Genomic DNA, 144,179 nt, shown 5'->3' with positions numbered 1-144,179 from the left:
TTTGTGTGTCATTTTATTTAGATTTGTCTATAGATAGAGAATGCTCTAGTCATATCTGTTTAAGAGTTCTGATTAATGTGATATTTCTATTTCTCATCAGGTTAACAGATTTCTTGGTCGATGGCTTTTAAGTCACTCTCTCTTACACTGGATTAATGTGAGTCACATTATTGGATCCATGATGGCTGTGCTCACAAAACCAGGTTGTAAGACTTCAAAAGGCAGGTGCCAGAGGGGAGCTATGGAGAGACTGCCAAGGTAAACAACTCCTTTGGAATCTCTAAGCAGCTAAGTATGGGATCTTTTGACCTTATTAAGAAATGTACTAATATATTTTAAGATCCTCTTTCAAATATCCTTCTCTACAAAATAAAATGATGACCCTTTCTGGAGGTTTCATTCTAGGCCATAAAACTCAAGTCTTTATGACTTTATTAGTACTTTTTTGGGTGTACGTTACAGAAAGGCATTTTTCTGTTAAAAAATAAAAAAGCAAATATTGGTAGTGCTCTTTAAAAAAGTGAACTCAAGTGTAGAAATATTCACATGAAAGAGATAAAAAGAAGCTGCTTTTTTTGAAGCAGGACTTCGACTTGTAACTTTGCCTAGCAGAACTTGGTGGATACCTATTTCAGAATCACTTCTAACCTGCTTTAAAGGCTGGAATGATGAGGAAGTAAGGTTTTTATTCCTAACTTCCATCATCCCTAAGCCATAGATCTCTGTAAAATACAGAGATAGAGCCTGGCTTATTGCCTTTCTTCTGAATTAGTTCAACACACCCTGAAAAGTTCACATAATGTTACACAGTTAACATTTTAAAATGAGTGATATTTAAGCATCCTGATGAGAATAACCATAATTCTGCCTTCCTGTGATTTTTCTACCTCACTGATACTCCTTCTTGGAAGAGCTGATCACAGAGCCCATCTTAGTTTCTCTACCCTGGTCTTTTCATTTAATTTTCTCTCTGCTAATGGTTTTATGACTAAATGCTGAAGTTTTACTCCAGCAAAACGATGTCATTTGATCATTGCTTTCAATAATTTATATCAAATACTATTTTCTATACTGTGTAATTTAACTTTTTTGAGTAGCAGATAACGTATATGACCTTAAAAGGATTGTCCCAAATAAACTGAACATAGCACAGTTTATTTCCTTTCTGTAGAAGCAAAGCAGAATGAGTCTGGGTCAAGGACATCAGGCCTGGCCATCCCTGGTCTGTTTTCTCAAATCCTGCTGCATGAAACACATTCCCAGGCTCAGGAAAAGAGGGAAATACTGAAAGTAACTGGATAGTTTTGCGAGCTACAAATTAACTTTTTGGAAGAAATAACAGTAGTGACCTTGATGATAAAGAATTGATAATCTAAAAACAGATTCTAGTCCTTAAAATTCACTAGTAAGTAAAATTTCACTACTGAAATGTTTGTTTTCTTAAATGAACACATGCATGCTTGACTTTAACAGCAAGGAAATACATGTCTTATTTTTGCCTTGACATGTATATTTCTTTTTACATGTTATTTCTTGAGAAAGAAATCCATCCAGTCCATTATATCAAATAGCTTCTTTTCTAATAACTCTAAATTGATGTGTTATATTTGTGAGTGTTGTGGTAACAAAGCACCACAAACTGGGAGGCTTGGTGTTGTGTTTGTGTCTTAGGTGACCCCCAAAGCCTCATGCAGTCATGGAGGCAGCTGAATCCAGCCTTTGTGATTGGTTCATTGTCTAGCACTAGGACTGGCAGTGTGAGTGCTGCACCCACGCAGGAGTGGAGCCAATATACAATTTAAGAGCAGGAAGAAGTTGTGTTATTTCCTCTTTTGTCTTTATGCTCTTGTTGCTTATAGCTGCCATAAACTGCTGCCCCTTAGCTATGTCACCGTACCTTGGAGCCAGCTGAGTATAGGCTGAAACCTCCAAAATTGTAAAATAAATAAACCTTTCCTTTCCTAATTTTGGGTATCAGGTATCTTGTCTCAGCAAGAAGAAAAAAGTGACTAAGCCACTCGGTAACAGAAAACTTCATTGTCTCAGCTTCACAGTGTAGAAATCTTTGATCAAGGTATCAGCAGGACTGTCTGTGTTTGTGCTGTGGCTTTGGGAGAAGTCTCCTTCCTGGACTCACACCTTCTGGTGGTCAATGGCAATTCTTGGCAGTACCACTGTATTCTCAGTTTCCGTCTTCACAAATCCATCTTTCTTAGAGTTCCTATGTGTTCACTGGACCCCCTTATTTGTTGTTCTACAGTAAATTATAGAGGGTGAACTTCTTTTTTACTAACTAATTGCATTTGCAAAGACTTCAGTTTTAAGTAAAATCAAATTTTGAGTTCTTAGATGTACACCTTTAGGGGGACATTTGAGCCTACAATACTCTTTGTAGTTCTTCTTGTCTTTGCAGTGTCTATCACTGTCTGGAATTATTTAGGTATTGCATATTTTCTTTGTTCGTTGTTTAAACTTTTCTACCATTCTCTATGCTATGACATACTAAAATATATTTCAGAGAACTAGGACTTTTCCTATTTTACGTCAAAAATATTTGTATTTGATGCATTATTTTTATTGGATTAGGCCCCTATTTTAATAGTTGGTTCCTGCAATAGTGTGCTCTTCCCTTTGCTAAAATGATTTTAGAATTTTCTTATCTATCAGTAACTGTCTAAAATTCATTTTAGACAGTATAACTGTTAGGCAAAGAGGTGAAAAAGAATTTATGAAGAATACAAGACTATTATCTGTAGAGATAGTCTTGTTGAACTATCTTATTGATAGTCTAGGCTATCTTATTGATAGTCTTTCTTATTCTTCATAAACCAGAGTATATTTTCCCTGACAAACGCTTAGGCCATCTTTTAAAATTGAAGACTTATAACTCTTAAGTGGAATAGAAATACAATGCATAGGCAATAGAAAAGAATAAGAGAGAACAGTGTTTTCAAATAGCTTGAGTTGGACTGTAGAGTACCGAGACCAGTTAATGTCTGCTAATGGACTTGTATATAAAATAGCAGAGGTCATTCATGTACTTGACCATCATAGACCATCCTTTCTCCCTAAAGGGATTGGTGAAAAAGAGGATGCAGCTATGGATTCTGAGTTTTTTGCTTTGTACTACTTGTGCTCCTCTACTATTTCAGATCACCTGAGAAAACACTTAGCGTGTCCCCAGGGAGATTTTTAAGTCTGATTGTCTTAACCAGTCTCCCACTGTGGTCTAAGATTTCTAATCACACTTTTACTCAAGTTCCTTGGCATTATACTTAGCATATTATGCAGTTAAGTACCTGGGAGCCATCCTTAAAGAAACGAACCTGAAGAGTAATACAAATGTAGCTGATGTCATGGTCAACACACTTATTTAAAAATGAGTCTGGAACAAAAAAATCAGAAAAATGAGAAACAAAGTATGAGACAGGGCCATAACCAGACCATTTGTTTGTGTTCTACCCAGTTAAAGCCCCGTAGAGGGCTTCTACACAGTAGAGAGTATTCTAAGACCTTCAACTTGACAGCAGCTTCTGTGTTTAATTCCTTTCCAATTATGTCTCATGTCTTCTTCTTAACAGATTGGGAGCAGTTAGCTGTGGAACAGGTAAACCGCTAGAGTTATATAGCTCCCCAAGCCACGTTGCAAAAGGGCATGTGATTGGTTAGCAGTGCACTGAGTTCACAAACACTCTTTAGGGAGTTCTGAAAGTTGTCTGGACAGTTGCATCACCTTCTGCAAGGAAAAATCATATTGGAAGGCAGATTGATAGTCTTTCTCTTTATGACAACTGGCTGAAAGCACTGGCATGTACTTTTCCAAGTGAAGAGAAGCATGTCCTATGGATCTTGTAGCTGGTCAATGAAACACTGGAGTGCCTGTGAGTGGTGGGATTTGGCCTCATTAGAGAAATATAGCCATCTTCCCCTGTATTGTGTGTCACATTCAAGTAAGCAAACAAACCCAGTAATTCATCTCATTACTCAGAACCCTTGCTAATAGCAAGATGGGAGGGGCATTCAGTTTCTTTCTAAGCATAGTGTTGGCTTGTTAAAAGGCACCACTTTTCTTTCTATTGATTTTATTGTTTAAGGGAACATGAACCATTTTAATGGATAAACCCTGAATTATTTAGGAGTTTAGGACAAATTTTATTTCTGGATCCCATCACGGTCCAGCATGCTTGATGCTGGCCAGATAGCCTTCTATTGGTCACTTAAGGACCCAGCTCCTTCCAGCAATTCATCCTTTCTGGGCCCTCAGAACCTCCTCCATTCAGAGGATGAATGGGAGAAAGAATGAAATAGCAAACATGGTTGAATTCTGTGGACCAAGCCTGGAAGTGGCTTACCTCACTACTGCCCATATTTTTTGGGTAAAACTCAGTGTCCTGCTATCTATGGGCTCTAGCCTAGTGCACAGGAAAGAGAGGGAATACCTGACTCACCTCTATCACAAAGGGAAAATTTAGAGAATTGCCTTTCCCACAGCAGGACAACAGAAGAGGATGGTAGACCTGGCCCTACACTAGATTCCTGGTGGCCTCAATACGGAGGTTTAGAATGTGTGCGGCCTTTGGCCCATGTGTGTGTGCAACACACTCCCCTAGAACAATGTCGGTGAACTCTCAACTCCATGCGCACTGGTGGGTATAGTGCCAGCCATTTCTTAAGAAATTGTGACAAAGAGAAGCAAAGTATATACTCCAGACTGCACAGCTAATGGTGGCAAAGTGTCTAAAAATAGTGCTAGTATCAAGACAATACTGAATTTGCCACCGTTCCTTTTTATTCTTTTTGTGTATGTGTATTCACATACACATGAGCACGTATAGACATACACCCCTGGGCATGAACACACACATATATATATATTTGTACTTCTGTATACTGTCTACAGATATGTTAAATAATATTAGGACTTAAATATCTCAATTACCAAAATTGTCTCTGTAAATCACTGCTTTTGGACCTTATGGTTAAGAACCACTGACTCAGAGAACTAATAGAAGCAATCTTTTTGGTTGACTTTTGGGATCAATTAATACAAACCCAACACAGACATTTTAAGAAGTGATAAATGTATTTCTAAATTATTTACTAATTAAAAAACTATCCTCTATAGTATCTACTATGTGCCAGAAACAGAGCCTTAAAATTATTTCCTTAATGCTCGTAACTCCCCTCGGGGGTTATACGCCATGCTACAGTAGATGAGAAGTTGAGGTTGCGAGGGAATTAGTTGAGTGGCCTGTGGTCACATAAGTGGTCAGTGGTAGTAGCAGGATGGGAACTCTGAAAGTAGCTTCTTAGCCAGATTTCTCAGGTAGCACAATGCAGCCTTGTATCAGGTCACATGGAGGCGGAGCCCATTCCAGACGAGGTTGGTATTGTCTTAGGTGTGCAGGTTCTTTCTGTATTTTGTTTTCTCTCTGCTTTGCCCTATGGCATTATGAAGTAGCTACCAGTGTGGGGAGAGACTAGGTGTTTATTTTTCTCATTTTTGAGTCTACCTCTCTTGGTGTATCTTTGGACCAAACTTTCCCAATTTGTCTCTAACCACTGAAAAACTTTTGGCCAGGAGAAGGCTAGGATAACTGGCTTGGCTTCAGGTCAGTCATTTGGTATGAATGAATGATAGTGACCATTATAAATTCTAGTGTACATGCCAATAGTTATAGGTACAAATGTGACCCTGATGCACTGGTTTATACTTGGAAGTCCATGCTCCTTAATCATAATAAAATGATAATTTAAAGATGTTGGAGCATATATGTTGCCTCATTTCCCAATTACTAGCTAGAATGAGTTTTATGATTCCTGTTTCTTAAATTAAGGAACAGAAACTCAGGAAGGATGAATATTTTCCAAAGCCACCCAACTAAATAATGCCTCAAGCAGGCACTCTAAAATTGTTGTCTAACCAACCCGTTCTGCTTCTTCAAGTAGGCATAAAGACATACTAAAGAAGTTGTTGGACAGAGCAGGTAACTGGGTCACTTTACTCTGATTTGATTTGTTTTTGAATCTCTATGGCAGGGCTTAAGCATTTTGTATTTGTCTCAATCCTCTTGGGTACTTTCTAACTAGATTTTTGCCTCTTTAGACTCAGCTTGAATGTTCTACCTTTTGCTATCCCTAAAGACATGGGCTGTTAAAAATTGCTAATGCTGAAAGAACTTTATGCATGAAGAAAAGTTTAGGAATACTAGGATAGCAGCTAAATCTCTAGGACTTCCTTGGTAAGCAGTGACAACTTTTGGAACGTCTTTGTTTTATAAAAAGCATCAATTAACAGGAAAATTATTTAAAAATACATAAAAGATATCCTGCTGGCTTCTGATTTTTCTTTTGTTCTGTTCTATGTATTATATAAATAGTGCCTAAAACTTAATTAGCTTGTCAACAAGTTAATTCACTTGGGAGAGCTAGCTGTAATCATAAATGTGGTCCGAGAATGACTTTTAGAATCATCAAGCCAGAGAGGTGCTGGTGTTCATGACGTAATGAAGCAGAGTATTAGCCACCATGGTGGTGTGAGTGCTCAGCATTCTGTTGACTCTGTCATGACCCTTGTTAAGGCCTGGATTTTATGGAAACCATAGAAATGTAGTCTGGAGATATCTGATAATTAGATACAGGTACAGTGTAAATACTGTACGAATTTATTGCATAGTGAATAAATGAATCACCAACTTTTTCAGTGATGAAAGTAAAACCCAAAGAGGAGAGAAAGACTGCCTCAAGTTCATATGATTTTATTGTGACAGAGCCAAGACCAAGGTTCACCGTTCTTCACTCTGAGTCCAGTACTCATTGTATTGTCATGAGTTCACACCGGATGCAAAGCAAATTTTTAAAAAATCCATTAAATATCTATTGAATAGATATGCAGAACAATAAGCAAGATGCTTTTTACCTGGGTGGGTCTTTTCAATGTGGTTTGGTTAGACTGCATGAGGATCACCATATGACTAAATTTAGGACTGGTGAGAGCAGCAAGACAGTGGTTTGGTAAAATCATTTTCCTGCAGACAGAGTAAGCTGCATGGGGTAGATGTTATCAGTTCTCAGAAGAAAAAGCCAAAGGAGCTTCAGTGTTTAAAGAGTGGGCAATTCAGAGAGCAACTCTAGAAAGAGATAGTTGGAGACGAAGTGGCACTGGCTTAGCTGGGCAGACTCAGAACATCTAAAGAGATGAAGGTGTCACATTTAGTTCCTCCCTATGAATGTTTCTTCCTGGTGTGAAACTTTCTATAGAATTCTTGAGAATTATTTTTATTGGGGATTTTGGGATATATAGAGTTAAAAAAGAAGTATTTTCATGGTAGGGAAAAATGCAACAATTATCAAAACTTAACAGATACTAGGGTATCTAAAAGACATGGCCATGCACTGAGAAAAATCATTAAATAGCAAGTGAAACAAAACAAACAAAATTCAAACAAACAGCAATTCCCTGAACATAAACAGAGACAGCAAAACATTCTTTCCACTTGAAAAGCATATTCCACTTTCAGCCTTTGGAAACAACAATTGATTTAATAATTACTCTAAAATTGTCTGTAAAATTGTATCCTAATGATTGATATGGAGGTTCTATAGTTATCCTTAAGAATCTGTGATCCATAGGCACAATATTTATTAATGGATTAAACTTGGTAAATAGTTTTACAACAAAATGAGTGAAGAATAGAAGTGGGTGTCACTGTAATACATTCTAGATGTAGTGGGTTTGCTGATCGCTTTTTATTAAACTCACTTTTGGTGTTCGTATTGTCCTCGGTAAGCACCAAGCTCAGAGTCACAATAAGATCTACATGTGAAGGTCTAAAAAGAGTTGTTAAAGATTTCATTGTGAAGCCTGTCTATTTATAAGTGATTTTGATAGCTGTTCTTCTCTGTTTGTGTCCTTTACTCTTCAAATCAATTTTTGAGTTCCTATCAGATAAATTTCATCATTTTTGGATCATCTTTATTTATCTTCCTTACCCATGATTTTTTTAAAAACAATCTATGAAATGGGCACTTGGCTTTCTTTCTGTAATATCCAATAAATCATGCATTGATGGCTTAGTATTCAGCCCCTGGTGTTACTGGACCTTTAGTAGGTGGGCCTATAGAAAGTAATTATGTCCCTGAGAACATGTTCTAGAAAGGGATAAGAGACACTGACCCTTCTTCCTTTCATTGGCCTTTCAGTCACCATGAGGTGAGCACCTTCCTTGAAAAAATGCTTCCTTCCAGAGTTTACTACTCACCACTGCCCCAGAAGCAATGGAGCTAACTGACCACAGACTGAAATCTCCAAAACCGTGAATTTCAATAAGACTTTCTTTTTAAAAGTTGGCCATGTTCAGTATATTTTTATAGTAACAGAAGGCTGACTTGAAGCACTATATTTATCCATGAAAAATTGGTTACATTTTCCTTGTTCAAGTTTTCTTCCTCCATCCTAATTTTCTACTCTAAGGTGAACCTTTCAATATCATGAAGTAGGGAATTCTTTAATTTTCAGGAATGAACTGCTCTCTGAAATCAGGCCAGGAGGTCCAGAGGTACAATAATCTCCATCCAGCTTCCTGATGTAAGGAGCTGTATAGAGTGTTGAAACGGTCTTAAGTAGGATGAAACCTTCCGATGACAGTTTTCAGTGTTCTCATGTGGAGATACTGAAGTGCTTGGCACAGAAAGGAAAATCAGCTTTTCGAGAAAACATGTTAGTCTCTCACTTTCTTGAACATAAACATTAAAATTGGCAAAGAAATTTAGTTATGAGAATTTTTTACTATCATTTTTGCTGAAAGATGTCATTAATATGTATCCTTATCTTTGTGATTCATCGCATCTAAACTAACAGCTTGAATACAGGCTGTGTCTTTCTTCTGAAAATACCGACACTTACGAGTCTTTTATCTCAGTTGGAAGAATCTTGCTTATGACATGCTCACACAAGCAGATTTTTAAGAATTATTAATCAAATATTAATACATTTTATATTTATATATCATTGTAAACATATATAGCAATTTTTTCCTCTGCGATGCTACACTTAATGAATTCAAAGAAAATAACTCTAAGTTGCCTATGACTATATGCAAATATCTGAAGATAAAATAGTTCTCAATTCACTATAATTTGGATTGATGAAATAAACATTTTCTAGAATTACTCTCTTGGGAAACTGATTCATATATTGCTAAACCAAATGGAGTCTAACAATACCCTTCTGTGGCACATCCATTGCTGGGTATGGATGGTACCTGGACCAATGGGGACAACCGGCTGGCAACACCCAGGTTACAATCACAGATGCAGTATCCCAACTGATTTCTCTTCTGGGATAATGAGTTTTAATGCACCCAATAAAGGGGTTATGTTGGGAGACACTAAAAATTCCATTAGTGTAGATACTCCACTTTTGTTTGCCCCATGTTTTCAGGAAGGTAGGCTGTGGGCTTGTGTCAGTGATGGAAGGGAGGATGCGGTGGATGACTCGGAAGAGTAGAAGTACTCAGAAGCAATAATTGTGAAGAAGGTCAAGGGAAGGAAGACGGGCAAATGATAGCTGAATAACCTGAGAGTTTCAGGCACAAAAGAGATGGGGATGAGAGTTTCATCCCCTCTCACTGGACAGTGAACCCATTGAAGCCAGGATTATACTTGGATAATTCCACAGAATTCTCAGATCAGCACCTGTTACAAGCTCCCAAAAGCACATTTCCATTGAAGGAGAACAGGGAGACAAAGTTTTGTTTTGACAAACGATCTAAGTTATCCAATGTTTTAGGGACCTAAGATATTTTTAAATATCCTCATAACATTCCTAATATTTACCTCCCACATAATTTTATTCTAAGGCAGTGGTTCTCAACTTGGGCTGTACAGTGGAATTGTCTAGTTTGATAATTAGTTATTTGTGTCAACTTGGCTGGACTATGATGCCCAGGTTTTTGGTCAGATGTAGTCTAGCTTTTGCCGAGATATAATTAAAGCATTTTTTAAAAAAAAATAAATTAAGGAGACAGACTACTTTTCACAATGCTTTGTTAATTAGAAGAAATTTCTCCCAAGAATCTTTGTTTGCTTAATGCATAGAAAATCTTCATTGAAAGATTAGACCAGAGAATGAAAATCAGGTCCTATTTCCTAAGTGAAGTTCTCTTATTTCTTTCATACTAACAAGGAAGTGTGCAAGCTCCAGGAGAGGGTTTTAAGGGCTCCAGTCTTTTTCAGGAGCTCTGGAGGTTTGGGGGGAGTTTTGTCCTACAGGCTTGATTCTTTTCTGCTTTCCAGTGATGCCACCACCGAGAGCCACCGAGAACCAGTTCTGACCAGTCGTTTCCTCAGCTGGAAGATGTCTTTCAAAACTACAAAGTGAGTATAGGGATTATTAGTGAGAAAAAGTGAGTGCTCCCTGAAAAGAATAACAAGAGGAAAAGAAAGATCAAGGAACATCAACTAGATGAGGTGCCTTCTATCGACGGCAGGATAGAAAAGAAGCAAGTTTTCATTCTTGTTGAACTCTTATTTTTAATTATGTTTGTCAGATGAAGAACTGTAAAAAGAAATTAATTTTTTGCTCTTGTGGAATTGCAAAAGAGGCTGTTGGCAGAATTTCTTGTATTCTAATAGCTGTGAAGGCCGAAAAAGAAGCAAAGAAGCGTCAGACGTGAGACTCCTAATGAGAGCCACGCAGTGTGCAGAGTATGAAGGACTCCTGAAAGGCAAGAGAAAGTGAAGGCTTTCTTTTGATTAGTTTAATCATCCCACTGAGAGGGAAATAGGATTCTAAAGAAAGAGAGGACAGGAGAGAGGCACAGATCTCCAGGAAATGTTCCTGCTTTCAACCATGAACGCACATAAACTCTTTCAGGGTCAGTAGTGAAAAATACTCTGTCTTTCATGAACCCAGAGAGAAGGGCTTTCTAGGGCCTCTGGAAATGTGTATCCTGGAGGTTCAAAGGAAGATTCCTCTTTTTGTCCTTGATACTCAACATTTTCATGTACTTTATTTGGTCTGAGTTTAGGATAGAGAAGAGGAAATTATAGATGTTCTTGTGTTGTTTGGAGCTGGTAGTCAACTCTCACTGCCACATCTGATGAGGTCTAATGGAACACATGGGACAACATGCCTGGAACATTCCAGTGACAGGAGAAGGGAAAGAAATACAATTTTTTACTAAGTCAACACATTTTTTGATTAAAGTAGTATTAGTTTCCTCTCAAGGATATTAAGCAATAATATCTCTATTGCTTAGTGGGAGACAAATCTTTATGGAAAAGAAATGTGAGAGGAAGCAGTGAATAACAGTGTACCAGTAAAGTACCCAGGGAGAAGACATGGGGAGTGGCAGTGTTTGCAGATTTCCCTATGATGTAAATACTGCCACTATGGCATGAATACCCAGCAAATAAATAGCAAAAGTCAGATTGCAAGCCTAGTAGCTCTTGTTTCCAGTAGAAGTTTCCCATGGACCATTGTGCTAAAGATGGAGATGAGCATTTGCCACCTACCTGTACAATCATCTGGCTGCTCCTCCTGGATAAGGTAGCATCACAGTAAACCAAGCCAGCAAGGCTTGTCTGTGTATCATGAAAAGAAAGTACATACATAGCAAGTCTCATTTGTGCTACCTGTTTCCCCTGAAAGTGTGTACAGTTGATTGAGTGAGGCTTATCTTGTCCCTTCTATGTGGGACGGGGGAAGGCTGGCCACCATACTGAAGAAGTTAGAAAGCACAAAACAAATGAAAACATCATCCTCACCTTCCTAGTAATCTCACAGCAAGAGTGGCTTGTGTGTATACTCAGGAGTTGGATTCATTTTGGTTTGAATGCTAGTTCCATTGTTCACTGGTGGGCTGACTCAAGGTGAGTAACTAACCCTATTAAAAACTCAATTTTTTCCAACTATCTTGCTACAGGGGTGATGGTGCTTCCTACCTTAGATGGCGGCTCAGAGGTTTGAAAACAGGCATGGCAGCTAACGTCTTGGAAGTGTTCATTATCTGTTGGTCACTGTCATCATTATTACTGTGTCATGTTTCATTTTGCATGTGATTCTGTTCTTTACTTGCTAACAGGGATTTTTCTAGAGACCCAAAATAGAGGACAGAGAGGACACTTCTAAGGCAAACTTATGTGCCTTCTCAACATGGGAAGAAGCCTCATGTTCAGTGAATAGAAGGATAGGGCTGTGTGGTGACTGCTGCTAGCTATCAGCAGCCCCAGGAAGCTTACAAAGGGCCGCAGGTAGTGTCAGACTCTGGTCTGCTTCTGCACTGCAGCACCTGTGCTCTGCTGTTATCCACATTTGCAGATGAGCAATGTACCTCTCAGACTGAGTGTTAGTCATACTTCCCACTTAGCTGATCTGAAAGTTAGGCCCGATCTCATCGATTCCAGAGCCCACTCTGCCTCCTGCCTCCTGCCTCCTGCCTCCTACCTCCTGCTCCTTGGGGCAACTTCCTAGAACTATAGTGGTAAAGTGTAGTGGCTGGATACCAGTAATGGCAGCAGTTTCATCTGGGGACCCATTGGAACTCAATCATAGGTTCTGCAGTGGGGATTGGCAGTGTGGGTGGTGACAAGCCCTCCAGGTATTCTGCAGTGTTCTGCAAACTACTGAAGTACAGAAGACCCCAGGGGTCTCTTTTAGTGTCTCCCTAGATTTCCCATAGCAGCTCTTCTGGGGGGAACTTCCTCCAGTATGAGTAATGAAATAGCGTCAGAGCAATCTTTTGCCATTTGATTTGTCTTTCTAGGGAATTTCCCTGTAGACACAGGCATTACTGTAATTAATTCATTAGAGGAAATTAACAGCACTACTTACATTCTTAGTATGCACCTGGTGCCAATCATATTTTCCATTTTGCAGCAATATTTCCCAAAGATGTACAGAGTACACAAGGTTCTCTAACACTTATTCTAAAGTCCTTGACTTTGTAGGCAGAAAAGGAAACCGGATTTCTGCCCAGCTACCATGCAAAGAACTGCTGTTAACTAAAATTGCAGTCGAGTCTCCTCATCTAAGCACAGTTACACAGAATCTACTATCTGATGTTAAATGCATCATTTTCTTTCATGCAAAAATAGGTTTTTTAAAAAATTTGCTGTCAATTTAAGCAATTTGAAAGTTAGGGAAATATGACATAAGATACACTATAGAAGACTGAATTTTGTGTCCTACCAGGGGGGAAAGTGGGGGCTGGGCAAAACTGCTTCCAAAATACTGCTCAGTCATACAGAATCTCTGAATAATTCATGCGTAATTATCTCTGAAGAGAAGGGGCATAGATTTCTAGCATTTGCTTCCAAATTTGTGCATCTGGCAGATGATGGGGTGGGTGTGTTATCTTTCAGTCAGGAGGCAGGAAATGGTGTTATTTCAACAAAAATTGTAGTCATGCAAAATTTAAGCATAAAAAGTGATATGATATTTAAGTTCCCTGCCTAAGATCACAGAAGGTGCCTGGGCTCCAGCTGTAGTAAACATTGGAGAAAATGGAGTTCGTTTCTCCCTATACTTTTCTTCATGGATTTGTGTCCCCTTGTTTACATATGGAGTGACCTCAGATGCCTGGTTCTTAGGTGCCTCACACTGGGATTTTCATTATCAAGAGTTACAGGCAACTCGGCCAGCATCTGCCAAGGTTGCACTGAGGGGACTAGGGAAGGAGAGGGGAGTTACAGGAGCCACACTTCTAGGCAGCAGGTCCAGTCAGCTCTTGTGCAGATTGTAAAGCACTATCTATTCAGCATCTGGTGTGTGCCTTCTGGTAGATGGCATTAAATGGTAGAAACATGTGAGATCACATGGCGATTCAGGAAGCCAGAGAGATCCATGGGCAAGGTTTCCTCATTTCTCCTAGCAACTGAGACCACATGAGGATTATATTAGTACTTCTCAAGGGCAGTGCCCTCAGTGGCTTAAGGGCATTCTTCTAGGTCCTATCTCTGAAAGGCTGTGCACTCCTACACCTCTTCACTGGAAAGCAAACTTCTAGATCTTGTTCTTTTGGGGAACATATTCAAACCATAACCAAACCACAACATTCAGTGTATTTTTCTCAAGATACTGATATCGGTTCCACAGGTCTCCTACAGGTGGTGATGTGTGAGTCATTTAAGAATATAAACATGAGTGTATTTTGAAAAGTTTAAAGTCAAAATGTATTAAAGTGTGCATTTCCCGACATTTCTGATCTCATCACTGGCAGCTAGCAGAATACCTCATCTCTTCTTTATGCAGCTGTCTTCTCTCTTCTCCATCTTTAGGATGATGGACCTCAGTTTCTACAGGTTCTTCGCAGACTGAAAGGATGGAGAAGGCACTGCAGATTCTGCAGTTTTCCAAGATTTGGAAGTAGGAGGAAACATTGTGATGTTAAATATGAGGCTTTGAGGCAGCTCCGGGGGTGCAGAAAAATGTTCCTAACAGGGTTGGAAAAACACTAAGGAAATTAGGGGTATATTACAAACTCATTTCTCTTTCATGTTGTTTAAGTAATAGCTGGAAATATTTTACCAATATGTATGGTTATTTCTTTGATTATGACGCCATATTTAGATAAGACCACCTAGGGCCTCAGCTTGTATTTGGACACTATTTTTAAAAGTGACATTCCTAATTGGCCATTTAAAAAGAGTCAGTTCTGGAAAGTAATTGAAACTCAGAGAAACAAGAGGAATATTAAACAGAGAAAAGAGTCCTATTCCCCCTGACCTACATAGTGAAATGTGAATAAATATTTTATGTTTATATAAACAGTTGAAAGCCATTGCTTCAGTACAAATGAGATAACCCACTTTCAAGTAAAAAAATGTCATTCTTACCATTTTTCTCTCACATTTAACTCGACCCATTAGAAAAGTAATTTTTAAAAATTTACCGATGACTTTCTGAAGCTAAATGAATTGATCAAACTTGGTTCACTCTTACCTTTTCACTGACCTCTTTCTATCCTGGATCCTTTCTATCCTGGATCCTGCTTGGTCAAGGTAGTGTTTGTCTTGGGGTATATCTGTTACTCCTTTATTTTCAGTGGATAATGCCATCTTTGCCTATGGCTTTAATTACTTACTTTCTAGCCCTCAATTTCCTCTCCGAATTTCTTCTAGAAATCTGTGCTTGTCCCTCCATAGATTTTCTAAACATCTCGATCTGATGATTCAAAATCCTCTTTCCCTGTGAATACATGGCTCTTTCTAATCATGAAAGTTAGAAATTAAGATCACTCATTGGGTTTGGTGTTTTCAACCTCCACTTTCACTTCTAATCTGCCATGAACTCCTATGAATTCAATCTACTCAACATCTCTTAACTCTGTTCTACTTCTCCTTCTCCCTCTGTGAATGCTAACAAGAATCATCTTAATAACCATGCTTGGAGTTCTACCTTTATTGTTGCCTAGTCCATCCTGTCTGCTGCCATCAGATAAACTTTTCTAAAATGTAATTTGAATAATTTCAAACTTCTTCAGTCACAGAAGTTAATCCATTAGCTCCCCATTCCTTAGAATAATGTTCAAATCCTCTTGTGGTGTTAAGGATCCTTTAGTAACTTATCTCTAGATATTCCTAGCTCTATTTTATCACTTTTTTAATAGCCACATTATATGAGATACAGTTCCACAAATGTACATACTCTGTACGTATTCCTTTCTCTAGGATGCTATTCTTCCCTGACTTCCCCCTTATCCTTGCTTTGAATTTTTGTAGGACTTGTAAACATTTCTCTACTAACAAATAGTTTTATAGATCATGCTGACAAACTGGTTTTTGAACCTCCACAAGGACCATTTTTTAAAATTCTGGGGCTGTCCTGACACACACTACACTACAGCATCTGCAAATGTTTGCTAAAACTTCAAGAGTGGCCAGTAAGTTGGGGTAGATCTGCAGGAGAACAGAATTCATTCTGGGGTCATGTTTTTTTTTTTTTTTCCCTTTAGCCCCTGAACTCCAGCTCTCTTGAGCTGTGCTTGATCTCCCTCCACATTCTGGAGAATATTTGATGGGTAATGTTGCCCAAAGCACATAGCTCAAAAGGTAAGTGAAGATCATTTTCTACTTCACAGTCTAATCATCATTCCCCTAAGCTAAAATTACTACTCAACTTTTCTTTGTAAGTTGCTTTGTAAAAAAAATATGAAATTCAAAGTTTTTGTTTTGTTTTGTTTTTGGTTATATATTTATCTGTAAATATAAGATTTTTCCATTACCTGGGAAGAAATAGTTCTAACTCTTTCAACCTCAAATAAGGGAATTTAGATATTTGAGATTACATGTTAGGGTTTAATTTTTCACTGTGTGCAATAATTCTCTAATAATAATGAAGGCTCATAGCTCCATGGCAGAAAACTGGTGGATTATCAAACATGCCTTTATTTTGGAAGTAACGTGCTTGTTGTAGCTCATTTACCTTCCATTTATATTTATTATTAGCTGCACAAAATGAATATATGTTCTCTGAACTTGGATGTCACGGTCACGTGAAGACTTTAAGCAATGGAAACAAGCAGGTTATCCTGCACAGGAAGAAAAATAATACTGCAAGAGGCAGAAGGAGGTTAATCTTAAAACCTTTTGAAACTTGTTGATTTTAACACTTGACAATTAGCTTGTCAATCTGCTAGGAACTCAGGGAGGACTTTGACAGCTTAATGACATATGGGAACCTCAGAACCATTCAGTCTGTAGGGAACACCCCATTGGCTCCTTGAGCATGGAGGGCCCTGTTGGAGTACCCATTCTTTTGGGAAAGTTGATAATTGAATCAGGAGGTTTCTGAATGTTCAGCTTGCAGTGGTTCTCCGTGATGTAACTGAAATTCTCTGTGGCAGATAGTTTTGGAGAAAAGTGGCCATAGGTTAAAATGCTATCAAATACTAGTCATGGCTAGGTGCTGCTATTCAGGGGAAAGCTTGGGTTTAAAGCAAGATTAGTACTGAACTCTATTATGGTTCGCTAAAAGCTCATGAAGACATAGTCCTCAGTGTAGCAGTGTTCAAAGGTGGGGCCTTTGGGATGTGACTGGATTATGAGGCTCTTCTTACCTCACCAGTGGATTAATCCACATATAAATTCATACCATGATGGAGTATTGGGAGGTGGTAGAAGTTGATGAGTTGAGAATTAAGTAGATAAAGGTCACTGAATATAAGCCTTAAGGGATATATTTTGTCCTGGGAACTTTCCTCTTCCTTTCTGCTTCCCAGCTGCCATGAAGTAAGCTGCTTTGTCCACAGTATGCTCCCTAATATAACATTAGGTGTGCCCTATGTCGTACCAGAAACAACATAGCCAAGTGACCATAAACTGAAACTTCTGGAACTGTGAGCCAAAATAAGTTGATTTTGCTTTAAGCTGATTTTCTCAGGTATTTTGTCATATTTTAGTAGTTTTAATACTCTAAGAGTTAAGAGTTCAGAGCGAGTTAAATTTTCCTGGATATAACTTGACTGCTGATTGAATAATACAGATAGAGGAATGAAGAAGACAGAGGACCGTTCTCTCCTCCTTCTAGATTCTTAGTGTTTCTCACTTTAATCGTTATGGGGCAGTGACAGACAAAATTATTTCGCCATACCTTCTGCCTAGTGCTTGGATTTGCCAAAATTGTATAATATATTAGAAAGTTCGTAGACTCTGGACCTTTGCTTTGGTGTGAATTTCAACTCTGCCACTTCTAGCTATGTATCCTTAGGTAAGTCATTTGCTCCCTCAGAGCCTAGCTCTATGCAGATGAAGGCAGTAACACCTTAGCCTGCATTATATTTGGGAGAGTTAAATGAGAAATTGAACCGGAATGTAACAATATAGACTCCGACTTCATCACAGGTGAATTGAATTCAGTTTCTTTCCCCTAGCCTGCCGTCTGCTATGATAAAGAGAATGAGCCTTTCTGCCAGCCAGATGAGTGCCAAGTGGCTCGTACCGTTCATATAGCCAAGAGGGAAAAGAGCAGAGCAGTGGAGGTGACTTTGGTCACATGGCATGTAGAGTCATGATAGCAGCCTCTTTTTTTTTTTTTCTTTCTTTTTTTTTATTTTTTATTTTTATTTTTTTTTGGATTTTTTTTATTTAAGGAGAAAAGAAAATAAAGAAAAAAAACAGTGAAGGGGTACAAGTTATACAGATTTACAGAAGAAAAAAATGCGCAGTAGGAAATCACTAGTTAATGGATTACATATTGCCATCTTAGAAATAATTGTTCAAGTCACAAAATTAAAGCTTGTAGAGTGGACATTCCAACAATGATACTGCAAACAGTTTTGTTCAATGATCCAATAAAACTCTGTGATATCATTTTCTATCTTATACATTTAAATATACATGCAGTTATATAGTTTAGAGCACTTTCTTTTCCTCTCTTTTGTACAGTGACTATTACACATTTTGGGTTTCATTGCTCCCACGGTTCTTATTGCTTTTTTGGAAGAGAGTAAAACCAAATGTGACATAACAGAACAGATTCGGTCAAGTCAAAAGGGTGGACATAATAGATAATGTAAAAACATAATACAAGGTGATCAACAATGGTTACCATAATGCCTCCCGCTATTTCTAATAGAATTGCCTATATCATTAGTTGTAATACAATTGAACAAAACAGTAAAGAATAAAACCGACAAAACCGAAACATTGGAGATATTGTAGGTCTTCAAAAGTAGATAAAAGTCAACGAGAATGGGCGTTATAATGAATCTCATTATCTTCTCAGCTGATGCCTAAACTTTCGAACCTGATACTATCCAGCAAAACAGAATAGAGGAACCTCAGTCAAAAACAAGATGGTGAGAGTAATACAGGGCTTCAAATCGAGATAATAGAAAGTCAAAGTGGGTTACTATATTATATCCTGCTATGTTTTTCCCTTTAATTAAATGGATAAAAATAAAAAAGTAAATAATGGAGTGGAGATTGAGAAAGAAGAGGGCATAACAGCGAAACAGGGCAGATCAAAACAAAACCATTTAAGCAGAATAGTATCTTATTGGATTTTGTTATGTACGATAGTATAAGCAAAAACCTTTTAAAGACAAGGAGATTATACAGAGACCATTGTTCATTTTCTATTAGTCGATTCTAAATACTCTATAATGCTGTCATTCTCTTAAATGGGTTTACATTGTTTTGATATACTTAATGCTACAGTATATGAAGTTGTACTCAAGGACTTCAGGGAGGGAGTCAATATGGTAACTACTTTTGGGTCGGAAATATCTGGTGGTGAAACACTATTCTGATAGCAGCCTCTTAGCCTACCTTTGAGGTCAAGAATTGTTTTGATAATTCTTATTGATTTGATCACACAGCACCAGGAAAGTTACCTCATCAGAATAAGACAAGAATGTAAGTTTCTGTTGCTTTGGGCATCCTTCCCTACTCTATTCTCCATTTCCTTTGTTGTGTAATATGGTAACAAGAGGGCTGGTTCTCTGCTCATAACCATTGGGCTTCAGTGGAGCCTGAAATGGACTATCTTCACGTTAAGACTGGTCCTCTGGAATGAACAAACACTACAGATTCAGGAGAACTGGTTTCTCTAAAGAGTCAAGGATTTCATTTTAAAATAACTGTTCACTCTGTGATCTGTCAAATTTAAGGACCTTACCTACCCTCCCCCTTGAATACAACATCGAAGGACACTTTCAGTAGATATAGTGACACGGAAGCAAGACCCTGATTTCCTGACTTTCTAGACTCTGGTCCACCTCTGCACCCAGCCCACACCCATTCTCCACCAGGCTGAGCTCCTGATACTCTCTATTCCTGCTCTGCTTACCAGACAGAAGCAGCCTTGTCTTCCCAATGTTGTAATCATTCTCTTCCTGCAAGTTGCACCTCTAATTCTGTCTCTTCCATGAGGTGGCCCCGGAGTTGTATCGAAGACATTGTTTTATTTTTTGGCAAGTCTAGGAATTGATTAGAACAATAATTCTTAATAACTCCCTGAGCAGTAAATGAACCACATGCTGAAGAATCCTTGTGGGCACCAAGAACTGTCTGTAGACTGAGTAAGTAGGGTGTTTGGTACTCACTTGGAAGGCTACTGTGCAAGTGCATGCAGTGTCTTTTTGATTAATAGTTATTTTAAAGGTGTTGCCTCTTTCATGGTAGTTTTTGTCATTATGTATTTTTTCAGTTGACAATGTGTACTTGTGCACTGCTCAGGTAATCTGACATAAATCTGCAGAAACAAAAATAAGCCATTTCCTGCTTCCGCTTTGTAATACTTCCTCTGGCCCTAGTGAGTCAAAAGTCAGCCTGATCTGCCTTCAGTGAACTTTATGTGATTTCCCCCAAAACTTGTCACAGCCTTTCTTAATGCTAGCAATAAGCATATATTTACTTTGTCTCTATATCTCTTCATTCCTCTCCTAAACTAAGAGTAGCTCTGTTTTTCTTTGGTAACTGACTCCCTATCTCTGGCTCATGGCTTTGGGATGAGTATGTGGTGCAGGTACGACAACCAGTATGTTCTCATCTGTTCTGCGTATAGAAGCACATGGTTGTATGCAAGATTGGTGAGTGATGACAAACCCTAACGTTTTCGCTGGAACTTGCAGGCTCTATTTCTGTTGGAGCTTGAGTCTTTTTGGGTATGAGCTGGAGATCATGACAGCCATCTTGATATCTTCAGAGAGAGAATCAGTCTAGGTCAAAACAGACAAACAAAATGGGGAAAGTGAGACTAGTAAATGCCAAGTAACACTGTTTAAGCACTTTGATACAGTTATGTTGGAAGCTGCTACCCAGAAACTTTTCAGTACTTGCATAGAAATGTCTTATTTTGATTTAAGCCAGTTGAGCTGGGGGTTTGCGTCTTTTATGTCTTGACTAATCAGCGTTCGGACATGTGGATTCTCAAATTGCAAAAACCTAGGATTCTCTAACTGATTTTCAAAATTCATAAAAGGGATACAAATTTGCAATTATTGAATGAGAGCCGACTATCCAATTCTAGAAAAATAGTTAATTTATCTATTTGGGATTCCATAGTGGAACCTGTTGTTAAATCTCAAATGGTCTTTGATGGAAAACATTTTTGAAGAGTTGATTCATTTTGCCTGAGGATTTACTTTTAAATATAGGTGGAGTGAGAATCATCTTCTTTTATTTTTTTTCTCCAAACATCTTTTCACTAGCCCATCTGCATCACTATTTAACAAAGCAACTCTCTCCTTCTCTAACTCTCTTTCTGAGTGTAATTTCAGGTATAGGTGCTCTTGTGTGCCTGTGTGTATGTGTACAATCTTGTATCTGCACTCATCAGACAGTCCATCCTGGAAAGGAGTGTCTGAATTTTGTTTTTAAAGATAGTTTTTTTTGTTGTTGTTGTCCTCACCTTTGGAACCTGTCTGATTTAAAATACACACTGTTTTCCAAATAAACTATCTTTTCAAGTAAAGTATGCTTTTCTTTCCCCTGTGGCAAAACAAATTCCAGGTGGCATAATGGAAATTTCCAAACTTTATTCCAGATAGAATACAGAAAAACAAGCACAGGGAATACACTTTTGGAGAAAACTCTCTGCTCTCTCACTCATGCCTAAGGTTTCCAACCACAGATCTTATTTACAAAATCTTCATGCGAGCAGACCTAAAACAAAACTCTACCAGTCTGCAAAAAAAACCCTTTGTTTTTAGTTTGAACTTAGAGAAGAAACTTGATTATCCAGGAAAGAACATTTTCACTGAGAGATTCCTGACTGGACTAATTCTTCTTGGCTCTATGACTCACTGCTATGAACGACCCAACAGTTTGATTCTGACTTTCAGGGCACATATGTGATACTTATGGTGGCAATTGTTAAAATTTACAATCACTTTTGTGTCAAACACTATTTATGCCCACATTAATTAAATTCTCACATTAATCTTGAGGCATGTTTAATATGATACTAATATCATAGAAAAGGAAATCGCCTCAGGGAGGCTACAGTCTGAGAGTTGAGTCAAAGGACTGAGATACTTCCCCAAACCACTGTTTTCAACCACCAGACTATTCCGCCTCTAGATGAACTGTTCTATTCACCCAGCTGTTTGATTATCAGGCAAGGCTTCTCCCTTTTCATAGTGTTTTATCTTGTGGGAAGCTACCATTCTTTCTTCTTTCCCCTGCTCAGGTTTTATTAAGGTTAAATAGCCTCACTGAGTCTTTACAATTATACTTAGGATGTAACACTAGAGTGATTGTTTGCAGAAAGCCAGTAGCCTCATAAAAGTCCTTTATGAGACAGTGTAAGATTTATAGCTGCTGTTGTTAAAAGCATCTTGTTATCAGGAGCATCTACAATGGTTTTCCAATATATAAATGAATGCCATTAACTGGTGATCTTTTGAGATGAATGAAAATAAGTTTTTAAGTGAAAGACTCAATCTTACTAATGAGAGCTTTCCCCCCTTCTTTATTATTGTACAATGCGAATTATAAATCCTACTAAGAACAGACATCACATGTTACCATTGCTCTAGTAGACAATAAGATAGATAGGCTTTCTGTTACTAAAGCCACTCAGAAGCAACAAGGTAGATGGCATTATAAGCAAGCAATTACTAAAGACCTAAAAGTGCCAAATCTTGGGTCAATTTTTTTTATACCATCGTCTTATGTTCACAATAACCTTGTTCTTGGTGTCTGCTATATTGACCAAGAAATGTTTCTGATTTATAGGTTTAGGAATGATCCTTCTCTAGGATTGTCTCCGTAACCACCATGTATCTAGTATAGGACAGGGAGAGTACAGAATTTTTGACAAATATTCAAAATTCAAAATTTCTAAAGAAAATTGCTAGAAGCTAATTTAATTCTTTGAATGCCACTTTTGTGAGAAGGTCATCAGCAAGCTGGGCTGCCTGGAAAGGTGGATTATTCCCTCTCTGGATAATTAGCTTTTGGCACTAGCTCTTTGAGGGTGGAAAAACTCAGCAGTGTGATTTTAGTCTGTTAAAAGTTGCTGCAGTTTGAATTTTCTTTGTTTTTTAGAGCTCTCTGCAATATCTCTTCTCTCCCTCTTATGTATATTTGCCTTAACTGGACCCTAGGCTACAATTCTGACTCTCTTTTTAATGTAGGAAGGGGACTGGAAGAGCTTTTAGATAGATGGTCCTTTTATCTGACCCTGCAGATATGTCTCATCCCATGCCATCCCAGCACAAGGAAATTTTCTGAAAGATACAGAAATGAACACAAAGGTTGCTTGGTGTCCTTTTGGAGATGTCTCTAGGGTCTTTCTAAGGTATCTGATTGTAGAGGGTCCAGTGCTTCTCATTGTCTGCCATGTCCAGCATGGTTCTTGAATTTCTTGGGGAGAGGACTGTGAAGTGTAGCAGGGTGAAGAAATAAAGACAACATATAGAAAGCTAGGATCGAGTGGAACCCTTTCTCAGGATGGGAGGAAAGGAACTGCTCAACCTCCACCAGACATTTATGTATACACTTGGGAGGTCTGATGTGAATTTCAACCCCTCTGTTTTGCAACTTTGAATGGCTCATAGGGGCATGTTCTTGGAGTTGTAACAGTTTGTTTACTCGGGTTTCCTCTTAATCTTCCGTGTTCTCAGGCTGGCCTCCCTTTAGCCCCACATATGTGATTGATCTCCAGCTTCTGCTGGCCCTCACATCTCCTCCTTTTCTGTTTTGTAGTTGCAAGTGGTAGGTATTCAGCTGAAGTTGGAAGAGCTATATTTGGAGGACTCTGTGTGTTTGGAGGACTCTGTAGAAGACCTTCTCATTCTCATATCTTTGTCATTGTGAGAGAACTTACTCATTTTGGCTAAAGATTTCCAGTTCAAGGATTTAATTCCTGCATTCAGCAATTTTACCGTAGTCAGCTCAGTAATCCATAACAGCAGTCAGTTACCAGCATAGCTGGAAATTGTCAGATGTTAGTGATCTGAGTTTCTTTTATAGTTAGGATATTACTGTAGCATTGTTTTATACCTCTTGTTGTTATACTTTTCTGCAATTCAGGAGGCCATAATATAACCTCCCCTGCCTGAGGAGGAGCCATTTGTGAAAACAGAGACACCTTTGGCTATGAGAACTTAGCTTACTTTTGAAGGGAAGACAAAGGGTGTGAGGGAAGCAAACTGTATTTATTTATCTGGAGGATAATGACAATGAGTAACACCAGAGTAGTTAGCTACTATGGTTTTCCAAAAGAATAAGAATTTTCATAACCGCTGTTGTTGAACTGAAGAAAAGGGAACAATAATATTTTCCATTTCACACCCAAAAATCTGAGCAGCGTGTGTTTGTCCATGTGCCATCAGTCCTGCCACAGCATCATAAATGGTGTAATCATTTTATGTGGAGTATGTGGCATATATAATCACTGTAGAGAGCCTTGAAAGTGCCAAAGGACCCCAGTGGGCATACATTGAGTTGGGAAAATAATTTAAAACATTGGCAAAGATGGATCACACTAGGTGAGTCTCCAAGGCAGTTTCAATCTCTGATGTAAGAACTCTTAGAGAGGTAGGGTCCAGGTCCCTCTTGAGAATAGCAAAGAAAAGGGCTAAATCATGACTTGTTAACTTAAGAGCTGGACAGAACCAATTAACAGGACCAAGTAGAGTCCAAAAATCAGTTAGGGTTGCAAGATAATTAATCTGGATCTAAAAAGTTTCAAACATGAAATAAGTGCCATAGTTTGCACCTCTTTGGGGGCCACAGCTAGGCCTGTATTACAAAGGACATTATCTAATTTAATAAATCATTAGTGCAAGGTAAAAATTCATGTGCTAGAAGAATATCATCCATGTAATGGGTAAGATAGGCAGGTGGATGAGCCTGACTGACTGACAGCATGGCTGCAACCACAAAGTCTTGATAGAGGGTTGGATCATCTGCCATTCCTTGTGGTAGATAATACCATTGGAAGTGGCACCCCGGAGCCTGATGATTATTAAAATGCAAACTAAAAGCAAAACATTTTTAATCTTGATGATGGAGAGGGATAGTTAAAAAAATAAAACCTGGGTACACATACATTGCTGTGGTATGATGTTTTCAATTCTCTGGGAAAATTCCCAAGAGGGGAGTAGCTGGATTGAATGGAACCTCTGACCCTAAATTCTTGAGGAATCTCCACACTGACTTCCATAGTAGTTTTACCAGCCTGTACTTCCACCAACAATGTAGAAGTGTTCCTTCTTCCCCAAAACCCCTTGAGCATTTGTTAGATGTTGATTTCTTGATGTTAATCATTCTTTCTGGTGTGAGATGATATTTCAATGTTGTTTTAATTTGCATTTTTCAAATGATAAGTGATGTTGAATTTTTTTATATATTTACTTGCCATTTGTATTTCTTCAGCTGAAAATTGTGTATTCATCTCAGGTGTCCATTTTTGGATTGAGTCTTTGAATTTGATGTTTGTAGCTGCACAATTTGTAATAGCCAGACCTTGGAAACAACCCAAAAGCCCATTACCGGGAAGTGGATAAAAAATATACAATGGAGTACTACTCAACTATAAAGAGGACAAACTAGAGGCTTCTATAGGTAAATGGATGCAACTAGACCATACTCATAAGTGAAATAAATTAGATACTCATGTGTAAATACCATATTGTCTCACGGGTGTAAGAAACTGAAAGTAAATAAGATACAAAAGTTACAATAGATACAGTGAAAGGGAAAGAAACTGTTTAAAGGAAAATTTTATGTGCCTGTGTCTATTAACCTGTATAATTATTTCAAAGATAACAATATGCAATGTAGAGCTGGAGGTTTAGCTCAGAGGCACAAACACCTGCTTGGCAAGCATGAGGTTGTGATTTTGATTTTCAGTATCAAAAGAAACAAACAAACAAAACCAATAAATAATATAACTGCCTTTGTTAAATTCCTATCATCTTGTTTTGAAATCCTGTATCACTCTTGTTTTTGTTGTTGTTGATTGCTTTTCTTGTTTTTTTTTTTTGTTTTTTCTCCTTCAGACAAACAAACAAACAAAAAAACAAAAAACCGAGTCTTTTAAATCAATTACCTTGAGGGGAAAATGTAAAGAAATAGCTACAGGACTGTGATATCTTGATTGAAGTACTTATAGGTTTCATGGTGTGATTAACAGTCCTTGAATATTGTAGTAATCTCCACATTCTTGGCTTCTTCTTTGTTATAAAGTTGGAGTATTCCAAGGGCCACTGGAGGATTGTAGGTACCCTGCCATCATCTGTTCATTAACCAGTGTATGAGCTGCTGTAATCTTCTCCTTAGTGGGGAACTATTGATTAATCCAAACAGGTCCACTGAACATCCAAATTATGCTGAATGCCATTCATGGAACTGGAGAAAAGTTCAAGACTCCTCTTGCAAATGTAAAGGCAAGTAGCCTATACCAAAGTGGTCCATTTTAGAAATAACTGGAGGAGGTTTTTTGCTTCCCTGATTGTTTTTATTAATCCTTGAGTGGGAAGAAAACGTTGTTGCAACATCTGATGAGTCACCAAGGTGTTAAGACTAAGCAAATATGCCCCCATATCCTGTAATACATCACAACCCCATAGATTGACTGGTTTATGGGGGAGGATATAAGGTAAAACATGTCCAGAATGGCTTTCTGCATCCCTCCAAGTTAACAATTCAGCACTTCTACTAGGATAAGAAATGCTGCCCACTCCTGTCGAGCTGTAGTTGCTCTTCCAGAGGCCATGCCATAGGCCAGTGATGTTAGGAAATGACTGAAACATCTGCCCCATGTCTAAAAAACCCTTGAAATGTTTTTCCTTTAATAATCAATTCCATCTCCAGGTGATCTTGTTTAATCTGCTGAACCCAATAGCTATCACAGGACCCGAAACCTGGGGCTCCCCTTTCCTTATTTACAGATTGTCCAATTATTGTCAAGGGAAGAATGACCAACTGGGTGATATGAGAGGCTAGTGTGACTTGAACAATTATTCAAATAGATTGAACCATAACCTTGATTTCCTCTCTATAGTCAGTGTCAATGACACCAGGCAACACCTGGAGACCTTTTAAAGTGAGACTGCTATGGACTAGCAGCTGACCCACTGCGCCATGAGGCAAAGGTCCACAGACTTCAGGAGAAATAACTTGGTGTCCCACTTCAAGAGTTAGTATTAATCTGGAGGAGGGACTGGGGTCCAAACCCTTCCCATCTTTTGTCACTGACTAGAGGTCAGAACCATGCTTGGCATTGGAGGGTAGGATTGGGGAGGAATTAGGCAAAGTACTCCCACTGGTGGGCAGGGCCAGGGTAGCCCCCACTGGAAGTTCCTACATGGGTCAGACTTCCACATCAGCTTTAGATTTGCATTCACTTGCCCAGTGATACTTTCCTCTACATTTTGGACAGACAGCAGAAGGTTTTATTGAAGGGGCAGATAACAGCTGCGCTGCTCCAACAGATGCAATTTTTGGCAAAATGCCCCTGCCTCTGCAGCTAACACAGGTAACCCTGTCTTTTGCCTTCTAGGCTGTGGATGAATAACCTGACTGATAGCTGCTGCCAAGTTAGCCCCTGCACAGGAAGAGCCAGTATCTACACAAATTCAAATCACTGCAGACAGCATAGCCCATGTTTTATAGGCTCTTTAAGCCTCTTCACGCCATTTGTTTGCATTTTTAAAGGCAAATTGTTCAATGATTAACTTTCTCCCCTCTGTATCACTTACAGTCCTCTCAGTTGCCTGTAATAAGCATGCTACAAAATCTTAAAAATGTTCATCAGGACCCTGACAAATGGAAATCAAATCAAGGGACATTTCACCCTTTGAGGAAACTCTCTCCAAGCCATTGTAGCAGCTATTTTAACCTGATCATATATTTGCAATTCTAACATAAATTGATTCTTTGTGGCAGCAAAGGCATCTTCTCTGGTTAAAATGTCTGTTGTAATGGATATGTTGTGAGGGGCATTGTGAATGGGCTGATGTGCACACAATTAAAAAAAATTCCTTTCCACAATAAATAATCTCCTGGACTTAAAAAGCTTTAGCCATCTCTATCCAATCATTTGGGAGCCATAATCTGTTGTTCTATAAGTTCTTTCATAACTAGGGTAAAAGGGACTGTGGGACCATAGGAAATGGCAACTTGTTTTAATTATTTTAAGGTCTTAAAGGATACACTTCATGAGGACACACAACTTGTCATAGGTTACTGGGAACTTAAACTTCAGTAAAAGGGTACACATGTGGAAAACCATCCATGAATTCCTCCGCATGTCTGGCTGCTTTTAGTGTTATTTGCAAGGGAGAGAGAGAAAACAGTTATTCACAAGGCCTTTGCCCTGGATTGGCTCAAGGTCGGATAGATTTATATGCTGTGCTACCCAGAGAATTACATGGTCTTTTTCTGCTTGCCTCAAAGGAATGAACTGATCACTGTGGAATATTTTGTATCAGTTGCAACCTAGGAATGGAAGTGTTTAGCTTGTGTGGAGTGATGGGGATGAAAGAGAGAGGGAGAAGGAGTTCTTCCCAGAGTCCCTAAAACAGCCACAGATATCAGACTCTCCTCTACCTCCCCAGCAGGCCCTTCCTGCTCTAGAAGGGACAAGAAGCATATGGAAGCAAAAGAAAGAGGACTTCAGAAGGTTGCAGATACAATTATTTGAGTTTGTGACTTTCAGTAAATTCCTTAATTTCTTCAAATGTCAGAAGTTTCATCTATAAAATAAGCCTGCAAATGTGTACTTCACAAAGTTATTGTGAAAATTAAATCTATGGAAAGATTTGTGCACTACTCAGCATTTATTAGGAGTTCTTCAGTTACTTCTTTCCTCAAAATGGTCAAAGTTCAACCTCTAAATGAGGCTTGGTGGCTCATGTACAGTAAATCCTCAGATTATGAACATTCAAATTTCAAATTTTCACAGGTAATAATGGACTTTGCATCATGAACACTTGTAGATGGAGCAAATCACGGAAGTAGCTCACATATCTGCTGGACATTGTCACAGCTATGCTGCTGTGAGCTTACTATATATACAGTGTGACAGTGTATAGTATAGTCAGGAACTTACTGTATTTGTGTGTGTGTGAGTGTGTGTGTATGTTTAGATTTTCTATGCTTTACAGTGTATATCTGTGTAAAAAGCGTAAGACTTACTTTGTGGGCTTAACAAGCAAATCTGACTTATGAGCATTCTCCCAGAATGAAACTCATTTGTAAATAAGCTGAGGACTTAGTGCATATTTGCTCCAGTGTATTCATCTGTTATTCTTGTATGAGGTGCTTTTGGAAGGGAATGGCAGTTACTACAACAGTGTCTCTGATTGGTGTTGGACCCTGCAGTAAGTGACTAATTAGGCTGTGCTCATTCTGAGGCAGGAAATGTCTTTCTTGCAGACTGTTGGTGGCTGGTTATGTCCTGTCAGCCTATTGGGAGATCAGAGCATTCCATGAGATCCCTGCCTGATGCCTTCTTTGGGTGTGGAGGATAACTTGACTGTAGGGCAAACTGGATTCTCTCAGGAGGGGGTATTTGGGGGGATGCTGTAGAAGGGACTCTCAGCCAGAAAGGAGAGATGGAAGTTTGCTAATAAAGTCCCCGCCTTCCTCACTCATCCACAGGACACTCTAAATTGTTGCTATGCTATCTCTTGGACAATACCTAGTAGGGTGGAGTACAAGTTGCCCAGGACAGTGACCTCTTTATTAACATCCTGTCTCATTTGATTTCCTTCCTTGTCTTGAAGTGATTTCTGACAAGATCGTGGGCTCAAGTATTTGATTCAGGATCTGATTTGGTGAATCCCAAACCAACACTAAGCCCAGGGGAGACTGAACTGGAAAAGCTGGAAGAACAGTCTTAAGCTGTGGTCTTTTTAAAAAAAAGAGTTTCATTTATATCTGGAACAGATTCATCCAAGCATCCAGTCTAAAAGGCAAGGTTGAGACTGTACACCAGAAATATGGCTGTGAACCAAATCCCAGGCAAAAACGAGATTGGCTTTGGTAAAAGCTAAGGTACTGTAGCTCGTCTTTATGCTGGACTGGCATGTAAGCGTATCGGGCAGGGTTGAGATAGGCAATGACGGGTATTGGCAGAGGGCTTAGGAAGTTGCTGCTGCATGCTATGGTTTCCTATTTGGCAACCTTGCTTCCAAGAGGAATAACTTCCATTGTGTTCCAGTTAGACAGCACAGTTGTTTTTTAATGGCGGTTGCAGAGATGAAAAAGACTTTAATATTTCATTGGCAGGTCCCATCTAGAGATGATGAACCCCTTCCCTGGATGAGATTCCATGCAAAAGCCGCTAGCTCATGGGTGCTTGGGGATTGTAGCGGATATTGAGATCTTTGCAGATAAATTTTTTAACCTTGATAGAGTCAGTGGGAGTTTAATGAGTAGCTGAGATTGTAGCAAAGGAGATAAATATGTAGGCAACCAGGAAATATAATTATAACATTTCCTTACTTCACTAGACTTGGGAAACTAGATGAATTCAAGAGTGAAACATAATCTAATTCATGGAAACACATGGATGAGAGTGTAATAGCTCTCCTTTCCTTCTCCATTTTCCATCCTTCATCAAGAAAATAAAAATGAACATTTTGTGCCATGATGCAGGAGGAATTTAATTGGGTGCTGATGATTCAATTTAGCTTGTAAATTAGCTGACAGAGAGACTATAAGTGCCAAAAGTAGCAGCCTGACTATCTTTTTCTGAACTTGTTGACATATTTCAAGCAAATTAAATATTGATTTATGGCACCACAGATGACTGGCTTCACAAGGCTGCATGGCACATACCCTGGAGAATGAATGACCACACTTCAAGTGAGAAGTTCTCAGCTGGTCTCAGTGAAGCTGAGGGCTCCTCTTCATTTCAGTCTTTAAAGAATGAGTGAGACTGAAATACTTTGTTCCCCTGTCTTGAGTAATAACTGGACTTTTAGAGAAAGTGTGATTTTATAAGCCTTTGAAAACAGACCTTGCAGTTCAGTCATGGTCCTACAGATGGAGAATATCTCCTGGTCACAGAGCTGAGCTAAGAAGCAAGGATCACTCAGCTCGGAGGTTTATAATTAATCTCTATGGTAAACCTAGATACTATTTTCATTCCATTTTACAGACAGAGAGCAGGATTAGAAAGTTAACTTGTCTGAGTTCATACTGTTAGTCATGGGAAGAGCAGGAATTAAAAAATTCTATGAAGTCCAAATAAATTTAAGTCAAATGACCACTACTGATCACTTTTGCCTCTCTATCTACACGGCTTGCCATCTTCTGATTCTATTTAGATTGAATATCCTGAGAGATATCATTGTTAACCAGGTAACTCTTCTTGGTCATATCCAAGCTGTCATTTTCCAAATGACCTTGAGAAATGCAAACAGGATTATTTGATTCACTCTCAACCCTGTGCCAAGCCACATCAACTGAGTAAGCATTTCTTTAATGGCTATGAATCTCATTCTCCTTGTATTTGAATTTGTTCACATCGGCTGATCGCCTGTTAAGCACACTAGCACTAGAATCCTGAGGAAAGGCTGCTGGGATGCACTTTCAATCATGTGTTAAAGCATTTGCTCCACTGTGCCTCTGAGCTTGAGATGCTCACGTAAAACCTCACTGCCCTCCTTGCTCTTGCTTTGTGGACTACCACAACCACACAAGCATGCTCAGTGTAGCCCACTACATTACACAGTGGGGACATGAGAGCCAAAGTCCCTGATTTCTGTATCAGTACATTCTCTTCTTTCCTGGCTGAGCATATTTGAAAAGAATCTTCCAGTTGTCAGTTTGACTTTAAAACAACCTAAATGAATCTCACTTTTATTTATTAATGTGGCAACAAAGATCACAGGAGAAAATCTGTCTCACTAATGTTGCAACTGATGTCATTAATCATTGCTTTTTGCTTTAAATGTTTCCACCAAATAAGCCTGTGATGACTAATGTATTTAAAGAACTCATGCCCATTTTCTTTGGGGTGGAATTAATTATCACCATTTCAAAACATTTGAAATCTATTTTCTTTGATATGCTCATTTAACTGTCTTACAGCATGGAAGATTTTCAGGATTTTGACTGGGGCCTCAATGAATTTCAGCTGGTCAGTGTTAACATTTCTCCCTGAGACAGGGAGTTCCAAACATGTTTGACATTACAAAATGTCTGAGTAGCTAAGTTGTTTTTCTCCCTCTCTTAGAAATACAAAGTTAGAACCAGGGGAGAAGTACCTATAATTTAAAATCATCCCTTTGCCTCTTCAGTTATAACTAGCAACTCAGCCCAGCTCAACACTTCTCTCTTGTGAAAGAGTGGATTCATTTTCCATCAAAGCATGTAAAAATATGTTGGTTTTCTCACGGGATCATTCCTTCATTGGTTCATCTGGTTCAATATTTGATTGGCAGTAGAATTAATCACTGTTGGGTATTGAGAATGGGTAAGGTGGTCCTTGTGCTTAGAATTCAAAGATGTGCTGTGAATCTTAAGAATCTGTATTGTAAAATATTCAGTCTACTCTTCCAAAGACAGGTGTAAGATGAGTTCAAGATTGATTTGGTTATTTGTATTTGTGTAAGGGGCTGAAGGCAAATGATTCATCATGGTTAAATGAATGACCAGATCCTCAATATTTCTGACTGTGTTGCTCTGCCCTGCTAGTCGAGGCTTGAGAGTCAATCAACATATGCCCAGTCTCATAAGATACACTTCTTGGAGATCGAATAAGATATCAGAAGATGGAAAGATATTCTTTGCTCATTGGATACGAAGAACCAACATTGTGGAAATGGCCATTTTTGATACATATGTAATGCAATCCTGATCAAAATACCATTAACATACCTCAGAAATCTAGGAAAAACATTCCTAAAATTCATTTGGAAACAGAAGAGACCTAGAACAGCAACAGTAATGCTGGGCAATAAAGGCTAGATAGAAGGCATCACAATCCCTGACCTGAAATTATACTACAAAGCTACTATGATACAATCAACGTGGTACTGGCAAAAACAAAAACAAAAAGCAAAACAAGCAAACAAAATAAAAAAACAGACCTGAGGATCAGTGGAACAGATTAAAAGAAGCAGACACAACTACCAACAAACTCAGCTACCCTATCTTTGACAAAAGCGCCAAACATGTTCACTGAAAGGAAGATAGCCTCTTTAATAAATAGTGTTGGAAAAATTGGCTTTCCACATGGCTGAGACTAAAACTAGACCCATGTCTGTCACCACACACTGAAGTCAAAAATATAATTATTAAAATCAAAATATATCAAAATATAAATATTAAAACAAAAACATTAAATCTACTGAAAGACAAAGTAGGTGAATATCTTGAAGATGTAGGGGTGGGCAGAGAGTTCATGAATAAAAGCCAAACTGCATGGGAAATGTTTCAAAGAATCAACAACTGGGATCTTATGAAAAAGTTTTTCACATCAAAAGAACTCACTAACAGAGTGAAAAGAAAACCCAAGAGTTGGGGAAAAAATTTTTAGCCAACTGTTCCTCAGACAAAGGACTTCTATCTAGAACAAATAAATAATTGAAAAAAATCGGGTACCCCAAATTTAAAGATCCAATCCAAAATGAGCATCTGAGATGAATATAAGCTTCTCAGATGAAGAAATACAAATGGCAAATAAATATGTGAAAAAATGTTCAACATCATTGTTCATTTGAGAAATGTAAATTAAAACAACCCTGAGATTCCATCTCATCCCACTAAGAATAGCTGCCATCACACAATCAACCAATAAATGCTGGAGGGGCTGTGGAGAAAAGGCACCCTTCTCCACTATTGGTAGGGGTGTAGAAATCAGTATGGAGAGTCTTAAAAATCTAAGATTGGGGCAGGGGATAAAGTTCATGGCATAAGTGCCCGCTTGGCAAGTGCAGTCTCCTGAGTTCAATTCCCAGTTAAAAACAAAACACAAAACAAAGCAAACCCCCCCAAGATTAGAGGACCCATTTGACCCAGCTATTCCCCCTATTCAATTTTGGGGTATTTTCCAGAAGAATTAAAATCATAATTCTATAGCCATATATATGCACCGATGTTTACAGTATCTCAACTTGTGGTATCTAGATGTCCTTCAACAAAGGAATGGGTAAAAAGGATGGCATAGTTTTATACAATGGAGCAGTGCTTAGCTATAAAGAAAGATAAACTAGAAGCTTTTATAGGTAAATGGATGCATGCTCATAAGTGAAATAAATCAGACCCAGATGTGTAAACACTGTATTATCTCCCAAGTGTAAGAAACTGGAAGAGTAAATAAGATCCAAAATATAAAATAGATATTGTGAAATGGGGAGAAACTTTTCAAAAGGAAAGAACAACTGGGATGCAGGAAAGGGGCAAAGAATTGAGGGGAAATTTTATATATATATGTACATATGTACATTATCTTAGCTATTATATATAATAGCTAAGATAATTATACTATTACTTTCTTTTAGTTCACTGAAAGGAACAGTTTGTAGTTATATTGTTTGATCAATTTTGCACACATAATCTCAAGTAGTTTGAAAATAATATATTAACCATTGTTACTTTCCTATTATCTTGATATGAAATTATGTATCATTGTTTCTATTATTTTTTTCTTTTCAAAATAAAAACACATACACTTCTCGGTCTAGAAGAGTACATCTCCATTGCGTTGAAATATCTTGGCTTATTATCCAAATGGTATATTCTCCGTTTATTTGTCATTAGCAGAATATTCCACAGACTGTGTAAGACATCCTGGAGTATCTTAGGAAGCCATATAGACAGCTTTATGCCTGTTCTTGTGAATTTAGAGTTCACAGCATATTTAAAAATCAAGAGTGCAGTTCTCATTCTGGGCATGAATAGATGGGTGTAAATAGATGTGTCTGTCATTCTCTGACTTTCCACCATGTTCCAAACACGGTGCTCAGTGCATCACCTTCCTCACTCACTTAGCTTTTACAGCCTCTCTGTGAATAGCTCAATGTGTGAGCCCATTTTAGTGATGAGATTGTTTAGGCTCAGAGTAGCTAAGACACCAGTCAATAAATGGGAGAACCAGAGTTGGAACTCAGATTTATTTGACTTCAAAGATCATGAACTTTCCCATGAAGTGTCACGCCAAATTCTTTACTCACAATCATGATGTCTCTACTGCAGAAAACTTTCCATGAATATTTTAAAAACTACTTTTTAAAAAAAATATTCATGGAAAGCATAACACTTTTAGGGCCGGTACTTCAGGCTATGATTTATAGCCGGAAATGCAATCCTTCATCTGAGATAAAATACCTTTAATTTATTAGAGTGCCACCATTAAGTCAGAGAAAATGTACTTGAAAATTTCCAAGGATGAGCAAATTACAACACGGAATTTCTGAGAACCTGTCTAACCTATTATTTTCACAAAAGAATAGTTCTCCAACTGGCACAGTAATTGCAAACTGACAATTTACTTGTTTTTTGCAATAGAATCACCAAAGGTCCCTAATGAAGAATTCAATAAAAGGTATTTTCTGTTTACAGACAGAAGTCTAAACGAGGTTTAATTTATGCCCAGGTACCCGGATAGACTCTGTGGTTCAGCTTCCGCTGTCCTCTTTTCTTCCCAAGATAGCAGGCGGTTCCTTCCACTTGAACACTCTGCCCCTGCTCTCAGTACCCATTCAAAAGTGAGTCACCTTTCAGAATCTAGAGCTCAGGTTTTAAGATTTCTGTACTGTCTTCTCATACGGTTCAGCACGTAGTCATTTTACCACCCTTCAACATCTCTAGCCTATTTCTGTCCCGCAGAAATGCAACGCGAGCCACAACTTTGCACCTCACATATAATTTTGCACTGTCTAGTGGCCACGCAGAAAAACTAACAAGAAGCAGATAACATGAATTTTAAAAATGTATTTTGCCTGACCCCATCAATCTAAAATATTGTCATTTTGGTGTGTAACCAATATCAAAATTACAACTGAGGTACTCTGCACACTTCTGTTCATACAAAGCCTTCAAAATGTGAAGGTATTTTACATTCACAGTACACTTTTCAGCTTGGACTGGGTACAAAATGCTTAGAAGCCTCCTGTGGAGAATACAATTCGAGCCTCACCTATGGCATTCCTGTGAAATTTGTCTTTCATTTTGCTAGACACATCATTCTCTATGAGGCCTAGAGATGCAAGGAATGGACCTGAGTCTGAGCTCTGGTCCTTTACTGATTTTACAATCTTGGGCAGTAGTCCACTTTTGTGAACTTCAGCTTATTAATCGGCAAAACCAAAATGTTTTTATTCAGCCTCTATTGTATTGGATTTTTAAAAGGGTTTCATAAGAGAGTATCTTAGAGCTATGAACACAGAGCCTTGTATGTTCTTTAATAAGCCAATTAACCTGTAATGATGGTAATTAGAGCCGTAGTATCTTCTTATTCTTTAATTTGCCATTATCTTCTGCTCAAAGTCTCTATCCTCATGGGGCTGTCTCAAAACGTTCAAGATGAAGAGACTTCCTGTTAGCTCTCATGATTGGCTCTGGACTTAGTCACTGACATATGAGTAAGTTCTTTTTTTACTCCTAAGTTAGTTGATGGACTTCTCAAGGGAAAAGTCTATTTTATTTTCCTATTTATCCAAGGTCCTACAGCGATGTCTACCAATAAATAAAGCTTGAACACATATTAATGAACAAGTTAATGAAAATTTCATTTTACTGTTATTAGTTTCTTATAATTGAGTATCTAGCCTGCCAAAGAATAGATTTTAGACCTATCTGATGAATTAATGAACACAAAAATTAAACTATTCAGCTGTATTGATAATCGGCTCTGGGAGAAAGATGATGGATGACTTTTGATTGATTTGATTTGATGCATCTTTCACTGATATAGAAATTATAAAGAATAGAAAACATTTGGGGGAAAATATTAAGTTTTAGATATGTTAGACTCAGATTTCAGTGGGAAATCAAGATATCTCTGCCAAACAGGCATTGGATATTGACTTATGGAGCTTCCCAGAGGAGTAGGTAGTGGAGAATGGATTTGGAGTAATTCTAACCATGCTGTCCTCGAAATCATGGGTGAGGATGAGATGGTGATTTATACTTTGGTTGTCTTCTCTTATTTCGAAGAGAACAAGGTATACAACAGACAACCATAGAAGAAGCAGAGGGCGTGGCCACAGAGCTAGGTGAGGCAGGCTACAGTGTTCACCTCCTGTGGAGAGCTGAACTAGAGTGGCTGGTGTGAATTCTTGGCTCTGGATCAAAGGAAGCCTTCTTGATAGGACTGGTGTGTCTATCCTCACCTCCCTACCATACTCTTCCTCCGCTAGGAACCAGTCCCCTTTATCCTACTTTGAATGTGCTTTCATCTCATGATTTGAGTTTTGATTCATAGATAAAGTTTGGTTAAACATTATCTTTGCTCAATTACCTAGAACTCATTACCAGAATCTATTTTTATATCTTATTCAAATATGGGCTGGAAATTGGCAGGGGTCAGTTAGGTCAGCATTGAGTTCCTAGACCCTAAGGAAGGGAAAATATTACCAAATGTGACTAATACTATCTGTGACCTTTTAGTTATTTCTAAAACAGACTTCTTGGGGAGAGATTATGCTGTCAGAGCAGGAAAGAAGAAAGGAGACGAAGTAGGTAAGACAGGGAGTGCTGGGTGCCTGGGATTGAGAAAGAAACATTAGAGGTCATATTTTTATCCATGCCTGGGTTGATCAAGTTATGGGTAAATGGACCAAGTTCTATCCTATTCTACAATTTCCAGTCTTAGTCTTAGTTCTTCTTGGCTAGCTTTCAGTTTCTCACTGCTCTTTAGTTTCTGATGTTGGTTTTCCCCTACTTAACCTGTGTTAGTCCCTTTGGTTAATGGAGAACTTGGAGAATTCCTAAGGTCCCTCAGAAGTGAAAGTTGGCTTTGACTGGTCTAAGTAACATCTAATAACTACATATTATCCTACTAGAGAGGATTTCAATTAATGGTCATATATCCATCTTATCCTCTGTTATTTGAAAAAAGTAGAATGAGGGCAGAGACACACATCAGTTTGGTGTCTACAACATTTGAATCACTGTGATACGAGCCTTGTACACACATTTTTATTTGGTTTTTACTAATCAACTTGTGAAAGAGATATTATTTATACTTTTTTTCTTTTTTTCTTTTTTCTGGTTCTGGGGATCAAACTTCAACCACGTGCTTGCAAGGCAGGTGCTTATGCCACTGAGCTAAATCCCCAGCCCTAATATTATTTATATTTTATAGATGAGGAAGTAATACTTTACATAAATGGAGTAACTTACTTAAATTAGTAAAATGTATAGGCTAAATTTGAACTTGGATCTCTCTGAGTTAAAACCTTATGTTTTGTCCACTACCTTGCCCTAAAATGGTGTCATTTTAATCTCACTAAAATAAATTTTCAGGCCAGATAAAGTGGCCAGATAAAGTATCTTTTGATAAAGTGTTCAGCCTTCATATAAATGCAAATTTTGACTCCTCAACTGGGATTAGCACGAGCTCGAAATTAACATGAGACCCAAGTGAATATATCCTGTTCATTAAAAGATATGATGCATTGTTCTTTCCTGAAAGGCATAATTTTCTCAGGAGTATTTTGAGTCTGAGTTTATTTCCTTTGAGTTTCTCTTTCTCAACAGGCAGCAATTTTAACTGTTCCCAGGGATCAATGATTCAGATTTCTGAGGTTACAGCTAAATAAGTGTCAGACTCACAAACTGCAGTATCTTAATTTTCACTAGTCTAAGGATTTGGAGAAGGTAACAGGAAGCAAGAACATGCAGCAAAACTTCTACACTATGGTCAGTTTCACAAATAAGTCTCTTCAGATTCATAGGGCTTTGTTCAGAGTGCCTGGGAACTGGTGTGAATCCATTGGAATAACTTTGCTATTGGCCCTAGGCTTCAGCTACTTCTCTGTGGGAGGACAAAACCAGGTAGGACCAGAAACCAGATTTGTGCTGAGCCTTCCCTCTCATACCTCTTAGAGTAGTTCTTAACTGGTTACACGTTCAAGTTTTTGGGGAAACGTTAAATATTTCCAAAGTTTAGGCCATTCTCCAGAAAAGCAGAAACAAAATCCTCTGATGTCAAAGCATCAATAATTTTTAATCCTCACCAGTGATTTCAGTTTGTAACTAAAGATTGAGACTCACTGGAGTGTTATGTCTACAAAAAATGGTTCTCAACTTTAGCTGCACATTGTAATAATCTAGGCAGATACTAAAAATATACAGTTCCACTTCATCTGTTACTTATTTGGTCAGTATTAGGGTTTGAGCATCAACAGTGTTGAAAAAATTTTTCAGATAATTCTAACATTTAGGAAGGATGAGATTCACTGTACTGAACTGAGCACAAGATACTAGTTTCAGGTCAGTTCTCAGACCTGAAGAAAACTATAAATTATCTGAAGGTCTTACTAAAATGTAAGTGGTGGGACCTTATCCCAAAAGATTCTGACTAAGTCACTCTAGGGTGGAGCCCATGTTGTATTTTCTCTCAAGCTTCCAAGTAATACTGTCATTCCTAGATACTCTATGAGTATCATGGGCCAAGCATGTACCTTACCACTCATTTCCAGGGGGTTATGTAAGCTGGGAACATACTTTCTCCTGTTCTATTGCCTGTCCGGCATTTTATATAATCAAATACATAGACTTGAATGTTTTTGGACTTGTTTCTCCATCTTTGATTCAACATTTTCTTATGGCAACATTTTCCTGTGGGATATAGGCCAAGACAAGAAAGTATTACTTTCCTTAACTGTAACATAAGGATGATGTCTTACTTTCCTCATTGCTGAGACAAAATACCCAGCATCCAAAGTTAAAGGAGGAAAGGTTTACCGAAGCTTCCAGTTTGTGGAGGTTTCAGTTCATAGCTGGTTGCCTCCAAGGCACAGTGGCATGGCAAAAGGGCATCGCAGAGGGGAAACAGCTCATGATGGCAGAAGGTGGTGAGGCAGCAAGGTAGTGAAGCAGCAAGCAATAGGTGACTGTCACCGTCCTTTTCCTGTCCCTTACATTCTATCTAGGCTACACCTCTTTATGTGGGTAGCACTCACTCCTAGGGTGGGCCTTCCCATTATCCACACCCAGAACTATGCCAAACCAATCGATAAACCGATTTAGAAATCACATACCCTTGATGCCAGCATCACACATTTATTCCAAGCATCACACACTCTAGATTCAGCTGCCTCTGAAAAGCCTTACATATGACCACATGAGGCATTGGGTGGGGGCACATCTAGACATAAACCATAACAGATAATAGCAACTACTGCATGAATTATTATAAGGGTTAATATAAAGGCTGCAGATAAAGTCATTAGTGCTTAACATATCAAAAGCACTCAATATGTGAAAACAAATGTTAGATATGTATTTGTGACATCCATGGAATTTTAAATTTTTCAATATATTTTAGTCTCAGGAGTCTTTTGTTAAAACTTATGTGGAAGCTTCATATATGCATACTTAATAAGGATGAATTTACTCTGAGCATAAAAATATATGCACAGCATCTGGAATCACTCAGCTTTTCCTCTAGCCTTCCACAGCCTTTGCCAAGGCATGTGCCCTTTCCTTTAAACATCCCAAGACTAGTCTGACCTATTCATTTATTTCACCTGGACGGTACTTAAACAAGATCATGCCACTACTGTAGTACCCTACTGGTAGTCATTTTAGTAATTGTTTATTGGTCATTGGTGACTACACTAGAACTAGAGCTACCAACACTTAGATCCATGTTTCTCTTAATAAAAGAGGAGCTTTTTACTAACTGGACTTTAATTTTGTAATCAATACACATTTTCAATTAAACAATTAAATGTAAGGAAAATGTTAATCCCTCTCCCTATGACTCCCATCCTCCCTTCTCAAAATAAATAGTTTCCTGGCTATTTTTCTAAAAATGCCTGTGTACATGTAATAACCCGTAAAGTATTTATATGTATGTGTTATTTTTCTACAAATGGAAATAAACTATACATACTCTTCTGCTTCTGTTTCTTTTTTTAGAAAATTATTCCATATAATATATGATATACCTTGTTATTTTCATGGTTATAATTTTTTTAGCCAGTCTCCCTAATGGTAGCTAATATATTGTTTAATGCTTTAACTAAAGGTACACTTACTTACTTGAACAAGCATTCCTAGATTCATAGAAGCATAGAAGAATGGATCATTCCACCACTTCATTTGAGGGGTTAACGTATCTGCACTTCCAGAATTCCTTCCATTCTGCCATGCTGCACTACCGTTTTCTTCCCTAGGCCTGTTGGCGGAGCACCCTTGGAGGAAAGGAAGGTGCTTCCGGGGCCTAAGTGCCAGACTGACTCCGCATTAGCCTTTTCATCTTGGCCCCGCTTGGAGAGGCTGAAAGTTTCAGCAGCAGCTGTGGATATTTCATTCTGAGGACAAAATGAAGCAAATGTTCTATCCTCAATTCCCAGCAGGGAACTAAACAGATATCTGCAGGCCCAAATTGCTCATGTCTAATTCACCTCCCCAGTTCCCATTCACTCAGCCTCTCTCAGCTAGCCAGTCATTCCAGTGTCTCTTAAAAGGTGCAAAATGATATTGCTTCCCATTAATAATTCCTTCTACTCACTCTAGGGGGTTGTTCTGAAAATGGAGGTGTCTGAAATATACACCCTGATCTATGAATTTTCTAGTGGATCAAGTTGTTCAGTGATATTTTTCTCAGATGATTCAACTAGAGAAGGAGAGACGGTTTAAAGTCGTGATTAATACTACTGTGTCCCTGGCTGCCGTACTTCCTCAGCTCATCACGGTAAGTAATTACTTGCCTGATCCTGGACGAGTCCTTCTATTTGGCTCAAGTCAGCTATTGATCATTTATTTAAGAATCGTCTACTCCAGGGAAGGTTAAAAAAGAAAAAGAAAACCCTCTAAATTAATTTTTCCAGTCCACTCTCGTCATGAATATATATCTTTCATTTCAGACAATTTACATCAGCAGCTGCTTAGTCGTGGAAATTTGTTTACTGCTTCTGACCTGCTCCTCTGAAAATTGGTTTTCTAACCATGCTGTGAACAGTGGTTTTTAGATTGACACATTACCTTTTCAAAATTAAATTTGACTTATTCTCTCTTGCTTGCAATCTAGCTCAATTCCTTGACAGGTACATGCTGGTATTCTGGTTATAAGGCTAGAATTGCTCACACTGCTTGGCTTTTGGGACTACATACTTATAGGTTAAGACTCTGGGTAATAGTTTTCTTAACTGAAGGATGCCAACATAGAGTATTATTGAACAAACATAGCTTGAATATTAAACAAATAAAAAATGCCCAAGGAGGCCTTTTTAGTAGCCGTTTATGTTTACTGAAGCTTCCTAAATGTGAATTTTTATGAATACTTGGTACAGTGTTTAAATGCCTCTCATAATTTAAAAATCCTTCTAAATGTGCACACTAACTAGGAGAGGATGCCTTGAGAAAAAGCTCTGTGTGTGTGTGTGTGCACGCACGTGTTTATACTCATGCTCCTCCTACCTGTTTTGTGTCAGGTAGTATTAGCATATTTTTGAAATCTGCAAGCATTTTCTTGCTAAGAATTACTCAGTGCTAACAACTCTCCAAGGTGTTAAAACAATTTCTTTTGTCAAGGGATTTGCTGCTGCTTAGAAACATAATCTGTTCTACTATTTGACAAGCAGATCAGACATTTGCTTGTGCCCCATTCAGATTAATTCACAGAGGCAGAGCCATCATACCTGCATGCAGGGCTCAAACAAAATGGAAGTCATGTTTAACATCAATGGAGGGACCAGTTTCCTGCAGTACCTCCTCCTTAAACTCCACTAAGTACTCCACTAAGATCTACTCCTATAAGAAAAAACAAGATTGAAATTGCAGTTGCGTACCTCCTAAAACCTTGGTATGTGGCAAATGTTGGCAGCTGAGGGGCAACTTTGGTTAGGGTATAAGCATAACAGAACACTGGACATATCATTATCACTGTCTTTTGTGGGGCTCTTGCGACCTGGAGGAATTCAAGTTTGCCAACTCTCAAACCTCAGGAGTTTGGTCAAGACCTGACTTCTCTGTGGCTTTGAGAAAGTAGTTTGTGGGCAAGACAGTAAATGATGAAAGTAGGATTTAACCTGAATTTGGTCCCTGAAAGGACAAATGATTTCTAAAGCATCCTCCAATAAAGGGAACAAGTGATTCTTTTTTTTTTTTTTTTTTTGTCTTTTTCCTTTTTATCGGTACCCAGGATCGAACTCACGAATGCCTGCTTGCAAGGCAGGCACTTATGCCACTGAGCTAAATCTCCAGCCCCTGAACAAGTGATTCTTAGAGAAATAGCTAATTTTAGTTCTGAAACAGAAATATACAAGGTGATCCTGGAACATTTTTTAATTCCACAGAGAAATGTTCTTACAACCTCCCAAACAATCGAGACATATCAAAGAAACATAGGAAGATTACCAATTCATCAAGTTAGAAAAATTCAAGTAATAGAATAAAGAAGCAGTATTGGATTATAACCCAAACTATGGGTTCATCTTATGTTAATAAATTTTTGAATACAATAATAAAAAGAAAGGAAATATAAATCTTTTATGCAAAACACTCCAAATAACAGTATATGCCACCATAAAGAGGCAGCATAACTTCCTACTCTTTAAGTGAGGGTTGTACATGGTGACTTCCTTCAAATGAGTAGAGAATATAAAAGGAGCTAAATGCAGAGTAATTGTACAATGGAAAAGTTTGAAAAATCCTACCTGACTAAGATGATCAAGGTCAATGTCAGTAGTGTTGTCATGTTAATAATCTATACCCTGTATATAACTTTATCTCTGTGTTCTATTCTCTCAAAACGTATTTCCAGCCTAACAATGAGAAAAACATAAGATAAACTCAGAGAGGAGCATTCTATAATATATCTGATGAGTATTACTCAAAATTACTAAACTAATCAAAACCAACCAAGAAATTGTCACAATCTTGGAGATCCCAAAGGAGACATGACAGCCATGTGTGATATAGTATCCTATATGAGATCGTGAAAGAGAAAAGATATATTAAGAGAAAATTAATGAAATATAAATAAAATATATTTTAGTTGATAATGATGTGTCAACATTGGTTTATTAATTATAACAAATGTATCACACTATTATTAGATGTTAGCAATAGTGAAAATGGAGTGGAGGGCTGGGTTTTAGCTCAGTGGCATAACCACCTGTCTGGTAAGCATAAGGTTACGAGTTCAACCCCTGGTACCAAAAAAAAAGAGTGGAGTGTGGTATATGGAGACTCTGTAACGTTTGCTCAATTTTTTTATAAATCTGTTCTAAAAGTAGTCTATTAAAGGAAAACTCAAATCTTAATGTCTTCAAAGAATGAAGTCTAATTTTCATTTCTGTTCTGTATTCATCTCAGTTCAATTTGAGCAGGCTCACTATGCCTCATTCAAGGACACTGGTTTTTGGGACCCCAAATCTAACTGTAGCTGGTGACGATGCATGAAAGACAAGAAGGATAGACTATACACTTGTAAAACCTCCTAGAGAGTGATTATGTTATAGAGACACACCTACCTTCAAGGAGGCCGGTAAGTCCAATTCTTCAGGCTTAGAGAAAAAGGAAAATCAGATATATTTGTAAGCAGCATACTATTGCATTTTTAATGCATTTTTTCAGTTCCTACTCAGTGAAAACAAAGCTTTACCACCCTAATCCTTCAATGTAATACACAGTCTGATTTGTGGAATACAAAAAGGAGGAAGTTTCTGCTCTTGAGGCATTGCATTTTAGTTGGGGAAAAAAAAAGAAATAATCACAAAATGACACAGGAAATATTCCAAGTCTATTTAAAAGCTACATTAACTGATAAATATGCCTTAGTGTATGTACTGAGTTTTCAGGGAAAATAGTTCCCTTGAAGCTGGGAACTCAACAGATTTCACAAAAGAAGTGACTGAGTTATGCCCAGAGAGAGAGAGAGATGGCCTGAGGAGATGGTGGGAGGCCTACACTAGGACTGCAGAGGGCTAGGTAGAAGAACATGGGAGTGCTCTTTCACCCAAACAAACTGCTGCACTCAAATATAAAACTTTTGAAGAGGTGGAAATAAACGCACTTACCCTGCATTTGAACTTTTAATAAATGCTTTGGTTTAAATGAAATTTGGAGACAATGAGTATGCTGGATAAATGTGATGTGTATGGGCAGTTTGAATCAGATTTCAGAGTGTCATGAATGCCAGATGAGAAACAGCAACACTGATCTAGTCGTAAATAGGATGCTGGTTTTCTACCAATTGAAGAGATTACCACTTATTGAATTTTTGCATAAGGTACACAATAATATTCTTTTGACATAAAGAATGATGTATTGCTTTGTCCCTTTGCCAAGGGCCTCAAAGATTAGTTTCTTTTAATGATAGGTGAAATTTATTGAAGTAAGTGTAACTGAAGAGAACATTCAATAATGGCATTCAGAGTAGAAGAAGAAATGGAAACTCAGGTAAGCAGAATAAGAACCTCTTGATGAGGTTTATGTTTTACTCCATGTAACCCAGAATACTCCAGCTTACATGGAAAAGAGAAGCTGAAGTTGTTACTCATCTGACTTTAAGATAAGCAGATTAGCCAGGTAGGCACAGTGTTTTCACAAAGATACTAAAAAATAGTAAAAGAAGAAAAAGAGGACAGATTCAGAAGCAAATGTCCCTGAGGAAAAATGGTATGAGAGCCATAATATTGCTGACTTTGAAAATGGAGTTAAGAGCCATGGATCGTGTTAGGTAGCCCTCAGAAGTCAGCACTAGACAAGGAAACAGATATTCACCCAAGGGCCTCGAGAAGGAACATCTCTTGATTTCAACCTACTGAGACCCATTTTGGCCTCTGATCAAACTATGTGGTAAAAATCATGTGTGATTTTTTTTTCATAAACAACAGAAATTTATGGTAACACATGTTTGGAAGCTAGAAGTCCAAAATGAAGGTAGGAGCAGGTTCATAATTTTCAGAGGCTTCATGGCTTCCAGAATATCATCTCTTTGCTGTGTCTAGATGTGAGGTCTCCTTTGTGCACATATATTAGCTGCTTTTCTCATTGCTGAGATAAAATACCCAACACTAAAAGTTAAAGGAGAAAAGATTTATTTAGCTCACAGTTTGTAGAGGTGTCAGTGCATAGTAGGTAGCTCCAAGTCAAGGTAGCATGGCAAACAGGCAGCACAGAGGAGAAATAGTTCATGGCAGGCAGGAGATAATAAAACAAAAAGATAGGGGCCTTAGCTTTGTCTTTCTGCCCCTTTAATATTATATCTAGGATACTGGAATTAGGGTGGTGCCAAACCAATCTGTGGTCTGATTCAGTAATCACAAACCTTAATCCCAGCATCATTTCCTCTAGATCTAGCCACCTTTAAAAATGCCCAACCTATGACTGCATGAGACTTTGGGGAGACATCTAAGCACAAAGCATAACATCCTGCCCCTGGACCCCCAAAGAACTCTGCAGATCTTTTTATGCAAAAGGCATTTAGTCCATCTCGGAGAGTTGCCAAAGTCCAAACAGTTTCAGAATTGCTGAAAAGCCCAAGTCCAAAGTCTCATCTGAAATTTAAGGCAAATTCTTAGCTGTGAGTCTTGAGTACGTAATTGATTTGACAAATATCTGAATTTCACAGATATTATTATGCTTAATTCTTTTAAGCATTATTATTAGGTAGCAGGTAGGAGAAGTGGGCTCACCTGACTAGGTTCATAGAACTAGAAAGTGGAAGAGCCTCAGAATCAAATCTAGATATTTCTTTTTAGCCTAAGCTCTCATGTACAAAATGGTGGATCTGGTGATAAGACTCCATGACAGTTGGATGGGTGACATGCTCAGAGCTTGAGGAGGGTGGTGGGAGTTGAGATGGTGTGGAAGGGGAGGGAGTAGTAGAAGTAGAACACGAATTATGCTTGATAATAATTGGCAATGGAAAAATGAGAGAATATGGGTTAATATTATGTCATATTTTCCACTGCACATGCAGACACATGATAGATAAGAAATAAGTAACTCAAAAGACAGTTGAAAGCTGGAGTACCAAACCATCTGCCTGTAAGGCACAGGCAACACAGAACAATAGTGTTTTTCCTTGGTAGTACTTAGGTCTGAATATGTTTTAAGCAAATACTTCACTCAGTTCCTTTCCCACCGATGTCCATTATACAGATGGATATTAGGATTCTTCTTCTTCTTTTACTGGCAGTTTATAGGAGCTACTCCTTAAAATTTCATCGCTTTCAGAAACAGATAGCATGATATTATAATTCTAGAGGTTCTAGACTAGAGAATATTCATTCTTCTTTCTTCTGACAGGATTAGTTTAGTCCATGTTTTCTAATTCTTCACAAATAAGCAAAAGAAAGAAAATTTTGTTTTAAGATGCAATACAGTATCAAAAGCTGCCATTTATTCTTTCTCATTTCAGCTGAAATGATTAATATTCAAGTTTGTGCTATGTAAAAGATTAAGCCTGCTGTGTATTCTCCAGCCTCTTATGCTTCTTGTAGCATTTGTATTGAAAGATTTGTAAAAGTATCAAGAGATAGTTCATGTTGAATTAAAAACTGTTGGATTGGGGTTTTCAAGGCTCAGAAAAATAATTATTAAAATGAATTCAAATATGGAATAAAATTAAATATAATCTACCTTTGGAATTAGGAGTATAAGTAAAAGTGCTTCCAGCTAAAATGGGTACACTTAGTATCATAATTGCAGCATTGTGTATTTTAGGCAAAGTTGGCAAGGGAGGTATGGAGGTAAAGAAACAGGTCAGGAGGTAGATAATATTCTAGTTTATTCTGTCTCCCCCTTTCCTTGTAGAGAGAAATCACAGCTAGTCAAGGAAGAGGACCTCCAGAGAGTTAATATCTTTCTAAACTGGCCAGTGAACCTTCAGAAAATGTCTGCCTCCCATTCAACTAAAAATTTTACCTGCTAATACTTGTTTTAAGAGAAAAGTGACATGCCACAGGAGAGTCAGAAAAGGGGCCTTGAAACAAAGGTTTTCAACTGAAAGTGGATATCCTTGACTCCAATTTCCCTCCTTGGAAATGTGAATCAATTATGTCCTCTCTCCAAATAATCAAAACCGTCCTTGAGTCAGACAAGGCAGCACACACTTGTAATCCGTAATCCCAGTGCTTGGAAGGCTGAGGCAGGAGGATTGCCATGAGTTTGAGGCCAACCTGGAATACATAAGTGAGATCAAGGCCAGCATGCACTATACGGTAACATCTTGTCTCAAAACAATAACAACAAACAAACAAACAAATCTTTGGCTTAGGCCTCCTCCTAGTCTACAGCTCTTCATCACTACAGTTTGAACTCACCTGTGCTCTTTGTTTTCCTACAGACTAGTTGATTCAAGCATACACAAGCCCTGAGTCTAGCCTGGAGTTTCGGTTCTGAGCATATTATCTGTGTTCTACATGTAACTCGCTGCTTCTTGGCATGGCTACAGCCTTGTGGAATATACAATTACACAAGAATAGAAAATAGCTAGGAGGAAGGAAAAATAGATGGAATTATTTTCAAAACCTCCAATCAAAAATTTTGCTTATTAGTTAAATCAATCAGGCTCCTCTATGGCATGTGGAAATTTGGCATTAAGATGGATAAAATAGCAGCCAGTATCTACTCTCTTGGGAAACTTTCAAGTCTGAGGAATATTTTTACCCAAACCAAAGTATCCAGTGTGTAGTAGTAGATCCCCAGGTAAATATAAACAAAACCTAGACTCAATCTTCATTTATGGAGGAATTCCACTATTGGCCAGAAATGGGGTTATCTTAAGAGTTAGTAGATGTGTAAGGAAAGTCCTTGACATGAGAACTTGTGAGGGTGATGTGGTCCTTATTGGGTAATTCCTCAATGAGAATTCAATTGGAGCATATTTGTTTCTTGGTTTGGTTCTTAAATAGGTGATGAGTACCTATGTTGCTTTATTCTGTTTTGGACGTTGAGAGATCTCCCAATGAACATCTGACTCTCTCCTGGATCATTTCTGAGTCTGTGATCCAATTATACTAATGAGTAGCACATTGGTTAAGACTTTACTGAACTTAGTTTTTCTGCTCTATGTGCTGTGAGAACTTCAACTGGAAGCAAATACTTACTGACTACTGAGGTTATAAAACACAAATGCATGGAAAACCTGGGCCTATTTAACACAGATGTATTTGGTATGTTAAAGGAGATTCTGCAAATGCTAGAGAATTTCAGAGCAGGGAAAGTAATTTTATACAAAGATAAACGTGATGAATCTGGAAAGGCCTTTGGAACACTTCCCTCCCTCTTTGTAAGACTTGTACTTTTGATTTAGTTATCATTACCCCACATTTGCAGGTGTCTGAGATGATCAACTTTCCCTCTCTTACCCAGGTACTTAATTTCTTGCTTTCACCTAGAATTTTCCTATCAACACTTAAACATACTTAGACTTACCCCACGTTATGGCTTAGATCTAAAATGAGCCCTAAGAGTCTCATGTTTGGAAGGTGATTGAGTCATAGGGACATGATATTCAGTTCATAGCTGATTGCTCCTAGGAGGTGGGCCTGGTTAGAGGTGTGTCACTAGGAATGTGACCTGAAAGGATGAACTGTTTCCTTTCATCTCTCTCTGTCTCTCTCTCTCTCTCTCTCTGTCTGTCTGTCTGTCTGTCTCTCTCTCTCTCTGTCTTTTCATCTCTCTCACTCTCTCTGCTTTCTACCTTCTGCCATGAGATGAGCAGCTGCCCTCCCTATATCATTTCTGCTTTGCAGCCAATTAATCATGGACTGAATTCTCTGAAACATAAGTCCAAATAAATCTCTCCTCCTTTAAATTGCAAGCACCTAGTATTTCCTATCATGATAACAGGATAGTGACTAAAAACTCCACAAACAGAAAAGAAGAAAGGGAAGAGAGAGGAAGAAATGCAGGAAATTCCTTTCCAGCCACCATCCTGTTTCTTCTCATTTCAGCCATAGCTCTTGAGTGATGCTCTAGAATAAGTCTGCCCCCATCACTCCACAAAGATTACGTGCTCTTACTAAGGTTAACGGTGACCCTACATATTCTTCAGTTCTTACTGTAGTTTAGCTCCTAGAAGCCATTCATAATGAACAACGATTCTTTTTCTCCTGTGTAATGGTTTTAAAGCATGATCTTACTTTTTGTTCATACTCTGCCCAGTGAGAGGCTTGCTTGTGAGACTCCAGTTTGAATCCGGATAGTCTCATGGCTGCTTCAGTTAACAGAGGACAGAAGAAATATTACCGTGTGACTTCTAATACTGTCTAAAATCAGGCTGAGCATCTTTGTCTGGTACTTAGCTACATTCACTCTGGGAGAAACCAGCTATCATTTAAGAAGTTCAGCTACCTTGACATCACCGTATGGGAGGCCACGCACAAGCTCTCGAGTCTCAATAGCAGCTGAATTCCTAGCTATCAGTCATTGCTGGCAGCCATGTGATTGAGCATTTTAGATGTCTCACCCAGGGGAGCCTCCAAATAACTGCAACCCAGCAGACATCTGACTGAAACTAGGCAAAAGACCTCAAGTGGAGGACTCCTGAGCTTTTCCACTCCCTTTGCAAATTCCCATTCCAAAACTCACAAGCAAAATAAAATGATTATTTCAAGGTTCTACATTTGGGAGATAGTTGTTATGCAGCAATAGTAACTGAAAAACCTTGATTGCTGTGATAATAAACTCACTGCAAAATAAAATAAACTTCACTGCACTTTTAGTTTCCCAGTCAGATTATCCCTGCGCCTGTGTGGTTAGCACAGAGGTATCCTGAGGACACAGGCGCTTTATTCTGACTTCCAGCTCTGTGGATCCCATTGCTCATGCATGTACTGTCCACCACTGTCCTTCTTTTGGTTTCATGACCTGACCATACCATGTTCCTTCTACTGTGATGCTTCCACACATACTGGATTCACATCTTTACTGTCCCTCTTGACGAATGTAAAATAAGAGAGACAGGAGAGCAAGAGTTGCCCCAGCTTCTTTACACAGCACTCAGAATTGCACAAAGCCTGAACCTCTCATTGCCACGTTAGATTCCTAGTGAAGCCTGCAGATGTTGGGAAGAGGTAGCGTTTGTGATAAGCTCTAGCCTGCCTCTACCAGAATCTGGGTATTAAAAGACATCTGGGAAATAATAAAACCACTGTGTTTCCAAGTACATGTGCTCATTATTTCATGAACAAAATGACTCCCACATCTGATTTGTTGACCTGGGTAAGCATGGGCTGCAGAGAGAGTGCTACAGCAGCCCTTACTGCCTGGTAACCCAGTGGAATGTGGACTAATTCATTATCCTTCATCTTTTCCATTTATTCTGAACCTAATTATTGTTGTTGCCTCCTGCTGCTCAGAGATGAGCAGGCTGACAACTTATTATGTTTGCATCAGCCTTTTTTGTCACCTAAAGATGTGTGTCAGCTGTGGCCTCCTAGAGCTAAAGGGATTAATAATGAGCAGGAGATGCGTGAGACTGAGCAGAGAGGTAACCTCTGATTATTAATTCTGATGTGTTAGAAATGCTGTTTTCCAAGTTAAGACTCTGATGCGGTTTCCTAAGATTCTGAGCAGTGACTTCCAAACAAAAAGGAGAAAAAGAAGGCTTTCACAGGATCACAGTACTAGGCATATACCCTCACATATGCAATCTCTTAGAATTCTTATCTTTGTATTGAAAGATGTATTATTTTATGGTTCAGAGGAAATCAGCTTTTTCTTTCACATAGCCATCATGCAAGCAGCTCCAGACAGATCACTTGTATGGAATTATATAATTTATTTTCCAAACTGAGAAACTTTTGGAAGTTTAAAGGGACTACTAAATAATCAATGAGCAAATATTTATAACAGATATAAATTGGGACTTTCCTGGGCAAACTAGGACATATGATATAGAGTTAGGCACCAGTGACCTCACTGATACCTCCCCTCAGTAGAAAGAAATACAAAACCCAGGGTAATAGTATGTAATGTCCAAAAAGAACGGGAAACTCTGTAGTACAAAATGTGATGCTTAGCTCCTTTTTGAAGATGTACATTAGCAGGCATCAAAGTTTGTGACCTTGGAGATCATAGCATTTATCTAGCACACAAAATCCAGTGGGTTAAGAGATGGGCAGGAATTTGGGCAGAACTGAATTTTGAGACTGGCCTTTTTGCTGAATGAGCTGAATGAGAAAATTGGCCCTAGGTACAAAGGATTCAGTAATAATAAAGAAAAAATGACTTAGAATTTTTCCAACAATGGCCAGGCTAAAGTATATAGTTTTTGGATTGCGGCACCAATAATACATGCTATATCACCCAAATCTCCAAGTTAAGAGTTAAGTGGCAAATTCTCAAAGAAAATGAGTACAGTGAATACAATCAAGACAAATGCACCCAGGTTATATAAGAATAAATACTAGATTTGGGAAGCAATACAAGATATGAAAACAAAGATGGAGAGAATTTCTCCCAAATGCATAGGAATAGGACAAAAGGATGACAATTGTTGAGTATTATCATGTCAAATACATAAAACAAAAGCTGATGAAAACACAAAGAGGAAATAACAGAAAAATAAATGATGGGAAGCAATTTGAACTATTTTTAATCTGATTAATGAAAGAGATAAAAGACAAGTTAAAGCCCCACCACCGGGCGCACAGTGTCCCTGAGGCCCAGCTTGTCTGGAACTGCGGAGTTCTGAGCAGGCAGAGGAGGGCCACTGGTTCTGTAGGCCTAATGGCTTGGAGTAGCGCGGCGCCAGAGTCTCAGTAGCTCAAAACATAGAAGGGGATTTTCAACAGATCCTGAGGAAGCTTTCAAATAACACTTGAAACACAGAAATATAGGAAAATGACAAAACGAAAGACCAAATTACAACCTCAAACCTCCAGCCCATCTCAAGAAACCCTAGGAGCGATGTATATAGAAGAAAATATATCCCATCCACCTCATATATTGGACACAATAGCCACTGAAATTGACAAGCAACTCCAGGAAGCTTTAAAGAAATTCAAACTCGAAATAATCTCCCAGATAAAAGAAGAAATGATAAAAAAAATGAAAGAGACTCTAAATATATCTAAAGAAAACACAGATAAAAAATTGGAGGAACTAAACAAAAAGATAGAATCCCTAGATGAGCAATATAAGAAAAAAACAGAATACATAATGCAGATGCACAGAGATATACAGGAAATAAAAAACTCCACTGAAAGTTGTAAAAACCGCCTTAATGAAAGTGAAGATAGAATTTCAGACCTTGAAGACAGGATTGCAGCTAGTGAACAGGAAAGGAAAGATCTTTTGAAAATAACAAGGAACCAGGAAACAACAATTCAACAACTGCAAGACGATGCAAAGAAGAATAACATAAGAATGATAGGGATTAATGAAAGAGAGGGAGACAACATGAAGGATGTCAGGAGGATATTTAGAGAAGTAATAGCTGAAAATTTCCCAAGCATGAGATCAGAAACTGACATCAGGATCAGTGAAGCATATAGAACTCCAAACAGTCATAACCAAAATAAAACTACACCCAGACATATAATAATCACCATCCCAGAAATCCAACACAAGAATAGATTATTAAAAGCTGTCAGAGAGAAAAGACAAATCACTTATAAAGGAAAACCTATCAGAATCACAGCAGACTTCTCAGCACAAACGATAAAGTCAAGAAGAGCATGGAGTGAAGTATTCCAGATCCTAAAGCAAAATGATTTCCAACCAAGACTGATATATCCTGCAAAACTATCACTCAAAATAGATGGTGCAATACGATACTTCCATGACAAAGAACAGCTGAAGAACTTCATGAACACCAAACCAACCCTGCAAAAAATATTGAAAGACAGTTTAGATACACAAAGGAAAAAACCACTAAGCAAAGCAAATAATTAAACAGAACAGAAAGATAAAGATGCAACAGCAGAGAGATAACATTCCTACAATTAACCAGCATTTAACAGTAATAACCATTAATGTAAATGGTCTCAATGCACCAATCAAAAGAAACAGACTAGCAGAATGGATCAAGAAACAAAATCCAACCATATGCTGTTTACAGGAAACCCATCTAACCCAGAAAGATACTCACAGACTGAAAGTCAAAGGATGGAAAACAATTCTTCATGCAGCAGGAATCCAAAAAAAGGCAGGAGTAGCCATTCTGTTTGCAGACAACGTGAACTTTAAACCAACAATGACCATAAAGGACAAAGAAGGTCACTACATACTCGTAAGGGGAAAACTCCAAGAGGAAGAGATAACTATCTTAAATATATACGCACCAAACTCCAGAGCACCCAGTTATATAAAACAATTATTAACAGAAATGAAAACTCAAATTATCAGTAACACAATTGTAACAGGAGACCTTAATACACCACTGACACCAAGGGACAGATCAACCAGACAGAAAATGAGCAAAGAAATAACAGAACTGAATCACACCTGTGAACAAATGGGTTTGATAGACATATATAGAATGTTCCACCCAACAACATCAGAATACACATTCTTCTCAGCAGTACATGGATCATTTTCTAAAATAGACCATATATTAGCTCACAGAACATATTTAAGCAAATGCAAAAGAGTTGAAATCATCCCTTGCATATTATCGGATCATAGCGCTCTGAAATTAGAAATTAATGACAAAGGATACTGCAAAAATTCCGCAAACACATGGAAACTAAGTAACACACTCTTGAGTAATCAGTGGGTCACAGAAGAAATTAAAGAAGAAATTAAACAATACCTAAAATAAAATGAAAATGCAGATACAACTTACCGGAATCTGTGGGATGCAATGAAAGCCGTTCTGAGAGGAAAATTTATTGCACTGAGTTCCCACATCAGGAAAACAGAACGAATACAAATAAATAACTTGATGCTACACCTCAAACAGCTAGAAAAAGAAGAGCAAGTCAAGCCCGAAGCCAAAAGAAGAGAGGAAATTATAAAAATCAGAGCAGAAATCAATGCAATAGAGACTAAGAAAACAATCCAAAGAATCAACGAATCAAAGAGTTGGTTCTTTGAAAGAATAAATAAAATCGATAAGCCCCTAGCCAACCTTATTAAAAAAAGGAAAGGAAAAGCTCAAATTCATGCAATAAGAAATGAAAAAGGAGAAATCACTACAGACCCAATAGAAATACAGAGGATCATCAACACCTATTTCGAAAACCTCTACTCTCAAAAGTTTGATAACACAGAAGAAATAGACAGATTCTTAGAAGCATATGAAGTACCAAAGCTAGATCAAGAGGATATAAAACTGTTGAATAACCCAATCTCTGCTAATGAAATTGAGAATGTAATTGGGTCCTTGCCCACCAAGAAGAGCCCAGGCCCAGATGGATTCACTGCAGAATTCTACAAGAAATATAAAGAAGACCTAATGCCGACACTCCTCAAACTATTCAATGAAATTGAAAGGGAAGCAATCCTTCCTAAGTCATTCCTGGAAGCAAATATTACTCTAGTACCAAAACCTGAGAAAGACCCAACTATAAAAGAGAACTATAGACCGATCTCCCTAATGAACACAGATGCAAAAATCCTCAATAAAATATTGGCAAATAGGATCCAGCAAATCATCAAGAAGATTATACACCATGACCAGGTGGGATTCATCCCAGGAATGCAAGGATGGTTCAACATACGCAAATCAATAAATGTAATCCACCATATCAATAAAGCCAAAAATAAGAATCACATGATCATCTCTATAGATGCAGAAAAAGCCTTCGATAAGGTCCAACACTTATTCATGATAAGAACCTTACAGAAAATTGGAATAAATGGTCTTTACCTCAATATAATAAAGGCCATTTATGACAAACCAACAGCCAGCATCATACTAAATGGCCAAAAATTGAAAGCCTTTACTTTAAAATCGGGTACAAGACAAGGATGTCCTTTATCACCACTCCTATTTAATATAGTACTGGAAGTACTAGCCAGAGCAATTAGGCAAGAAAGAGAAATAAAAGGGGTAAAGATAGGAAAAGAAGAAGTTAAATTATCATTGTTTGCAGATGACATGATACTCTACATAGAAGACCCCCTAAACTCCATTGAAATACTCTTAGATACAATAAATAAATTCAGTAATGTGGCTGGATACAAAATCAATACTCAGAAATCAATAGCATTCCTATACACGAACAACAAAATTACAGAGAGGGAAATAAGAGAAACTGGACTATTCACATTAGCAAGCAAAAAAATGAAATATTTAGGAATTACTCTTACGAAAGAAGTGAAAGACTTATACAGTGAAAATTATAATACACTGAAAAAGGAAATTGAAGATGATCTCAGAAAATGGAAAGACATCCCTTGCTCATGGATAGGAAGAACAAACATTGTGAAAATGGCCATTCTCCCAAAACTGTTATACAGATTCAATGCAATCCCAATAGAAATACCATCAACATACCTTATAGATCTAGAGAAGTCACTCCTAAATTTCATCTGGAACCAGAAGAGACCTAGAATTGCAAAGGCAATTCTAAGCAGCAAAGACAAAGCAGGAGGCATCACAATCCCTGACTTGAAGTTATACTACAAAGCAACAGTAGTAAAATCAACATGGTATTGGAATCAAAACAGAGCTGAAGATCAGTGGAACAGATTAGAAGATACAACCACAACTACGAACACACTCAACCACCTTATTTTTGATAAAGGAGCCAAGCAGGTTCACTGGAAGAACGACAGTCTCTTTAATAAATGGTGCTGGAAAAACTGGCTCTCCATTTGCCGAAAACTAAAGCTAGACCCATGTCTATCACCATGTACTAAATTAAAATCTAAATGGGTCAAAGATCTGAATATTAAAACAGAAACACTAAATCTATTGGAAGACAAAATAGGTAGAAACCTTGGAGACATAGGAGTAGGTAAAGAATTCATGAACAGGACTCAAACCGCACGGGAAATACTTCCCAGAATAAATACCTGGTACCACTTCTTATTAAAAAGTTTCTGCATGTCAAAAGAAATCTCCAGCATAGTGAAAAGAAAACCCACAAACTGGGAAAAGATTTTAGTGAACTCTCTCTCAGACAAGGGCCTCTTGTCTAAAACATATAAAGAATTAAAGAAACTCAGACCTCCGAAATTCAAAGATCCCATCCAAAAATGGGCATCTGAGATGAATATGCAATTCTCAGATGAAGAAATGCAAATGGCAAATAAATACATGAAAAAATGCTCATCATCATTGGTCATTAGAGAAATGCAAATTAAAACCACACTGAGATACCATCTCACTCCTGAAAGAATGGCCAGGATCGAGAAAACCGACAACAAATGCTGGAGAGGCTGTGGGGAAAAAGGAACTCTCCTGCACTGCTGGTGGGAGTGTAGACTGGTACAGCCTTTGTGGAGATCTGTCTGGAGATTTCTCAAAAAGTTGGGACTGGAAATCCCATTTATTCCAGCTATTCCACTTCTAGGCATATTCCCAGAAGAACTGAAAGCATCATACCACAGTGATATATGTGCACCTATGTTTATAGCAGCACAATTTGTAATCGCCAGATCTTGGAAACAACCCAAGTGCCCATCAACTGAGGAATGGATAAAAAAGTTGTGGTATTTCTATACAATGGAGTATTATTCAGCTATAAAGAAGGATCACATTGAGATATTTATCAATAAATGGGCGCAGCTTGAGACCATACTCATTAGTGAAATAAATCAATCTCACATGTGTGAATACCGAATAGTTTCCCTAATGTAAATAATGATTCAAATATATAAAAATATGTGGTAAAAAAAAAAAAGCCCCACCACCAAGATGGTAGCCCTACTAGGCCATGTAGGATGGAGAAGGCCATGAGGTTATAAAGGAAATCAGGTTAGAAATAATCTCCCAAGTAAAAAAAGAAGTGACAACCATAATGAAGGAATTGCTGAGCATGTCTAAAGAAGACATAGATAAATAGAGCATAGAAAAATGATTCACAGCTTGAATGAACAATATAAGAAATAATCAGAATACATGAAACAGATTCAAAGAGATATCCAGAAAATTAAAAATTCCATTGCAAGCTGGCAAAACTGATTGACCAAAACTAAAGATAGACTCTCAGATCTTGAATATGGAATTGTAGTTAGTTACCATGAAAGGAAAGATCTCAAAAATAATAAGGAACCAGGAAATAAAAATTCACAAGCTGCAAAATGATGCAAAGAAGAACAACATAATACTTAATAAGTGTCACGAAAAAAAAAGCAGGGGTCACTACAAAGGATATAAAGAGATTATTTGCAGAAGTAGTAGCAGAAAATTTCCCAAGCATGGGAAAAGAAACAGACATATAAATAAGTGAGGCATATAGAACTCCAATTAGCTATAACCAAAATAAATCTACACCCAGACATATGGTAATCATGATACCAGAAATTTACACACAAAAAACCCCCAGAATAGTAAAAGCTGTAAAAGAAAAGAAACAGATGACCTATAATGGAAAACCCATGAGAACCATGGCAGACTTCTAAGTCAGGAAGAGCTTAGAGTGAAGTATTTCAAATCCTGAAAGAAAACAACTTCCAACCCAGATTAATGTATCCTGCAAAAATGATCTTTCAAAATTAATAGAGAAATAAGATGCTTCCATGAAAAAGAACAACTAAAGAAATTAATATCACCAACCAACACTACAAAAAATGCTGAAAGATATTTTAGAAAGAGATAAAATAAATATTGTGAAATGGGAAGAGACTTCTCAAAAGGAAAGAACAACTGGGATGGGGAAAAAAGGAGAAAAGAAGGAAGGGGGTATACATATAGGAAGCTAAGATAATTGTAATACTAATTGTCTGATCAATTTAGCCTGCCTATATCTGGTAATTTGAGCAATTATTTTGAAAATAACAATATGCAATATAATAATCATTGTTAATTTCCTACTCTCTTTTTTTGAAATCCTATATAAGTTTTTTCATTGTTGTTTTAGGTTTTTTATTCTCTTTAAATGAAAAAGGTAGATATTATGAAAGTAAAAATTTAAGGTTCATTTAATAAATATGTACAGAACAATATCATACAAAGAACATATTCTTTTAAATTTAAGTTCTAATTCAAATATACAAGAGGAGTACATGTTTTAGGCAGAAAGAAAATTCTAAATCATTCTCCTGAAACAAATTGAATAGCATAATGTCCTCTACCCTCGTGGCAATAATTTTATAACCAAAAGGCTATAACATGAAAAATTATGACAAATATATACTTTATAAATATTTAATTATTTAGACAATGTAAATATCTTACCTACATTTTTGTGTCAATGATAAAGGCAAATATAATACAGCATCATAATATAGGAAGAATGGTAATATAGCACTAAAGCTAAATCAAAAGGCACATCCTTGCTGTTTAGCTGCCGCGCCTGGCCACAGGTCTGCAGAGGAGGAGCTGGGCAGATCTGGGGTGCCCTCACTGGCCTCTCTGCGTGTCTGGAGGACTCTGGATTTCTGCGCCCAGACTGCTGGAGTTCCCTCAGGCTTCCAGGTGCAGTGAAGGAGAGAGGTGGGTTTGAGGCTTCCACATCAGCCTCCCCATTCCCGGCTTCATTTGGAGACCTGCTGAGCTCCCAATAGGTGGGCTGGCCCACACTACCAGCCTAGCCCAGCCTGTTTAGCTGCCGTGCCTGGCCACAGGTCTGCAGAGGAGGAGCTGGGCAGATCTGGGGTGTCCTCACTGGCCTCTCTGCGTGTCTGGAGGACTCTGGATTTCTGCGCCCAGACTGCTGGAGTTCCCTCAGGCTTCGAGGTGCAGTGAAGGCGAGAGGTGGGTTTGAGGCTTCCACATCAGCCTCCCCATTCCAGGCTTCATTTGGAGACCTGCTGAGCTCCCGATAGGTGGGCTGGCCCACACAACCAGCCTAGCCCAGCCTGTTTAGCAGCCGCGCCTGGCCATAGGTCTGCAGAGGAGGAGCTGGGCAGATCTGGGGTGTCCTCACTGGCCTCTCTGCGTGTCTGGAGGACTCTGGATTTCTGCGCCCAGACTGCTGGAGTTCCCTCAGGCTTCGAGGTGCAGTGAAGGCGAGAGGTGGGTTTGAGGCTTCCACATCAGCCTCCCCATTCCAGGCTTCATTTGGAGACCTGCTGAGCTCCCGATAGGTGGGCTGGCCCACACAACCAGCCTAGCCCAGCCTGTTTAGCAGCCGCGCCTGGCCATAGGTCTGCAGAGGAGGAGCTGGGCAGATCTGGGGTGTCCTCACTGGCCTCTCTGCGTGTCTGGAGGACTCTGGATTTCTGCGCCCAGACTGCTGGAGTTCCCTCAGGCTTCGAGGTGCAGTGAAGGCGAGAGGTGGGTTTGAGGCTTCCACATCAGCCTCCCCATTCCAGGCTTCATTTGGAGACCTGCTGAGCTCCCGATAGGTGGGCTGGCCCACACAACCAGCCTAGCCCAGCCTGTTTAGCAGCCGCGCCTGGCCATAGGTCTGCAGAGGAGGAGCTGGGCAGATCTGGGGTGCCCTCACTGGCCTCTCTACATGTCTGGAGGACTCTGGATTTCTGCGCCCAGACTGCTGGAGTTCCCTCAGGCTTCCAGGTGCAGTGAAGGAGAGAGGTGGGTTTAAGGCTTCCACATCAGCCTCCCCATTCCCGGCTTCATTTGGAGACCTGCTGAGCTCCCGATAGGTGGGCTGGCCCACACTACCAGCCTAGCCCAGCCTGTTTAGCTGCCGCGCCTGGCCACAGGTCTGCAGAGGAGGAGCTGGGCAGATCTGGGGTGCCCTCACTGGCCTCTCTGCGTGTCTGGAGGACTCTGGATTTCTGCGCCCAGACTGCTGGAGTTCCCTCAGGCTTCGAGGTGCAGTGAAGGCGAGAGGTGCGTTTAAGGCTTCCACATCAGCCTCCCCATTCCCGGCTTCATTTGGAGACCTGCTGAGCTCCCGATAGGTGGGCTGGCCCACACTACCAGCCTAGCTCAGCCTGTTTAGCTGTCGCGCCTGGCCACAGGTCTGCAGAGGAGGAGCTGGGCAGATCTGGGGTGCCCTCACTGGCCTCTCTGCGTGTCTGGAGGACTGTGGATATCTCTGCAACCAGGGAGGGTCCACAGGTTCCTGAAGCACTGCGGCCTGTGGTGAGTACCCTAACCCGGCTGCGATTGAAGAACTGTGGAGCTTCCAAGGGGCAGGTGGGCGCACAGTGTCCCTGAGGCCCAGCTTGTCTGGAACTGCGGAGTTCTGAGCTGGCAGAGGAGGGCCACTGGTTCTGTAGGCCTAATGGCTTGGAGTAGCGTGGCGCCAGAGTCCCAGTAGCTCCAAACATAGAAGGGGATTTTCAACAGATCCTGAGGAAGCTTTCAAGTAACATTTGAAACACAGAAATATAGGAAAATGACAAAACGAAAGACCAAATTACAACCTCAAACCTCCAGCCCATCTCAAGAAACCCTAGGAGCAATGTATATAGAAGAAAATATATCCCATCCACCTCATATATCGGACACAATAGCCACTGAAATTGACAAGCAACTCCAGGAAGCTTTAAAGAAATTCAAACTCGAAATAATCTCCCAGATAAAAGAAGAAATGATAAAAGAAATGAAAGAGATTCTAAATATATCTAAAGAAAACACAGATAAAAAATTGGAGGAACTAAACAAAAAGATAGAATCCCTAGACGAGCAATATAAGAAACAAAGAGAATACATAATGCAGATGCACAGAGATATACAGGAAATAAAAAACTCCACTGAAAGTTGTAAAAACCGCCTTAATGAAAGTGAAGATAGAATTTCAGACCTTGAAGACAGGATTGCAGCTAGTGAACAGGAAAGGAAAGATCTTTTGAAAATAACAAGGAACCAGGAAACAACAATTCAACAACTGCAAGACGATGCAAAGAAGAATAACATAAGAATGATAGGGATTAATGAAAGAGAGGGAGACAACATGAAGGATGTCAGGAGGATATTTAGAGAAGTAATAGCTGAAAATTTCCCAAGCATGAGATCAGAAACTGACATCAGGATCAGTGAAGCATATAGAACTCCAAACAGTCATAACCAAAATAAAACTACACCCAGACATATAATAGTCACCATCCCAGAAATCCAACACAAGAATAGATTATTAAAAGCTGTCAGAGAGAAAAGACAGATCACTTATAAAGGAAAACCTATCAGAATCACAGCAGACTTCTCAGCACAAACGATAAAGTCAAGAAGAGCATGGAGTGAAGTATTCCAGATCCTAAAGCAAAATGATTTCCAACCAAGACTGATATATCCTGCAAAACTATCATTCAAAATAGATGGTGCAATACGATACTTCCATGACAAAGAACAGCTGAAGAACTTCATGAACACCAAACCCTGCAAAAAATATTGAAAGACAGTTTAGATACACAAAGGAAAAAACCACTAAGCAAAGCAAATAATTAAACAGAACCAAAAGATAAAGATGCAACAGCAGAGAGATAACATTCCTACAATTAACCAGCATTTAACAGTAATAACCATTAATGTAAATGGTCTCAATGCACCAATCAAAAGAAACAGACTAGCAGAATGGATCAAGAAACAAAATCCAACCATATGCTGTTTACAGGAAACCCATCTAACCCAGAAAGATACTCACAGACTGAAAGTCAAAGGATGGAAAACAATTCTTCATGCAGAAGGAATCCAAAAAAAGGCAGGAGTAGCCATTCTGTTTGCAGACAACGTGAACTTTAAACCAACAATGACCATAAAGGACAAAGAAGGTCACTACATACTCGTAAGGGGAAAACTCCAAGAGGAAGAGATAACTATCTTAAATATATACGCACCAAACTCCAGAGCACCCAGTTATATAAAACAATTATTAACAGAAATGAAAACTCAAATTATCAGTAACACAATTGTAACAGGAGACCTTAATACACCACTGACACCAAGGGACAGATCAACCAGACAGAAAATGAGCAAAGAAATAACAGAACTGAATCACACCTGTGAACAAATGGGTTTGATAGACATATACAGAATGTTCCACCCAACAACATCAGAATACACATTCTTCTCAGCAGTACATGGATCATTTTCTAAAATAGACCATATATTAGCTCACAGAACATATTTAAGCAAATGCAAAAGAGTTGAAATCATCCCTTGCATATTATCGGATCATAGCGCTCTGAAATTAGAAATTAATGACAAAGGATACTGCAAAAATTCCGCAAACACATGGAAACTAAATAACACACTCTTGAGTAATCAGTGGGTCACAGAAGAAATTAAAGAAGAAATTAAACAATACCTAAAATAAAATGAAAATGCAGATACAACTTACCGGAATCTGTGGGATGCAATGAAAGCCGTTCTGAGAGGAAAATTTATTGCACTGAGTTCCCACATCAGGAAAACAGAACGAATACAAGTAAATAACTTGATGCTACACCTCAAACAGCTAGAAAAAGAAGAGCAAGTCAAGCCCGAAGCCAAAAGAAGAGAGGAAATTATAAGAATCAGAGCAGAAATCAATGCAATAGAGACTAAGAAAACAATCCAAAGAATCAACGAATCAAAGAGTTGGTTCTTTGAAAGAATAAATAAAATCGATAAGCCCCTAGCCAACCTTATTAAAAAAAGGAAAGAAAAAGCTCAAATTCATGCAATAAGAAATGAAAAAGGAGAAATCACTACAGACCCAATAGAAATACAGAGGATCATCAACACCTATTTCGAAAACCTCTACTCTCAAAAGTTTGATAACACAGAAGAAATAGACAGATTCTTAGAAGCATATGAAGTACCAAAGCTAGATCAAGAGGATATAAAACTGTTGAATAACCCAATCTCTGCTAATGAAATTGAGAATGTAATTGGGTCCTTGCCCACCAAGAAGAGCCCAGGCCCAGATGGATTCACTGCAGAATTCTACAAGAAATATAAAGAAGACCTAATGCCGACACTCCTCAAACTATTCAATGAAATTGAAAGGGAAGCAATCCTTCCTAAGTCATTCCTGGAAGCAAATATTACTCTAGTACCAAAACCTGAGAAAGACCCAACTATAAAAGAGAACTATAGACCGATCTCCCTAATGAACACAGATGCAAAAATCCTCAATAAAATATTGGCAAATAGGATCCAGCAAATCATCAAGAAGATTATACACCATGACCAGGTGGGATTCATCCCAGGAATGCAAGGATGGTTCAACATACGCAAATCAATAAATGTAATCCACCATATCAATAAAGCCAAAAATAAGAATCACATGATCATCTCTATAGATGCAGAAAAAGCCTTCGATAAGGTCCAACACTTATTCATGATAAGAACTTTACAGAAAATTGGAATAAATGGTCTTTACCTCAATATAATAAAGGCCATTTATGACAAATCAACAGCCAGCATCATACTAAATGGCCAAAAATTGAAAGCCTTTACTTTAAAATCGGGTACAAGACAAGGATGTCCTTTATCACCACTCCTATTTAATATAGTACTGGAAGTACTAGCCAGAGCAATTAGGCAAGAAAGAGAAATAAAAGGGGTAAAGATAGGAAAAGAAGAAGTTAAATTATCATTGTTTGCAGATGACATGATACTCTACATAGAAGACCCCCTAAACTCCATTGAAATACTCTTAGATACAATAAATAAATTCAGTAATGTGGCTGGATACAAAATCAATACTCAGAAATCAATAGCATTCCTATACACGAACAACAAAATTACAGAGAGGGAAATAAGAGAAACTGGACTATTCACATTAGCAAGCAAAAAAATGAAATATTTAGGAATTACTCTTACGAAAGAAGTGAAAGACTTATACAGTGAAAATTATAATACACTGAAAAAGGAAATTGAAGATGATCTCAGAAAATGGAAAGACATCCCTTGCTCATGGATAGGAAGAACAAACATTGTGAAAATGGCCATTCTCCCAAAACTGTTATACAGATTCAATGCAATCCCAATAGAAATACCATCAACATACCTTATAGATCTAGAGAAGTCACTCCTAAATTTCATCTGGAACCAGAAGAGACCTAGAATTGCAAAGGCAATTCTAAGCAGCAAAGACAAAGCAGGAGGCATCACAATCCCTGACTTGAAGTTATACTACAAAGCAACAGTAGTAAAATCAACATGGTATTGGAATCAAAACAGAGCTGAAGATCAGTGGAACAGATTAGAAGATACAACCACAACTACGAACACACTCAACCACCTTATTTTTGATAAAGGAGCCAAGCAGGTTCACTGGAAGAACGACAGTCTCTTTAATAAATGGTGCTGGAAAAACTGGCTCTCCATTTGCCGAAAACTAAAGCTAGACCCATGTCTATCACCATGTACTAAATTAAAATCTAAATGGGTCAAAGATCTGAATATTAAAACAGAAACACTAAATCTATTGGAAGACAAAATAGGTAGAAACCTTGGAGACATAGGAGTAGGTAAAGAATTCATGAACAGGACTCAAACCGCACGGAAATTACTTCCCAGAATCAATAACTGGGACCACTTCTTGTTAAAAAGTTTCTGCATGTCAAAAGAAATCTCCAGCATAGTGAAAAGAAAACCCACAAACTGGGAAAAGATTTTAGTGAACTCTCTCTCAGACAAGGGCCTCTTGTCTAAAACATACAAAGAATTAAAGAAACTCAGACCTCCAAAATTCAAAGATCCAATCCAAAAATGGGCATCTGAGATGAATATGCAATTCTCAGATGAAGAAATGCAAATGGCAAATAAATACATGAAAAAATGCTCATCATCATTGGTCATTAGAGAAATGCAAATTAAAACCACACTGAGATACCATCTCACTCCTGAAAGAATGGCCCGGATCAAGAAAACCAACAACAAATGCTGGAGAGGCTGTGGGGAAAAAGGAACTCTCCTGCACTGCTGGTGGGAGTGTAGACTGGTACAGCCTTTGTGGAGATCTGTCTGGAGATTTCTCAAAAAGTTGGGACTGGAAATCCCATTTATTCCAGCTATTCCACTTCTAGGCATATTCCCAGAAGAACTGAAAGCATCATACCACAGTGATATATGTGCACCTATGTTTATAGCAGCACAATTTGTAATCGCCAGATCTTGGAAACAACCCAAGTGCCCATCAACTGAGGAATGGATAAAAAAGTTGTGGTATTTCTATACAATGGAGTATTATTCAGCTATAAAGAAGGATCACATTGAGATATTTATCAATAAATGGGCGCAGCTTGAGACCATACTCATAAGTGAAATAAATCAATCTCGCATGTGTGAATACCGAATAGTTTCCCTAATGTAAGTAATGATTCAAATATATAAAAATATGTGGTAATCATGATTCCCCATTAGGTGGCCTTGAAGCCTTATAAAGTTTTCACTCATTAATTAGAAAGGCTTTATTCTGGGCTTCTTGATATGAAAATATTTGAAGCTAGAGTATATGAAGTTTTACCCAAATATTTCAAGGAAAAAGACACTATGGTAACTACTATTAAGTCAGGTTATAAGGTGGTGAAGTACTAGGTTATTGAAACAGTCATGCTGTGACCTCTATTGTTATATTGTTATGTCCTGTTTTATCTCAATCTCCCCCTTATTGTTTCAAAAAAAATTATTTAGTCATTTCTTATGTTTGTCTTAATTAAAGAAAAAATTCAAAAAAATTAGGATATATAAATAGTAACTCTTTTCGATTTCCTATTAACTTGTTTTGAAGTCCTGTAGTACTCCCACGATCTTGTTTTGACTGATTAGACTCTGTTCCATTCTATATGATAGTATCAAGTTTGAAGACATAGGCAACTACTTTGAAGACAATAAGATTCACTAAGATACCCATTCTGGTTTGACTATTGTCTTCTTTGGAAGTCCTGTAATGTTTACAATGCCTAAGTTTTATTGGTCTTGTTCTCTACTGTTTTGTCCAACTTTATAATATCTAATAAGATAGACAATTCTTTTTAAGGAAACAAGGGACAACGTTGATAACCATTGTTGATAAACTTGTACTCTGTTCTACACCATGTGCTACGTCTATCCTTGGTATTGACTGACAGCTTTGTTTTGCCATATTTGACTGTATTCTTCCCCCCCCCAAAGAAAGTAATAAGCACTAAGGAGTAATAAAATCCAAGATGTGTAAATTTTGTTGTAAAAAAGAGAGGGAAAAAAAAAAAGAAAAGGAGCTCTAACGGATATAACAGCAAGTGTGTTTGGAGGTGTTAAATAGCTGACTTTATCAATGTTTTTGGAACATTGAACACAGCTGTTTGCAGTCTCCCTGTTTGAATGTCCACCTTGTGTTCTTTGATACTGTGATTTGAGGAACTATTTTCAAGAAAATAGTGTGTAATCTACTAGCAGGTAATTTCTTACTGTTATGGTTTTTTGTTTTGTTTTGTTTTGTTTTGTTTTGTAGTTCTGTATTGCGTGTACCCTTACGCCGCTTTGGTTTGTTTTGTGTTTTTCTCTTTTTCCTCTTAAATAAAAAAAAAAAAAGGCACATCCTTACATGCTTTTTTTATTGAGTAGAACAAAAGAAAAAAAACTCAATCCTAAACATAAAAAATTAGGAAAATAATAATAAGAAACAGGAGGTAGAAATTGATGTAAAAGAAAGAAAAATAAAATTTTACAAGTAATATATTTCAAGTTTTAAAAGAAATGATAAATTTTATATTGTTTGTCCTGTTACACAGAATAAACATCTTTCCTGATGCTAAAACCAAGAAAAAGATACATCAATTTAAATCATACGTTGGTGATTTTGATCCTATTATACATTAAAAGAACACTTCTATGATTTTTTCCAGAAGTAAAAATTACTTCAGTAGGAAAAGTTGATTTAATAAAGTCACAATCATGTAACAGCTAATTTTATATATCAGTTCAACTGGGTTCAGGCATAGATTGAGAACTGATAAAATATTATTTCTTGGTGTGCCCATGAGAATAGTTCCAAAAGATTGACATTAAAATCAGTAGACTGAGTAAATAAAACCTGTCTTCATTCATATGGAAGGGCATCATCTAATTCTAGGAGGGCATGGGTAGAACAAAACCCAGAGAAAGACAGATTTGCTCTCACCTCTGGAGATATGTCTGTCTTTTCCTGCCCTTGAACCTCAGAAATCCTGGTTCTCCACACTTCAAACCCCAAACCTCTTGTTTCTCATGCTTGATGCCTTGGACTAAGAATCACACTATTAGTGACCCTGCTTCTCAAGCCTTCAAGCTCAGGCTGAAACACCCCATTGCTTTCCTCATTCCCCAGATGCCAGACTACATATAATGGAGCTTCATGTCTTCAAAAATCATGTGAAGCAAGCCAATTATGGATGGATGGATAGATAGATAGACAGACAGATAGATAGATCAATCTCCTGTTGGTTTTCTGGAGAGCCTTGATTAATACATTAATAGATCAAAGAAAAGCATGACATTAAAACCTGAGTTAATATATATTTTTATTAAACATGATTAGTAAATTGAATATTTGAATTTATTTTGCCTTTACTATGGAAAAACTACTCACTGTAAATCCATAGCTCACATAATGCTAATGGTGATATAGCAAGTATATCCTAACTGAAGTCAGAAATATGGGCTATCACATCTATTTAAAAGGAGATCTCAGGGGGAAAATATTTAGAAAAGTTATGTCTGATAAAGGAATATTATTGAAGATGTTCCAAGATGTCTCTTAAAATATCTATAAGAGAAGTAATGACCCATTTTAAAAATGGACAGATACCCCACCGAAGTGATCATTTTCAAGTAAGCATTTTTTAAAAAAGAAACTCTTCAACACAAACAATTAGGGAAGTATAAATTAATATAACCACGAGATACCTCTACATACCTATTAAAATGACGAAGATCTAAAACAGTGGCAACAAGAAATACTGGTAAGAACTTCAAGCAACAGAAATTCTCACTCATTTTTGATCCAAGATAGTACAGCCACTTTGGAAGATACTTTAGCAGTTCCTTACAAGACGAAACATAATCTTATGATATATTTCAGTAATTAGGATCTGGTATTCACTGAACGGAGTTGAAAACTTATTTCTATGTAAATTCTGCACACATATAATTACAGCAGCTTCATCCAAAATTGCCCCAAATTAAAATCAACCGAGATATCTTTCAATAGTTAAATAGATAAATTGTGGTATGTCCAAACAATGGAATATTATTCAGCACTCAAAAGAAATGAGGTAATATACCATAAAAAGACACATAGATATTTTAAAGGCATATGGCTAACGGAAAGACACCAATCTGGAAAGGCTACATGCTGGTAATTTCAACTAAATAACATTCTGGGGAAAACAATCTGTGGAGACAGTAAAGGACCCATGGGTCCTGAGACCCATCTGGAGCTCAGGAGACGGAGGGTGACAAATGTGGAACAAAGAAATTTTAGAACAGTAAAACCCTTCTATACGATACTACAATGATGGCCAAACGATATTTATATAGTTGTTAAAATGCATTGAGTTTAAACACAGTGGCTCTAATGCAAGCTATGAACTTTGTTTGACATGACTAAGCTAATGTTCATTCACTGAGTAGGTGAAACGTGGTCTGCTGACACAGAATGCTGGTGATGAATGCGCGTGGATTTGCAAATGGGGGATGGAAGTACACGGGATTCTCTCATTGCCATTCAACTTTGCTACGAATCTAAAACTGCGTTCGAAGTAAGTCTAATTTAAACACAAAAACAAAACTGGTCGTAGAAATTCTGCTAATTTTAAAAAGAAAAGAAAAATTAGAAATCCAACATATCACAAAGAGGATTTAAAAATATTCTTATCTTTAAGTGGTGATGGCATTCCTAAAAAATGCAAAAAGGATCAAATGCATAAAAGAGATTCTAATATGAGTACAGAAAGTTGATTGGTTATAAAATAAATATATGAAACCACTTTACTATATACTAATATAAACACTGGAAAAATTTAGTAATTTTACCAAATTAAAGATTTTATGAACAATGTTCACTACAAATATAATCTTATAGAACATGTACAATGTACATAAATGAAAAATTTTAAAAACTCCTAAAAGACATAGAAACACTTCAAAAACTTCATTGCATAAGGTATTTATTGGGTAAAAATCTCAATAGTTTGAAGACAATAATTTATACAATTTTAAATTTAAGATAACTAATATTGAAATTGCAGTGAGATTTTAAATATGAAATATCAAACAAGAATAATAAATTTCTTCTAGAAAAACAATATAAAAATTATATAGCTATGGCAAGTACATTTTGAAAACAGAAAGAAGAAAGAAAAAGAAAAGAAAGAATAAAGAGAATACAAATGTAATAGGATAGAGAATGCCTTGCTCTATAAGAAATTAAATCAGATTCATCAAGTACCATTAAATGAAATAGATACAAGAATAAAGAAAGTATTTAGTATATGATATATGTAACATTGCAAATCAATTATCAAAATGCATTTTCATTAAATAATTTTCATATCTTCTTCATTATTTCTAAGAAGAGAACCAAGTCAGAACCATGCAAGTACATGAAGAGTTAAATTTATTTTTTGTGGAGGGGAAAAAGAAGCATATATATATATATATATATATATATATATATATATATATATACTTATGTGTCATTATTTCTGGGGAATAGGATATAGGTGATTTTAATTTTATTTTCTATATTTATGTTTATTTTTCTTAACTCTGCACATTTCATAATCAGAAAAGAAACAGTAAATATTACTTTCACCACATAAACTGAGCAACCAATGAGCTAGGAATTTCACAACTTCATGGAAAAACCATGCTTGACTCAGGACCCAGAGAAAGGAAACTTCTTGAGTAGAACATAAGTAGCCAGGCTGGATGGAGGCTGTGTTCCCTGAGTTCTGGATCACCTTCAACATTGGCTGGTAGATGGCAGAGGAGAAATCTAGGCGGTCCTTGGACCAAAATAGTGGCCAGTCTGATCCAAGTACCTAATCATGGCAAGGTAATGAAGAAAATGCCCCTGAGTACCAGGGTCTCCACACAAGAAACCATAAATTTGTACCTGAAATCTGAAATGAGCAGTGAGTGGTATTTATAAATTTACTCCTACTTTTATTAGCATCTTAAAAGGTTGGGTTCTGGAGCTGAATTGCTTTTGTCTTCAGATGGCTTTTATGGAGGAAATTTTAAGCCAACTTTTTTTTTTTTTTTTTGTCTTTTTCCTTTTTATCAGTACTGGGGATCGAACTCACAAATGCCTGCTTTCAAGGCAGGCACTTATAACACTGAGCTAAACCCCCAGCCCCTTTAAGCCAACTTTTAATGCTCATCTCTACCCTTTCTGCAGTCTTTCCTAAATTTTTTTCTTATCACCGTGTCCCTTTGTTAGGTGTCACCTCTTTCTTTGTCTTGCTAAGGACTACTGCGATGGAGTGGAACTGTATTGGAATACTGACATAATATTCTTCTTGGTTAAGAAATATAAATGGGCACACACTTGTGCATACTTGCACACCACTTATGCCCACTTAGCTCTAACTGTTGTTCCCAGTGATGATAATGTCATTTGGTCACTCATTCATTCATTTATTCAGCAAATACATAATGCGTAGTATGCACCAGGGTTGTGCTGGTCCTGAAGGGAAAATAATGAGATCATTGTAGTTTACTCTATTGGCCGAGATATAAATTAATCAAATTAGTGCACTAAGGAATCAAAATTTGCCCTGAACTATGTACTTATCCCAAATAGAGTTACGATGTTCTGTTTTCCTAGTGGCTGGGACACATGAAGAGGAGACCCATGTGGGCCTTGCCCTTGAGGAGCTCATGAGGAGCACAGTGCAAACACCTATAGAGTTCCTCCTGGGTCCAGAGGTCCAGCCAGGGGCCTCCAGGCATTAGGGGGCTGCGTCTTCATTACAGCCTCAGGAGGTAGATATTATTGACCCCATTTTAAAGATGAGAAACAGCATAGCTGCATTGCATGCAGCTCACATGACCAGGATTTGAATTTAGCGCAAAAGCATGTGCATGTCCAAATGGCAATTTTTTTCTACTCTTGAAACAGTAAAAGCAATGCATGGGTGGCTGCTGGAGTGGGGACAACCAGACCCAAGCCTCTCTGTGAGAGTCAGCACCTTTTGTGGACTGTGGAGGGAGAAAACAAGGCCTCACCAGGAAGCAATCCCCACCTGGAAACCATATCATTTTCATTGTTTTGTTGGGTTGGGTTTTATTCTCTTTTGTTTTGTTTGATTATGTTAAATTTGATGGCATGAGCAGCTATTTAAAAGACAGCAAGATGTATTATGGTAGCAATTTTGAATTTACTATTGGCTTATTTTGAAGTCCTTTATTGCATTCATTGTTTTGTTTTTATTCTACTCTGTTCTGTTCAATTTTTACTATGTCTAAAGGTATCTGCAGCTATTTTGAAGACAACAAAAGGCATTATGGCAACTATTGTTGATTGTGTAAAGTTTTGAAGTCGTATGTCACTTATGCTGGTTTATTTTGATTGGTTTTATTCTGTTTTATTTTCCTTGGTTTTATTCTCTTTAAAATAAAAAAAGAGAAATAGTAAAATTATAAATAATTATAAAATGGAACAGGACTTAAAGGCATTAAGTAGCTAATAATGGAGGTGAGTTACCACGCACAGGGAATAATGTGGGCTGTCATTGGAACTCCTTTGAGTAGGTAGGGGGGACACCGTCTCCCCAGTGGCTCCCCACAAGGCACCACTGTGCTCATTACATACTTTCTTTTTCATCTCAGTCCACACTCACCTGGTGCATCTCCAGGTACAGAGACACTGCTTAGGCAGTGCGCGGGTTCCATTAGCTTTGCCCAGCCTTGAATAAGCTGAAAATAAGTCAGATTGATGATGAGAAAGGCAGAGCACAAATAGCACAGATGCAAATGTGGCCACAGGTCAGCAAGCTTAAGGGAAAAGACTGACTGTGGTTAGGATCCTGTTTATTCCCCGCCAAGAGCTCCATAACACTACTTTGATTTGCAGAATTAAACTGTGGTTTGCTTATAAATAAGACTGTAATGTTTCTTGGAAATTCCCCACTTCTGTAACAATCTAGAAAACAGAAACAAAGCATTAGTGCTTACAAATGCTATGAATTGGAATTTATATATCTTTAGACATTAAAAACCATATAACTTTGTTAGAGCACAATGCATCCATTAGCATCATTGCATATGTGAGTCTGTGTCAAGTCACAGATTCTGTGTAGGAGGTGGTGTGAACCTGCTGCTTTTAGCACCTGATCCACACTTAAGGGCCAAAAATGAGTTACCCAGAGATGTCTGGGGAGGTAATAGTGAGAGCTGGTTGTAGAGAGATACGTTGAGCTGTATGGAACTCAGGAAAAAATGTTGACATGAAAGTATATTTTATTGTTATAACTTACATACAGGAAAATGTGTAGTCAGGACTGTTTAGCTTAAGTTTGACCAAACCTGCCAAAACTTTAAGTCAGAATCATTTTTTTCCAATATTTTTTATTTAAAGAAAGAAAGAAAAGAAAATTTTAAAAAAATAAGAAAAAAGAAAAAAGTAGAATAATACAGAATTAAAAAATTAACACGATAAAATTGCTAGTTGATATATTACATATTGTCATCTTAAAAATAGTTGAAGTTACAAAATCAAAGCATAAAAAGTGGCTAGACACTCAAACATTGACAGTGCAAACCCTTCTGTTTAATGATCTAACAGAAATTTAGTAATATGGTCATCTATCTTACACACTATACATTCCGTTATATTCTTTAGAGCACTTTCCTTCCCTTTCACTTTTAAAATATTTATTGTACTTTTTAGACCACATTATTCTGTCAGTTATTATTTTTTTACACTAGAGAGACAATATGATATTTACTAATGTGAGTCTTGTTTATTTCACTAATGAGGATATTCTCAAGTTGCTTCCATTTACCTATAAAGGCCTCAAGATCATCCTTTATTATAGCTGAGTAGTATTTCATTGTGTATAAAAATACTACATTTTTTTTTCATCCACTCTGTGGTTGATGGACATTTTGGTTGTTTCCAAGACTTAGCTATCACAAATTGTGTTGCTGTGAACATGGGTGCACATATATCTCTGTGACATGACCTTTTCAATTTTTTCTAGGAAAATACCCAGGAGGGGAATAGCTGGATTGAATGGAACCTCCAATCCTAGTTTTTTGAGGAATCTCCATACTGATTTACACATACTGATTTATACCAGTCTGCACTCTCACCAACAGTGGAGAAGTGTTCCTTTTTTCCCACATCCTTGCCAATATTTATTATCAGTTGATTTTATGATTGGAGCTATTATTTCCAGAGTGAGATGAAATCTCAATGCTGTTTTAATTTGCATTTCTTGAATGGCCAGTGATGGTTAACATTTCTTCATGTATTTATTTGCCATTTGTATACCTTCATTTGACAACTGTATGTTCATCTCCAATGCCCACTTTTGAAGCGGATCTTTGAATTTGGGGTGTTTGATTTTTTCAATTCTTTATATGTTCTGGATATAAGTCCTTTATCTGAGGGATTGCTGGCTAAAATTTTTTCCCATTCTGTGGGGGTTCTTTTCACTTTGTTGGTGATTTCTTTTGAAGCGCAAAAAATTTGTAGTAATATGAGATACCAGTTGATGATTGTTTGAAGTGTGTTCCATGCAGTTTGTGTTTTATTCATGAATTCTCTGGCTACCCCATGTCTCCAAGATTTCTATTTACCTTGTCCTCTAATAGATTTAGTGTTCCTGTTTTAATATTTAGATCCTTGATCCATTTTCACTTTAGTTTACTGTATGGTGATAGGCATGGGTCTATTTTCAGTCTTTGGCATATGGAAAGCCAATTTTTCCAACATCATTTATTAAAGAGTTTATCTTTTTTCTGGTGAACATGTTTAGACACTTTGTCAAATATCAGGTGGCCGAGTGTCTTTTAGTTGTGTTTGCATCTTCTAATCTGTTCCATTGATTTTCAGGTCTATTTCTTTGCCAGTACCATGCTGATTTTATCACTGAGGAATTGAGATGCCTCCTGCCTTGCCTTTGTTGCTCAGAATCACCTTTGCTATTCTAGGTTTCTTCTGTTTCCAAATGAATTTTAGGAATATTTTCTCTAGACCTGAAAGGTATGTTAATGGTATTTTGATAGGGGTTACACTGAATCTGTATAACAGTTTTGGGAGTATGGCCATTTTCACAATGTTGGTTCTTCCTAACTAAGAGCAATAAATATTCTTCCATTTTCTAATATCCTCTTCAATCTTATTTTTTAGAGTAGTATAATTTTAAGCATATAGATCTTTTACATTCTTGGTTAGGTTGATTCCTAAGTAGTTCATTTTTTAAGATGCAATTGTGAAAGGTGATATTTCCATAATTTCTCTCACATAGAGTTGTTTGTGTACAGGAATGCTATTGACTTTTTGTTAACTTTTTTTATTTTAAAAAAAGATTAAGATAAAAGAGGACATAACAACACAGGTCAGAACAGAACAATTTAAGCAACATAGTGTTTCACCACAAGACAATCCTATATAACAGTAGCTACCATAGTGTCTCTTTCCTTGAAATATTTTTGTGTTAACTTTGTATCCAGCTATGATGCTGAATTTGTTAATTACCTCTGGTAGTCTTTTAATGGAGTTTTTGGGGTCTTCTATGCAGAGTATCATGTCTACCAAATCAACACTAGAAAGAGTACTGAAAGACATATTAGATAGAGATAAAAATGACCACAATCTCCAGAACAACAACAGAAATAAACCATCAGGCGGGACAAGAAATTAAACAAGGGAGAAAAGCAGGAAACCCACAACAGAAACACAACATGGCAAAGTTAAGTCAGTACATATCAGCCATATCTATAAATGTTAATGGACTCAATTCACCTATCAAAAGAAACAGGTTGACAGAATGGATCAAGAAACAGGACCCCACAATATGCTGCATACAAGAAACACATCTGACTCAAAAAGAAACTCATAGATTAAAAGTCAAAGGGTGGAAAACAGTATACCATGCAGCATGAATCCAGAAAAAAGCAGGGGTAGCTCTTCTGTTTGCAGACAAAGTGAATTTCAAGCCTAAAATGATTAAAAGAGATTTTAAAAAAAGGCCACTACATACTTGTAAGTGGAAAAGCACAAGAGGAAGAACTAACAATTATAAATGTATATGCACCAAATACAGGAGCACCCAGCTATGTAAGAGAAATACTAATGGACATGAAACGCCAAAAACACAAGAACACAATTATAGCGGGGACCTTAAACACCCCACTGTCACAAAGAGATAGATCAACTAGACAAAATGTCAGCAAAGTCAGAGTCATTTAAACACCACAAATTTGACCCTGAAAGTTCTCAGGCAGTGATGGTGAGGCTTTTAGAGCTTTCAGTATAACAAACAGCTGCTTATGGTACACGTGCCACAGGTTTGCCATCCCTGTGCTAGAGCTACAGAGGATGGTGGTGTAGAAGCTCAGACAATGTCATCAAAACAGCTCTGATTGCATTTTGCTGGTCTCAGCCATCTTTTTTCCTGGGGTTCATAGTAATTCCACATTTATATTTTCCCGAGTTTAAGCCCAAATGAAAGAGAACTCTGTTCTTTGTTCTTTTCACAGTGTTGGGGCTGAAAACAGAGCCTATTCCATTTGGAGGTCCTATATCAATAGGAACAGACACACTGTTTGAGTCTGGGAGACCCCAGCTGGGACCATAGGACTCGGGGAAGCTGGCACTCAGTTTTCCGATATCACATATTCCTATGATTTTGTTTTCCTTGTCAAGTTCCCAACAGCTGCGGGACTTATTAAACCTGAACTGTGTTACATATTCATCAGATGACTTGTTAGTCATCTGCCAAGCTCCTCTAGAGAGCAGGAGTCCAAGAGCTCGAACGAAGAATAACAGACATCTTGTCCTTAGCTGTTCTCTTGAGCAACGTGTTTTTGACAATTATACAAAAGGTTAGGGGAAAGTAGATTTAAAGCAGAGGGCAAGTTTGCATTTTGTGGATATAGGGTGCTTTCTTTTTGATCATCTGTTTGCTATCTTCTTGCATCTTGATTGTATAAGTGAAGTGGAAACTCTGTAGATTACAGAAAGGAAAACTCCAGCTAAGAGTTTGAATGATGGAAAACTTTCACATTAGAAGGTAACATTAGAAAGAACTCCTCACCTCCCAGTCTGCACCCGTGTGGTAGGAATATTTCATGTGGGCTTTTCTACCAAGTTGCTGATTAAAACTGTGTATGATTCTCTATGGCTTGAATCTCTTTAGTTCACGACAGACCTTGAATCTCTTTTAGTTCACGACAGTGCCTGGGTCATTCAAATTCTCCAGACTTAGAGCAGACACCTTACCTGAAATACCAAGTTTCAATTCACCAGGACTAGAAGCAGTGATGTTCTTGAGTGCTCCCTGGGTCCCCAGTCAAAGCTGTTGACTCCCAGGAACGCCATCTAACTGTATCGCCTCTCCCTCAAGATGTTGCTCTTGGCTTCCCCAGTGTGTCCCACAGTGGCTCTCTTCAAATCGCCTCTCCCATCTGATGTGTTTCTCCTCACTACTTGTTCTTATAGATGGGCCCAACCCTTGTCTTAATTCCTCTCAAGCACAGGTATTACCAGGTAGAGGTATTTAGAGTAAGCTTATGTTTCTGTGTAATGAATAGGATGAAAATAGAGGCTAATTCATAGTTGTCATCTGGAATATCTGAGATAATGTCTGAAATATCTGGATGCAAGGGAAATTATATATGAAAAAAGAGTCAGCACTTACAGTTATCATTCTAAGGTGAAAGCACAGATTCTGGAACACGATTGCTGAGCGCAAGTCCTCTGCTCTCTAATAACTGTGATCTTGGGTGAGTTACTTAACTCCCTGTTGCCTTAGTTCCCTCATCTGTAAAATGGGGTAGTAATAGAATTTGCTCCACAGGGCTGCTATGAGTTTCAAATGAATCATTTTCCGTAAAAAGGTCAGGACATCTTCTGGATTATTGTAACTGCCATGAAAGTAGCAGTAGGAGTCACATGCAGGAGAACAGTAGCAGGTAGCATTCGTTGCTTCTTCTAGAATCCCCCAGCTCCCTGGACTCTGTTCTACTTTTCTCCTAGTTCTTACTGTGCCACCATTTGAGAATTCCTCATGCTTACCCTACTCAGCCTTTCCAAATTTTGATTCTCCACGTCTCTCTGGATGTTGTCAGAGAAAGAACACAAAGTGTTAAAACTGAGACATGATTGGTCCTCCATAAAAAGGGCCTGTTGCATTATTGACTGAAATTCTTCAAATGGCTGAAGCATCCATATTTGAATTACTTCTTGGGTTCTTTCCTGGAGTAGGGGGAGGGGAGAGATAGACAAATACAGAAATAAAGCCAGCAAAATAGTTCCTTGATGCAAGGAACAAATCCCTACTCTTGCATGTGGTTACTGCTTATGACACTTACAATGTTCTTTTTCTTTTCAGTAATTTTAAGGCCCAGGATCTATTATCAGCACCTTCTAACTCTACATAGGAGTTTGTCTTACAAACAGTGCCCTGTATTAGTTGTTCCTGGACCATTTTCATCATTTGGGGATTAACAAATTAATTAACATGTATGTCACCTCCAATAGAATTTCTTTGCTACTAGGTTCTGAGAAATCTGCAAGCATCTGGCACATGTCTGTGTTCTTGCTCCAGACCCATAATCTTGGGGTTTCTGGTGAGAAACTGTGTCTGGCATTTTGTTCCTACTTCAGATCACACATCCATTCCTTTAAACAAGGCCTCTCAGTAGACTAACGGCTAATCAACCCATGAACAAATATAATGGGCATGCCATACATTTGATATTTTTTAATTTAGGGGAGGGTGCCACTATGCAAATGGCCACCAGGCCTTGACACAGTCAAGTAAACTGTAACCGACCTTAAAGTGTATGTTGTTTTTTTCCACAACACAACTATAATGGGTTAATGCGCACTTAGTAGAAATAAATAGAAGATGTGTATATACGTGTATGCACACTCAGAATCCCTTTTGTAAGTAGCTCTACCCACCCCTCCTACCTTCTGACCTCAAGTTATCTTGATATTTATATGGAATAAGATTTTTATTCTTTCATACACTCAAGAAATATTTTTAAACTATCACTAAGCTCCATATATATGTATTTGCCAAATCGAATTTATTTAGAAATGTTTTAGCCTAACTCCTAATTAACAAATTGTCCAGAACCCCAAAATCCCATTTTACATAAGGTCTTCTTGTTTAAAGTGGTTTTGCGCTCCTTATTAAGTTTACTAAAAAAGTCTCTATTACTGAAATAGTACTTTAACCTACCAGCCATCCGGGCCCACTGAATGAGGCGCTTTAAGTGTGGGTCCAGGAATGCATTGTAACAAGTTTTCTAGATGATCCTCAATGCCCACCGAAGACTGAGAACAGTTATTTCACGTTACTCTTGATGTGGAATGTATGTGAAAATAGGAAGTACTATGGCAGCTGTGTTAAAGTAGCCTCTGATTTTTTTTTAGTCTTACTTATGACTAAACAATAAATAATAGATCAATCATTCTCATGGCTTGCTACAGAAAATCATCTGGGTAGAGGTTAAAAATGACACGCAGTGTTGGATGGCCAAATGCCATCTGGCCATCCAACAACGCAGTACTCTGATGGGCAATTAAGTCTAACTCTCTGTGGACGGAGATCAACTTTTGATTAACTCACTAGGTGCTGCCAAGTTTGGGGACTATTACTCTAGGTTTCTTTCTAGTCTCTCTGCAAACAGAGTGCTATCCTTTGGATGTGAAACATCCCCTTTGTGTTAAAGGCTTGATCCTCCCCAGCCTTCCGTGCTACTGGAAAGTGGTGGAACCTCTAGGAGGCGGGGTCTGCTGGAAGGAAGTGAGGTCATGGGGAGGGGGCACGGCCTTTTCTCTTTTCACTTCCTGGTCTCCTTCCTGTCTGTCACATACCCTCACTATGATCTCCTGCCTCTCCATGGGCCCAAAACAATGAATCAGTCAACGATAGACTGAGCATCTCCAAAACTGTAAGTAAAAGGAGCTTTTCCTTCAAGTTGATTATCATAGATATTTTGATAGAAAGCTAATGTGGTGTGAACCATGCAATTTGGCACCTCAGTGTGAGATAATTTTCTTGTATTGAAGGTCATCTGCCTGGAAAAGGTTTTCTATACATACCTTGTCAGGTCAGAAGAGTGACCCACAGCTTAGGCCGGAATGATTTCTCTATCCAGTTAAGCAAAATACATAGCTTGAATTCAGCAGTTTCTAGTTCATGATGAATTAGGTGAGAAAGATGATAGTCTTCAGCTGGTAGAAGGATGATTCTACCAAGCAATTTGAAAGCATTTAAAGCCAAGAACAAGGACTCTAAAGCCAAAATGCTTAGTTTTGTGGTCAAAATCTAACATGTACTCCCTGACAAGCTATCTGGCTTCTTTCAGCCTTGGTTTCTCCATCTGTAAAAAGAAACTGGTCAGACTTTACCTTAGAGTGATGGTGAGAATTAAATGCAGTGACACACGTGAAATACTTCACACACTACTTGGGCATGTTACAAATGTTACCTCTTATTGTGATTACCATGAAGCCTAGTTTGACCCTGCTGCAGAGTCTTAACTGTCAAGCTGGTATGATCCTAGGACTGTTTATATGTCTCAGTTTCTCTGGCTGTGTCTGTGACAGCAGATTTGCTTCATCTCAAATGCTGTGATGCTTCAGCGTATCTCTCTTCTTTTTTTCCTCAAATTTCTGATACTTAATGCAATGCCTGACACATATTTTACTAAGACTTAATCAATGTTTGAACAAAATAATGAATGAAGGAGCTTAACTAAAATATACGATGACTCCTTAGACTGTAATAGTCATCCCTGTGAGAGTTGGGGAAGGGAAAGTATGTACTTTAAAGGTAATTCAGATACAGGCAGGAAACAGAGGTGAGGAAGAAAGCAGCCGCCCCCTTCGCTGTGATGTGTACATCATCACAGCAGGCCTCACGAAAGTCCTGACACTAGCTTCCCAGAAACCTGTCTCACTGTTTCAGATCAATTTTTTTCTGGCTGTTAATTTTAATAAACCTTCCCATTCCAGCCTTTGCCAGGTCCCTTTATCAGCCTCACTAATTCACTCGGCTATGGAAGTGATGATCCTAATTATAAGCTACAGTGAATTAAATCTCAAAAGGAACTCTGTGGCAAGGTCTCCCACTGTCGAAGCAATCATAAGTGAGAATAGGCTCAGCTATTCCCCTGCTCTCTGGATGCATCATTCAACTGCCAAGCCTGTGGCTGTGCCCTAATGAATGGCCTTATCTGTAGGGCTGCACAGGCTCTGCATGGACTAATGGCTTTGTTTCCCTCCAAAAGGAAATATTTACGTGTTTGAGTATCTTTTTTGCGGGGCTTGAGAAATCCAGCTTTTACAGCCTGGAAACTCGGAAAGTGGTTGGTGGCAGTAGAAATGAAATTAAGAAAATGGTAGATTTTAGTGGTTTTAGGAGAGGAGGCATTGAAGCCAGCCTTCCTTGTGTTTAATGCCAGCTCCTCTCCTCACAGAGTCCTGTGACCTGGGGGTTACACAAAGTACAGCTCACAGCCCTCTGCCAGTCCACAAACTGTTCGCTCCCATGCAGCGAGGAGGTGAGGAGCTTGTTCTCCTGGCAAAATAACCTCAGAAGGTTCCCCTTCTTAGTACTTTTGCATTATGGATCAGTTTTCAACATGAATTTTGCAGTAACACATGCATTCACACACAGCAGTCAGTTTTAATGGTCAGTCAGTGCGGGCTCACGTGACACTTGGCCTTTCTCACTTTCCCAGCCAGAGTGCTGCAGAATAGTGATCTAAAGCCTGACGGGGACTACCTAGATTTGGGAGAATGTGCAATTTCTCAACAGAGAGAAGATGAGGTTAGGATTTAAGAAGGGAAGAAGTGGGACAATAGCAAAACAAATGTCCACTGTAGAAAATTGCTAGGGGAGGGCAGAACTTTATAAGAGTACTAATAATGGAACTTAAAATCCATTAAGGGAGTAAGTGAAGGGGACAGGTCTTATTAAGTTTCCTGAAATTACTCAACACTGGTAACACCTCATCTGTCTAAGAAATGGACATTAATGCTTATTAAAACTAACTCATCTCAGTCCGAGGGAAAACCATATTTCCCACATTTTCAAATCAAGTATGCATTATCTCATCACTGACTTGGCATTGTTGATGACCTTGGCATTTTTTGCCTCTCTTTAGCATTTCTCTTAAAATATATGCCACATTACTACCACTTTGATTTATGGTATTGTAAAATATCATTAAGTATAACAGCCCAGTATTATAACTATACGTGCTTTTGTATCTAGAAACCAAAGCTCAGAGACTTGGTGATTTGTTTAAGGCTACCCTGAAAAAATTAGTGGGCCTCATGTTACCAGCATGATCTTACTCCAAAGCCTGAGCTCCTAACTCTACCTAACTTACATGATCTTGGGAGAAGAGGAGGAAGATGTCTTTCTTGACACAACTCCAGGGGAAACTCTATAGCAGTAACTCATACTACCTTGGTTTGTTGACACTGCCCCATTGTAGTTATGACATGCTCTCTCTGAAAGGATCTCTTATTTAGTTACTAAGACTTTGAGGAGATGATGCTGTCCTGATAGTCCAACTCAATTACAGACAACAAAATCTCCCCCAGACATTTCTTCTCCAAAAAGTTTAATTTAAGAGGCAATATGCAAGATTGGGGGTAGTTTTAATCAGTTTCACTTGGTCCTTTATTGGCTTTCTTTGGTTAATCTCCTGGGCTTTGGGTAATTTCAGCATTACCAAAGTTCCAGGTTACCTCATTTGTCTTGTGGTAGCTGTGCTTGTTCATTTTGTATCTCCTGGCAAGTTGTTTATCCTCATTTTGTAGTGACAGTCCTGAGAAATGCAACAAGAGTGTCACAGAGAGAAAATAAATATGAAACTACCTATTAAGTCTTCAATGATATGCATATAGATTTGAAAAGGGATTTACCACTTGCAAGAGAAAGTAGATTGTCTGCTTTAAAACTTTTGGTCAGAAAGTTCAATGGGAGTCAGAACTCTTTGCCCTGAGTCTTCTCTATGAAACTTTATGGCTCTCTCCTTTCCTGTCTGACTCCTTTCCTCCCTTCCCAGCCTCTGTCATTTCCCAGGTTAATATCTGATATATTAAGATAGTCCAGCTACAAGGGACAGCTTCAAATGTAAAGATGTTTGTCTCACATGACACAAAATCCCCACCTTGAGTAGTTACAGGTTGGTTTATTCAACAGCTCAAGTTGTTCCCTCTGTGGCTCCAGTCTCTTAGCTTGGTCCTTACGCATGAGTCCAGCTGAAGACTGGAGAGTCCATGGCAATGTCCTCCACAAGTCCACCTGGAGGCCTATAGCCTGTGGCAATGTCTTAAGCAAATCTGTATCAAGGATCTGCACCATTAAGGCCCAAAGGTCAATGGTAGAAGCTAGAAAGTGTATACCAGTGTGACAAAGGATCTGTGCCAGCAGAGTGAGGGATCTGCACTGGAGCCAGGAAGTGATGCCCAAGGTAAGAACCAAAACACCCCAGAAAAGAACCACAGCCATCCTCAGCAACAGTGGGGATCCAAGCTTCTCCGTTAACAGCCAAGTTTATATCCGGAAAGCCAGTGCAGCAAACTTCTCCAGCAACAACACAGCATCTTCCCCTCCAGTTCTCCTTTTCATGCTGTTGGCAAGAACCCTCAGATGGGCCTTCCACACTCAAGACCATGCTGACCCAGTACAACAGGGTGTTCCAAGTTGATCATTAGTTAATCTACTATATGCACCATGGCTGGGAAGACACTTAACCATGTGGAATGTGAGGATGAAGAAAAATCTAGGTTTTAATCCAGAAAAGTAAAAATAGGAAATGGGCTGAGTAATATCTACCTCATTTATTATATAGGCTGCATCTTACATCTTATAGTTTTTGCTATAACCAATAGGGAAGCATATCCCAATTATGAATTTTAAGAAATTAGTTCAGATTTCTGTTGAGAATCAAATGAGAAGCTTCACACATCTGCTTTGCTATTCAATTTAGATGTATGAATCTTCCTTTTGGATAATGTATTCAATCAGCCCTCTACCACTTGTACATTGTGGATGCTTTTTCTATACAATAATCACATCTTGTTGATCTGCCCTCATTTCCTGTCTATACTCAAGCTTTGAAACCCTCACCAGAGGCTGACTGAATGAACAAGTAGATGTCTCTCATTCTCTGGTACATGGCATAGCATCTGTTAGAGGTCATTATTTTTGTTTTATGTCTTATATGAGCAGAATCCCTTGAGACACATACACACACTTTTGCTATGCATGGTATTGTGTGACTTTTAAAAATTACCATACAAGTGGAAATCATAGAAAAATAATAGTAATAATCAAAGGGGAAATTTCTGTTAGTACTGTGACCTTTAAATATTTCTGTTGAAACATCAAAAACTTTCTTCCTGTCACTTAAAAATGTATGAGGAAATGTAAAAATGAAAGCTTTCTTACTGCGATTTCTAAATGTACCATAGAGGGAAATGTAAAAAGAAGTAAAACTAAAATTTATTCAGTACAGTGTTATTGAAAATACTAGAAATATTGAGTATTAAAAGGTTTTATTTCTTATAAAATGTGTTTGAATCACACCTGCCTCCTTGTAATTGTGTGAGTTAGGAATGGTTGTCATTTCTATGCCCTGCTGGATTGTCTGACTTCTAAGTTTGGATTAATTTTGTCCTTTGTACTTACAGTATTGGGAAATGGTTTTGAGAGATCTTTTATCATAAAGTTTTTTGATGGTGCTAATTTTTCTAGGAAATTTTCCTCCTTTTCATCACAAGTGCTTTCCTCCCTTATGCCCAAAGGTCAGTTCACTGAGTTCTGGCCGGGTTTTATCTCTTACATAGCCCAGAGTGGGCCATTCCATGGCCAGCTATTGTGATCTGGATCTGTGTTTCTTTGTTGCACTTTCCTATATGTTGACCAATTCTCTCATTTTACCATTCATTCCTATGAATTAAGTTACTACTGGAGCAAGGAGACCACACAATTACACATTTGACTGGCTGTGCATAAACTGAATAGCAAATGTGTGGCTAAGCATGACAAGCTTTGCAAGAAGTGATTTGGGTGGTCTCTTGTCACAGGATGAATCTGTCATTTATTTAGTGGCCTGTGGACTTAAGGAATGGCAGCAAAGTTTGCACTTTATTCCATGACAGTTGTTATACTGTGATAACTAATAATTGAATCATGTTGCTGGGAGACATATGATATTGAACTAAACCAGTAGTTGAAATCTGTGTAGGTGAGAGCTTTGCAAAGTGAAGCCTGCATGTATTGTAATTTGCACATAGCTGCTCCATTCTAGACCTTGAGACACTTTCAGGTACCTGTGGAGCAGGTAGAGTGCAGATGCTCATCAAATGCCTATTACTGGCCAATGTCTGGGCTCTAGCTTTAGAAAACTATGTTCTTTTGGCATTGTGTCTGTGCAGCAGCAAGCCGCACAGATTAATTAGGGATGCAGTGTGCACAATAGTCACAGTAGAGGCAGCAATTCTATCAGCAAATTTCAGAGTTAGTGATGCCCGTGGATCAAACAATAATGGTAAAGGGCACTAATATGGAACTGTGTGTTCTCTTCTCTCCTCACTATTTCTATCCTTTTATAAAAATGAAAACTCTTTTCTAGGATTTAGCCTTCAGATCTGATCTAGTCCACTGTAATAAATGGAATTCAGGGAAAAGTCCAGCTAGTCTGCCCCTGCCCTGCTGTGTGGCCATGCATACAATCTTAATTTGTTTTCCTCCCTTGGCTTTCAAATTCCATTCCTGCCATAGGCCTGTTGCTGACCCATTTAATATCTTCAATGGTGAACTTGGTCTTAACTTCCAGATGGTTTGAAATAGGAAAGTTTGAGACTGATGACTTGGAAGTAATTAAGACCTCAGCTTATTTTTCCTTTAATAAAAATGGAGAGTATGTATTTTTTTTCTTGTGTCAACTTAATTATATGCTTCCTTTATGTGACAAAGAGAACTATCAGCTTATGGAAGGAGCACCGATTTTTAGAGTTGGAGAGGGCTGGGTTAGAAGCAAGATTCTCTAAACTTCCACTTTTCTTATTATAAAATGGGTACAATAGTTTAAATACTGATATGTGTAACATACTTAGCTCTGGACCTATATAAATCATCTAATATGTTGTGGGTTCTATCTTATGATATTGTCTATGATTAATGTTAAATGTTTTACATTTCTCAGCTTATTTGATCTATGTATCAGTTTAGTTCCCATAGTAACTGAGTCAGTGAAAGTGCTCAAAATACTGTTTTCGTAGTTTCTCTTTTATTTTAGTTCCTAGGTTGCAGAGCCCTGTTGTAATGGTTAATAAATCCTAAGTATTTAGCGTAGCTAATTCTCTGCTCTGTTTAGCTATGTATGTGTGTGGTTTGATAACTGTTCCCTTTGGAGTACACTTTGGTATTAGAAATCCACCCAAATTATTCACACATGCAGATGGCACTACAGAAATAATAAAATTGAATGAATAAATAACAAAATTCCCACTTCAGTCTCTGTGATGGATGCATAGTCATCCCCTCCTTCCCTTTGCCCTGGCTATCTGCTATGATATACAGCAATATGCTTTAACTTCTTGGAAACAGTTCAACTTGTCTTGCAGGTGTTTTGTTGATGCCAGATATATGGCACACAATCAAAAGGTTTTTAGCATAATGTTTGATTTCCCAACCCTCCGTCGGCAGCTTAGAGCAAATGCTGGTGTAATTCAGGGTGGCAGAAAACATACTTTGTATTTACTAAAGCCTATCTCCTCTGTTCTTCCTGGGCACCCAGGAAGATGATATTTCCTTTGCATTTAGGTTGAGATCATGAGTGGCTTCAGGCCAGTGTGTGTGAGTGGATATGATGAGCTCTATTCCTAGGCTTAGCCGGGAAACCTTCTGGGAAATCCATGACACTCTGTTCCTATTTTCTAGTGATTTCCAGGACCATATTTTTCAACTGGAAGAATGCTAATACAGAAGAGACCTGAATACCTGAGTTACCATATGCAGGAAAATCACTGCCAAGAACTAACAAGACCTGTATCCGATTTTGAAATGAATAAGAAACCAATTTGGCTAAGCTTCTCAGATATCGGGGCTTATTTATTACTACATCATAGTTTATTTGGCATTGAATGAAACACTTCCCATTTTACTCATGGGATTTTCATGGGAATCAAAATAATACTGAATTCATGTTAGTGTTTTCAAGTTGTTTATCCAAGTAATATGTGAATGCATCACATTGATAATCTGTGGAAAGCTTCTATAGTTTGAAAATCAAGGGGCTCAGCTCTGGAACAAATGTCAAATGCTTGGATCTTGCCTACGTAGAGCCTTGTCATCTGTAAAGTAACAGTCATAATCCTCATCATGGCTATTTCTCATGTTTGTTACAGGATGCAAATGAAATTATGGCTATGTAAGATCTTCGTCAACTATAAAGGTGTGTCCAGTAGAAGGCACTTATTTCTCTGGAGCCCCAAATCTCTCCCAGGAAATACCCTTTCTAAGTGGAAGAGGAATAGCTCACTGTTGCCCCAAAGTATGGCTGTTTTCTAGCATGTCAGACCAGATTTTTGTTCAGCAAAGCATGAGCTCAAACCCCCTGGTTGCAATCTGGATCATTTGGTAGGTATTTTCTGCCTGGAACAGCTGCTTGAAGCTGAAAATAAAGGTGCCTATGATTCTAAACACAGAATGTCTGGAGGGGAGGAAAAAAATAGAGCTTGCATGGAGTTTCAGTCCCTCCTGTAGCTGAGGGTGACACATTAGAGGATGGCATGTGCTCTATGTTTGGTGCAGGAGAGAGAGAAGGGGCAAGTTTCACTCTGGGAAGGGCAGCTGCAGGGCCCAGGTAGGCCAGGGCATGGTCATGGGCAGCGCACTCTGCTGCTTTTAGTGTGTTTACAAGAACAGAAAGGCCCCATTGTTCTGGTCCACTCTGTACTTGAGCTTTGGAGCTTTTTTCTTTAAACTGACAGCTTTGTGTTCTGTTTAAAACCAATGAACAGATATCTCATGGGATAGACTGTTCCAAAAGTGAATATTATCCCAAGCAAACTTTGGGGGAATGAAGAAACTGAAATGCAGTCTTGGTAGCACAGTGGAGAACACAGCAAAAATTAACAGACAAAATCTGAGGGCCTTAAGGTCAACCACAAGGTCTTCAACCCAGCCTTGTATGCAGGAGCACTGCTCCAAGGGAGGCCAGGTCATGTGAACCACAAAATTTACATTTGTAGGTCTTGCTGCAGGCCAAGTACCCTCATAAATGCTTCACATTTAACTCGTTTATTACTCTCAAAACCCTATGAAATACATACTATTTTCCCCCCATGTTACAAATGGGGAAACTGACACCCACGGAAGTTAAACTCCAGGAAGTGGAGAGAAGAGCAGAACATGCTCTGCTGTCTAGACTCTAAACCTTAAACTCTGCTGCCTTATCTGGAACAGACAAAAAATATGCATGGTACCTCAGGGATCTCAGGTGCCTCCAATACTCTGGGACTCTAACTTGAGTTCATTAGCTAGAGCCAGCCAATTACAAACCAAATCAACAAGACAGCGCTTCTTGACCCGCTCATGTCATGCAGACAGGTGATCATGGCTGACAGAGAATGCAAATCCTGTTTTCCAGTTCCATGTTCCTGGAAACAGCACGACTCGCTGGGCTCCTGCAGCAATTTAAACAGCTCCATTAGGGAGCCCTCAGAACCCATAGCGAGGAAAGTCAGCCCCGAGTAAACTCATTACCTGTCACTTGGTTGTTGGCTAAAATAAATAAATAAAAAGGAACCACTTCTGCAGTTAGGCTCGCAGTTTGGGGTGCTAAGATTCATTAGCTTGTCTTCATAAAAATGCATGTCTGCAGTATATGTTTATTGCTCATCACAATGTTCATACACACCTCATTAATTACCAGCTGCCTTTAGGCATTTACGTGAAGACAGTCAAGTGCTATGTAATCAAGCGGAGCTAACAAATTACTTTTGTGAGGAACCAGGAAATAAATACCTGCTGGCTGTTCGTCTTAGAATGTGTCAGGCATCACAGCATACCTGCGCCTCAGGACTCTCTCCGATCTCAGTGTTTCCTTCCCCCACACGGGTAGATTTCTACTGTCGTACCTTCTTCTAAGAAGTGTATGTAAAGTACAGACCACCTACATTTGGCTTTCTTGTGGTGTTTTATTAAAAGTAGGAATCCCTGGTTCCAGGCTGGTTCATTGATTCAGAATTTTCTGCAAAGGAGGTGGCAGGGTGAGTTGATTGCAATATTGTACTGTATCCTTAATGCAGAGTTTCTTTCTCAGAAAAATTCTGGTTTGTTTGTTCATTTGTTTGTTTGTTTTTGATGCCAGATTGAACTCAGGACCTCATGCTTGTCAGGCAGGTGCTGTGCAGTTGAGCTGTATCCCAGGCCCTAAAGTTCTAGTTTTAATAACAAGGTATGTGAGCATTCTAAGCCTGTAATTACATTTTTACAAATTCCCCTGGTGATTTTTTTCCCCAGGCTGGCTTTGAGCTCACTTTGTAGCCCAGCCTATTTTTTAATTTGCAACTGCAAGGATTCTCCTGCTTCGGTGTTGGGATTATAGGTGTTCACCACCATGCTCCTGGTGATTTTAATGTATGATAAAGTTAAGAGAATCACTGTTCTAACTATGGCAGAGGCATTGGGTATAAGACTGTTAGTGAATTTGGTAGGAAAATCACTCTCAGCTATAATTTATAAAAACCATATTCTTACAAATATTTGTTTAACATAGGATTCTGCAGAGAGAAAATCACAAGTATGCTTTCTTGAATCGGATTACAATATTAACTTCTCTGGCATCAAATAGTCAGGAAATCTGACAAACCCAGGTCAAAGAAGAGAAATTGTAGGGAGGCAGGTGAGCCCACATGCAAAGTCATGGACATTTTTGGAACACATCCCCGTGGGAATGTCAGCATGAAGGGCTCCCTAGAATTATCCACAGGCTGCAAAATTGCAAGCAGGACTTATACATTGACAATCTCTGAACCACAGCCTCCAACAAGTGTGTTCTGCACGAACTAATTCACACCTTTTGTGACATTTTCAGACCTTTACAAACCAGGAGATTTTATTTGAAAATCTTATTTCTAACTTCACTTAAAAATCAGAGAGGTTGGCAAGGTGAGGCGCTGTTTCCACAGAGCAGCAGAAGGTGCTAACTGAGGGGTGGCTGCTCGCTTTGGACGGACCTGTGTTTCTATGTCATCATCCTACCCAGTTGGCTTCATTTGTCCCCACTGCCCAGCTGGCCCCATGACCACTGATGCCCCTGCTCTGTTACTTGAAAGTTCTCAAACTCAGATTCATATTAGAATGATCTTGGGAGGAAAAGAACAGAGATAAATAAAAGACAAAACTGAGCTTGTTGCAGGACCTCAGGTATGCGGCCAAGCCATCCACAATTTTTTATATATTCCACGGGATCCTATGTCACAAAAGGATTGTGAATTATCAGCTCACCTCCACCCTGATAACATTTGCAGAAACTGCCACAGGAGGAGATCCCAGCACGGGTGTGCTCTCAGGTGCCTCGAGACCCATCTGCAATTGCCTTAAGAATTTTCTAGCTGCTTCATGTTGAGGTGCCACTCTTGGAGACTCTGTTGAGTACAAGGGGGCTCCTTGCTCAGAGCTCTCCTCTCTCCCTTTCTTACAACAGCTTAGCAAGAAATGTCAGCTCAGGAAAATCAACCATTCTGTATCAAAAACAAAGTCAAAATAATGTGAGTTTTTAAAAAACTATGAGTTAAAAAGTTTCTAAGCAAACTGACTAGACATTCATTGCTAAGAAACTACATGGTATTGTAAAAGCATTCTGGTCAAGGCCGCCCCTCAATTCCCCTGTTCTTTCCTCCTGTCTTCAGTGAGCAGCTGGTTCCTGTGAGCTGAACTGCCAAGGTCTTTGACACACAAGTGCAAGGGATACTTCTTGATCAGAACTAACTCTCTTCTTTGCCTGCCCAGTGCCTTTTGGTCTTTCAGAGAAATTGTCTGCATTATGCTAAAATAGTACAGATGGAAAATTACCAGTACGGAGGCCATTCGGGATTTTCTTGACTCTGATTTAATTTGTTCCGGTTGGCATAAAGCCCCATTAAGCATATTGATTGCATAGTTCTTTTCAACATTCACAAGAAGGTCTAGAAAATGGAAATATTCTGATGTCAAAGGGCTAAAAGGCAGGGATTCAAATCAAGCCAAAGGATAGTCATCTAGAAGAAAATGTAAATAATGTTTAATTTTTCTTCCATGAGCCATCTGACAGCACAACTTGGGGACATCTTCTCAAACCCCAAGGACCATTCATGTCCACATTCCTCTTCCTGGGATATGATGAAAGAGGCCTCAATGTGTCATTTGAAAAACAGTAAAACAGCCTATTCTTGAAAGCTCAGCTTAAGTCCTAATTCCCAAAAGACTTTGCTAGTTTACCCAAGCCATGGAGGATGTTTCTTTCCTCTCAACTTATTTTTGTCCTAGAGTACCCGTATATAATAGCAATGATGATAATGTTATCTATGCTTCAGGAAGCATATTCTGTTCATCATCACTATGGTAGCGGTTTTACGTATTTCACATTAATTCCGTCTCTCAAACACCTATCTTTCCTTTCTACAGTTCCCTAAGGAGATGGAATATTGCCATCTCAGGGTCTTTGCACATGTTGTACCCTCTGCCTGAAAAACTCTCCCAGATTGTGGCACATCTCTCTCACTTTCCTCAACTTTCTGCTGCAAATGTCACCTCCTAAGAAATGGGTCAAATGGACCACTCCAAAGAGCCCATTCTGGCATCATTTCCTCACTCTGCTTAATCTGCTATCAGGGTGTGTATGCATCTTGATGTGTTCAATACACTGTACTGCTGACATATGTGAGGCTTTGCCACATAGAAGTTTGGGGCAAAGATTCTGGAGTCCAAGTACCTGGATTGAATCCCAACTCTGACACTTTCCCAGTTAAAATAACCATGTCACCTTGTGTGATTGAAAATCATTTTGCTTCAGCTACACCTTGAAGTGGGGAATAGTAATAGAGTTAAAAGGGCTGTTATATGGATTGGAGTTAATATATATGGAGTGCTTTTCTCTAGTAGTTACATGAAAAGGGTACTTTTCTAAGGGCAGGAATTTTATTACTTTGTACACTAATATATTTCCCCTTTCCACTACACCTATAGTTGCTTCAACATACTAGTAAATTACTCAATAGATAATACCTGTCAGAAGTCATTATATTAATGACATCTAGAGGTGGGCTTCTTGAAGGAAATGGTAATAAAATGAGAATGTTTTACAGATGGATCAAACTGAGAAAATTAATCTCTGTATATAGGACAGGTTTTGAAATGGTTGATCTACTTACACAAGAAATATTGTTGTCTTTGTAGCATCTCTCAAAAATCATACTGTGGGAGACTTATAATTCTGATCAACATGGGATGGCAAGGACTAATGAAGCAGCTAAAAGCAAACAAGCCCAGGTAATTCATATGACACACTGGTTTTGAAGACACTGGGCAGATAAAGGCAGTGAACAGCAGCCGTCTTAGAGACAGGGAAAACAAGATGGGTTTCATAACTGCTCACCTTACTGACTGAAGAGTTTCTAGACCACAATGCACAGAGAGCATTACAGTGTAGAGAGTGGAACCCAGCGTGTCCATGAGTGAGAAGACAAGGACAACAACTCAAGCCAGAACCAAGCTAGGACATAGTACTAGACAGCAGAAAGCCCCACAGAAAGAGAATCCAAAGACGTGCAGAAGGTTGTTTCAGCTGATTATTGATCTGAGCTTCTGTCTGTATAAACTACCTGAGATTGGAGAATGAATCACCCCAAAATGTCCTCAGAACTCAACACGAGGCCAGAAGTTGTTCTTATTCCCATGATTCAGACTGGAAACCTTATAATTTACAGGAACTTGGGTCATGTAAAGGACTTTGCCTCAATATTGAGATAAAATTAACCCTGGAGAAATGTTGCTTTAATGTCAACCAAGGAAATTTAAAGCTAAGACTGAGAGAATCGAATTGTTCTCAAAGAACTTAATTGCGTTAAAAAATAAGGTATAAGAGTCTTTAATAGTGAATTAATAACTGTATCACATTGTCATTAGCTTAAAATGTTCTAAATTTAAAGGAACTATATAAAGAAACTTTCAGAAAAAAATCAGAAAATAACACAACTGTATATTTAAAGTGATGTATGTAACATAAAAATATTTTTAAAGAAAATAATCTAGAAATCCTTAAAAATATCATAGATCTTAACATAATACCTAAGACTATTAAACTGCCAGAAAAAAATTGAGAAGCAATTTTTTGTGATCTTTTATGTTAGGCAATGATAACCTAGATGTATCACTAACATAAATCTATCAAAGAAAAATCACAATTTGGGCTTTATCAAAATTCAGAGCCTCAGCTCTTTAAAAGGCATGAGGAAAATTTTTGAAAATATGAGATTTATAATAACTTATATGCAGAATATATAAGGATTTCCCTAATCTCATTGTGAAGAAAACAAATAACATTAATTTAAAAATAGAAAAGATTTCAGTAGATACTCTATCTTAGGAGATGAAGGTGGAAAGTAGGCATGTTTGAATAATTTCAGTATGATTAGGCATTAAGGAAGTACAAATTAAATTCTTTATCACTATACATTTGGAGATTGTACAAAATTAAAGAGACAATATCAAATACTGACAAGGTTGTGGTAGAACTAGAACTCTCACACTCAGCAGATAGATATTAAAAGTGTACAACCTACTTGGCTAAGTTTAGCAATTTCTCAGAAAGATTATTCCTATACCATAGGATCAAGTAAAGTCACCATTAGCTATTTAGCCATGATGAACAAGAGTATATGACTGTAGGATACTTTTTTGGGAATGTTTACAGCAGTTTTATTTGTAATCCAGTCTGGAAACAATCCAAATATCCATCAACAAGTTGATAGGAGTCGCAGGCAGGCAGTTGAAGGGTTTGCACTGTATCTCCAGAATTGGGCATTCCATTGTCTATAATTCTTAGTGTTAATTCCTCTGTATTAAATAAATGCCCAGACAGACTTTCTTCTCATAGCTGTATGACATGGTGGTCAGCTTCTTATATAGTTGGGTTTAAGCCCAGAAAAAAGGAATTATTAATCCTAGCAAAATTATTTAAATCTTGTCTGTTTCTAGCTTAACATACCCTTCCCTGTAGAGATATGCATAAAATAAACTCTACTTAAAGAAAAACCACTTCAAAGTTGGAGAAAATAAGAAATAGGGGTATGACCCCAAAAGAAGGAAACTACAGGCTGAAAACAAAACAAGATAATCTCAAAAGTGGAGTATTCTAAAGCAAAGTTACTACAAATACATCCTCTTGTTGGTAGTGCTCTCCAAATACAGAATTTTACTTATGCGAAAAATATAAACAAAGAGCCTGAAATTACAGCTATATGAGACACTTTTAAATAATGCATCCCCTTGTATAGAACAATATAAAATATATACTAGACATAAATCTTTAATTCTCTTTTTCATACATTTCATATTTTTTGTGTAGGCAAAAAGAAAGTAAAATCAACCTTGCTCTGTTTGGCACTCATTTTGATATTTAGCTTATTGCAAGGTAAGGAAATAGGAGCAAGATGTGAGACAGTACACACAAATAGAAGAAAAGTGATATTGTAATTTTGTTCATTAATTCTATCTTGATTACTTTTATCTTGTTGCTGAGATAAAATACTTGATACCCCAAATAAAGGAAGGAAGGGTCTATTGAGTTCACAGTTTGTGGAGGTTTTAGTCCACACTCAGTTGGCTCCAAGGCAGGGTGGCACATGGCTGAGGGGCAAACTTTCATGGTGATAGAAGATACCAAAAGCAGCAAGAGCAAAAGAGGAGGCACAAACACTCTTTTACTCCCTTATATTGTGTTATGGTATGTGTTTGGATGCCCCCCGCCCCAGCCTCATGCAGTCACAGAAATGGCTGAGTCTGATGTTCATGACTGGTTTATTCTGTGGGGCTGGGATTGGTGGTGTGAGTGCTGCATCTGCCCAGGGGTAGAACCAACATACAGTGTTAGGGCAGGAAGAAGCCATGTTTTTTTTTTTCTCTTTTGCCTTTTGCTTTTGTTGCTTGTGGCTGCCATGAACCACTGCCCCTCAGCCATGCCACCCTGCTTTACAGCCAGCTGAGTATGAACTGAAACCTCCAAAACTGTAAAAAATCTTCCCTTGCTTCACTTTTGGAGTCAGGTATTTTGTTTCAATAATGAGATAAAAGTAACTAAAACATATTTTTGCAGGCCACCGACCCAAGAATGGATGCATCACTCATATCCTCAATCCATCACTAGACAATGAAGTAATCACAAACTCTAGATTCAGCTGCCTTGGAAAAGCTCATTCCTCCATGAGGAGGACATCCAGACACAAACCATAACAATTTCAATGCAATTGAGCATCTAGGTTTTTTTTTTTTTTGCTTCTAGATGGTCTCTCCAATATAAAGAAAACTTTCCATTGGACTATAATGTGTAATCCAAACAACTTCCATTATTCACAAATATATGTCTGTATGTATGTTATCTACATGCATTCATCCACTTCCACAGACAGTTACAGATCAACATGAGGTGAATCTTCTGGAACGTGTTGATCTCATTAGAAGAAATAAAAGTGAAATATAAGATAGCTAAAACTTAAGTTATTTTCAACTCTCCCTTTCCATTTGGCATGGTTAGCAATAAATGGGATTAACTTATTTTCACATTTTCTTTCTAAAAGTTCTTTCTCCTCAAGCTAAAAAGCAAGAAAAAAGCACAAAATCTTGGCTGGACATAAGATGCTATTTCCTCCAGCAGGAGGGCACAACTGTGAAGCCAGGAAAAATGTTTTTTTTTTTTCCTCTCTCTCTCTCTTTCCTTAAAGCCTTGGATAAGCTTTACTCTTTGCTTTTCCTTTTGTAAAGTGAAAGGTACAAGTCTATTACTTAGGAAGCAAGTCACATTGAAGAGCTGGACAGTATAAAGAAACCAAGATTCTATGAGGACAAAAATTTACATGGCTTAAGTACAAAGCTAGTAAAGAAGAAGTACTATCGACATGTAGAATATTGAACATAGACCCATATCTTTCACCTCGTACTGAGCTAAAATCAAAATAGATCAAAGATCTATTATAAAAACTGATACACTTAAGCTGATGGAAGAGAAAATAGGAAAAACTCTTGAAGACATAGGTGGAGGCAAGGACTTTCTGAACACAACTCAGATTGCATAAGAAATATTAAGAATCAGTGAATGGATTCATATAAAATTGGAAAACATCTCAATGGCAAAGAAAACAAAAGAGTGAAGAGACAACCTATAGAATGGGAAAATTTTTTGCCAGGTATTCCTTGAACAGAGGACTAATATCTAAGAACACAAAAATTAGGGCCCCCAAATCAAAAGGCTAATCAAAAAATGAGCAACATAAATAATAGGCCCTTCTCAGAAGAAATAAATATGTGGAAAAAAAGGTCAACATTTCTGGACATTAGAAAAATGCAAATTAAAACACCACTGAGATTTCATCTTCTACTAGAAAGAATGACTGTCATCAAGAAATCAAATAATAACAAATGTTGGCTAGCCTGCAAGGAAAAAGGACATCTTTTACATTGTTGGTGAGAATGTAAACCATACAGCCATGCTGGAAATCAGTATGGAGATTTCTCAAAAAAAAAAAAAAAAACAACTAAAAATAAACATTCCATTTGACTCAGCTGTTCTCCATCTAGATATCTTCCCCTATGAGTCAAAGGCATCATATTACAGTGATATATGTGTACCTATATTTATAGAACCACAATTCATAATAGTTAAACCTTGGAAGAGGCCTAGATGTCCATCAATGGGTGAATAAAGAAAATGTATTTATATACAATGGAACATTATTTTCCCATAAAGGATAAACTGAAATCTTTTGTAGATCATAATAAATGAAAAAAATCAGTCACATAAGCTTAAGTATCACATGAGAAACACCAAATATAAAAAGGAAAGTGAAAGATACTGGAAGGAAAGAAATTGGTACATAGAGCTTTTGCAAATGGGAAAGGGTCAAAGAAATGTAGGATGGTAAGAGAATGTCATGTACCACTTCCTCACAAGGAATGTGATCATTATGTACTACAAACAGGTACTAATAAAAAATAGAAATTGGAGTACATTCATGTGGCTCTGCATGCTGGAATGTGGTGAAAGGATCCCACATCCTTTCATATTTACCAGTGTTCCAGTTTTCATTTGCATCATGAAGGGTAGGTGACTGTGGGACAGAAATATGCCTATGCTACCAGTATGTTATAATGTGATAAGCAAGGGCATGCTGACTTCTAAGACAGCAAGTTTTTAATCTGTGTTCATTACTTGCAACTTACGTTGTAAGACCCATTACACATACACATATTTATATATGAAAAGTGAACTGTCTGGAGAACTCAAAACTTTTTGCAAATAAAACTGAAACTTCTAGGTCTTTGTTTATCCCTTTTCTCCTGCCATGAGTACTTAACATCATCTTTACTAGTATCCTTATTATGTACCAGGTGGGATACTGAGTATTCCAATGACCCCTGTAGAGAGCCAAGCTTGAGTGAAACTTTGCAGCCTTTGCTACGTTGATGACATCACCAACTGGACCTTCGGAGGGCACTGTGGATAAGGCCCAAAGACTGCTCAAATGGTGATACTGCAGTTAAAAGGTCACAACATGGTGAAGAAGCTGGAAGGATAGAGCTCATCTGGCCCCAATGAAAAGGAATGTGACTTTTGTTCCTGGTTTTCCAGTTTTAGTCCTCCTAAAGGCCCAGTTGTCCTTGTTGCCCTTTTATGGGTTTCTGTGAGTCTTAGATTGCTCAGGGTACCCTAATAGAATACCATAGACCAGATGGTTAAGCAATAGACATTTACTTTTTTTCTTTATTCCCAAGCCTGGAAGTTGACATCAGGATGCCATCTTGGTTGGCTTTTGGTGAGGGCTATCTTCTGACCTGTAGGTGGCCACTTTCTCTCTGTATGTTCACATGAAAGAGAGAAAGAGGAAGCAAGCTGTTTGGTGTTTCTTTGTATACAGACAGCAATTCCATCATGGGGCCCTACTCTCAGGACCTCATTTAAACTTGCTTGTTACTCACATATCTCCAAATGTCATTGCATTGGGAGTTAGGATTTCATCATAACCTCAGAGAGACCCAGTTAGGCCTTGGCTCTGTCTTGCTGCCTCTTGTGTTCTGACTTCTGCAAGCCTCTGATAGTGGGGCCCTGTGGTTTATAATCCAGAGAGCTTTAACTAACATTGACCATTGCCATAGAGCCTTAGGATATACAAAGTTCTTCGTAAGCATTGAATTTGTTTCTTCCAGTAAGTGTCTGAGATATCATTTTGATGAGAACACCAAACACTGGATCTACCTCCATACTGCATGTTTAAGTACACAGTACAATATTGTTACCTACTGTACAGCAGCACTTTAGGGCTTACAGCTGAAATTCACATCAAACAGGGGCCCGAAGAATAGAAGTTTCAAGGAAGGGATACAAATTTCCCAAGATCACACAGGTATGGAGCAGTGGATTTAGCATTCAAATGGAAGAGAACTAAGTCAGTGGATATTGCCATTTCTGCTATACCTGATCTTTGCTTTCATTTTTTAGTCACAGTGTAGGTTTGATTTAAGAGTTAAAATGGTGTATACAGTTTAATAACATTTTTTCTTTGTGTATAGTTCATGAGGAGGAACTGTGCTATTGTTCTGTCACCCCTACGGCATTGCCCTTGCCTCTTGGTCTAAGACCTTTCATTTTCATGACCATGTTCCAAGAAGCAGGAGAAGACAGAATTTGGTGAAGCAGAGTAACTCTTGCCTTTAAGGATGTATCCTCTTTTAAGTTACAGCTTTCTATCACCTTTAAGCGGCCACAGCATGTTTACCTGAACACATCTAACAGCAAGAGAGGCTGGCGGATGTGACTTTAATTCTAAGCTGCTGCTCCATCCTCAGCTGATGACTGTGTACATTGATAGGAGTTCATCATTTCTTAGGACCTAATGGATCGGGCTTGACAATTAGAATTCTCTGCCTGTACACCTCAAGTTCTGTGATTTTGAGGATCTTATGGGTCATATTAAGTTTTCCTTCTGTTTTGTCTTTCTTTCGTAGTGAGTGAAATCCAGAGAAACCTTGCCTGTCTCACCTCTTCTGTTTCCACAGTGTCAGAATTGTAGGTTTTAGCCCTAAGGGTGGATATGACTAAGTTCATTCTCTGCCTGTCACTTCCCCTCTGGGCCAAGTTTAGCTTCAAGACCACCATATCCTCCCAATGTTTGGCTACAAGTCTCTTACTGGAGTTGAAGATATTAGATAGTGTCACCCATCAGCTCAGGAACTGGCAGGATCTGAGATACCGCCGAATTAACCCCAAAGGCCTGGAAACAAGAGAAGAAAATCTCACAGCTATTTCAGGGAGAGGTGACAATAGAACTAGATCTCCTCCTTCCAGGGGCCTGCTGTCATCTACACCAGAAGCGTTGTGCTTCCAACCTCCATGTTAGTAAGAATGTTCTTTTTGTGGTTTATAAAGCCAACCCCAGAAGAACCAGCAAGCACCTACAAGATTCCCATGGTAAGGCTGAGGGAAGGCTCAGAAGCACTAGGCTATGGATACGTGTGTATCCTATATCACATTTGCTCCAGGAGTGTCCTACTCCTGTTGACCAAGATGGTAGAGAAACTACATGACACATGAGTTCAGGATGGAGCTGTGTCTCCTCCTTTGTTCCCTAAGCCACCACCAAGTCAGAAGTCTGCCTTAACTGATTCTCTTAGAGGAGTCCCTGTATTGATTAGTCCAATTTCCAGAAATAAATACCTTATGAATTTGACATGATTAATGTGAATGCAAATACCAAAGAAAGTAATAAAGATTTGACACTTATTAAAAAGTGTTGCCAGCAAAATATGAGTGATTATTTTAATATAAACACACGGTGCACTTCTTATCCTCCTGCTTCTCCTTAATTTCCCCACAGACAGTCTACTGGGCATGCCATACCCTTGTGAGGCAAATGAGAAATTATATTTGGAATTAAATTTTAAAGAAAGAACTGCAATCATTTTAATTATAAGTCACCCAGTTCAGGTCTCAAGCTAGACATCCCTGCAGGCCCTGACGAATGGGGATGGCATCCTCGGGATGGGACTAAGATCCAAGGCAGGGGACTCGGCTTTGTGGCAGACATCAGTGTCTATGATCAGCTCCCATAGGGAAGAGGATTTTTTAAAATTAATTAAGTGCAAAAGCAAGCTTATAGCTCTTTAATTCTGGTATCCCCAGGCCTTCTAGCTTTACAAATCCTAGTAAACCTAATGGGGCTCCTCTGATAAAGGCTCCATCCTCTAAATCCAGAAGATGTTCCTTCATACACATATTGAAGGAGTCCCCTGAAGTCTGTTTAGTAAATAATCTATACATTAAATTCCCAGTTAGCTACCATTAGAACACCAAAGGATTTCTCCAACATGTGTGCTGAATTTATACTAAGCACCAGGAATTCTTCAGTAACTGGTAGCTCTTTTGGATTTAGGATAATAGAAAAAACACACTTGTTCTTCCTCCTGGACACCTGTTCCTCTTCCTGTGTTTTTAATTTCAGGTAATAGTATCACCCTTCAACCTGTTACCTTTCCCTTTTCCCCATTTTCAGCCAGAGAAAGCAACAGTAGCCATCCACAACCATTTCCAGGAATGTGACTTCAGCTATTTCCGACATCGCACTCTGGCCCAGCACTGTCCGTACACAGGGTTGGTTCTCCCAGTGACACATTCTCCAGTTCACCCTGTCATCTCATTCTATCTTCCACATCTCTGTTTCCTCACTGAGCCTGGTGAATTCTACTTTCTGTACATCTTTTTCATTGGTTTACTTTCTTGCTGTCCTAGTTATTGCCACCCTCTTAGAGATGCTTCAGAGTTTCCTTGTCATTTGAATGAGGTCCAAGCTCCCTATCCTGGTAATAAAGATTCATGCTAATCTGATCTCTCCTAACTATGCAACTTCACCTGTTGTCAAACCCATTCTTGAAGCCATTCTCAGATCACTGCAGTCCTTTATTAAATTCCACAGCTATTTCAAGCCACTCTCCCTTTGCTCAGAACACTTCCCCAGTGACCATTCTCCTTCCTTCTCAATACTTCAAACTCAGCTCTTCCATGAAACCTTTCTCATCCAGATCCTGGATATACTTTCTCTCCTCTCAGTTACTAATATGTTCAAACTATAATCATAGCCTTGTGGTCTTTAGCCAAGTCCCTCCTATTGGGAAAATAAGTTAGACTTACTATGTAATATTATGGCTGCAGATCGCACTATTGTACCCTTACCCTCTGTAGTAGTAACAGATCTATGGGCTAGCACCTTGCAACTGTGTGACTGCTTCATCTCTTGTCAATATTTTATGCAGATGTTTAACATTCCTTCCCTGAACCACTGCATTGAAAGTTGAAAAATGTTAATTTTCTACCTCTATTCTTTCTCATATTTATAGGTTTTATTGTTCTAAAATATATGACTTTTTTACTGCTTCTGTTTCTATTTCTAAATAACCAAGTACATATTTTCAAAAGCATGCAGCATATCACAGTTTTCCATCCTTATTATGTATTTCCACTGCTTAAATTCTTTCAAATTTTGCCAATAGCTCCTGTGTCCTGGTGTGACCCTGTTATTCTTAAGCATTTTTTGACACAATAAGAACTACCAAGATCATCCCATATGGATCGCTATTACAGACCTGGGCAACATTTCTCTGGTTGGTTTTCGAATGAATTACATTTAGAATCCAAGATGTGAGGGTGTAGCAGAACACAACCCCTAGCCAGGATACTTCAATTGCTCAGGTGACAGTTCCTGCTACAGCTCCTATTACTTATGTGTCTTACAAAGGGCTGGTCACTGTGTTGCATGACTGGTCACTATGATGCATATTGTAAGAACAATCAAGACAGCCAAGTCCTCCCTTTCCTTTCTTCCTTCCTCCCTCCTTCCCTCCCTCCCTCCCTCCCTCCCTCCCTCCCTTCCTTCCTCCCTTCCTTCCTTTCTTCCTTCCTTCCTTCCTTCCTTTCTTCCTTTTTCTTTTTTGATACCAGAGATTGAACTCATAACCTCACACTTGCCAGGCAGTTACCTACGCTGCTGAGCTATATCCCTGGCCCCCAGGCTTCTATACTTTTAGCTCCATAAAATCCTTATCCCTGGGCTTTCAGGGCCTGATATTTTGGGAATGATCCTGATCAATGCCTTTGATATAAAATAAATCTGCCTCCAAATCCTGAGTATAGTTTCAGTGTTTCTGCTTGCCATTGCAAGGCTACTGGGGATCATACTTCCAGGTCCTTTCAGAAGGAATCAGAAAATACATGTTTAAAAAGAGAAGTTAATGTTACAGTTTTCTACTCAAATTTATTATCATTGAGCCTACACATTTTTCTTTATCTTCTTTCATGTTGTATATGTATACATTTTCTGTTTTAGTAACCATCTTTGTTCTAATGTTAATATATTTACTTTATGCCACCCAGTTCATAAAAGTGATTAAGACCAGGACATTCACATCAGTACAATCCACAGAGCTAATTCAGATTTTACTAATTCTGTGTCTATTGAATAGTGTGTGTATGTGTACATACGTAGCTCTGTACACTTTTATTACAGGTGTAGAGCCTTATAATCCTCATCACTATCAAAGTTCAAAATTGTTCTGTTGCCATGAGGCCCTCTCCTGTGCAGTTCTTTGTGTCTTAGAATCTATCCCTACAAATACTTATGATCAGAACATTGTATCATGAATTACTTGAAGTATTACTTCTTTGTATGCTTGTGCCACTGAAACAAATACAGTTTCTTTTGTTTCTATTTGTCCCCAGTTTTAAGGTTTGCTTTTTGCTCTTCCCTATGATCAACCTTGTTTCAAAAGCAAAAGCATAGAAAGGAATGTTTGGAGAATTCCTGTTGCCACCCCTCTCTCCCCCTGCCCATTGCCACCTATTTTTTAAAGATAACCATCGCCATCTATTAAAGATAACATCTCATAGTGGTTTTTGATGTATTTTGACCTGTAGTTCCTTTTTCAAACATTATATAGGCATATTTCTTTCTTTTTTTCTTCATGAAAGATATGAGGATATGCACATTTTACTACAGCAGTAGCTTTTAGAACAGCTTGGGTGGAGCCCCAGGTGCCAGGTGCTCACTGGGTTCCTCTACAGAAGGATTTTGTATGTGAGGGGCTATCAGAGGAGCCTAGAGAGGCACAGGTTCACCACCACCTATGGGTCCCATTCTACCTCGTTTGTGTGTAGAAATTTTATGGAATGATTTGTTTGGAATAAAACAGCTCTTATTTAGATTGAAGAAAGAAGAATGACATGCAAGTTATACAAATCCAGGACAAATATGACCTTTTCTGCCTGAGAATACCCTCCCCTAACACAAAGGCCATTTAAAGTGGGCAAGGAGCTGGAATTTGATTATTTCTGGCTATTCTCCATCCCCAGCTCTTATCTTCCTTGTCTGCCTCACCTGTATCCTAGCCAAGGCTGATCTTCAAGGACTGCACCAGAAAGATTTCCTTCTTCCAGTTTGTAGCTTGGTCTGGCCAGTAGAAGGCATTTGTAAAGGTGAAAGAAGAGACATTTAGGATTACAGATTTAATTTAATTTAAAATGTAGATATACTGTGAAACAATTTGTAATGTGACTATGCCTCATGAAGTGTTTAGGATATACTTACACTACAGAATTATTTGTTGTTTATCTAAAACTCAAATTTTCCCTTGTGCTGTATTTTTGTAGCAATCCTGGAGAAGCTAGGCTAATTCCTCCTTTTCCTTCTGCACCCATCATAGTTTGAATGATGACTGTGTACCTTTGGCAACAACTTCTGTTGGGGTCCTTTCCATGGCTTCAGCTCTCTCTGGGCTTTGGGAACTATTTGATTTCTTCAAGGCTCCCACGGTTCCCAGTCACTGAGAACTCTGCCCTCTCTTATTGGTTCTCCTAAGTCTTCCTTTGCCTCAGGAAGTAGTAAAATTCAGTTCAATGAAGCCCTTTGGATTAGACCCTTGAATGACCAAGTACAAAGGCTGCCCTCTGTAGTTTTTCATCATGTCAGTGCTGCTTCAGGATAGGGCACCCCAGCTTGGAACCTCACCTTGTGTCCATTTTTCATTCAGGAAGGTTTTCCAAGTGACCAGTCATTATCACATCAATGTCCTCTGTGACCACTGGTGTTAGAATATGCTATAGGCGGAGATGATTTCCTATGTGAATAATTTAGGGTGGGTCCCAACCTGGGTTCCAGAAACATAAGAAAAGTTAGTGTTGCGCTGTGTGTGTGTGTGTACACATATACATTTTCTAATCCTATTTTGAAAGTTCACTTAGAAGAATTTCTGGATGTGAATATCTAAGAAAAAGATTTTTTAAAAATCATAAGCCTACTGTTCTTGTGAGATAATATACCATATCTGCCAAACAACAAGGATGATACAGTTTAAGGAGGTCGTGTGGGGCCCTATGTGTGAGAAAGAGCCATACTTCCATCACTTATGATGTTCAGGATTTGTCTGCTGTCTTTTTGTGCCTTTTTGAAACAGGATTTCACTGTGTATCCCAGGCTGGCCTCAAACTCACAGCAATCCTCCTACCTCAGCCTCCCAAGTGCTAGAATTATAGGCATGTGCCACCATGCCCAGCCCTAGAGTCCAGTTTAAAGGCCCACTGAAGTGAAGTGGGCTACTTGTTGACTCCTGATTTATAACTTCAGCATGCATTTATGCATTCATATCTGTTTATATGTATTTATGCACTCATGTATATTTATATGCATTTTATCCTTACATATGATATTTATGATTTAGAATTTCAGCAGATATCTAGGAGATGTTTTTATATTTTTAATAAAATAAAAAGTAGTTATTTCGATTTTTGTTTAATCATAAAATTTTAATTCACACATGAATTAAAGATAATTTCCATAATTCCTTGCAGCAATTCATTTGCAAGACCATTTTTTGATGTCTACTTTAGTCTAAGAATGCATTATTTTTCAGAGACCCATGGGTATCCTGTTAACAATGCAGTATTACATAAAGTATGAAAGAGACTAGAAAAATTACTGACCAAGTGCAGTCTCTTGGCCTTGACTACTGGATGATCTCTGGACTTTGACCAGAGCTTTTCAGTTTTATCCTAGGCTTCTAGGTTCTTTTCCCTGAGACTGGCAAGGAATGTGGACCCTTTTCCTACTCTTGCCAACTGTATATATTCTATTCCTCAAAAGGAGGCTGGAGTCTTGGGAGATGTCTTAGCCCACTCTTCCCTGGGTGTTGATTTCAGGTAAATTTTGCTTTCCTGATCCTCAGTTCTCCTGCATGAAACAGGTATAGTGATTTTTTTTTTTTTTTTTTTTGGTCTTTTTCCTTTTTTATCGGTACCGGGGATCGAACTCACGACTGCCTGCTTGCAAGGCAGGTGCTTATGCCGCTGAGCTAAATCCCCAGCCCCATGAAACAGGTATAGTAATACCTGGTCCACTTCTTTGGGGGACTTTGGCTCATTCTCAAGGAACTGAAAGACTTGAAGGTTTTTCAAGGTGTCAAAAGCTGATACTTAAGGTTACAACAAATGGATCACCTTGACAAAACTGAATAGGAAAATCAAACCTAGGATGAAAGTGAAGTTTTTTTCATATTTTTATCCTATACAACAAGTAACAATTTGATCCTACCTGTTATTTTAACCTTATATGGAACATTTTCTTTCATTTTAACAAATTTGATCTAAGTACCTGCGATGGGCAGACACAGTGGTATAAAGGATAAGTGAGAGGTTAGTTCATAACCCCTGCTGTTTGGAGCTCATAACCTGGTTTGGCCACCAGTAGTTAGGAGACAGTGGGGTAAAACAAGCAACGTGTGTTCGAAGAACTCCGGGAGCATGTTTGAAAGAACTGTACACTCCACCTGGGGACTCAGAATTGCTGTGGAAGGGTTTTGCACTGGATATTGTTCTTCTTCACTCATTTATTAAAAAATCACTTTTGAACATCAGTTTTGTTATAAGCATTATGCTCAACCCTGAAAATATAGTAATGAGCAAGTTAAATGGTATCTTCATTCCTGGGCTTAATGGGACAGAAAAATATTTGCTAAGTACCTGACTTACTATATAAAGCAAATATGTCATTATAACCCATGATAGTATATACTAAGAGAAGTTCAGGACTCTCTGGCAGAGTCCAACTGACATGGTATGGTGGTTCAAAAAGAAAATTAACCTATCACAGTGGTTCAGATAAGGATTTCCCTAGCAAATAATAATAACAGGATGATAATTTGAGTATGTTCAGAAATTAAATGAATGGAAGAGAGACAAGCATTGTAAAAACACCAAGGCATGGTAGGAAGGTACACTGAGACACAGGAGTAGATGCTTCTGAACATTTCTCTACCTTTATAAAGTTTCATCTTATTTTCTGCCTCTTTCTATCATCTTTTCTCAGGTCACCAAGTAGGACAAGAGTGGTCATCAGATTGAGACATCTTGCATTCTTTTAACTGGATTTCTTTTTATTGTGTATATCTTGAGTTACTCACCAGAAAAGAAGAAATGAATAGAAAGGTTGGAAAAAGTAGGAACTGTGTCTCTCAGGAATAAAGTTCAAAGGCATTCTCTCTTTAAATTCCCATGCAAACGTGACTCTGCTTCAACTCTGTTTCACAATTAGAAAAAGGCTTCAAAATAGAAAGGTTGTATTTCCTGATTTTATAAGTACTGTCTAAGAAAAAATCAGTTTGCATGGAAGAAGTAATAATACCTAGAGACAGTGTGCAACATGGGCTGGGCTTTGCTCAGAGAACTTTGGAAATATTTCCAATTTAATCTCATGGTAACTCCACAGTAGATACTAGTATAATCCATTTTGCATAGGAAAGAGTGGGACATAAAGCAGGTAAGTAGCCTGTCACAATAACAACTAGTAAGTCAAAGAGCCAGGCTTTGAACTCAAAAAGTCTGATTACAGATGCTAGGACCATCACTTCTTGACCTTTGGCTAAGATCAACTATGTGGATGCTAGGATTTTAAACACTATGTTATCTGGGGGTAACTCAATTCAGAGATGGACATGAATCAGTTTTCAGAAAAGAATAGGTTAGACTTACAGGTCTGTTTACTAAGTATACCAGCTCTGATGTCATGGCTTGTGTCTAGATGTCCCCCCAAAAGTCTCATGCAGTCATTGACAAGGCTTTTTCAGAGGTAGCTAAATCTAGAAAGTGTCATTGATTCATGGTGCAATGCTAAAATGCAAGGGATTACTAAATCAGACACCACCCTAATCTCAGTAATCTGGACACAATATAAAGGACAGAAAGCGGCTTGTCTTGCCCCTTGCCTGCTTTGTTACCTTCTGCCTATCATGAACTGTTTCTTCTCTGTAATGCCTCTACGCCATGCTACTCTGCCTTAGAGCCAACTGATTATAGACTGAAACCTCTACAAACTGTGAACTAAATAAACTTTTTCTCCTTTAACTTTGGATGTTTGCTTTGACAATATTTTGTTTCAGCTGACTGGTATTTTGTCACAGCAATGAGAGGTACTTAAGACATCTGCTTAGATACATATTTCCAGGACTTCTACTCACCTCTTCGTTAGATGTCCAGAATATACTGCAGAGTTCTAAATGACTGAATCATAATGCTACCAAATACATACAAAGAAATATGCAAAAAATATTAGATGCATACTTTTCTAATTATGTGTAGGTCATTCTCTTGTCAATTGATTTGTAAAATTACAATCAAAAGAATATACTAATTTTAGATGTTTTTTATTTTCTTCAGTTCCATAACATCCTCTGGAACTTACCATTTGGTTCTTGTTTTTGCAGAAAGTAGTTATGTCTTCACCACTTCCCTGTACATCTGCCTGCAGAGAACTTTATTCCCTTTGCCTTTAAGTTATGGTACAGAAAATTTATTACCTTATTAGTTGGAAAGATTTGAGCAAGTCCTTTAGGATATCACCATTTCTAATTATTTTTCTGTCAGAGAATAACAAGGAAGCAAACACAATTGAGCACAATAAACAGAGCTTCCCAGCGTTTGCTCGAGCTTCCTTAGTCATAAATGCTATTTCTTCTTAGCCAGTGAGAATCATTAGTAATGGATGTCACTATGTAGCTCAGAAAATGAATCAATTACATCTTTTCCTTTGGAAACTTTCACTCTCAAGATTTTTGGCCATATAGGAGTAAGCTGGCCATGTATAACCATATTCTAGCACCAGAATATCATGATAATTGAGCAATAAGAGATACAATCTCAGGAGAGAAGAGAAAATACTCAATGCATGGTACCAATTTACCATTAAGAAACCTTCCATGAATCCTTGGAAGAACTTTTATGAGCTTGTAGAGTTTATATAATTGTAAATGGGAAGGAAGTCAGAGAAACAAACTTGTGAATAGTATTTTCACAATATGTCTTAGTTACTTCTCTTATTGCTGAGACAAAATACCCAAAACATAGATTTAAACAGGAAAGGTTTATGTAACTCACAATTTGTAAAGGTTTTATTCCACAATCAGCTGGCTCCAGGGCAGGGTGGCTTGGTAGAAAAGAATACTTCATGGAGGGTAAAATGTAGCAAAAGGGAAGAAAGGGACAAACCTCATTCTGTCCCTTACATAGTAAGCAGGCTACCTGCCCTAGGACAGGGGTAGCACTCATCCCCTTAATCCCAGCATTGGACCATGAATCAATCACAAACTCTAGATTTAGCTACCTGTGAAAAGCCTGTCCTCCATGACCACATGAGGCTTTGGGGGAATATCTAGATATAAACCATAGCACTATAATTTCAATGGTTATAGAAGCATCAATTATAACTATCATGAAAAATTTTTGATAGAAACAGCATCATACATGTTGAGTTCTCACTGTAGCTGTCAGGAAAGAAGGATAAATAGAAGACATGCAAACTAGACAGGAATAAATAATATTGTCACTTTCCATAAATAATGTAATAGTCCATGTAAAAAATAAAGAAATCTAAAATACAAACAAGTAAAAAACCTCCAGAATGTAAATTTAATTTTAACAACATCCTAGATTACAATGTCAACACATAAAAATTATATTTCTGTGTATTGCCAATGAAATGCTGAAAAGCAAATAATAAGTATCCATATTAGACTTGTGAAAAATACAGATAAAAGAAAATCAGTAAGACTTAAATACATGGAAAGATATTGTATCCATGGATCAAAAAACTCAACATGAAAATCTATCTTGGTGGATATAGACAGCTCATTTTAAAATTCATATGGAAAGACAAGGTAAAACAAAGTTGAAAACAAAGGAAAAAATGAGGAAATTTTCATTCATGTGTTTTCAGTATTTACTGTAAAGCTATAGTAATCAAGTGTAGGGTTAATAGGAAAATGAAATAAAGATCACAGAAGTAAATCATACAAATATTGCCAATTACTGTTATTAGCTTTATTTTGTTGTTGATTGACACAGAATACTTATACATAATTATGAAGTAAATGTGAATTTCAATACATAGATACAAAGTCAACTGATTTTTGCCAAAAATGCAATGTAACACAATAAAGGAAGAGTAAACAAATTTCATTAGAATACTTAATTCCAATAAAATTTCCCCACCTACATATTAACTTTTTTTTTACAATTTTTCCTCAAAAAAAGATACAAAGATAAAATTACAAATATAAGATAAAATGTTTTTGAGGAGTTGTTAGGCAGAGTGTTCTCTAATATGAGGCCCAAAATAGAGTATAGAAAAGAACAAAAGAGTAAACTGGACTTTATCAAAAATTTAACCTGTCTGTGTGATACAAACCATAAAACAAATAAAGAAACAACCTAAGATAAAATATTTGAAAGTCATTTATATACAGAGGGCTTATACCCAAATAATATTAAAACTTATAACCATCAATGATAAAAAATCAAACTATTTGAGCAGACACTTCATCAAAGAGGACATGTGAAAGCTGTTAAACACATGAATGGATGCTTACAGGGAAATTCCAAATAAACTCATGATACCAATATAGTCCTATTAAAATAGGTAAAGTAAAACATACTGATCCTAACAAGTGTTGGAAGGCAACAGGGTCTCATACATTGCTGCTTAGGATGCAAAATTGTATTATACTATGCAAAACATTTTGTCAGATTTTTATAAAAGAAAATATGCACTGTGCTAATCTTATGATCCAGAAACCCTGCTCGGAGGTATTTACCTAGAGGTATGAGAGCTGGTGTTCACATAAAAACATGTACTTGACTCTTTTATAATAAACAAGCCTAGAAACAACTTAAATGTCCTTCAACAGGTAGATGGTTGAGGATAATGTAAATGGAACGAACAATTCACAGGTGAAACAACTTGATGAATCTTAGTCCTTTCGGGTATGAAATTGTGCATAGTGCATTTTCCAAAAGACAGAACAGTAGTAAAGGAGAATTCCTGAATAGTTGTGGGGTTTGAGGGCAGAGTAGGACTACAAGGGCTAATAAGAGGGAGTTTTTGGGGTGACAACTGTTTTTTAACCTTACTGGAGTGGATGTCAAAATGATTCTCAGTCACCTGGATTATGTTTTCATTCATCAACATTGGGAATATAGGGAAAGAGCTTTCAATCTGGGAAAAAAAGCTATTATTGTTGTTTATTCCATTAACTTATTTATACTGATATAATTGCTCAAAGTTTTCATAGGCTTTTCTCAGTGTTATTGCAAAGTACGCCTTTGTTCCCCACAGCCTGCTTGACAAAAATATTCAGCCTGGGCTGGGTGTATAACTCAGGGTAGACAACTTATCCAGCAGTTGTGAGGCCCTGAGTTTGATCCTCAGTACAATAAAACAAACAACAATCATAAAAGGACACAACACACCCCACCTGGCACTCAGAAATAGCCTTTCTTGCTCTATTCACAGATTCTGCTCAGCTTGTGAGTATTCTGAATCCTCAGAGCAGAGGGGACCTTACCTCAGTGCCTGCTGTGCACTTACAGTGAATATATACAAGATTCCAATGACTTGTTAAATGAGTAACTTTCCCATTTCAGTCTGAAACGTAGTCCCTTATGGGGACAGAATCATCAGTGTGTATCCTATTGTGCCATACTAAGGGTTCATTCCTTAATCCATACCATCCTTGCTTCATTTTTGTTTCCTAGTCTTATGCCCAGCATCTTTAAGTGCAAGTATTGAAATGTTTTTTTCCTCTCTGAACCAGAAATCCATAGGGCTTAGGTTCTTTACTACCTTCAGTCTGGGCTTCTACTGTCTTTCAGTGTATTCAAAGAGGTCTTAGCTCAGGACAGAATCCCTGCAGCTTAGGCTGCGTTTTGAATTTCTTGTCTTCTTGGATGAATTTGTACATTTCAATCTTTTAATGACATATACAATCCTAAGAAAGTGGGAGGGCAGGAAGTCTCATGTAGCTTCAGCAAACCTATTGAGGAAGTATCAATTGTAATTTAAAAGAATCTTATTGGCCTTTTCTGTCTAAACTCTTCTCTTCCTTTCTGTTCCATTTCTTGCTTTTCGTTCCTCTCTCTCCTTTTTACCTTCCTTTATAAAAATGCACCAAAAAGGAATACTTCCCTAAATAAAAGTGTTTTGAGAAATAAGGGTTAATATGTTTTTAACAGCTAGTCTAGTTTCAAGAGTCTGCAGTAAGATGAACATTTAGTGACACCTAATTTTTTGGTATGTTGCTGGTTATGATGCTTTCGAGAAAGATTAGAAAACAGGAGGTGGAGAACTCTATTTTCTATTTTGGAATTTTTAAAATCGCACATGCAAATTTTACCTAGGACATCTTTCACCCGAATTGAAGATGAATGTCAGTTTATAAAATGTGAAAGATGACAGGTAACCCCAACTTGGAAAGTGCCTAGGCTACTTGGCAAACAGCACCGTATTCATACTTTTGGTGAAGTGGGAATGAAAGAGCAATCCATCCTGGGAATCCCCCTTCCTCAGTAGCTGTAGCTTCTTGTTTTGGTACAGAAAGATTGGCAACTATGTCTTGCAAAGAGTTTTTGTCATTGTGTTCTCATAGCATTCATAATGTTCTGTCTTGCTTGAAGGCTAAGTTATTAATTGCTTTGTCTGCCTTCAGTATCCTCACTTGCCCACATTCCACTCTCTCATTTCTAAAGGCCACCTCTCTCAGCCAAACATATGAAGCTAGAGCCTTTCCTTTATTCTAGTGCTCAGCCATCTTGAACATCATAAGGTCAGCTGAGCTCCTGTGTACCTAAAACCCAATAAATCCTCCTTTCTCCCCATTGGTCTCTCTGATCTCTTGAATTCTGTAACATAGGAAATAAGGAAAACTACATACTCAGTTTAATAATCATGTCCTTGTCATGATATGAACGTAAGAACCATTTGGAAGCAATGCTTGAGGTGGGTGAAGTGGGTTTCTCTTGCTAGGTAGTGTTGCCAAGTCCATGCCTACCATGGGAAGACCCACTTTTCTCTTTTCACTTAAAGCCTCAAAGCTCAGTTGGACTCTAAAACCATTTTCTGAAGATTTTGCTATTGACTATTACATTATTTTATAACCAAAAATATATAACGTAATCAAAAAAGGATATAACAAACACAAAACTATTGAACACAGAAATCTTTTGTAGTATATACTTCCCTAGCTTCTTATTGAACCAGTTTTTATAAACATTGCCAATATTACACATTACTGGGTACATTCTGCCTTTGTTTTTTCTTTTAAAATGAAAGTCCATTTTTAACTGCAAAAATGTTGCCTAGTACAGTAAAAGTATACCCAATGCCAAAAAATTTAAAAATATAGGAAATTTTATTCCAAGTTTTCATGAAGAGTAGATGGCATTTAAGTAGCTATGCTTGATTAGCAGCTGTGGGTAAGGGACAGATGAGGAGGACCCAGCAAGAACTACCATTTAAATTTTCCCTAGATAAGAAGCCACATGTCAGAAAGGGGAAAATACTAGTATGGGATGTGTGTATGTGAAGATAGGTGCCATGGGGGAAGTTCTGGAAATGGACAAAGGTAGGTAAATCTAGATAGCAAATTTGGTTAGCACCTAAGAAGGCTGAGCCTGTGAAGCAAGAGCTTTTCTCTTTGGGTAGGTTTCTTAGACCCAATGTACCCACTAACATCCGTTGGCCCAAGAGTGTCTACTCTACAACAATTTGAGCAGTTTTGGACTAAGCTTCCCAATTCATTTTTGTTAAAAATCCTCATTGAAATCCTTGTGAAATTCAAAGAAAATTTCAAAATGAGTTTTTCTGTGCATCTACACATGTTGACATGCATGTATATGTGAACATATATGTATGTATTCTGTATGGCTGACCCAATCAATAGTAATATAGATGCAATGCTTTGGTCCTAATTAGGGGCATGGTAAGAGCTCACAGTGTGCCAGCTTTGGGCTGGTGTATGGAATTCAAAGAGCCTCCAGTCCCAGTCAAGTTTCAAGCATTTCTATTTGGCCAAGAAGCTGAAAAGAATGTGTCTACTTGGAATAGTAAGTAGGGTTTATATGTTTGTTTGTTTGTATATTCAGCTTCTTTTTTTCTTCTTCACTTGTCCTAAGGAGGCCCTGGTTGCTAAATCACAAGCATAATAAACACATCCACAACCTGGAGTTCATCAGTTTCAGAGTCTGTTCTGTTTGCTAACTAGTTTGATGGCATTCAATTTCCTCAGCAGGTCAGGAAGAGAAGTGGTGGCTTATAGCCCAGAATGAATCCTAAACCCTTCCATGAATGTCTAGTCCTTTGTTTGTGACAAATTCAGGAAAGATTAGTTTTGTAACTCTCCAAGAGTGGCTTCTTGCCTGCTAGCTGCCGCTAGACAATAGCGTTTTATCAGACCAAATTACCATAATAAGAAACATTGCCAATGTTTACTCTGGACAAATAGCTGCTTTTTTACTAGGCTTTCTTTTGGGGGTAACTGGTTAAAGGTTTACTCATCTTGAGTCATTAACAAGTTAGTTGATGAATAGTTCTATTCAATATATTTTTTTGCTGATATAGACAGTTATAAGTTAACATAAATGAAGGAGGTACTTTTCATTTGGAACCCCCCTCTTGGCATTTTGTGTTGTTGATGCTTGTCAAACAAAATGAAGTCTCTTCCTCCTCTTGGCAAATAGTGGGGTTTATTAGGCACTTGCAAGATCAAGTATCCTTTCGTGGTTACTCTGAAGTCAGAACCTTATAGGATCGCTTGAGTTCAGAAAGAATTGTGACAGAGAAGACCTGGTGCTTTGCTGATGGCTTGTGGTGTGTGACCCTCTGCAAAATCTACTCAAAAACAAAAAAAAATTTTATTAAGGAAAGAATAAAAACTGTAGAATGCCAGGGGACGAGAGGTTTGTAAAAAGGGTGCAGGCTTCCCACGGTACAGCCTCACCAAGTTACCAAAATGGAAAGTTGATTCAAGAAAAGAACCCTGCTATTTGCAGGGTCACTCTGTTCCCGGCCAGAGCTCCTTCATAAAGATAGTACAGTTAGGGGCTCTGAGACCACTCCCATCCACTCATGGGAACCTGGGTGGCGCCTCAAGCCAACTTCCCTGACCTTTGCTCTAAAGCGTACTACATAGATCCAAAGGTAAAAATAACAAAGACTCCCTGAAAGTTCTAAGCTTCCAGGCCAGGACGCATCCATGTGTGCTAGCCCAGCTGGCATAACCCGCAGTGACCTTTCTTCATGCTTGCATCCACTTTTAACAGCGTGAATTAGGAGGAAGAACATGCACGGTAGATATATCTGATATGACTCAGCATCCTACCAATTATACTGTCAGTCATGCCCTGAAAAACCCAATGGGAGGAGACCTAGGCCAAACATGTTTCAAATCCTTTAACTCAACCAGCTCTGTACCTACACTGTTTCCTTTCTGCTCATGCCATTTTCCTTTCTCCTAGCATGAGCCCACTGGCTCTAAGTTTACCTCCTCCCTTTGAACTTCATTATACTCAGCTGATTTTTCCTTTACTCTTGCATGTAATGTTCAGTTCTTTGTTGCACACAGAATCCTAGAAACCTGTCCCACCGGACTCCATCACGCACACTAACACCAGCAGGGCTGAATCTGGGCTCCAGCTGTCCACATTACAGGGCTTAACTGTCTTCTACCAAATGCGAAAACAGCTCCTGAAAAGGGAAAGATTAGGTTATTTTCAGTTTGAAAAATTGGGAAGGCAGCTAGTTCATCCCCCCTCAAATGCACAGAAGCACTTCAGTTTAAAGGAGGAGTGAAACAAAAGCCAGGAGATAATGAGGTGTAGATTTAGCCAAATGTTAATGAAAAAGCTGCAAGTGTTGAATCCTCCAGGTCTTTAGGCCTGGGGGTGGCAGTTGACATGCTCAGCATTAGGAAACTTGTGGAAACAATTGATGTTGGGAAAAAATATATATCAGATATCTTATTATATATATGATATATATGACAGGCATGGTGAGTGCACACCTATAATCCTACCATTTAGGAGGCTGAGGCAGGAGGATTGCTGCTAGTTTAAGACCAGCCTGGGCTACCAAGTGTGTTCAAGGCCAGTCTGAACTGCATAGTGAGACCCTGTCTCAAAAGGACAAAAAAGTTTTAAAAGATCCATTTACTCGTTTAGTTACAGCTTGACTAATCTAAGGCAAAAAAGGGCCTACCTACCAGCCTTCTGAAGCGTATGACCCCCATCCTACCATCTTCATGTGTATATTTCAGTTAATTCCATCTTCACCAAGAACCTGTTAAAAAGTAGTCTTTTTGCGAAAGTTAGAGTGCCTTGTCCTTCCACTTAAGCAATTAATGAGTTGCTCTGCCTGGGGAATGATCAGTGAGAGCTGGAGACATCCCAAACTTCAGAGACCATCGGTAAGAGAATGAGTCAAACCCTAGGAGCTGTGGCCTGTGGGGACCCCATTTCACTTGTCTGAGAGCTTTTGCCCACTCCTAAAGCAGGTATGAGTTTTGACCTACCCTGTCCTTTTGGATGTTTTTTCCCCACTGTGCACCACCATGCCTGGCCACATATACACATATATAATTATTAACATATATTCCAAGATAGACTGTTTCCCCAAGCTTCCTAATGTTGAGTATGTAAACTGCCACCCCTAGGGAATAAAAGGCCTTCTACTTTCCTGTTTCTGGTTTTGATTGTCTTCAAAGCAAGCTTTCTTAAAGTGGAGTTAGCTCTGCTCTAAAAGAGGGACATTTACCACCTAGTCAGCCTGATTAGCTTGGCCTGACTTTAATAACTGTCACAAGAGAAAATCCCAAAGCCTGTAGATAAAGAACTTACCTTTTAAAGTATTTAATCACTCTCTATGAGAGCTTTGTTTCCCTCAGAAATTCTCCCCATGAGGAATCCTATGGCTGAGGATCTGCCTGGCCCAATCTGACCACAGCTTGAAGGACAGATGGCTGAGGTGGATGGAGCTAGAGGAGACAAGTACCGGAGCAGTCAGGACATGCCATATAGGGAGTGAGAAGACAGTTTAAAGTCAAATGCCCTCAGATCTCCAAGTCCAGGAAACCCAGAGCACACTCAGCAAATACTGAAGAGAAATACGTCTTTGAAGTCTCTAGTGCGCATGGATCCAGAGGAGACAACCAACGAGCTGTGGAGTCCATTCTAGCCATTCTCTCTACCTGGATACCACTCACTTACCCTGCAAGGGAGGTTGATAGAAAGACCAAGAATGTTTTAAATTAGAATCACTCGATGGTAGTTTAGCCTTTCTGTATAAATATTCCTTTTTGTTTGTTTGTGTCTCCTTTTTTTCTAGCTAAGGCTGGAAACCTTCATGAAATTGGAAAGGCCATCTGTTTGGGGAGGTTATCATTACAATTTGTTTAGTGATGTGAATGAACTAAATGGCTCTCTAGCAGAATCCAGAATTTTGTATAATTCGACTGACAATTTCAACTTAGAGTGACTACCTGAGGACCTTGAAAGAAACCAACAAGCACATCAAATCACGATTACTTCTCAATGAGTGCCTATCAGGCTATCCTTTTGTATTTGGCAAAAGGATAAAGCAATTACAAAAGGGGGACAGAGACTTTGACTCTTACGAGGCATGAGGATGTGGGGAACTGAACGGCATTTGGAAATTATGTTGCTGTCAATTGTGGGGGGATTTCACACTACTGATTTTGTTTATTACCTTTGGTAGTCTTTTAATGGAGTTTTTTGGGTCTTCTATATAGAGTATCATATCATCAGCAAAAAGTGATAATTTAACTTCTTCCTTTCCTATCTTTATTCCTTTTATTTCTCTCTCTTGTCTGATTGCCCTGGCTAGTGTTTCCAGAACTATATTGAATAGGAGTGGGGATAGTGGACATCCTTGTCTTGTTGCTGATTTTAAAGTGAAAGCTTTCAGTTTTTGTCCATTTAGTATAATGTTGGCTGTTGGTTTGTCATAGATGGCCTTTATAAGATTGAGGTAGACACCATGTATTCCGAGTTTCTGAAGGATTTTTATCATGAACATGTGTTGGACTTTATAGAAAGCTTTTTCTGCATCTGTTGAGATGACCATTTGATTTTTGTTTTTGGCTCTGTTGATGTGGTATATTTTATTTATTGATTTGTGTATGTTAAAGCATCCCTGCTTTCCTGGGATGAATCCCACTTAGTCATGATGTATAATCGTCTTGATGATTTGCTGCATTCTATTTGCCAGTATTTTATTGAGAATCTTTGCATCAGTGTTCATTACTGAGATTGGCCTATAGTTCTCCTTTTTTGGTTGGTCTTTCTCTGGTTTTGGTGTAAGAGTAATACTTGCCTCCAGGAATGATAGAGGGAGGATTGCTTCCTGTTCAATTTTGTTGAAGAATTTAAGGAGTATTGGCATCAAATCTTCTTTAAATTTCTTGTAGAATTCAGCCGTGAATGCATAACGACCTGGGCTTTTCCTTGTCGGTAAGTTTTTAATTATGTTTTCAGTTCCAATAGTTGATATTGAGTTATTCAAAGTTGCTCTATCTACTTGGTTGAGCTTTGGTAGTTCATATGTTTCTAGAAATCTATCCGTTTCCTCTGTGTTTTCCATTCTATGTGAGTGGAGTCTTTCAAAGTAGGTATTCATGATTTTTTGAATTTCTGTGGGATCTGTAGTAATTTCCCCCTTTTCAGTCCTTATAGTGTGAATTTGGATTTTTTTCTTTTTTTTTCTTTATAAGGTTAGCTAGAGGTGAGTCAATTTTGTTAATTCTCTCAAAAAACCAGGTTTTTGATTCATTCTTCGCATTTTTTAGTTTCTATTGCATTGATTTATGCTCTAATCATTACAATTTTCTTTCTTCTATGAGCTTTAGGTTTAACTTGCTCTTCTTTTTGTAGAAGCTTGAGATGAAGCATTAGGTTGTTTATCTGTGCTCATTCTGTTTTTTGATGACAATTTTAGCTATATATTTCCCTCTTAACAATGCTTTCATTGCATCCCACAGATTGAAGTATGTTGTTTCTGCATTTTCATTGAATTGCTTTATTTCTTCTTTAATTTCATCTGTAGTCCACTGGTTCAAAGGTTGTTATTTAATTTCCATGTATTTATGCAGGTTTTGCAATTTCTTTTGCCCTTAATTTCCAATTTCAGGGCACTATGGTCAGATATTACTACACATGGTAAAATTTCAATACCTTTGCAGTTACTTAAGAATGTTTTATGGGATAATATATGCTCTGTTTTGGAGAATATCCCATGAACAGCTGTGAAAAGTGTGTATTCTGATGTGGTTGGGTGGAACACTCTGTAAACATGTACTAAGTCCAATTGCTTGCAAGTATGATTCAGTTCTAAGATTTCTTTGTTGACTTTTTGTCTAGTCAATCAATCTCTTTGTGACAATGGGCTATTAAGGTCCCTTGTTATAATTGTGTTCTTGTATAATTGGTTTTTCATGTCCATTAGTATCTGTCTTATATAGGTGGGTGCTCCTATATTTGGTGCATGTGTATTTATAATTGTTAGTTCTTCCTCTTGAATTTTTCCACTAATGAGTATGTAATGACCTACCTTATCTCTTTTAATCATTTTAGGTTTGACATTCACGTTGTCTGCAAACAGAATAGTTATACCTGCTTTGTTCTGGTTTCCTATTGCATGGGATAGTGTTTTCCATCCTTTGACTTTTAATCTATGAGTTTCCTTTTGTGTCAGATGTGTTTCTTGTACACAGCATATTGTGGAATCATGTTTCTTAATCCATTCTGTCAATGTATTTCTTTTGATAGGTGAATTGAGGCCATTTACATTTATGACTGATATATACTGGCTCAACTTTGCCATGTTATGTTCCAGTTGTATGCTTTCTGCTTTTCCCCTTTGTTTAATTGATTGTCCTAACTGGTGGCTTCTTTGTGTTGTTCCAGCAATTGTGGTCATTTTTGTCTCTGTCTGGTATGTCTTTTAATACTCTTTCTAGGTATGGTGTGGTGGATGTGAATTTCTTCAGTTGTTCTTTGTCATGGAAGTATCTTATTTCCCTATTAAATCTGAATCAAAATTTTGCAAGGTACATCAGTCTGGGTTGAAAGTTTTCTTTCAGGGCTTGAAATACCTTACTCCAAGATCATCTTGACTTGAGAGTTTGTGCTGAAAAGTCTGCTGTGATTCTAATGGGCTTTCTTTGATAGATGTGTTGTGTCTTTTCTTTAACAGCTTTTAGTATTCTGTTTTTATACTGTATGTCTAAGATCTTAATTATTATATGTCTGGGTGTAGATTTATGTTAGTTGTGACTGTTTGGCATTCTATATGCCTCACTTATCTGCATATCAGATTTTTCCTCATGTTTGTGAATTTTCTGCTATTACTTCTGTGAATATTTTAGTTATGTCATTTGCACTGACTCCTGCATCTTTACTGATGAATATTAATCTTATATTGTTGCTCTTGGCATCATCTTGAAGCTGCTGGATTGTCATTTGACTCTGCTTGTTATTTTTAAGAGTTAATCCTTTCATGATCATAATTGCAACCCTGTCCTCAAGGTCCAAAATCCAGTTTTGCCAGCTTTGAATAGAATTTTTTGTTTCTTGGATGTGTCTTTGAGTTTGTTTCATGAATTCTGCTTGTTTTCTATGTTATTCATTCAAATTTCAATCAGTTTCCCATGCTCCTGTACTTTTTTCTCTATTTTTTCTTTAACTGTGTTCAGCAACACCTTTACTAAGGTTGTTATTTCTGTCTTTATATTGGAGAGTACTTCTAATTTGATTTCCTCTATAAACTCATGGAGTTATTTTTTATTTCACTTACAATCTTTTCAGAGATTTCCGGTGTGTTACTTTTGAATTTCTCTATTTCAATGTGTCCTGTACTTGTTCCTGGTGGACTAGATGTTTGAGATTGCATTTTGCTTTTTCATTTTACCATTTTATCCTTTTGAGTTAATATTTGGTTCTTCAGTCCTACTAGTGTCAACTGTTGGTAGTGTGTATCTTGGGGTCCTAATGTAAGGTTGATGTTTGCCCAATTGCTGGGTCCCTTCATGATGAGTTGGGCCAGTCACCTGACTTCCCAGTGCAGGGCTTGTTGGGTGAGTCCTATATTCTTCCTGGGCTGACAAGCCTAGTAGTATTGATATAGGTCGATTTTTAGTTCCTGCTATTACTTTATCTTCAGGTTATTCCAGGTCACCAACTCTCCCTATGTATAGTGTTTGTGGCAGCTGAGGCCCCACTGTGTCCCTGTTGTGTACCTGTGTGTCTCATAAGCCCTTTTGATTTTCTCCATGTTGAGGAAGTTCTTATTGGCACCCTCCTCACCCTGCTTGATCTTTTCTGTGTGCAGGAAAGTCACCCACACTCTTGTCAGACTCACCAAGGTCTTACAGTTAGTTTGAGGGAGCTTTACTACTGGCCCAATTTACCCACTTTATACTTCTATTTTAGGGGCATACTCACCACACTGGCTGGAGCCTGCTGAGATCTTCTGTTTTGGTGAGGCAGTTACTGAATCTCCCTTCTGGCTAGCACAGTTAATCCTCTGTAGTCCAAGGTTCTGGGAGAAAAAGTGGGAACTGAAGATCAACAGCAGTATGAGGTCTAGGAGGTGGGAGTGTCCCTGAGAGGCCCCTAGATGTCCTGGGTCCAGGCATCTGCTAGGTGCAGGCCATAGTCCCAGGACAGCGTGATGTTCCTCAGTGCTGACTGGAGTTGTGCAGGAAGTGGGTAGCTGTGTGGGCCAAGGTCCAAAGGCAGCATGCATTCCCCAGGGCTGGTGAGAGTATCAAAGGAAAAATGCATTGGTATCGGGCAAGGTTCCAGGGCACTGTGGCATTTCTCAGTTCTGGCTGTAGTCATGCCTATTTCTGGGTTTTGAGCGATGTTTCAAAGCTTCCTTGGTGCATGGGGACTCACCTGGCCCACTTTTGGCTCCCAGGGCAGACTGCTGGCAACTGCTTGCCATTTGGAGCTCGTTGGGAGTGGGCCAGTTGGGCCTGTAGGGACTCCATGTGTCCTCTGGTATTTCAGACATAGGTCATGGTCTTACTGCCAGGGACTGAAGTTCTAAGGCTTCCCTGAGCACTGGAATTAAACCCGCACATGGTTAGGGCCTAGGACTGGATTCTGGGCCATGCCTGCTGATTGGAGTTCGCTGGGCATGGCCAGGTTAGGCCCTGGGGTACCTCCTATGCATCTTAGGGTCATTTCAGATGCAGAGCGTGGTCTTACTACCTGGGAGTGAAGTTCCAAGTTTTCCCTGTGCAGAGATTCAACCTGTGCACATGGTCAGGGCCCTGGGACTTGATTTTTTAAAAATTCTTTATATATTCTAAATAAAAGTCCTTTGTCTGAGGGACAGCTGGCAAAACTCTTTTCCCAATCCGTGTTTTATTTTCACTCTGTTAGTGATTTCTTCCAATGTGCAAAAACTCTTTAATATGGCAAGATCTCAGATGTTGATTTTTTGAAGTACTTCCCATGCAGTTTGGCTTTTGTTTATAAACTCTTGACCTACCCCCCTATGTCCTTGAGATTTCACCTACTTTGTCTTCCAGCAGATTTAGTGTTTCTGTCTTAATATTTAGATCTTGATCCATTTTAATTTTAGTTTATGCACTGTGATAGACATAGGTCTAGTTTAAGTCTTCCGTGTGTATGAAACCAGTTTTTCCAACATCACTTAGTAGAGAAGTTGTCATTCTTCCAGTGAATGTATTTGGTCCCTTTGTCAAAGATAAATTGGCTGAGTTTATTTGTAATTGTGCCTGTATCTTATGTTCCACTGATCCTCAGATCTAGTTTTGTTTTGTTTTGTTTGCCAGGATCATGCTGGTTTTATTATAGCAGTTTTGTATTCTGAGGTTGCGATATCTTCTGCTTTGCCTTTGATACCTGGGATTGCTTTTGCTCTTCTAGCTCTCTTATGGCTCCAGATGAATTTTAGCAATGTTTTCTCTAGATTTGTGAGGTATACTAATGGGTTTTTGGTTGGTATTGCACTAAACCTATAACAGGTTTGGGAATATGGCCATCCTCACAGTGTTGGTTCTTCCTATCCATGAGCAAGGATACTTTTCCATTTTCTGAATCCTCTTAAATTTCTTTTTTCAGAGTACTGCAATTTTCAAAGTATAAGTGCTTTTTTCAGAGTACTGTAATTTTCAAAGTATAAATGTTTTAATTCCTTTGTTAGATTTTTTTCTTGATGTTATTGTGAAGGGTGTGGTTTCCCTAATTTGTCTCTCTGTGAATTTGTTGTTTGTGTACAGGAAGGCTATTGACTTTGAATATTGACTTTGTACTCATCTATGCTCCTCAATTTGCTTATTAAGTTTAAAATTCTGTTCATGGAATTTTTGGGGTCTTCTATATAGAGTATCATATCCTCTGAGAACAATAATAATTAACTTCTTCCTTTCCTATCTTTATTCCTTTTATTTCTCTCTTGTCTAATTGTTCTGGTGAATGCTTTCAGAACTACATTGAATAGGAGTGGTGATAGTGGACAACCTTGTCTTATTCCTGGTTTTAAAGTGAAAGCTTTCATCTTTTGATCATTTGGTATGCTGTTGGTTTATCATAGATGGCTTTTTAAAAAAAATCAGATTGAGGTAAATACCATGTATTCTGATTTTCTGTAGAGTTTTTTTTTTAATTTTATTTAAGGATAAAAAAACAGAAAAGGGTATAAGTTATACAGAATTTCAGAAAAAATAAACAGTAGGAAATCACTAGTTAATAGATTACATATCGTCATCTTAGAAATAGTTCATTACAAAATTAAAGCATATAAAGTAGACAATCAAACAATGAGACTGCAAACAGTTCTGTTGAATGATCCAACAAAACTCAGTAATATGGTTATCTATCTTATACACTTAAATATACACACTTTAGAGCACTTTCTTTTCCTCTCTTTTGTACAATGACAATTACACATTTTGGGTTTTATTACTCCCACAGTTCTTATTACTTTTTTTGAAAAGAATAAAACCAAATGTGACAACAAAACAGAGTCAGTCAAATCAAAAGGATGGACATAATACATAATGTAAAAACAAAATACAAGGTGATCAACAATGGTTACCATAATGCATCTTACTATCTTAAAAAGAATTGCCTATATCATCAGTTATAATAAAATTGAACAAAACAATAAAGAACAAAACCAATAAAACCAAAACATTGGAGACATTACAGGACTTCAAAAGAAGATAATAGTCAACCAGAATGGGTGTCATAATGAATCTTATTGTCTTCACAGTTGTTGCCTATACTCTCGAACTTGGTACTATCAAAAAAAAAAAAAAAGAGGAAAATTAGTCAAAACAAGATGGTGAGAGCAATACAGAGTTTCAAATCAAGTTAATAGGAAATCAAAGTGGATTACTATAATATATCCTGCTATTTTTTATTTATTTTTCCCTTAATTAAAAAGATAAAAATAAAAAAAAGTAAATAATAAAAAAAGGAGATTGAGATAAAAGAGGACATAACAACAAAACAGCACAGGTCAAAACATAACCATTTAAGCAAAATAGTGTTTCACCACAAGATATCCTGACATAAAAGTAGCTACCATTGTGTCTCTTTCCTTGAAATCTTTGAGTATAATTTTGTATACTGTAGCATCAAACATATCAAGACAATGTAAAACCATTCAAGAGAATGACAGTATTACAGGGTATTTAGAATCAACTAACAGAAAATGAACAATGGTTTCTGTATTGTGTCCTTGTCTCTAAAAGTTTTTGTTTATATTATCACATATAATAAAATCCAATAAGATATAACATGTTAAGACCAATGGAGACAGAAGAACAAAAGCTTGATGGGACTTCAATACAAGATGATATTAAATCAGCACTAGCTATTATGATGACTGGTTTTCTCCAAAATATCTGTTGATACCATCCAACCTTCTCTGCCTCATTTCTGTTGAGCTCTTTTTCTGTCATTAGTTGTCAGTTTGTATTCTTCATTTCACTTTCTGCTCCATTCATTATGGCCTCTCTGCTACTGTTTCTGGAATCTTGGTATTTTTCTTTTTTAGAATGTCCTGCAGTATTCTCTGTAGAGTTGAATTGGTGGTTGCAAATTCCCCTAGTTCCTCTTTATCCTGGAAGCACCTTGTTTCTCCATCAATTTCTAGGGACAGTTGTGCAGGGTATATCAATCTTGGCTGGAGGTTATTATCTTTCAAAGCTTGAATTATTTCTCCCCATGCTCTTCGTGATTTGATGGTTTGTGCCGAGAAGTCTGCTGTAATTCTGATGGGTGTTCCCTTGTAAGTGATCTGTTTCTTGTCTGACAGCTTTTAATATTCTGCTCTTATATTGGATTTCTGGAATTTTGATTATTATATGCCTGGGTGTAGTTCTATTTAGTTGGCTGGGGTCCTGTATGCCTCATACATCTGAGTATCTTTACCTTTTGCTAAATTAGGGAAATTCTCCTGGATCAGTGTTGAACTTTATCCAAAACTTTTTCTCCGTCTATTGAGATAATCATGTGGTTTTTATCTTTTGCTCTGTTAGTATGGCATATTATGCTTATTGGTTGGTGTATGTTTAACCATCCCTGCATTCCTTGGGTAAATCCCACTTGGTCGTGGGGTATAATCTTCTTGATGATTTGCAGCATTGTTTGCCAATATTTTATTGAGGATATTTGCATCTATCATTAGCGAGACTGGACTATAATTTTCATTTTTGGTTGGGTCTTTCTTTGGTTTTGGTATCAGGGTAATATTTGTCTCCCAGAATGAATTAGGAAAAATTGCTTCCCTTTCCATTTCATTAAAGAGTTTGAGGAGCATTGATATTAAATAATCTTTAAATTTCTTGTAGAATTCAGCTGTGAATCCATCAGGCCCTGGGCTTTTTTTGTTGGTACATTTTAAATTATGTTTTCAACTCCATTAACTTATATTGAGTTATTCAGAAGTTTTATATCATCTTGATCCAGTTTTGGTAATTCATGTGTTTCTAGGAACCTGTCCTTTTTTCTGTTTTTGCTCTTATGAGAATAAAGTTTTCAAAGTAGGCATTGGTGATCTTCTGTATTTCCACAGGAACTGTAATTATTTTACCCTTTTCATTCCTTGTTGCATGAATTTGAGGTTTTTCTTTTATTGATATGGCTGGCTAGGGGTTTATCAATTTTTTATTCTTTCCAAGAACCAACTTTTCAATTCATTAATTCATTATATGATTTTCTTGGTCTCAACCGTGTTAATTTCTGCTCCATTCTTTATAATTTCCTCCCTTTGGACTTTGGGCTTGACTTGACCTTGTTTTTCTGCAGCATTAGATTGTTTATTTGTGTCTATTTTATTTTCTTGATATGAAAATTTATTGCTATAAATTTCCTGCTGAGGACTGCTTTCATTGTATCCCACAGATTCTGGTAAGTTGTGTTTGTATTTTTGTTTGATTTGGTATATTGTTTAATTTCTTCTTTAATTTACTCTGTGACCCATTGGTTGTTTAGTAGGGTGTTATTTAATTTCCATGTGTTTATGAAGCATTTGCAGTTTCTTTTGTCATTAATTTTCAATTTCATTGCACCGTGATCAGATATGATACATATGATAAATTCAATTCTTTTGCTTTGACGTAAACGTTTGGTATAGACTAGTATATTGTCTGTTTTAGAGATGGTCCCATGTGTAACTGAGAAGAATGTGTATTCTGATGTTGTGGGTCGAACATGCTGTATGCATTTATATTAAATACATTTGTTTACAAGTTTGATTCAGTTCTGTTATCTCTTGCTGATTTTATTTTGTCTAGTTAATTATCTCTTTGTGACAATCAGGTGTTAAAGTCCCTTGTCATAATTGTATTGTTACTTACGTGATTTTTTTCATGTTTATTAATATTTGTTTTATGTAATTGAGTACCCTCATATTTGGTATATATGTATTTATGATTATTATCTTTTCCTGTTGAAGTTTTTCCCTGACAGGTATGTAGTGACATTCTTTATCACTGTTGATCATTTTTGGTTTAAAGTCCACATTGTCTACAAACAGAATAGCTACCCCTGCTTTTTTCTGGGTTCCTGTCACATGGAGTATTGTTTTCCATCCTTTGACTTTCAGTCTGTGACTTAGCCTTTCAGTTAAATGTGTTTCTTTCACACAACATGTTTTTGGAGTTTGTTTCTTTATCCACTCTGCCTTTCTTTCTTTTGACTGGTGAATTGAGTTCACTTATGTTAATGGCTTTAACTGATAAGTATTGGCTTATCATTGTCATACTATCATTCTGCTGTTGGTTCCCTACTTTTCCTCTTTGTATAATTGCTTGTTCTGGTCCGTGGCTTCTTTTTGTTGTTGTTGGAATAGTGGTCATTTTTATCTCTTTCTAGAAGATCTTTCAGTATTCTTTATAGGGTTGGTTGCATGGTCATGAAATTCCTCAGTTTGTTCTCTGTCATGGAAGTATCTTATTTCTGCATTGATTCTGAAAAATGGTTTTCCAGGGTACATCAACTTGGATTAGAAATTGTTTGCTTTCCAGACTTGAAATACGTCACTATATGCTCTTCTTGACTTAATGGTTTGTGTTGAGAAGTGTGCCATGTTTCTGATAGGCTTTCCTTCATCAGTCATCTGTTTCTATTCTCTAGGAGCTTTTAATGTTCTGTTTTTGTGTTAAATTTCTGTGATCTTGATTATTATATGTCATGGTGTAGATTTACTTTGGTTATGGCTGGAGTTTTATGTGCCTCACTTATCTGAATATCTGGTTCTTTTCCCATGAAAATTTTCTGGTATTAATTCTGCAAATAGTCTTTTTATTTCATTTGTGTGGTGTCCTTTTTCACTGACACCTATTAGCCTTACATTGTTTCTCTTTGAATCATCTTGCAGCTGTTGAATTGTTATTTCCTAATTTCTTGTTATTTTTTTAGGACATCTCTCCTTTCATGATCACTAGCCATAATTCTGTTTTCAAAGGCTGGAAGTCTTTCTTGTTTCATTTATGTGGTTTTGCCAGGTTTCAATGGATTTTTTTTTTATTTCCTAGTATCTCCTTGAATCTGTTTCATATATTCTAATTGTTTCCTGTATTGTTCATTCACAGTTTCCACTATTTTCCTGTACTCCACTATTTTTATTTTTAACTTATGCCTTCTTTGCATATACTCACCAATTGTTTCATTATGTTCATCATTTCTGTTTTTACCCGAGAGACTATTTCTGGTTTGATTTCCTTTACAGCTTATTGGAGTTGTTTCATAGCTTTCATTTCAGAAACTTCAGGTGTGTGATTTCTAAATTTATCCATGTCTATGCCTCCTGTAGTTGACCTGGTTGGACTGGAAGTTTGAGACTGTATTTTGTTCTTTGTTTTTGGCATTTTCTTGTGTTCTTCCAAATCAGCCAGATGTCAAACTCCTAGTTGCTTCCTGCACTGTAGTCCATACAGTAATGGATGTTATTGAGTGTTGTCAATGGCTGTGATACTCTAGGTTCAGACTGCTGATCTCTGTGGGTTTCAGAGATGGTTCATGGGTATGGGCAGGTTGCCAAGTATATTCTCCCAGTCTTAAGCCTCACCTACAGTTCCTGGGTGCGGGCGGGCCCCTGAGCATAGCTTCCCAGTCCCTGCAGGCCTCACTGTGGGTTCCTGGATGACTGTGAACTGTTGGGTGCAGACCCCTAACCCCCACAGGCCTCAGAGATGGTTCCTAAGTGTGTGTGGGTCTTTGTTTGTGCAGTTTTTCAGTACCTACAAGCTTCACCTATAGTTTCTGGGTGTGAACAGTCACTGGGCACAGCTTCCCAGTCCCTGCATGCCTCACTATGGCCTTCTAGATCCTTAGTCACAGACTTGGTCCCTGCAGGCCTCGAGATGTTTTCTAGGTATGGGTGAGTCACTGGGCATCTGAGTATTTTTTCATGTCCCAGCTAGCCCTACCCGCTACAGATAAGTCTTGGTTGACTGTGCTGAGTTAGTCTCAGGATGGATGGCTGAAGTCACATTATAGGGGCTTCTCTTTATGAGACTCTCACATGCCTCTTGTAGGCTGGTTCAAACATATCCTTATAATGTTGTAGAGAAAGAAGGGGTAAAGAAAGAAATGTTCAAGGACTTCTACAAATTTCTGCTTGTATTAAGTTTGCTACTGCCTCATTGGTTAAGATGATTAACTGGGTCCCACTGAAAGTAAATATTGATAGACACTCCCAAAGTCATGATACACTGATTGCAGCCATTCATGAATTTATTTAAAAACACTCTAGGAAAATTCACTTTGATCAGTTGTGTCACTCTGAAATTTTTGCCAGCATTAGATACTGATGATATTCAGACAAATTGCACCAGTGGGAATCTGGTCTACAGCATGAACATTGAGAAACTGGGTTTCTCAAGAGAGGCCTGGTTCTTGCCCACTTTTTCTTCTCAATCTGACTAATTGGCTAACAGCAGCCTCTGACTAATAAAGCAGCCACATGCAGTCAGAGTTTCAAATCCAGAGCCAATTCTCTCACTGCACATTTTCAGTGTTATTTCATGCTGTGTTTGTAGTAAAAGATGAGTATACATAGAAGGCAAGAGAATAAAGGGAACAATAAACAAGTATGGGATAATTCCCCATTGAGTTCTGTGGATATTGACATGTTTACCTTTTAGATTCTAGAGAAGGAGAGAACTGAGAAATCAGATCTTCATTGGCAGTTATCTCCACACCTAGTGTCACCATAACATTTAAGGAATCTCATATTATTGATTTAACCTTTTGAGTTGGCTGCTCTTAATTTAGCCCAAATAATACACAATAGCAAATCTGAGTGTCCTGACCAATATATGACAGTAACAGACTGACTAGATTTATATTTCTCTACACTGTCAAAATTTTTCAAATAGTAATAAATTCATAAGTTTGTTATTGCAATTTTTTGTTCACTGGAAGAAAAGAAACCAAGTGGCACTCAAAGAAGAGAAAGGAGCCAGACTTTATTATGTTAGTGGTCCCAGAGGAGTTCAGCATGCCAAAGTCTGAGCCCCAAGCAGGGGGCTTGCACATCTTATATAGGGCCTCTTAGTAGGAAAAAGCAAGCAAGTTAAGGTACAGAAGCAGAATGAGGCAGTGACTCAAAGTGACACTTTTATAACTCTGTACATTGGGTGGCCTCAACCAGCTTGGGAGTAAAATAATAGGATGTGATTAGGCTGTTTGTTTACCATACTGAGATATAACTGGTACAGAAGAGTGTAGCTGATATAGGAAAGGGAGGGAGTGTGGGGTATAGGCTGGGAACCTCGGGGCTGTAAATTTCAGTTTTCCTCAAGAAGATGTGTCCATTTCATCAGTCTTCTCTGGCCAAGTACTCAAGGCTTCCCTTAATAACTGTGAGTGAGTCAGGGAATCACTGATTTTTATTCTAATTTTTTTTTTGAATTTTAAACCAAAAAAAGAATAAAAATTATACAGTTTTAAAACAAAATAATGGATTAGAAATGGTTAAGATATTGCATATTGTATCTTCAAAAGTAGTTACTCAGATTACAAGATATAGGCATGAAAAATGATGAACTAGTGAAAGCAGAAAGCAGAAACCGTTCTGGTGAACTAAGATTAGTAGTGTAATTATCATACACAAACATAATCTTTTCCTTTCTTTCTTTTTCCTTTCCTCTACTAATGTCAATAGCACCCAAGTCACACATCACACTCTAACATAACTAAGAAAAGGTTAAACTAGAAGCAAAGGCCAGGACTCACAGAGATGAAAAGTCATCATAGGGGGCCAGAGAAAAATACAGACTAGGTGGAGCTTGTTGCATTTTGGGATTTGCTGAGCATACAGAACTATTTCAAAGCCCATGTCCTGCAGGCAGACAGTTCCAGTTGGCCATGCCAAGTAGGAGAGATGCAGCTGAGGAGGGATGCAGGAAATGGGGTGAGGGTAGGAGGGAGTATTTGGAGTTCTCTAACTATTCACCTTGTGACATATTCATCTGGTGATCAACAAGCCAGTGTGTGTATTACCACCATACCCCAATATTGTGTGCACCTTCTTTCATATGAACCAAGTAAGGTGGTTGCTTCGTTTTCACTCTGATGTATCCAATAAGCTCATGGGTCTAGTTTTCTCTTATGTAATTTGGATACATATCCATATCACCCTAGTTTGATTTGATAAGTTTATATTTAATAAGATTTTATTAACATGATTAATTTTTCAATTTATTCCTCATGATTGTTCTGCAAAACTAGCAATTTTATTTCTTTCTACATGTGTGATGTGTCCAGCATCTGGTAGTTATCTGTTTGCACAGCCTTGTTACCAAGTCATTCTGCCTCAATATTTGTACCCCAAGGGGAGCAAATTGCTATTAGATAAGATGGAATCACTCTGGGAAATGCATACCCTGAAAGTTACTATTCTGTACAACAGGAAGTGACTCACAGCAGGGGAAAATCTGCTTTACACATTGGGGAAAACCATCTGGGTCCACAAAATTAAGGAAGAGAGTTGATTATGTCATCTGATTTCTTATCTCTCCTTGCTTCCTCCTACTTTACTTTTATGCTTGGTATTGAAATCCCAGTATGATATATTGTTTTCCAAATACTGTATTTTGTAATCCAAATGGCTAATCCTTTTTCCAAGTCACCTCCTAATCTGACCTGGAAAGTTATATTTGTAATCCCATAGAAATGTTATCGAAGTTCCATCAAGTTATTTCCAATTTACTACTTCCAATCTAACCCATGATGACAGTAAAGACTAAGATATATTCCAAGTGATGGGCAGGGTCCTAAGTCCCATCTAAGTGATGATATATGGACAAAGACCCTGGTTCAAGACCTCTGTAAGAATTTATTACCTTGTGGAGAAGGTTCAATGATGGTTGACAGTGAGGTGGAAACTACATGAGTAACTTGAGCTGGCCAGCCAGGTGGGGAGAAAAGCACCTTTGCAGTATGCCGAGAGAATGATATGCAGAAGAATCAGTCTGCATAGATCAATTTGGGTTGCATTTGAATAATTTTAGGATGCTGTTGTTTCAGTTTCTGATAGATAAACTTTTGTGCTCTGGGGAGTCATAGCCTCTTATTTGCATCACTTATTGCCAATTGGAGGGAAAGGGAATAATACAGCCCACTCTGTACATACCAGTATATGGAAATAAGACTCAGTTGAACTAATGTTGCAGCAGTTGTTCTGTATTTAAGGAGAGGTACCCAGGTCACTTTCTATGCTTGGCACCCTCTTCCTAGGGACAGCTCTTGAAGACTTTTCCCATTTCTCTTTACCAGCCTGGATAATGAATTGGCACTGTCCCCTTGCTCTAACTTGCTACTGTACTCTTCTTCCAGCAAGTACAGAGTACATTATATCTTTGTTCACTTTTCTGAGGCTGAGATTCATATGCACTGTCTTAACTCCTCATTTTATAGATAAGGCAGTCAAGAGAAGTTAAAACAATACCTTGTGTGCCTTAGAGCTGGGATATAAAATTGGGCACCTTCTGTCTTACAGGTGCCTCATCTAGATAGTAACTACTGTCATGACTATTTCTCACCAGACTAACTTCTCCCTGCATCTAAGTGCTACAGAACTGGAAAAATATTCTTCTCATCTGTGTTTTCTGGAATCTTTTAATCTGATCTAGGCTGTAAGAACTCATTTTTAAAAGTGTGCTGTAAAGTTTCCCAGGAACATTAAACTCTATTGTTTAGATCATTTCAGTGAATTGATTTGTTTTGAATTTTTTCTTTTGGTCTTTCTTAATTCCCTTTGAAAAAACACCAAGAGGAAAGGAATTTTTGAAAGGATCAAACATCTTGTATTTCTTTCTCAGATGATGGCTCTCTCATCTCTAAGGGTCCCCTTTGTACTCTGTAAATCAGTGGTACCAAATGATCACACAAAATACTCTTAAAAGTGAAGGAGATCAAGTTTATAACCTTGGAGGTCTGTGGACACAACTCAAGAATTCCCTCATTACCTTGAAATTTCTTTGATGTCTTTTTCTTAGGAGAAAATAATTTTAATCTCCAACCTAGGCATCTTTCTTGTTTGCTTTTTTTCTTAATTAAATGTCATAAATTGTATTGTGGACAGGACAAATAGACTGTCAACTTTTAGAGGGAGGAAATGTAGAGGTAATGAATAATAAAAACATGAAAATTTAAGCTGAGCCAGGCTCCTATAATCCCAGCTACTCAGGAGGCCGAGGCAGGAGGATCATAAGAGATAATTTAGAGAGGCTTTCTCTCACTTTTTTTTCCTTTAAAGAGTTTTGAACTCATGGTAGAATGCCTTTGGTTGACACACTAGTGCTACAAATACATAGACATAAATAAATGCAAATACTTCAATTGGATAAGTGCTATGAAGGAGCATTACAGTATTGAATCAGTGAATGAAAGGCTGAGAATCTCATGCAATCAGAGTTCTGGCCTGAAAATATTTTCCTCGCCTAAATATATAGACAAGAGATTAAGAAACAGGACAGAGAAGAGTAAAGAAATTGGTTAAACAGCTAGTAAAGATGTTTAGGCAAAATAGTTTATATGAGAATGTTAGGTATAGAGATAGATACATAGGCTGATCAGACATATATTGGGAGATAAATGTAATATGAATGGATGGATTTACATGGAAAAATAAAGAATGCTTTATAATTTCTGGTTTGCACAACTGGTTGAATTACAAGCCATTCACTGATATAAGAAACACAATGAAAAGGCCAGGTTGGGTGATAAAAATTGTATTTAGAGCATTGTCTAATTGGGAGTATTTTGGAGTCTGATATAAAGATAGTAGATAGGCAGTCAGATAATATGGGCCACCATTTTATAAAAGAAGATGGAATTAGACAAATAAATTTGAAGGTTATTGGCACAGTGAAGACAAGAAGATTACCTGGAGAGAAAATAGAGAGTATGGGGAGAAGGTTTAGAATGGAAACTTGAGGACCTCAAATATTTAATAGTTATGCAGATGGAAAGATTTTCAAAGGAGTCTCACATGCACTCAGAAAGTCAGAGATAATTCAGAGCACCAGAGGTATGGGAAACAGGAAAAAATCTTTAGGAATTTTACCCCCAAAGCAAATAGAGACTAAGAAAACGGAACTTAGTGGCACATGGACAGCCCCATGGAAAGATAATTTTTGGAGTAATGGGTGTGCATACCAGACTGGAATGCATTGAGGGGTGTCTGGGAAATGAAAATGAAATTCTGCAAATACAAACAATATTTTTGAGAAGCTCTAGTGTAAAAGGCAGATGGGAGACAGCATGGTAGCTGTGAGAACATTTCCTAACTTGTTTTAAAATCCCATTATGACCTCTTAGTTCAAGTAATTCTTTGCATTCTCAGCCCAAACTCTTGAGTCCTAAGTGTGTGTATGTGTGGGTGTGAGGTATGTGTGTGTTGCTTTTTAAAAACACTCTTCCTGTGACCCTCAGTGTTCCCACAGTCCCAGGTGAGTGCCTATCATGGCCTCTTGCTCATGACCTCTCTGCTTTTAGCCTGTTACTGGAACATCTGCCAGGCCTGCTGAGGCACTAGTTTTCTTTATTGCCCTCTATAAATGAAAATGAGGGTGATGTGTACTGGTACTGGGTAGACAGACTTTATTAAAACAATAATAATTATGTGTGTATGCCTTGGGTGAAAGGAAGGGATTAATCCCAAACCAAACGTTTGGTCTCCCTCTAGTGAGTTGAGTTCATTACCACCCACGCTGTACAGCTGGAGTATGTTGGGCATCATAGCTTTGATGGAAGATAGCATATGATTCCTATAGAACAGGTACTGTGCTAAGTGTTTTATGTAGATCTTATCACTTGATATTCATAATAGTAAGGTATATGCTATTATGATCACCTGTATTTTATATAAAAATGTCTAAAGGACCTAGAGATGTTAGCCATTTTCTTGAGCTCCTACAGAAGTGAATGGTGGAGCCCACGAGTCCATTTGGTCAAACTTGAACATGGACTTGACTCTGTTTGTGTTGGACCTGCTTTCATATCCTCTCATGTGAGAGCATTTGGATGAAACATCTTCCTGAGAACTGGAGAAATTTAAATGGTTACGTTCCTTTGTCCAGTTGTAAAAGAACACAAGCACTGCTAAGACTTTTGATTTGTCCTGTTTGCAGCTAGACAGAGGGAGAAAACTTAAGAGGAAAATGTACTATGCTCAAGAATAGAATGTCTGTTTTCTGCTTAGATACCACCACTTGGTAGGGTGACACTGGAAAATTCAACTCAACTTCCTGAGCCCATGTTAGTCATTGGTGAATTAAAAATAATATCCAATGAATGCTAAAGATATACAGTACAATTTTGTAGCATTATTTTGCCCCCCAAATCCCACATATGGTATTATTTCCATTTTGCAGCTGAGAAAATGGTTCTCTGAAGAAATATCTTGGTACATTTCTCTTTCTTTGTATGTGATGATAGCCCCTCATTCCTGCCTAGAGAATCCCCCAGGACTGCCTCTTCCCATCACCCTCTGAGAGGTTATCTAGTCTCCAAGTCCCTCCTCTAGTGCCAGCCTCTTCCTTTATCCTGATCAGGATCAATAATCCTGATCAATAGAGTAACAGCTGAGTACCTCCTTGGTGCAGGACTCTGCAGGACTTGGAGTGCTAGATTGTCAGCACCTTTGGACAATGACATAATGGACAGATGCCAGGGACTTGGAGGAGTTTCTGTCTTTGCAAGGAAGTCACCTCCGTTCTGCTATTTGCAGGTCTTCCCAACATGACCCGTGGTTTCATTTGCATTTCTGCTAGGACTGCTGCACAAGGGAAGTGGGGGGGGAAAATCTTTAGCACATGCTGATGCTTTCTGCACAGAACAGGTTTTCATACTTTCTGCAAAGAAAAAGGTTCTAAGAGCTGAGAGTCTTTGGTGCTCATCCTGAGCATCCAGCTGGGTGACTGGGTCCATTCCATAGGCAGAATAAACCTGATGAGTGAGGTTATAAAAAGCTAACTGAAAATGTGCTCATTAAAAACTCAGTCCCAAGAAAGCTTGACTTACCAATGGTAAGAAAACAGGAGGCTTTTTCTTTTTCTTTTGGATAGCAATATCTTGACCTGGGAAATCATTGTCATGACCACAGGCAACCATCATCCTTGAAAAAGTGTATTTGTTTTTAGATATTCATGTGTTCATTTTTCTTCCTCTTATCCCCCCAGGCTAAGTGTCAGGACTGGAGAGCTTTCTGACTCCTGGTGGGCTGGGGGCTCTAAGGAGGGACTGATACTCCAGGCCGGAGGCCTGCACATGGTGGCAGCTTCACTGTTCAGTGGCTGTGGGTCTCCAGCAGCTTCTACACTTTTCTGCACTGATCCTATTAATAACTGACACTGCTTCCCTAAGTCGTTCCTCAGATCTTTGAAAACCAAGGTCAAGAAGAAATGTGTTTTGTCTTTTCTCACACTTTTAATTTTATGAATTCCATTTGGTGATATATTTTAGCTAAAACTCTAAGGCAATTTTTAATATTTCTTAGTAATATTTGAATATGTGCCTAGTTTGTATCTATATTCTTATGCAGACAGCAATGACTTACTTTGAAAAAAACTTTATTTTGGAAGAGATTTCTCTATAATTACTAAGAATGTTAACTACAATATTAGCTTTTTAATGTAATGCAAATTTAACTTTTAAAATAGTAGGTAAAAATAACCTCAAAGTAATGATGAGTATAAAGTGTTATGTTGATGAGTTTGTTATCTAGTCTAACATTTCTAGGATGTAAAAATTAATAGGAATCATAATCAAAGATGATATCATCATTCAAGAAACTATCCTACTCCCTCCCTTGTACCTCTCGCTGCAGAAGTAATGGTTTGCTGCTAAAAACTTTGTGTGTAGCCATCCAGAAAGAGTTCCAGCCCGGAGGTGGGCACTGCAGTCTACCTCCAACAGTTGGAAGTAAACGTAGTGTTCTGAGGAAGTGTATGCTGATCCAAGGAGACTTGCACAGTCTCCATACCATCTGTCTTGCTGTTCTTTCAGAGCACTTTTGGGCCCTTGTCATATACACATTTGAAGTTTATTCTATGGATGGAAAAACACTTAGCACTTGGAAAATTCCCCAGGTCCTAGGAGCAAATGTTCAAACTTTGAGCAAAAATCTTGGGAATTCCTTTTAGAAAATGTGTATCGTAATCCATAGGAATTGTGATACTCCAAATCCTCTCCTCTTTGGTTCTAGTAAAGTGACTGTACCATGCATTTTCAGATTTGAAAGCTTAAATTTGTCAGGAATCCATTGTTGTGTACTCTCCTAGAAGTCATTCCATTTTTTCCAGAAATCTTGTCCCTATCTCACACCATTACTCAAGTAATCCAGCCTGGAAAACACTAATCTGTGGTTGTGCCTAGCTCCTATGTGAATTTCAGATTTCAGTTTAAGTATTATTTCTTCAAAAGTGTCTCCCTTGACCTTGCTCTCTTATGCAGTTTTACAGGCACTTGCTATCATGTTACTGTATTTCAATTTTCAGATATGCCGTAGCATATCTGATATTTTGTTTGTTATTTTATAATTATTCTTAGCCACAATCAATGATGGTGATTCTCTAAGAGCAGGAACATTTTCTGCCCTTTTTTTGTGCTGGGAATCACACACAGGACCTTGTTCTTGCCAGGCAGGTGCTGTGCCACTAAGCTATATGCCCAGTACTTTCTGCTTTATAGACGTTGACTTTACACCACTGGGACAGTTAGCTCTTTCTATATAACAAACCATCTTTAAAATTTAGTGACTTAGAACAATAAACCACTTGTGCATTTGCTTATGATTCTGTGGATCAGCAATTTGGGGGAAGCTGTACTGACATGATTTATCTCTACTTAGTGTGGTATCAGTTGTTTTCACTAATGCATTTCTAGTCAGCTAACAGTTAATGGTCCTATTGCACATGTCTGGGAGTTGGCCAGCTGTCAGCAAGGGTAACATAGATAATTGTGCACTCATGTTCAGTATTTATCAGATGGACTAGCTTAGACTCTGCTAAGGCAATGGTCACTCGCTACCCTATTCTAATCTTGTTTAACTTTCTTTACTTAGACTATGATGATGCTTGCATCTTTTCCAATTTCTGATGATTATCTTTGTATCAGCCTATTTTGATGTGTGTCTAGATGTCCCCCCAAAGCCTCATGCAGTCATGGGAGGCAGGCATTTGTGGAAGTAGCTGAATCTAGAGTTTGTGACTGATTCAAAGTGCAATGCTGGGATTAAGGGTGCTGGGATTAAGACTGGGATTCACAATTTCTGGACCACTTCACTGATTGGATTGTCACCTAATTCTAGCAGTCTCAATAAAATAAAAAGGAGCAGAAAAAGGGCAGTAAGGGCAAAAGGGGGCCAGCAGGTCCCACTTTTGCCCTTACTGATTACTTTTGCTATCTTCCACCACTGTGAACTATTGCCTCTCTGCCATGTGAGAGGCAGATTATGGACTGAAATCTGTAAAAACTCTGAGCTAAATAATCCTTTTGTTGTGCTCAGGGTTTGCAAGGAAAACAAGACAATTCATGGCACACAATTCATAGTATTATTTTATGATAGTCACCCAAGAGTCAAATACAAAAGAAAGAGTGCAGGAAATTATCCACACCCTAAGACCAAAGGATCCAGGTGAGGGCCTGGATCTCATGGAAATATCCTACATGAGTCCAGCTAAAGACCTAGAGCCCATGATAATACCTCCCATGCATCAGACCTAGAGCCCACAGAAATGACTAATACAAGTCTGTTTCATGGATCTGCATTGGGAAGATCCAAAGGTCAGCAGTGAAAGCTAGAAAGTGTGCCAGAGGGATGAAGGATCTGTGCTAGTATGTTAAAAGTTTTGCATTGGAGGTAGGAAGCAATGCTCAAAGTAATAACCAGAGCTCCCCTGAAAAGCAGCCAACCTCAGTGACAACTAGGTCCCAAGCTCCTACGATGATGAGAACAGCCGAGTTCCTATCAGGAAGCTAGCATGACAAACTTCTCCTGGAGACTAAACAGAACACAATCTTCTTCTCTGGAGCTATGAAGCAATGCTCAAAGTAGGAACCAGAGCTCCCCCAAAGTGAACTGCAGCCATTCTCAGTGATAACAAGGTCCTGAGCTTCTCTGACAATGAGAACAGCCGTGTTCATACTAGGAAAGAAGGTAACAAGCTCCTGCAGGGGAATCATGGTAACAGGAGAATCAATAAGTCACTCAATTCTTTCTCTCCAGCTCTCCCTTTTATCTAGGCAATAATCCTTGGTTGGGCCATCCATTCTCAGCACTACAATGATTCAGTTCAGCTAGTATTGCAGGTTGACTACCAACCACCACACCTTTTGTCCTTTAATTTGGGTGTTAGGTATTCTACCTAAGCTATGAGAAAAGTAACAATGTCAATTTGGTACCAGAAGTTGGGTCATTGCTTTGGCTATATTTGACCATGTGGTTCTGGAACCTTTGGCAATGGCTTGGGGGAAGAGTTAAGAATGGTTTGGAACTGCTGGCTGAAACAAGAGAGCTGGAACACCTTAGACTGTTCTGTATGAGAGATTGTAGTCAGAGCTCAGAAGGCCAGAAAGCAATAGAAATCCTACTGGTAGAGATCAGGCTCAGGAGGTTTCTGATAGGAAGAAGGACAACATTGGTTGTTAGACTCCAGATGATGTGTGTTGTGGCTTGGTAGAAAATATGTCTGCATTTTGCTCATGTCCAGAGACTTTGCCTAAGCCTAAGAATTATTGGACTAACTAATCTTGTAGAAGAAATTTCAAGGCATTTGAATGTTGAGATGGTGGCAGGGCTACTGTTGAGGGATTTTAGCCAGATTTATGTTGCAAATCAAGAGCGAAAAGCCTATCAGAGTGATTTAAAATGTGAGTTTGGCCAGAAAGGAAGCTCTAGTAAAGCTGGGAGATGCAAAGATAGAGTAGAGGAAATCTGGAGTTTTGAGAAAGAACAGGAGAATAGAAAAATAGCCTAAAGGCATCTCTGAAAGCAGCAGGACTCCACTGTTTGCAATTCAAAATTGCAAAAATGAAAGACTGCTTGAGAAGTTGTAGCACACCATTTTCAGAATTGCAAAGGCCTAGAGAATTTATATTTTGGAGTTGAATTCAGAATTCTCAGCTGCCCAGGAGCTCAACCGTTACAACTAAGGAAGAGGGAAGTCTGACTACTGCTCCTACTATCAGTAGACCTTGTCATCATCCGTGTGGCACTGGTTTTAGCTGAACACAGAATGTAAGAGTTGTGGGGTTAGAGCTAACATTGTACTAAATGGACAAAAACTGAAAGCTTTCTCTCTAAAATCAAGAACAAGACAAGGATGTCTGCCCACTGTCTCCACTATTATTCAACATAGCCCTGGAAACTTTAGCTAGGGCAAGTAGACCAAAGAAAGAAATAAAAAAGGAGTAACAATAATAAAGGAAGATAAATTATCATTGTTTGTAATTGACATGATACTCTACATAGAAGACCCCAGAAACTCCACTGAAAAGCTTCTAGATTTAATAAGCAAATTGATAGCTGGAAAAAAGTCAAAACTCAAAAATCAATAGTCATCATATACATAAATAATATACTCACTGAGAAATAAATTAGGGAAACAATATCATCTAAAAAAATGAAATAACTAGGAATCAATGTAGTGAAGGATGTAAAAGAGCTCTACACTGAAAACTAGAGTACTCTGAAAAATGGAAATTGAAGAGGACCTCAGAATATGGACAAATATCCCTTACTCTTGGGTAGGAAGAACCAATACGAGAATGACCATATTTCCAAAACTGTTACACATATGGAATGCAATTCCAATCAAAATCCAACAACATATCTCACAGAATTAGATAAAATGACCCTAAAATTCATTTGGAAATAGAAGAGACCCAGGATAGCAAAGGCAAGGCAGGAGGCATCACAATCCCTGACTTAAAATTATACTGTAAAATTACTGTGATAAAAAGAGTGTGATACTAACAAAAAACAAAACAAAAGACCCAAAGATAAATGGAACAGATTAGAGGATGCAGAAACAACTCCAGATATCCTAAGCCACCTTATTTTTGACAAAGGGGTGACAAACATTCACTGGAAGAAAGACAGCCCTTTTAATAAATGTTGCTAGAAAAGGTGGCTCTGGAAATGCTGAAGATTAAAACTGAAACCATAACTTTCACCATGCACTAAACTAGATTTGAAATGAGTCAATGATCTAAATATTGAAACAAATATTAAATCTTCTAGAAGATAGAAAACTCTTCTACCTAAAACTCTTGAAGACATTGGTATAGGCAATGACTATTAATAAAATCCTGAGGACATAGGAACTATCATAGAGAATGAAAAACTGGGGTCTCATCTTATGAAAGAACTTTTGTACAGTAAGAGAAGAGTGAAGAGACTATCTACTATGTGGGAAAAAATGTTTGCCAGCTGTTCCTCAGACAAAGGATTACTATTGAGAACATATAAAGAACTCTTAAAAAATCAGATCTTTCAAATTTGAAGACTTAATCCAAAAATGGACAGCTGAGGTTGAATACATCTCAGATGGAAAACAAACAACAAATAAATATATGAAAATATGTTCAACATCACAGGTCATTTGAGAGATGCAAATTAAAACAACACTGACATTCCATCTCACTGCAGAAAGAATGGCTATTATGAAGAAATCAACCAATAGCAAAAGGAGGGGTTGAGGGGAAAAAGGAACCTTTCTCCACTACTGGTGGGATTGTAGACTGGTACAACCACTGTGGAAATCAAAGTGCAGATTTCTCAAAAAACTAGGATTGGAGGTCCCACTTAATACACATAGTCCCTTTCTCGTATCTTCTCAGAAGAATTAAAAACATTATACTACAGTGATACACATGCACCCATATTTGTAGCAGCACAATTTGTAATAGCTAGATCTTGAAACAACCCAAATGCCATCAACCAAGGAATAGATTAAAAAAAAGATATAACCTTTTTATACAATGGAGTACTACTCAGTATGAATAAAGAAGGATAAACTGGAGACTTCATAGGTAAATGGGTGCAACTCCTGACCATACTTTTAAGTGAAATAAACCTGATGCACATGTGTAAACATTGTATTTTTCTCTGTACTGTGAGAAACTGAAAGAGTAAATAAGATTCAAAATGTACAATAGGTATTGTAATACAGGAAGAAACTTCAAAAGGACAGAGAAACTGGGATGGGGAATGGAGAAAAGGAAGGGAAAAGGAAAAATATGTAAAAGATAAGATAGTTATATTACTAATTTCTTTTAATTCATTGAAAAGAAACATTTGTGCTAATATTGTTTGAACAATTAAGTGCTGGTATCTTGTATTCTGAGTAATTTAAAGATAACAATACACAATATATTAACCATTATTACTCTCCTATTGTTTGAAATTTTTTTTAATTTTAAAAAGTAAGACATAAAAAAAGGATAGAAATGATACAGAATTTCAAAAAAGAGCAGGAAATCAACAGTAGTTAATATATTGCATATTGTTCTCCCAGAAGTAATTGTTCAGGTTACAAGATAGAGGCAAAAAAATAATCAAACAATGACAGCACAAACTGTTCTTTTTGATGAATTCATACAGGTTGATAGTATAGTTACCTATCTTGCATACAGATAGATATATACATTTATATATATTTACAAATATACATATAATCTTTTCCTGTCTTCTTTCCCTTCTTTCACCTATCCCAGTTGTTCTTTCTTTTTTCTCATGTTCTTTCCCTTTCATTATTACAGTATCTATTGTACATTTTGGATCTTACTACTCTTTCAATTTTTATTTTTTATTTTTTTTTTATTCTAGGGAGACAAAATGACATCAGTGTGAGTTTGATTTATTTCACTTATAAGTATGATCTCAAATTGCTTCAAGATTATTTTTTATAGCTGAGTGGCAGGCAAAGAGTTCATGAACAAAATATGTACTGCATGGGGAATACTTCAAAGAATCAACAACTGGGATCTCATTTTATTAAGAAGTTTTTGTACTTGAAAATAAATCACCAACAAAGTGAAGAGAAAGCCCTCACAATGGGAAAGAATTTTAGATAGCTGTCTCTCAAACAAAGGACTTATATCTAAAACATATAAAGAATTGAAAAATATCAGGTCCCCAAATTCAAAGACTCAATCCAAAAATGGGCATCTGAGATTAATAAGCATGACAAACTTCTCAGATGAAGATATACAAATGGCACATAAATACATGAAGACATGTTCAATATCACTGGCCATTCAAGAAATGCAAATAAAAACAACATTGAGATTCCATCTCACTCCAGAAAGAGTGGTTGCCATCAAGAAATCAACTGATAACAAATGTTGGATGGGTTGTGGAGGAAAAAAAAAAAAACACTTCTTCACAGCTGGTGAGAGTGTAGACTGGTGCAACCACTGTGGAAATCAGTATGGAGATTCCTCAAAAAACTAGGATTGGAAGTCCCAGTCAGTCCAGCTATTCTCCTTCTGGTTATGTTCCCAGAAAAATTTAAAATGTCATGCCACAGAAATATATGTGCATCCATATTTATATCAGCCCAATTAGTAATAGAAAAGTCTTAGAAACTACCCAAATGCCCATCAACTGCAGGACTGGATTTTTCAGCAATGCTTGAAACTGTTAGAACTTTGGTAACTCTTAGAGATAGACTAAATTTCTTTTGCATAAAGTGATATATATAACTCTTTGGGGTACTGGGGCAAAATATTATTGTTTGTGTCTGGTTGTCCCATCAAAACCTCATTTAGTCATGGTGGTGATCTTTTGGGTAGTGATTGAATCTAGAATTTGTCATTGATTCATGGTTCAGTGATGGGATTATGGGTGTGAGTGCTATATCTGCCTTAAGTTGGGGAGCCTGCCTCTAACTTAAGGGACAGAAGGAGGCTTGTCCTGTCTCTCAAACAAAGAGAGCTTTTGTGGTCTCCCACGGCCATGAACTATTGCCTCTTTGGCATGTGCCCCCTTGGAGCCAGCCAATTATGAATTGAAACTTCTACAAACTGTGAGTTAAGTAAACCCTTCCTGTTTAACTTGGGTGTTGGGTATCTTGTCTCAGTGATGAGAAAAGTAACTAAGACACAGCCACATGTATTATTATATTTTCATTACTGAGGATTGAACCTAAAACCTTTTTACTGAGCTGTATCCCACTTCCCATTGATATAGGGTCTCTCTAAATCACTAAATTGCTCAGGGCAGGCTTGCATTTTTGATCGTCCTTCTTCAGCCTCTTATGGTGCAGGAATTATAGGAATATGCCCTCATGCCTGACCATGTATGCACCTTAAT

This window comes from Cavia porcellus, unplaced genomic scaffold, assembly GCF_034190915.1.
Source record: "Cavia porcellus strain 051 isolate PalLab524CR breed Dunkin Hartley unplaced genomic scaffold, mCavPor4.1 scaffold_2, whole genome shotgun sequence".
Lineage (NCBI taxonomy): Eukaryota > Metazoa > Chordata > Mammalia > Rodentia > Caviidae > Cavia > Cavia porcellus.
This window is presented reverse-complemented; position numbering follows the sequence as displayed.